This window comes from Siphateles boraxobius, unplaced genomic scaffold, assembly GCF_051911475.1.
Source record: "Siphateles boraxobius isolate OS27281-9 unplaced genomic scaffold, OSU_SipBor_1 11, whole genome shotgun sequence".
NCBI lineage: Eukaryota > Metazoa > Chordata > Actinopteri > Cypriniformes > Leuciscidae > Siphateles > Siphateles boraxobius.
In genome coordinates this window covers 12,817,679-12,961,857 of record NW_027508711.1, presented here as the reverse complement: position 1 = coordinate 12,961,857, position 144,179 = coordinate 12,817,679, and the positions used below count along the sequence as shown (strand labels likewise).

Here is a 144,179-nt window from a genome sequence, read left to right as displayed (position 1 = left end):
CTAAAGGCACCGGAGTGGCGGTGCCACCGGCTTTGGCCCTTCATCGCTGCTCGCAGCTATATTTATATATATATAAACAAGCCGGTGGCACCGCCACCCTGGTGCCTTTAGGGTTACTGTGCATGACGGGCAATAACTTAACCCCGCTTTGACTGTTGAGAAGATGTGTACTGTAGAGCTTGCATTGGTGTGGGCTCTGCAAAAGTGTGCAATGAGGGCACATATCATATGCGTGAGCAACCTTCTGAAACCTAAAATGAAAAATGAGACACCCTACGGTCTCATGGACTTAATGGACACATGAAATAAGTAAGTTATGAAAGTTAAATCAATTGTGCCAAGACAGAATATTACTTGCCTGATCTGATTAGAAAAAAAGTGTGTGTGTGTGTGTGTGTGTGTGTGTGTGTGTGTGTGTGTGTGTGTGTGTGTGTGTGTGTGTGTGTGTGTGTGTGTGTGTGTGTGTGAAACGTGATTGAACAATGTAGACATAAAAACATACTCCGTCCTTTTGTTCATATAGGACATTATTCAAACTGCAAAGTGTTTACTTATATTTGTGAACAATCGCAATAAAACACAACATTGTGCTTTTGTCAAACTGTAAACTACAACTGTCACCCAACCAAAAATCTCTTTTTTATTTTATACAGAAATAAATAATCTATCATTCAGATGAGAATAAAGTTAGTGTTAGGTCAAATTTTAAGGAAAACTCTGAAATATAGCACATTCATTTAAAATTCATTCAGGTTCAATTACCAAACATACAAATCTTAATGTAATTTAAAGCAAACAATACATTTAAAATATATGGGTTGTATGCCTATTTTTTTTATATAAAAAGATATATATCCAAAAAGACAAGGCCTAAACTTTAACAAGGGTTAAACAATCACTGTAACAGACAAAATCATACACACACACACACACACACACACACACACACACACACACACACACACACACACACACACACACACACACACACACACAGACACAGACACACACACAAGTCAAATCACTGACATTTTATATGCAATATTGACTTTTTTCTGTTTCAGCAGTGAAAATAGTTAAACAAAGATCACAGCAGAACCATCGAGCATCTCACAGCAACGTGTTTTCTCATTACTAACTGATTCAGCATTTTGAACGAATCGGTTGACTCAAAGACTCAATGACCAATCCATAATCTGTCTCATTCATGAATGACTCAGCCGTTCGAACGAATCGTTCGAACAAATGAATCAATGACTCGCTCATTAAGACGGTCGCCTGGCGACACCTAATGACGGTTTAGTGATATGTTTAAAAGTATCATTCTTTCAAACGATTGTTAATTAACTCATATTTGAAACATAAGCTATATATATACACACATATATATACACAAAAATAAAATAAAAACACATTTGAAGCGTGTTTGCTTACTAAATTGTGAGCAGAACGAAAGTTGCAGCAAATATCAGCAACAGGAGTCAAATTTCATTAATCACGAGAGTGAAGAGCTGACTGAAAAGATGATGACGGAATAGGCTATTTTATGTAAAAGCGCCTATTTAAGCGAATCTGTCATTGTACTCTTTTGTTGTTGTGTTTTCCGTGTAAAATAATAGACTATTGAACTCACAATTCAAGCAATTGGCCCCCGATATTGCACTAATTTTAAAGTGACACTAAAAAGTATGCGCCTGCACTGCAGTGGCATTCATTACGGTGCGCGTCCATGGCGACGAGCGAGCAAAACAGAGCGAACGTTTTTTCATTTCTACTTCCATAGAAATTCATTCGAGCGCACTGCGAGCGCCACCACTATAAATGTCCTTACTTTACTTTCACTTTTAACTTAGCGATATAAAAGCCCCCAGCGGTGTTACACGTCAAATAACCGGTGAGAAAAAATTCTCGGAGTCACATAGCAGCTACCTATATTTAAATACAACAGGCCTACCTGATTTTGAACACAAGAGGGCAGTATAGCCCTATGTATTATTTGATATATTTATTTTTTAACTGAATAGTGCATCCTGGCTGTTTTTAAACTTGTACATTATTCTTAAATTGAAAACAAGAATAAAATGGGTTTAGTTCTGATATTTGTATAAATTTATCTAGAAATAAATGGTGTATAATTAAATTTTTAGAAGGTATGAGGCTTTTAGTGTTTATTTTTTTTACATGACTTTAATCCCTCGCCATAGCAAAACAATTAGAGATATTCAATAGATATTCACAATTATGCTTCTTTAATGTATTTTCATCATGTTGAAAAAGTTTGGTGGGAATTGAATAAACCACTTAAGAGGAGTGGGTAAAAATGTAGAGCCTGGTTTTGCAAAACATCCACATTAAGACCAAAATAGCCCACTTCCTGTTGGGCTGGCTTAAAGTTGTTTGGCCCGATGAGATCTATATGAGTACAGAGTTTCATAATATTACATGCAAGTGTGTTTGATTTATGGACCACATTTTCTGACCAAATTTAAGGACCAAGTTAATTTAATTAATAAACTAATTATATAAAACTATTTTCAATGCACTACAATTCAACTGGTTATATGCCTTTACTTATTAATACAACTTATTTAAAAAATACAAGGCGTAAGACATTTATTTTCTTTTTTAATGCAGGCCAGACCAAACAGCAGTGAAATGGTTAATCTAGCCCCCCTCCCCCTCCCCACAATCATAGACTTGGGTTCAGAGAGAGAGATACATAAAATGACAATACATACAATTTTCAAACCAAAATATCTGACTTCCTGTTGGTTGGAGCTATTGAGTGTAAATTAGAAAGTTGTCTGGCTCGAGGAGAACAATACACATACCGATTTTTATTACTGTAGATAAAATTAATCCCCCCACTTTTGACAAAAGGTGGCGCTACTGAGCCCCTCACCACGCCCGTTTCTGAAACTTTGCACATATCTACTGGCTAATAAATGTGATGTGTCTGTCGAGTTTCATGCAATTTCAAGTATGCTAAGAGTCTCAAAAGCATAAAAAAAGAATATTAAAGTTTGATGCGTTGCCACGACAACAGTATCTAAGACATCAAGAATCCATTCACAGGTCTACATCTGCCGTGTGTTTACATTATAGTAGTGAAGTTTGAAGCAAATCGGGTTAAAATAAGAGGGTGATTTCAAAGCATTTTGAAAGTGACACACTTCCTTCTGCCAGTTGGTGGCGCTATAACTTTAACTCACAAGAGTCACATCCATGTGATCGGCCTCTTACGACAAACACACTGCTGAAGTTTCATCAAGTTCAGTTAATGTATGAAGAAGTTAAAACACACTTCCTGTTTCCATTATTCGCCATAATTTCGTTTCCTCGCCACGGCCAAACCGTTCGAGATATCAAAAATCCCCTGGCAATTTTTCATCCTCAATGTCTTGACATCTTGCTGACCGAGTTTCGTTGCGATTGGTTGAATTCTCTAGGAGGAGTATATCGAATTCCAGGGGCATACGCTTCCAAACAAACCATAATAGCCGACTTCCTGTTGGGCTGGGGTAAAAAGTAAAAGTACAAAGGATATATAAACCGATGAGATCTATATGTGTACCGAGTTTCATATTATTACATGCAAGCGTGTTTGATTTATGGACCAAGTTTTTGGACCCCGTTCCAGGGGGCGCTGTCGAGCCCCCCTGCCACGCCCGCGTACCATCTTCAGCCCGGCCCTGATGGCCGTGGGTTCTGACCTGTGTGCAAAGTTTCAAGAGTTTTCGTGCACGTTAAGAGCCCCAAAAGTGCCCGAATAGTCGTTAGAATAATAATAATAAATATAGCTGCGAGCAGCGATTACGGGCCCGCGTACCATCTTCAGCCCGGCCCTGATGGCCGCGGGTTCTGACCTGTGTGCAAAGTTTCAAGAGTTTTCGTGCAAGTTAAGAGCCCCAAAAGTGCCCGAATAGTCGTTAGAATAATAATAATAAATATAGCTGCGAGCAGCGATTACGGGCCCAAGCCGGTGGCACTGCAACCCCGGTGCCTTTAGTTACCTAAAGGCACCGGGGTGGCGGTACCGCCGGCTTTGGCCCTTCATCGCTGCTCGCAGCTATATTTATATATATATATATATATATATATATATATATATATATATATATATATATAAAAAGCCGGTGGCACCGCCACCCTGGTGCCTTTAGGGTTATTGTGCACGACGTGACACAAAATATCTGCTGGCTATCTGCCGAACGGCTCTGGTAGTTCCGCTTCAGCACTGATGATGTTGTAGAAATCGTGCGCTCTGGTTGGTCTGGATTATTCGGGATTTTTTATTTTATACAGAAATAAGTAATTTATAATTCAGATGAGAATAAAGTTAGTGTTGATTAAAATGAAGGAAAACAAATATATTGATCTGAAATATAGCACATTAATTTTAAATTTATTTAGGTTGTAATGGAAATTTTACATTTAGATGTGTTTTCTACTTTTAGATGTGTTCTTTTATCTTTTAGATGTGTGCAACTTTTATTAACATTGAGGATTTATGTACTCATAAGCATTTAAAGGAAGATGTTCATATACGCTAAAGGACATTATTAATGATATAACCAAGCTGTTAGAAATGCATAAGTTAAGATAAGCTTTCTGGGAGAACATGTATGTGTGACAAAAACCCAAGTAGCAAAGGAACTATGTGTACTCCAAGTGACCTATTGTTCGCTTCAAGTGTGAAATGTATGTGTGTGCAGTTTTTGATCAAACCAGAGATATGCAAAAGGTGTGAAAACCAGAGATATGCAAGAGGTGTGAATTTGAAGCTAACAACAGGAAATCTTGACGAAGATGTCATTGTTCTGTCTAGACAAATTTATGTCCAACAAGATATCTTGAACAAACACGTTTCCTTTTAAGGTAACCAAGGCAATCTTCTGAAACAGATGCAGCCTACTCAGGATGTGTTAGGGTATATAACCTGGTGAAAGGGATCAGCCCTTCGCCCTTCTCATGTCAGACTCTGTCTGTGTGTGAACTGCCTTTCTTGCAAGAAATAAAACGTTTGATACTTTGACTTTTCAAAGGTTTCGACTCGTCTCCTTCCTCCTAACTTTTCGAATAGAATTATTTCCACGACAAATGGCGACGAGGATGGGATCGCAAAACTGATGACCTCCGTGGAAGAAGCAATTGACTGATCATCCCAAAGACAAGAAGTCTGTGGCTCCAACCCCCGACTTTGAGGGACGGGAGAATTGTGGACACCACGGGAGGCCTAGGTGGACGCGATCCCGAACAAAAAGAAATCACCAAGAGACGGTGAGAGAAAATTATTTACGTAGTAAATAAGAAAATTATTTGCGTATTAAATATTTTTCCTAGAAGGGTCAGAGCTTTGGAATAAGCCTGAAAGTAACTTCCAAGCAGAGTTTGAGAATAAGCCTGATAGTAATTTCTCGAATGATATGTATTAATTGTTTTCCCAAAAGGGCCAGAGTTTGAGATAAGCCTGATAGTAATTTCTCAACACCAGATAGGTGCCTGTTTGAAATAAGCCTGATAGTAATTTTCAAACAGTACAGAGGCACTTGTTTGGGAAAGACCTGCATCGACGGATGTAGGCAGTTTGAAAGTCCTATATTGACGAATATAGGCAGGTGCGTGGTGGCCACGCGGGGGAAAGAATTAATACAGTGAATATAGTACGGGTGACCACGCGGGGGAAAGATTTAAATACGCAAATATAAACACTGATGAGTAAAAGAAATATAAACACTAATGGGTAATGAAAATTCGAAAAGAGAGGAGGAACAGGTTGATTTTTCTAAGGGCTCGTATAAAGTTATGGATAAAATAATGGGAACTTGGTATCATGCTTATGTGCCATTTTTAAGAAAACAATATGGGTTTAATGGGGGTTTAAGTGTGTCACATTTGACTCAAACCAAAGTGAATTGGGTGACACATATTGTCAAGAAAAAAGACAAAGACCAGTACAATAAATGTGGTGAAATCATAGTAAAATGGTTAGAAGAGGCAACACGCAGACAACAAAGACAAGTCTGTCGTGCCATTGCACCATTATACTCTGATAAAGAAAGACAGGACGCATCAAAGAAAGCATTACAGAATCTTAAAAATGACTGTTCTGACATTTCTGACTTTTCTTCTCCCTTTTTCGGTCAATTCATGAGAATGATGGTGGAAGACGGGGGTTATCCGGCTCATCGCCCACCTGCTCTCAATCCTGGTCAAAGCGGAGCTGCTGCAGGAAGACCACAAGCCAGTGTACCCTCTGGAGAGCAAGCCAGCGCATCAGCTGGTCAACCGCCCAGATATACTCCGTCAGAGAAAGAGACAGAGACAATATCGACGACGCGCTCTGGGACAGCATATAATGAAGAAGGGGGGAAGAGATGCAGCAAAGAGCTAGAAGAACTGCTAAGCACAAACCTGAAAGACTTAACTTAGCACTCACGAGAAAATGTGACAAGAAAACTTAGCCAAAGTTCGACCAGGTCAACGGGAAAACGACGTCGAGGGCAGCAACCGTACCCGCGACGTCAACGCAACCGACACCAGACTGATGATTCAGAAACTGAGGTAAAGAGTGAAAGCGACGGTGACGACGAAAGTCTAAATCTTCAGGCACCGATGCTTGAAGTAGCAGGACCAGAAGGAGCAGTTCTGGTAATGCGACCATGGACCCAAGAGGACCTGAAACAAGCTTCTGCACACCTGCCAAACATCGAAACAGGTGGGGCAAAACTGGGTGCTGATTTAGCTGTTTTCTGCAGAGAATTCAGACCCACTCTTAATGAACTGTGGAGATTGATGGTTTTGAAATATGGACCAGTGCAGATGGCTAAACTGTCAGACAAGTGGCCAGAAGATTCACGTCTGAAACACATCAACTACGACGATCCGAGCAACAACGACTACACAAAGAAAGTCGAAGACATAGTTAAAGCTTTGAAGACAGTTTTTCCACGCACGCTGGACATTCACAAAGTTCGTCAATGTACTCAAGGAAAAGATGAAACTACAGAAGCGTATTTCCTACGACTGAAAGAGTGCTTTGATCGACATGGTGGTATGGACAAGAGACAACCGCCGACGGACCCGGATGCGGGACCTATGGGGTCTGATCCATATGATGACTATTTAAGGACTTTGTTCATGGATGGACTGGATAAAGAAATTTCAAAAGCAATTCAGAAAACCTGTGTTGGATGGCAACTGACTTCCACAGCGGAAATCAGACGGCATGCGAGACATCATGAGGAAATGATAAAGACGAAACAGACAACCAAGACCGCCCAGCAAGACAAAGATCTTTCTCTAGCTCTGATAGCACTGCACATTAGCGAAAACAACAACCCCAAACCAAACCACTACCACTATAACCAAAGAGGTGATGGAGGAAGAGGCAGAGGACGTGGTCGTGGCAGAGGTAGACATTTTTCACAAGATCAACAACGTCCAGATCGAGACACTTGTTTCATTTGTGGAAAGAAAGGACATTTGCGTGACAATTGTCCGCAAGCAGCCTACAAAGCAGATCAGGCGGATTGAGAGAGGGAGGGTGCGAGCAACGGGTTTCCTGTCTCTCCATCAGATAAGTATCATTCTCCTTTAATTTCTGACTTTGCTCTGTGCAATAAAGATGGGCTTGCTAATGTTTTCTATAAGGCTCATAAATCTTTACCTTTGATAGAAGTAAACGTTCTTGACAAGACACTGTTATTTTTAATTGACACTGGTGCAACATTCTCCTTAATAAAAGAAACAGAATTGACACAGCCAGTTTCACGTTCTGGGAAAACAACTTTTTCCAGAAGTGCCACGGGTCATGTGGTCAAAGAATCATTCTCAATGCCGCTTGGGTGTTCAATCGATGGGAAAAAATTTGAGCATTGTTTTTTGATTACTCAAACATGTCCAGTAAATTTACTGGGTCGAGATTTACTTTGTAAACTGGGTATTTCTGTTCACTGTACTGCTGAAGGGATTTCTGCTGACATGAGAATGCTGTACGAAGCTACAGGGGAAAACCCTTTGTTTGTGTATGAGTGGCAAATTTCTAACACATGTCTGACCACAAAGGCTCACGACAGAGTATTGCCATCTTCTGAATTTATGAATGATGCAGATTTGCACTGTACTTCACATGTCAGCACTGACCCTGATGATGAATATGCGCAGCGTTGGTTTTATGTTGATGTGGAAGATGTAAAGACAGATTATCTTTATTGGACAAACCACTGGTGTGTTTTGAATGTGAAACTGACTGACAAACAGGCAATGTTTTATGACGTGAAAAATGCACAGCCTCATATTTCACTGGCCAAACCAGTGAAGGCTGAATGGCGTGACGCGGGTCCATTCATGGCCAAGTGCCATGAGTTGACCGACTGGGTCATAATAGATCAAAAGAGACTGATCTGCCAAAGCGAAAGTACCGGATGGTTCAAACAGCCATGTCATAAAACATTGAGAGGTTTGCGAGCAGTCACAGTGTTGGAAGAGGAAATGAGTTTTGGCAGTCTGACCTTATCGCACCTCCCTGTCATCCCGGAGGGGTTGGAGGGAGTTCCGAGTTGTCTATGGGCTAAAGATAAATATGATGTAGGTCTGATTGCTGATTGTGAGCCAATTCGAATTAAGCCTAAATCTGACTACAGGCCAAAGAAAATGCAGTATCCGTTGAAAAAGGAAGCAATTGAGGGCATTACTCCGGTGTTTAATTCTTTGTTGGAAAAAGGAGTCATTGTTGAGTGTCCGGACTCGCCTGTTCGAACACCAATTTTTCCAGTAAAGAAAATAAGAGACCACAACGAAGCAGCTGAATATCGATTCGTGCAGGACTTAAAAGCTGTTAATGAGGCAGTTGTCGCGAGAACGCCGTTCGTCCCGAATCCGTATACGATCTTATCTCAAATTCCAGCTGGAACTAAATGTTATACATTGGTTGACATTTCAAATGCGTTCTTCAGCGTTCCAGTACATCCTGACTCACAATTTTGGTTTGCATTTAATTTCAATGGTAAGGCGTACACCTTTACACGTTTGTGTCAGGGATATTGCGAAAGTCCAACAATTTACAATGAAGCTTTGAAACGCAGCTTAGAAGGTTTGGTTCTCAACACCAGATAGGTGCTCGTAGGACCGGATAGCTCGCTGAACTGTTGTAGCAAAGTGCAAGCAGATTCACGTAACTGTCACAGCTCAGTGGTAATTTATTTTTTAGCGTCGTTGACTCCACGCTCATAGGGTGTAACGTCTGTCAGAGTTTGATGTCTGCCCAGATGAAAAATAGGAAAGACAGTGCAAACGAACTGGTAGTTCCACGAGTCTTTTATAGTTGCTTTCTTTCAGTTAAGCACACTCTTCACATAAATGCCGAAAGAGCGGATGTTAACGGGGAAAAGAAAACACTCCGTAAAACGCTACTAATCAAAGTGGAATAAACAGATTATAATAAAACAGCAGTCAGAGATAGAGCGGTCATCTTCCTCTTAGCACGAGCATTCACCTTCTCACTCTGCGTGCGCGCTCACATTAGAACAGCACGCATACAATAACGTACGCCATAGAAGTCATCTTAAAGGCATATAAACATTAATATCATGAACACTATTTAACACTAGGTGGCCGTTACAAGGGCAGTTTGCTAAATACATCAACTGCGTTGCCGAACAGAATTAAACAAGTTTAAGAGCAAATTAAATATTAAATGGGATCTATATATTGTCAGCTCGCGCTCCTCATCTGCTCACTCAACATTGTGAGAGCGCCTTAGTTCCATCTTAAAGGAGCAGTAGCCTATACCTATCAACTTGTTTACGCCATTCTTAAATTCGTCATCGCTTCGGCATTTATGGAGACGTTTTTGCAAATCACTTTCCAATCACAAAGATCTCTACTCTCACCTAGATGATTGCAGACTTCCTAAAAATAAATAAATAAATCGTAAAATGTGAAAAACATGTAAATGACCATATCTTAAAAGAAAGAAGCTGAGCTTAAGAGCAAGTTGGTCATTGGACGTTAATCATGCTTAGAAGGTGGTAGCATACGTAGGGCTTAATGGGCATGTAGCAGGAGTATATAATTCAAAGGAAAGAAATTCTATATCAAGTGCTGATAATTCTCTATAACAATTTTACATTATATATATATATATATATATATATATAGTATCATATCATCAATATATTTTAAATACTTAAGTTTTAAGTTCTTCAATAACAAAAACACGGTATAATCGGCATTTTTCTGGTGACGAATCCAATGACTTTTGTTATAGAAATATCTACGTTATATGTATTTGGTATTAAATGTACAGAGAAGGCAGACTAAGGATGCTCAGGTCAAAGGTCATTTACTTAGCCAAAACAAGCTTAACACAGTAGAATTATACTGTATATAAATGCAGTCCATTTAGAATTAACAGGAGTTATAAGTTAGATTATAACATCTAAACCAATCACCAGAACAAATCACAGTCAAGGAGACTCAAGTGACATATTGACTCATCTGTACAATTTAAATGTTAATTTATTTCTATTCAAGGGACTCCTCGGTTGCCATGGCCAGAGATTCTCAGCCGAAAAAAAAAAAAAAAAACCCTTTCTTCCTACAAGAGCAACTCGAGAGCATGCCAGGTATATGCTGCGCAGCTGAGAAATGGATACTACACTCAAAAGTCAACATTAGAATATCAGTGTGATTGAGGTAGTATCTTATCGCTATGCCCTCACCTTACTTCAGGTAAGTATCGTACTAAGATTAATAAGATTAAGATTTAGCGGTTAGAAGATTTACCAAGCCTGCTCAGGCTTCGTTCATCCGCGCTTCACAAAAATTTACCCTATAGCGGCTGTTAACATCCTTTCGGGTTCGAAGAGATTGCAAAACATATACGTTGTATGTCCAAACAAGCTTGGTCTAACAAAGTCTCTAATTGGATGATTAAGGTCGTTCACATTCTGGCCCTCCAATTCATCAGCTACGGGCATTCGTGCTTTAGTCTTCAGGCTTCAGACAACCTTTGCCCTTTAGCAACCCATATTCATCACCCTGCCCTCTAACAGAGTTCAAATTACTCTCTCTGCTCAATCCAGCTAGACCGTATATCACCGAAGACTTGGCTCCCTACTCCTAAGAAACGTATTCTGCCTTTATTTGCTTATAATGTTCGCTTTTCTTTTCAGATTCTTCTATTTCCATTCTGATCACGGCCGGTTGTTCCTTCGTCATCAACAAATACGAAACCAATGCGTGATTGGTCTCCGGTGCCCCTAGGGCGTGTGAAAGGTTGGCTCGGAATCCCCCACGTATGTTTTCGTATAACATGCTGGAATTGTCATTCGAGGGTAAGTAAAGCGCATAGTTTTTGTCTGTCCCTTTGGATGCAGTTTGGCTGCTGCTCCCGACACGGGGCGGAATTCAACAGCTTGTTCAAAGTTTCGATTACCTATCACAGAAAAATTTCAAAACTATTAGCTTCATGTTCAAACCGAAGTCAGATGGAGAGACTCAAGAGGCGTCAACATGTAGCAACATTCCGAATGGTTAGCAACATTCCGAATGGTTAGCAACATTCCGCATGGTTAGCAACATTCCGAATGGTTAGCAACATTCCGAATGGTTAGTTGACAAATGCAGCTTATGCGTAGCTATTTTCTAGTCACTAGCTATTTTTAGCTATTCCGTCTCGATATTCTATAAATCATGCTCCATGGGCAGGGTTCATGTAAAATTAGGGTTGTGATGCACTAACCTAGGAGGAATGTTGCGTGGTTCCTCTCAGCGCTGTTGTAGTACTTAAAAGGAATTTCTAAATGAAATTCTCCCATTGCTCGAACTTTGAGTGTTGTAACTTTGCATATGTTGGTTATGCTTAAATGGCAACATTACACACTTAAGAAAGTTAGGAAAGCAAATCCATCCAACCAACCTTTTATTACCTCCCGTCCGCAACAGTCTCTTTTCCTATTGTTATATTCAGATTGTAACGGGGTCGGTTACAGTGTTCATGACTCATGCATCCAGGGGATTCACTCAGACATTACCCATGGCCTTTTCTGATTCGGTTTCTCGCCTAATTTCTTTACTCTTCTTAAGAACTCTAAGAATGACTCTCAAGGCTCAGGTATGACATTAACATTTTCTAAAATGGTGATTCTCATCTACGAAAAAAAAAAAAAAAAAATCTATTTATCCTAACTACTGGAGCACCTCTCTCTAAAGCCTGGTTAGGACTCATTTAGTTCTGCCCACAAAGCTGCTGTTTACCCCCCTCCCTTTATACCGGTCATTCCTTCCGGATCGGGGCAGCCACCACAGCAGCCGAACGAGGTGTGTCTACATCAGCCATCAAAATAATGGGAAGATGGTCTTCCTCAGCTTTCGAATCCTACATTCAATTCAATTCAATTCAATTCAAATTTATTTGTATAGCGCTTTTCACAATACACATTGTCTCAAAGCAGCTTTACAGAAATTGCATTTCGGAAATGTACATAGAAAAATACAGTAAGTTAATCAAGTATTAATTTATGGCATAACATATCGCCGGCTTTGAGTCGTCTCTTCACAGGCGTCGAGTCGTCTCTTCACAGGCGTTGGGGCATCTGAAGTCTCCGTGAGAGGCTGGATACAAACTGGAGCTGACGAACGCTATTTACCTCGGGACTAGCGTCCCGAGATAACAGCAGAAAGGCAGATGGGAAATAATTAGCATAGCTGATGTTCATAATGTTAATGCATTCGAACTGATTCAGCAGTAGTATCAAAGGTTAAGCATTAAGTGAATGCTTGGTTAAAGAGATGCGTCTTTAATCTAGTTTTAAACTGGGACAGCGAGTCTGAGTCTCGTACAATATCAGGAAGGCTATTCCAGAGTTTAGGAGCTAAATGCGAGAACGCCCTCCCTCCTTTAGTGGACTTAGATATCCTAGGAATGACCAGAAGCCTCGAATTTAGTGATCTTAAAGAGCGCGATGGATTGTATGGCGATAGAAGGTCTGTTAAATACACAGGAGCTAAACCATTTAGGGCTTTATAGGTCAGTAGGAATACTTTGTAATTGATACGTAACTTAATAGGTAACCAGTGTAGAGATGATAAAATAGGTGTTATATGATCATATTTCATTGATCTAGTAAGAACTCTAGCAGCTGCATTTTGCACTAACTGTAGCTTGTTGATTGAGGATGCAGGACAGCCAGCTAATAAAGCATTACAGTAATCTAGTCTCGAGGTCATGAATGCATGAACTAACTTTTCTGCATCAGAAACAGATAGCATGTTGCGTAGCTTAGCAATGTTTCTAAGGTGGAAAAAGGCTGTTCTTGTAATATATGAAATGTGATTTTCGAAAGTCAAGTTGCGGTCTAGTATAACACCCAGGTCTTTTACTGTAGTGGATAAAGTAACAGGACATCCTTCTAAATTAAAGTTGTATTGTAAGGGATTTTGAGGGTAGTTTTTTGGACCAATAAGTAGTACCTCCGTTTTATCTGAATTTAATAGCAGGAAATTACACGTCATCCAGCATTTTATATCATTTAGACACTCTGTCAATTTAGATAAGTTAGTGTTTTCATCTGGTCGTGATGAGATATATAATTGAGTGTCATCAGCATAACAGTGGAAATTAATTCCATGTTTTCTTATAATATTACCAAGTGGCAGCATATATATTGAGAATAGCAGAGGGCCTAACACCGATCCTTGCGGCACTCCATAGTCTACTGACGTTATCTTTGATTTTTCCCCATTTAAACAGACAAAATGGTAACGGTCTGATAAGTACGATCTAAACCAGCTTAATGCCTGTCCCTGAACACCAGTGTAGTTTTGTAGTCGATCCAAGAGTATTTTATGATCTATAGTGTCGAACGCAGCACTAAGATCGAGTAGAACTAGTATTGAGATACAGCCTTGGTCAGAAGCTAAAAGTAAATCATTTGTAATTTTAACTAGCGCAGTTTCTGTGCTATGATGCGGTCTGAATCCCGACTGGAATTTTTCATAGATATCATTTTCTTGTAAGAAAGAGCACAATTGAGCGGACACAATTTTTTCTAGTATTTTAGACATAAATGGAAGATTTGAGATGGGTCTGTAATTTGCTAAGTTATTTGGATCTAATTGCGGTTTCTTAATGAGAGGTTTTATTACTGCCAGCTTGAATATTTTTGGAACATGACCTAAAAATAAAGACGAGTTAATAATATTAAGAAGAGGCTCTTCGACTACAGGTAACACTTCTTTCAGTAGTTTAGTGGGTATTGGATCTAATAAACATGTTGTTGGTTTAGATGCAATGATAAGTTTATTTAGCTCTTCCTGTCCTATAGTTGTAAAGCGGTGTAGTTGTTCTAGAGGGGCCATAATTGAGGCTGAATCATAAGACATCATAGAGGATTGTATATTTACAATTGTGTTTCGGATGCTTTCTATTTTCTCATTGAAGTAATTCATAAAATCATTACTACTATATTGTAATGGAATATTTTGCTCTGGTGATGTTTGTTTATTTGTTAGTCTAGCCACGGTGTTGAATAAAAACCTTGGATTATTTTGGTTATTTTCTATTAGTTTGCGGAGATGCTCAGCCCTGGCTGCTTTTAGAGCCTTTTTATAACGTGACATACTGTCTTTCCACGCGATTCTAAAGACCTCTAAATTAGTTTGTTTCCATTTACGCTCTAAGTTACGAGTTTCTCTCTTGATTGCATGCGTAGCACTGTTGTACCATGGTGCTTTAGTTTTCTCTCTAACCTTTTTTAATCTAATTGGTGCAACAATATCTAGTGTACTAGAGAACATGGTGCTCAAACTGCTAGTCATTTCCTCTAGTTCATCTGTTTGTTTGGGACAAATATAACAGAATACATAAGAACTGATTCAAAAATTATCATCGAAGCCCAGCAAGCTCTCCATTAATAATCCAGGTAAATCCTCTCGCAACTACTGGTGGTGGTGGTACTATGTTATCCACTCGAGCGCAGTTCAATTTGCATTATCTGATAACGCCCCTCTGTACTCGTCTGCGTTTGTGTTTTGTCCCGCGGTGTCTCCGCCCGTCTTCTGTCTTTATGTGATCCTCCTCGGCCACTAGTTTAGCTGTGGTCCGTGCAGGCTATCATAGCTTTGTCCTTACGGTCCATCGCTGTGTGGTCTGTCTGGTCTAGTGGCCTTGTTTCGTGAATATTGTCTTTCATGTGGCATTAGCGGCCGGTGTGGCTCCTAAGCGGTCTCGTCTCTGTGGTCTCCCATGGCCGTGTGGCCTATCGTGGCCTTGTCCTCTAAGGTCCATCGTGGCCTAGTGACCTCTAGGGGTCCTGGTTTTATGTGGCTCTATGGCCGTGTCTACGATTAGCTCGTTATGTGTGGCATATTGAAGCCTGTCCTATATGTGGCCATCCGTGGTCTGTGGTCCATCGCGACCTTCTTTGTGGCTTAGCAGCTCTGTCTTATAGGTTTGTCTTCATGTGGCATTAGCGGCCGGTGTGGCTCCTAAGCGGTCTCGTCTCTGTGGTCTCCCATGGCCGTGTGGCCTACCGTGGCCTTGTCCTCTAAGGTCCATCGTGGCCTAGTGACCTCTAGGGGTCCTGGTTTTATGTGGCTCTATGGCCGTGTCTACGATTAGCTCGTTATGTGTGGCATATTAAAGCCTGTCCTATATGTGGCCATCCGTGGTCCGTGGTCCATCGCGACCTTCTGTGTGGCTTAGCAGCTCTGTCTTTTAGGTTTGTCTTCATGTGGCATTAGCGGCCGGTGTGGCTCCTAAGCGGTCTCGTCTCTGTGGTCTCCCATGGCCGTGTGGCCTACCGTGGCCTTGTCCCCCAAGGTCCATCGCGGCCCAGTGATCTCTAGAGGTCTTGGTTTTGTGTAGCCTTATGGCTGTGTCTATGATTAACTCATTATGTGTGGGCTATTGAAGCCCGTCGTACATGTGGCTACCAGGGCCCGCGGTCAAGCTGACCTCGTGTTTATGTGGTCTATCATGGCCTGTGGTCAAGCTGACCTTGTGTTTATGTGGTCTATCATGGCCTGTGGTCAAGCTGACCTTGTGTTTATGTGGTCTATCATGGCCTGTGGTCAAGCTGACCTTGTGTTTATGTGGTCTATCATGGCCTGTGGTCAAGCTGACCTCGTGTTTATGTGGTCTATCATGGCCTGTGGTCAAGCTGACCTTGTGTTTATGTGGTCTATCACGGCCTGTGCTCAAGCTGACCTTGTGTTTATGTGGTCTATCACGGCCTGCGGTCAAGCTGATCTTGTGTTTATGTGGTCTATCATGGCCTGTGGTCAAGCTGACCTCGTGTTTATGTGGTCTATCATTGCCTGTGGTCAAGCTGACCTCGCGTTTATGTGGTCTATCATGGCCTGCAGTCAAGCTGACCTCGCGTTTATGTGGTCTATCATGGCCTGTGGTCAAGCTGACCTCGTGTTTATGTGGTCTATCATGGCCTGTGGTCAAGCTGACCCCGTGTTTATGTGGTCTTGCGTGATGGTCCATTGGGCCCGGTTCTATATAAATATATAAATAAATAATTTCGTAAATAAATATTCATCATCTTATCTGTATTCTTCTTTCTCGTTTCAGGAACCGCAGGATCCACGACTGGTGGGTATATTTATTTACAGTTCTTTGGGGGTGGGCTCCGTCCTCGTGGAATTATTCTTCCACTTCTCTTTGGGGGTCGGCTGCGCCCCCGCCTTCATCTCAGGCGGGACATGCAGATTCGGCTAACCTCGCTTTGCTCGCTAAGGACGGGGCCTACGCCAAAGAACTTATAAATTTATGCTTGCTGAGCTGTCAATAAATGTATACAGCTTTTCAATTAATCTCCCGAGTCTTTCTGGTAGAAATGAAAGCTTTAGCTTAAGTTCTGTCAGGAAGACTCAATCAGCACGTCATACATTACCTCATTCCTATCCAATCAGGTGTTAACAGTCACAGTATAAAAGATTGGTACTTACACTTGTCTGAGTTCGCAGATGCTGACGCTGCCATTCACCTCCATCCTCCCCAACCACCACCAAGATGGTACCTTCCCCTCCATCCTCCCCATCACCACCACCAGGATGGTCCCTTCCTTACCTCCAGGGGGTCGGCTGCGCCCCCGCCTTCATCTCAGGCGGGACATGCAGTTTCGGCTAACCTCGCTTTGCTCGCTAAGGACGGGGCCTACGCCAAAGAACTTATAAATTTATGCTTGCTGAGCTGTCAATAAATGTATACAGCTTTTCAATTAATCTCCCGAGTCTTTCTGGTAGAACGTCCATTTTAGATGCAATATTGAATAAGCAGAAAATTCGGATTTTCTGCTCTGAAAATATAAATAAGCATAAAAATTGAATAAGCACTTTTAATATTCTAAACAGAATAAGCACTAGTCGCTAATGAATAAGTACTAGCACTTAATGGAATAGATACTAGTATCTAAAAAATAAGTACTAGTAGCATGAAAATAGAGACTAGTAGGTTAAAATGATAAAATGTTAAAAATAAGAGGGTGATTTCAAAGCATTTTGAAAGTGACACACTTCCTGCTGCCAGTTGGTGGCGCTATAACTTTGACTCACAATAGCCACATCCATGTGATCGGCCTCTTACAACGAACACACTGCTGAAGTTTCATTAAGATCAGCTAATGTATGCTGAAGTTATAACACACTTCCTGTTTCACGTTTCTCGCCATAAATTCGTTTCCTCGCCACGGCCAAACCGTTCGAGATATCAAAAATCCCCTGGCAATTTTTCATCCTCAATGTCTTGAATTCATGCTGACCGAGTTTCGTGGCATTTCTTTGAATTCTCTATGAGAAGTACTTTAAATTCCATTGCATGCGTTTTACAAACAACCCTAAATAGCCGACTTCCTGTTGGGCTGGGGTAAAAAGTAAGAGCATGAAGTATATATGAACCGATGAGATCTATATGTGTACCGAGTTTCATATTATTACATGCAAGCGTGTTTGATTTATGGACCAAGTTTTCGGACCCCGTTCCAGGGGGCGCTGTCGAGCCCCCCTGCCACGCCCGGGTACCATCTTCAGCCCGACCCTGATGGCCGCGGGTTCTGACCTGTGTGCAAAGTTTCAAGAGTTTTCCTGCACGTTAAGAGCCCCAAAAGTGCCCGAATAGTCGTTAGAATAATAATAATAATAAATATAGCTGCGAGCAGCGATTACAGGCCCAAGCCGGTGGCTCCGCAACCCCGGCCTAAAGGCACCGGGGTGGCGGTACCACCGGCTTTGGCCCTTCATCGCTGCTCGCAGCTATATTTATTTATATATATATATATATATAAAAAGCCGGTGGCACCGCCACCCTGGTGCCTTTAGGGTTATTGTGCACGACGTGACACAAAATATCTGCTGGCTATCTGCCGAACGGCTCTGGTAGTTTCAGCACTGATTATGTTGTAGAAATAGTGCGCTCTGGTTGGTCTGGATTATTCGGGATTTTTTATTTTATACAGAAATAAGTTATTTATAATTCAGATGAGAATAAAGTTAGTGTTGATTAAAATGAAGGAAAACAAATATATTGAACTGAAATATAGCACATTAATTTTAAATTTATTTAGGTTCAATTACCAAACATACAATCTTAATTTAATTTAAAGCAAACAATACATTTAAAAGATATGGGATGTATGCACTTTTTTTTTAATAAAAAAAGATATATATCCAAAAAACAAGGACTTAAAGGGTTAAACTCTTGTCACTGTAACAGACACAATCTCTCTCTCACACACACACACACACACACACACACACACACACACACACACACACACACACACACACACACACACGTCAAGTCACTTCCATTTTAGGTGCAATATTGAATAAGCAGAAAATTCGGATTTTATGCTCTGAAAATACAAATAAGCATAAAAATTGAATAAGCACTTTTAATATTCTAAACAGAATAAGCACTAGTCGCTAATGAATAAGTACTTGTACTTAATGGAATAGATACTAGTATCTAAAAAATAAGTACTAGTAGCATGAAAATAGAGACTAGTAGGTTAAAATGATAAAATGTTAAAACGGCTTGCCATATTGGCTCAGAGAGAGAGAGAGAGAAAATTACCTTTTAGATACTAGTACCTATTAATAGATACTAGTATTTATTCAATAAATACTAGTACTAAGTCATTAGATACTAGTACCTATTAAATAGATACCAGTACTTATTCATTAGCTACTAATACGTATTCAAAAGAATATCTAAAGAATAAGCACTAGTATCTAAAGAATAGGCACTAGTACTAAAGAATAAGCACTAGTCGCTAATGAATAAGTACTAGTACTTAATGGAATAGATACTAGTATCTAAAAAAGAAGTACTAGAAGCATGAAAATAGAGACTTGTAGGTTAAAATGATTAAATGTTAAAACGGCTTGCCATATTGTCTCAGAGAGAGAGAGAGAGAAAATGACCATATTCAAACCAAAATATCTGACTTCCTCTTGGTCTGAGCTAATGACAGTTAATTAGAAAGTTGCCCGGCTTGATCTGAACAATATGCGTACCGAGTTTTATGATTGTAGATAAAACTATAAAACTAACCCTCCCACTTTTGTCAAAAGGTGGCGCTACTGAGTCCCTGCACCACGCCCGTTTCTGAAACTTTGCACATGTCTACTGGCTAATAAATGTGATCTGTCTGTCGAGTTTCATGCAATTTTAAGCAATTTCAGGCATGCTAAGAGTCTCAAAAGCATCCAAAAAGAATATTAAAGTTTGATGCGTTGCCATGGCACCAGTATCTAAGATATCAATAATCCTTTCACAGGTCTACATCTGCCGTGTATTTACATTATACAGATGAAGTTTGAAGCAAATCGGGTTAAAATAAGAGGGTGATTTCAAAGCATTTTGAAAGTGACACACTTCCTGCTGCCAGTTGGTGGCGCTATAACTTTGACTCACAATAGTCACATCCATGTGATCGGCCTCTTACAACGAACACACTGCTGAAGTTTCATTAAGATCAGCTAATGTATGCTGAAGTTATAACACACTTCCTGTTTCACGTTTCTCGCCATAAATTCGTTTCCTCGCCACGGCCAAACCGTTCGAGATATCAAAAATCCCCTCGCAATTTTTCATCCTCAATGTCTTGACTTCATGCTGACCGAGTTTCGTGGCATTTCTTTGAATTCTCTAGGAGAAGTACTTTAAATTCCATTGCATGCGTTTTACAAACAACCCTAAATAGCCGACTTCCTGTTGGGCTGGGGTAAAAAGTAAGAGCATGAAGTATATATGAACCGATGAGATCTATATCTGTACCGAGTTTCATATTATTACATACAAGCGTGTTTGATTTATGGACCAAGTTTTCGGACCCCGTTCCAGGGGGCGCTGTCGAGCCCCCCTGCCACGCCCGGGTACCATCTTCACCCCGACCCTGATGGCCGCGGGTTCTGACCCGCGTGCAAAGTTTCAAGAGTTTTCGTGCACGTTAAGAGCCCCAAAAGTGCCCGAATAGTCGTAAGAAAAATAAAAGAGGAGAAAAAATAAATAAATAATAATCCTTAGGAAAACAATAGGGCCTTCGCCTTTTCAAGGCTTGGGCCCTAATAATCCTTAGGAAAACAATAGGGCCTTCGCCTTTTCAAGGCTTGGGCCCTAATAATCCTTAGGAAAACAATAGGGCCTTCGCCTTTTCAAGGCTTGGGCCCTAATAATAATAATAATAATCCTTAGGAAAACAATAGGGCCTTCGCCTTTTCAAGGCTTGGGCCCTAATAATCCTTAGGAAAACAATAGGGCCTTCGCCTTTTCAAGGCTTGGGCCCTAATAATAATAATAATAATCCTTAGGAAAACAATAGGGCCTTCGCCTTTTCAAGGCTTGGGCCCTAAATAAATAATCCTTAGGAAAACAATAGGGCCTTCGCCCTTTCAGGGCTTGGGCCCTAATAATCCTTAGGAAAACAATAGGGCCTTCGCCCTTTCAGGGCTTGGGCCCTAATAAATAATCCTTAGGAAAACAATAGGGCCTTCGCCCTTTCAGGGCTTGGGCCCTAATAATCCTTAGGAAAACAATAGGGCCTTCGCCCTTTCAGGGCTTGGGCCCTAATAAATATATATATATATATATATATATATATATATATATATATATATATATATATAAATATAGCTGCGAGCAGCGATTGCGGGCCCAAGCCGGTGGCACCGCCACCCCGGTGCCTTTACCTAAAGCCGCCAGCTTTGGCCCTTCATCGCTGCTCACAGCTATATATATATATATATAAAAACAAGCCGCCACCCCGGTGCCTTTAGGGTTATTGTGCACGACGTGCAAAAACGTAACCCAGCTTTGACTGTTGAAAAGAAGTGTGCTGTAGAGCTTGCATCAGTGTGGGCTCTGCAAAAGTGCGCATCGAGGGCACATATCAACCACAAAGTATGCGTGAGCCAGAGATGGGAGTAAGTCAAGTCTCAAGTCCCTACCATCAAGCAGAGGTGGAAAGTCCAGGGGTCAGAAAGTAAAAGTCCTGCCATATTTTTATTCCACCCATGAACTCACACAGCAAAAACTTCAGTGTTAAATTAACTTTCCTAAGAGTTCATTTGGCTCCAGACTCAAGAGTGTTAAAGTGTTAAAATGAGTGTTAAATTAACACTCAATAGTGTTAAAGTTAATGAGCTAATTAAGTGATTGATTGAGTGATGATTGACCACTATTGAAGACACCTGATGTTAACAAGCAGAATCACTGAAGGAGAAAATCACAAATTGTAAGCCACCGTTATGGCGATAAGTGTTTGCTTTAGTTGGGCTCTTAAACCTTATACATTCACTTTAAATTTGTTTTTCTGCTGTTATTTTTTTATAACAGTCAATTGAACAAAGAAAAGTGTGATATCATAGTTTTGGTTGTGTTATGGCATAATCGTGCTGTGATCTGAAAATGAAACTTATTGAGATAGATTGGTTTAACTTACTAGCAACAGTTTTGTGATTCTACAGCACATATGAATATCAGTATGTTTCTTATAATCCAAAATATTTAATAAATATTGCTCTGATCAAAACACTTTCAAATTAATTTATTTAGAAACACAGACATCAATAATCAGCCTGTGAATCTCAACAATGGTGACAATAATAAAGCATGTTGCAGTGGCTGCCACCAATCACAACTCATTAATGGCTCCCATCATGCATTGCGATATGAATAAATTATGATCTGAATTGTCTATGTAATTTAATTTTCCTAATTGAATATTCTGCTCGTCACCATTGTTGAGATGCATAGACTGAATCTTGATGTGTGTGCCTAAAAGAAAGAATTTTTTTTTTTTTTTTAAGAAAACAACTTTTAAGATATCCTTTTATATTATATCTAAAATTCTGGATATTTATGCAGAAGCACAGTTATGCTGTAACCAACAAAATAAATAAAAAACATAAAGTTCAAATGATGATTGTCATAATATGACCAACACCATCAGATCACTTTTTTTCTTTGTTCATCTGGCAGTTATAACTCAAATACAGCAGCCAAACAAAATCTAAAGTTAATAATATAAGGGTCAAGAGCCCAACTAAAGCATACACTTATCGCCATAACGGTGGCTTACAATTTGTGATTCTCTCCTTCACTAGCTGCGTTTACATGGTTCAATCGGAATGAAATCAATCCGATTGATGAATCCAAACACGGTGTTTACATGAACTATAAATAAAGTAATCGGGTTGATGTGCGCGTTTATATGTCACAAGATTCAAATCGGAATTGATTTTTTGACATGCGCACACTGCACGAATATGCCGCTGTTCGCGCATAACTATTCTCCTTTATTGTTCTTTATTTTTTTTAAACAGCAGACTTAATATTTATCCGTCTCTGGTCATGATTTGGAGACGATGAGTATGAACCGTTTTGCCGTGCTGCTATTGATCACGCAGTAAAACCACGCGCCCAAAACCAGTCGTCCATGGATGATAATCTGAAACAAGCACTGGTGGGACGTTGTCCTGCTCCACTTCACAGACGCTGAGTGAAATGAGAATTTTTTAATGACGGAACACTCATTTATATTCACTTTATTCAACAGGAAGAACAGCTTGTTCCGCGCGTCATACGTCATTACGCCATTTCAACGTCATTGCACATGCGCAGTCCTTTTAGTTTCGGTTTTCAATCCGATCAAGTGTTTACATGTTCTCTCGATCGGCTTACAAAAGGAGTAAACCACCCCTTTCAATCCGATCGAAATTTCAATCGGATCGAGCTCAATCGGATCGATTAAGGTGTTTACATGAAGGTTTTTTAGTCCGATTGAGCCGTCAATCCGATTATAAGTGTCCATGTAAACGCAGCTAGTGATTCTGCTTGTTAACATCAGGTGTCTTCAATAATGGTCAATAATCACTCAATCAATCACTTAATTATCTCATTAACTTTAACACTATTGAGTGTTAATTTAACACTCATTTTAACACTTTAACACTCTTGAGTCTGGAGCCAAATAAACTCTTAGGAAAGTTAATTTAACACTGAAGTTTTTGCTGTGTGAGTTCATGGGTGGAATAAAAATATGGCAGGACTTTTACTTTCTGACACCTGGACTTTCCACCTCTGCTTGATGGTAGGGACTTGAGACTTGACTTACTCCCATCTCTGGCGTGAGCAACCTTCTGAAACCTAAAATGAAAAATGAGACAGCCTACGGTCTCATGGATTTAACGGACACATGAAATAAGTACACAAGACCGAAAATTCATATGAATTCATGCTGACCGAGTTTTGTGGTGTTTGGATTAATTCTCTAGGAGAAGTATATAAAAAATAAAAGCATGCATTTTCAATGGATGAAAAAAATCCATTGAAAATCTTCGCCTTTTCAAGGCTTGGGCCCTAATAATCCTAAGGAAAACAATAGGGCCTTTGCCTTTTCAAGGCTTGGGCCCTAATAAATATATATATATATAAAGAAGCCGGTGGCACCGCCACCCTGGTGCCTTTAGGGTTATTGTGCACGACGTGCAAAAACGTAACCCTGCTTTGATTGTCGAAAAGAAGTGTGCTGTAGAGCTTGCATCAGTTTGGGTGCATCAAGTGCGCATCGAGGGCACATATGAACCACAAAGTATGCGTGAGCAACCTTCTGAAATCTAAAATGAAAAATGAGACACCTCATCCATGGGTCTCATGGATTTAACGGACACATGAAATAAGTACACAAGACCGAGTATTCATATGAAGTGTGCCATTTGGGACAGGGCCTATGATCTTGAACCACAATAGCCACATTTATGAGATAATTTAAATATAGAATACTTCTTAATGTCATAGGATGTCATAGCTCAATATGTTTTTCAGCACTTAAATGTGTAAATATAGAAGCCCAGTATTTATCTGGAGGTCTTTGTAGAGGTTGTTTAATGTAATTATATGTACAGGTTTATTAATGTAATTATATTTTACGCTTATGTGTCCTATGATATGCAATGGAAGTACATTTTAATGTTTAACATGGGTGTATTCACAACACATAGCATACGATATAATATCTTAAGATTATTCATCATTATGTTGTCTCTGCTTTTTCTGTTTTAATGATATTCAGAACATAAAAACTAAATGTTCCTTATAATTTTAATTAACACTAACTTTATTCTCATCTGAATTATAAATAATTGTTTTCCGTATAAAATGATTTCAGCGCCTCTCTCTCTCTCTCTCTCTCTCTCTCTCTCTCTCTCTCTCTCTCTCTCTCTCTATCTATCTCTCTCTCTCTCTCACACACACCACACACACACACACACAGTTCGATCGCGCCCGCTCCTCTCTCTCTCTCTCTCTCTCTCTCTCTCTCTCTCTCTCTCTCTCTCTCTCTCTCTCTCTCACACAAAGTTCTATCGCGCCAGCGCGCCTCTCTCGCGCGCACACACACACTCCAGCTTGAGAGAGAGGCGCGCGCCAACAAACTGTGTGTGTGTGTGTGTGTGTGTGTGTGTGTGTGTGTGAGAGAGAGAGAGAGAGAGAGAGAGAGAGAGAGAGAGAGAGAGAGAGAGAGAGCGCGGGCGCGATCGAACTGTGTGTGTGTGTGTGTGTGTGTGTGCGCGCGTGTGAGAGAGAGAGGCGCGGGCGCGGGCGCGATCGAACTGTGTGTGTGTGTGAACAGTGGAAACATACTCCTTCATTTTTTTTCATACAGGACATCATTCAGACTGCAAACTGTTTACTTATATTTGTGTGCACTCGCTATAAAACACAACATCCTCAGTCACATACGTAATATATTTATATATAAATATAATTTTGGACACAAGAGGGCAGTATAGCCTTATTTATGATTTTGTGTTTAAACTTTCACTGGAAGAGACCCCCCCCCCCCCCCCCCCTTTCCTTCTCACCCTCCCTACACACACACACACAGAGAATGGCAGGGAACACTCTCTCTGTCTGAGAGAGGGAGAGAAAATTATCAGAATCCACATTCAAACCACAATATCCGACTTTCTGTTGGTCGGAACTAATAACTGTAAATTAGAAAGTTGTTCGGCTTGAAGAGAACAATATACACGCCAAGTTTTGTAACTGTAGGTAAAACTAACTAAGTTATAACACACTTTATGTGTCCTTTTTTAGTCATAAATTAATTTCCTCGCCACGGCCAAACCGTTCGAGATATCAAAAATCCGCTGGCAATTTATCATCCTCAATGTCTTGACTTCATGCTGACCGAGTTTCGTGGTGTTTGGATTAATTCTCTAGGAGAAGTATATAAAAAATAAAAGCATTCTCACTCAGCAGACAAATCCCCCTCCCCCCAAACACACGGAGAGACGTAGGGTCAGAGAGAGGAAGAGAAAATTCTCCAAAACATCCACATTCAAACCAAAATATCTGACTTCCTGTTGGTCTGAACTAATAACTGTAAATTAGAAAGTTGTCCAGCTCGATATGAACAATATACATACTGAGTTTTAAGATTGTAGATAAAAGTATAGACCTAACTCCCCCACTTTTGTCAAAAGGTGGCGCTACTGAGCCCCTGCACCACGCCCGTTTCTGAAATTTTGCACATGTCTACTGGCTAATAAATGTGATGTGTCTGTCGAGTTTCATGCAATTTCAAGTATGCTAAGAGTCTCAAAAGCATCAAAAAATAATCTTAAAGTTTGATGCGTTACCACGGCAACAGTATCTAAGATATCAATAATCCTTTCACAGGTCTACATCTGCCGTGTGTTTACATTATACACATAAAGTTTTAAGCAAATCGGGTAAAAATAAGAGGGTGATTTAAAAGCATTTTGAAAGTGACACACTTCCTGCTGCCAGTTGGTGGCGCTATAACTTTGACTCACAATAGTCACATCCATGTGATCGGCCTCTTACAGCGAACACACTGCTAAAGTTTCATCAAGATCAGTCAATTGTATGCAGAAGTTATAACGCACTTCCTGTTTCCATTATTCGCAATAAATTTGTTTCATCGCCACGGCCAAACCGTTCGAGATATCAAAAATCCCCTGGCAATTTTTCATCCTCAATGTCTTGACTTCATGCTCACCGAGTTTGGTGACGATCGTGTTTCAAATTCCTGAGCATGAGTTTCCAAACAACCCATAATAGCCGACTTCCTGTTGGGCTGGCGTACAAAGTAAAAGTACGAAGGACATATGAACCAATGAGATCTATATGTGAACCGAGTTTCATATTATTACATGCAAGCGTGTTTGATTTATGGACCAAGATTTTTTACCACTTCCAGAGGGCGCTGTCGAGCCCCCCTGCCACGCCCGGGTACCAGCTTCAGCCCGGCCCTGATGGCGCTGAAGCCATCCAGCGCCATCAGCGCCATCCAGCGCCATCAACCCTGACGGGTTCTGACCCGTGTGCAAAGTTTCAAGAGTTTTTGAGCACGTTAAGGGCCCCAAAAGTGCCCAAAAGATAGTAAAATAATAATAATTATTATTATAATAATAATAATAAATAATCCTAAGGAAAACAATAGGGCTCTGCCCCCATAAGACTACTAACTTTATTGTGCAGAAACCGTTTCAATCTGCCAACTTAACTGTTGCTGAGGTTTTTGCATGTAAAAAATCTGATTAAGTACATTGACAGGGTATGTAATATTGCCAAGTATGATTCTGATGTACTTTACTTCAGTATTTCCATATTATACTGTATGTGTGTATGTATGTTATGTATGCAATATCTATATAATACTTGTTGAAGAACACCATCAAATGGAATTCAAAGCATAGATGTTTTTTCTGTTATGCTTTCCATATTGTATCGTCGAATTGTACATCAATATAGACATAAATAAAATCCACTTTTACTGACATCCTGTATAACTGTATGGAGAAATATATTCCTTTGTCTTGATGCATACATACTGTATGTGCACTACTGTAATAAACACAATTGTAATGGCATTGCCTGTTGTGTGAATTTAACAGAATACATATTTAAGAAAGAAAATTAAAGAAAGTAGGCTTATACTTTTATTCAGGCAGGATACATTAAATTGATCAAAAGTGACAGTAAAGACATTTACAATGATCTTCCTATGAAAGTTCTATTTGGACACCTAATTGGCTGACTCTTTAGACTAATGCAGATGCCCACAAGTTCATGACTCGTGCAAAAATGCTTAAATAGTGCATATTTTACTTGGGTGTGATACGTACATATGTGTACTACTGTAATAAACACAATTGTGATGGCATTGCCTGTGAGGTAGGAGGCTGGAGGTTTGGCCTCCAAAGGCCTCACTGAAACCAAGCCTGGGACAGGGCTGTGTCCATGAAATGTTGAAATTAAAGCCTTGACATAGGACTAAACCAAATACATTGTTGGAAAGGTCTCGGCCTGGAGAGTAATATATGCCAGTATGAAGGATGGCAATGGCTCCTGCTTTGAAATATTGACCTCTGAACCTTGACCTCAGTGCATGTTGAAAGCCTTGTCATTCAGGAACAGAATGGGCTACAGACATGGGACCAATTGTTATAGAGAGCTCTTGACTTTAACTATGTGACTATACTCTTATTGATAGAGTCACTAAAAGGGGGTGCAGTCAATTATGGTCAAAATTGATTTTCACCTATTTAGCAGTTAGATATTTAAAATATTATCACACAAATGCTATTAACATCCACTTAAATCCCTAAGTGTACTCTTAATTCAGTATTTATAACTTCAGATTTTAAGTAATAAGTTATATTTATTTAAAACTACAATTCCCTATAGCAGCGTCATGCAGCGTGATACAAATTAGCATCATATTTGTAGTTCTTCCTGTTAGCAAAGTATTGCTGTGAATAGGGTTGTAAAAAGATACATCTACGGAATATATCAAACATATAGTACAGCCGAAATCGTACTTACACTGTATTTAGATGATCTATGTTAAGAAAAAGTAAAGATGTTAGTTTAAATTTTGGTGCAGCTTAATAAAAACATCACCAGCACCACAGCTCGTCCTGTTGGCAAAATAGAGCTTAAAATAGGGTTATAAAACCATCTGTGATCAGAGTATATAAATGTTTTACTGCAGCCGGAGTTTTAAAACGTTTGTTTGGCCATATGGCTTTACTAAACTGCCCCCTTGTGCTTAGAAATTATCAGTTAGCATAGCTACACAATAATGCATTTTGTGTTAGCAGTGTAAGGATTATTGTGCTTTATATGAATAATGCTATTTGGGTGAATATGGCGCTGTTTGTATTTATTTTGCGTTTACTTTCGGACGTGAAACAATAGTATTTACTATAGTAAATTGTAGTATACTGTATTATAGTATTTACAACACTTTAATGGACAGCATACTGTACTATAGTGAACTGATAAACTGTAATAAATACCGTAGAATACTTTAGTTTTTACTACAGTAAACTGTAGTGTAGTAGTATAGTCTATAGTTGTAGAAAACTTAGTACAGTATTGGGTAAAGTAATTTGTTTATATTACTATTGTTTATATTACCACAACTATAGAACAACAACAAATATTATGTTACTTTACTATTTCTTTTCATGCTGACAATATATGCTAAAAAAAAAAAAAAATACTACCCTGTATCAAGTTACCCTGATGACCATAACATTTTTTGATTATGATATACATTAAGTTTAAGTTAAAAACTGATGTTTTTCTCCTTCATAGTATCTGCAACGACTTACCCAAATTTGGAGTTAAATTAAAACATATTATAATTGTGTAGAGGCAATATAGTTGAAAGTGGTACAAGAATGAAAATAAAATGGGGTCATTCTCTACCTCTCTTTCAGTGTGTATGCTTGTGTGATGTCATCCATGAGATGTCTTTTTCCTTCCTCACCATCCTAAATGATGTTGCCATCCATATGGTATATGCCATGATCCTAAGTTGTTTGCATCCATGTTTTATAGTCGATTTTTACTTATTAAGCCCATAATCAAAAGGTTCAATGACATCACTGAGCATGCAGTATCAGGGTTGCAAGTTCAGATGCTAGTCTATGTATTGCATTCTATGTATTGGATCTTACATGTGTTGTAAAAAGTGAATTCTATTGTTGATCAATTTGTCAACGTAGTAAATATGTATTATGTAGAAATACACATGTGTTGAAGATAAAAATTACAAACTGTAACCAACCTGTGACACAATGACAATTTTTTTTAATTAAGAAATTAAGAATCAGTCAGGCAGTGATAGAAAGTTGAGGTTCAAGGTTTTATTCTTTACAATGGGGAGAGAGCATGGCATTCTCTCAACGGCCAACTAAACACATATTTCCCACTGCGTACATGGATACTTCTCACTAAAACAAAGGAGATTACCACAACAGTTGCCCTATTTACATTCAGATGAGATACATCTGGTTGATTCAAACAAGTAATTAAAAAAAACTTATAACATGCATTATGATTTGTGCAGTGGAGAGGACAAAATCTATAATTCTTCATCTGTAGAGGCATCTGTGGAGACATGCTCATATGAGTCTTCTTCAACAGTTCCATCATTCCCACCTACTACTATTAGTGAGTATGTTTCTTTCACAGCTACCAGGTCTGTCTTGAGCTCCTCAAGTTTTTGGAGGACAGCACTGTACAGGCCATGGTAAGCTTGACCAGAAAGTCCTGAAGGGTAGCCTAAAAATAAAATTGGGATATACAACAAAAACATATTTGAAGTGTGCACCAATACATCAATATGGCAGTTTCTATGAATAATCATCTCTAAAGCAGTGTAATATAACTAAATGAAGTAAAACGCATTAAGAAATGTGTACTCTGTGTGGCCAGGTCATCTGATAGTACACTAGCCTGGTCCTTCAGGACCCTGCAGGTTCTTGTAAGATGAAACGTCTCGGTTACGTATGTAACCCTAGTTCCCTGATAGGGAACGAGACGCTGCGTCAAACGCTGCGGGAACGCCCCTGCGTTGTGCGTCATGAAGCACGTATGGAATCAGCCCAATGGAGAGATGAAACGTCATAGGCGGGTGACGTCATCGACCAGGAAACTATAAAGCACCCCAAAAACACAAGCGCATTAGCTTCTGATAGGCTTGAAGGAAGCGCTAACGGGAGTGCCGGGAGTATGGCGGAGCGACGCAGCGTCTCGTTCCCTATCAGGGAACTAGGGTTACATACGTAACCGAGACGTTCCCTTTCAAGGGAACTTCGAGCTGCGTCAAACGCTGCGGGAACGCGAATACCCACGTCGCCATAGGACCAAATGACCGTCATGTGAGACTAGCGCACAGAGGACGAGAGCACCTGTGCCCCAGGGGTAGAGCTTAAGTCTAGGTCATAGAACTTAATAAAAGTATGCGGTGAAGACCATCCAGCCGCATCACAAACATCACTCAGGGAAACCCCCGACAAAAGAGCTTTAGAAGCAGCCATACTCCTGGTAGAGTGAGCTCGGACAACCAAAGGTGAAGGCTGGCCAGCCGACTCATAAGCAAGTGAGATAGCCTCAACCACCCACTTGCTCATTCTCTGTTTAGACGCCGGACACCCTTTCCTGGGTGGCCCGAAACATACAAAAAGTTGTTCTGATTTCCTCCACAGGGCAGCTCTGTGGACATAAGCGTCTAATGCCCTAACAGGGCAGAGTGAATTAAGTTTCTCCTGGTCCGATGACATAAATGGAGGAGGACAGAAAGCCTGCAGAACCGTAGGTCTAACAATATTAGTAGGAACCTTAGGAACGTAACCTGGTCTAGGATGCAGAAAAGCTTTAACCATGCCAGGTGCAAATTCCAGGCACGAGGGTGAAACCGACAGAGCCTGCAAATCTCCGATTCTTTTTAGTGAAGAGATAGCAAGCAAAAAGATAGTCTTAAAAGTGAGAAACTTCTCGGGAACTTCTTCGATAGGTTCAAAAGGAGCTAGGGAAAGACCTTCTAATACAATGGCCAGATCCCAAGTCGGCACCCTCGGACGAACTGCTGGCCTCAGCCTCAAAGTGCCACGGAGGAAACGAGTTATAAGCGGGTGTCTCCCAAGAGAAACTCCACTGAAAGGGACGTGGTAAGCAGCTAGTGCCGCCACATACACCTTTAGTGTGGAGGGGGATAACCCTGTGGAGAAGCGCTCCTGCAGGAATTCCAGCACTGCACCCACTGGGCAGTTAACTGGGTCCTGCAGGTGTTCTCCACACCAAGAAGTGAAAAGTTTCCACTTCAAGGCATAAAGCTTCCTCGTGGATGGAGCTCTGGAGTTAAGAATGGTCTCAACAACCTCGGTTGAGAGACCGGAGTCTATGAGCTGGGCCCCCTCAGAGGCCAAGCCCACAGTTTCCACAATTCTGGGCGGGGGTGAAGTATCGTGCCCCCCGCCTGGGAGAGTAGATCCCTCCTGACCGGGAGCTCCAAAGGAGAACCGTCCAGGAGAGAAATCAGGTCCGCAAACCATACTCGGGCCGGCCAGAACGGGGCTACTAGTAGTAGACTGACCCCGTCCCGGCGGACCCTCTCCAGAACTCCTGGTAACAGAGCAATCGGGGGAAAGGCGTACAGACGTGACCTCGGCCACGGCTGCACCATAGCATCCAACCCCAGGGGGGCTGGAAGAGTGATGGAGAACCACCGATGACAATGAGTGGTCTCCTTGGAAGCGAATAGGTCCACCTCGGCGCGACCGAAACTCAACCAAAGGAGCTCCACCACCTCGGGGTGGAGTCTCCATTCCCCTGGCCTCGGCCCCTGCCTCGACAGGGAGTCTGCTACCACATTCAAATACCCAGGGAGATACATTGCTCTCAGAGATAGTAGCTTCCCTTGGGACCACAGGAGGATCTGACGGGCCAACTTGTAAAGCCGGCGAGACCGCAGGCCCCCCTGATGATTTATATAAGAGACCACCGACGTGTTGTCTGATTGAACTAACACATGATGGCCTCTCAGGTCTGTTAGGAAGTGTTTCAGAGCCTGAAACACAGCCAACATCTCTAGACAATTTATGTGCCACGAAAGATGATGATCCTGCCACAGACCTTGGGCTGGGCGACCACTATAAGGTATAACGTTGGACGCTGCTGCCATCAGACCCAACAGTCTCTGAAACTGCTTGACAGTGAGTAGCTGGCCTAGCTTCACTTGTTTCACAGCTGAGAGAATCGAAGCGATGCGGGTCGGAGAGAGTCGCGCCCGCATCGATACCGAATCCCAAACGACACCCAGAAAAGTGGTCTTCTGGGAAGGAGATAATACACTTTTCTTTGCGTTCAGCCTCAACCCCAACTTTCTGATATGAGCGAGGACGACATCTCGATGCCGAACCGCCATCTGCTCGGTCTGAGCTAAAATCAACCAATCGTCGATGTAATTGAGAATACGAATGCCCTGAAGCCTCAGAGGCACTAGTGCTGCATCCATGCATTTCGTGAAAGTGCGGGGAGATAAAGCTAGGCCAAACGGAAGAACCCTGTACTGGTACGCCTCGCCCCCGAAGGCGAACCTCAGGAACTTCCTGTGTTGTGGAAGGATGGACACATGGAAGTATGCGTCCTTCAGATCTATCGTGACAAACCAGTCCTCGGACCTGATTTGAGACACGATCTGCTTGATAGTGAGCATCTTGAATTTTAGCTTCCCTACCGAGCGATTCAATATGCGCAGGTCTAAAATTGGACGCAACCCCCCATCCTTCTTTGGAACGATGAAATATCGGCTGTAATAACCTGACTCCAAACTGGGAGGAGGAACCCGTTCTATAGCCTCTTTTTGAAGGAGCGTTTTCACCTCTTATTCCAATACCAGAGCCTGCTCGGGGCCCACCACTGTGTGCAGAATACCCTCTGAATTTTGGTGGACGACAACTGAACTGGATAGCATAACCCTTTTCTACTGTCTGCAGGACCCAATGAGATATTTTTGGAAGGCTTTTCCACTCTGCCAGAAATTCTACTAAGGGTACCAGCCTCTCGAGACTGGCCTCTGGTGTAACTTGAGCAGCAGACGCAGCGCCCTGTAACGGCGCACCGGCAGGGAACAACTGGTCTGACCGCTCTGAGACCCTCCTCAGAGGGAGCGAGCGTCCCTCGGGAAAGCGCTCGCTGGGATCGTCTGTGCCCCGGCATAAAGGCGGGGTTGGCAGAACGAGCCCCTGAGGGCACCGAGGAGGAATGGGCACCGTAAAAAGAGGTGAACACCTTTCCGCCTCGGTGGGGACCACCCTCAGCATCCTGAACGGCTTGGCGTCAGGACTTCTTCTTAGCCGAAGCCTTCTTAGCCAATATAACTGTCCTCAGATCAGTTCTACTGGGAGAAGGCTTCGGCTGAGAGTGTCGTGGCTGAGCCCACTGTCCAGCAGGGGGAGCACGAGACGCGACACTCTGCCTCTGCTGCGCTCTATGTGATGAGCTCGAAGATGGCCGGGGCTGCTCCCGCCCAGCAGCCCCAGGGACATGAACTTTAAGGGGAAGAAACTTTTTAAAAGCTTTTTCTCTCTCTTTATATTAGTCTGATTTAACCACAAATGTCTTTCTGCGGCCACCAGAGCTGCCATAGAACGACCCATTAATTTGGCCGATTCTCTGGTGGCACGCAGGGATAAATCAGCAGCCTGACGCAGTTCGCGAACTACGTCAGTACTGACCTCCTCACTCTCACTCATGTCCCTTAGCAGATCAGCCTGGTATGCCTGCAAGATTGACATAGTATGCAGACATGACGCAGCCTGACCTGCTGCCGAATATGCTTTACCCACCAAAGCCGAAGTGTTTCTTAAAGGCTTGGTGGGTAATGCCGGTGCCTTAAAAGATGATGCTGCTTCGGGGGAGAGATGGCTCGCAAGCGTCTCTTCCACACGAGGCAAAGCACCATAACCATGAGCCTTGGCTCCCATAATATTAGCGTATGTTGAAGTCTGGGGACTAAACACTCTATATGACACCGGTTTTCTCCATGATTTCGACACCTCGGTGTGGAGATCATGGAAAAACGGCAGGCACCGGCGTGGAGGCTGCACACGTGACGGCAAAAATCTCTCATCCAACTTTGATTTAGAAACAGACTCCTGTCTAGTCACTGGCCATTCAATATTAAGTTTTTCAACAGCTCTTGTTAACACCTCCATAAGCTCATCACTCTCAGGAGTGTGGGGTGGCGAATCCTCCACATCTCCCTCAACACTAACAACATCAAATTCCTCAGAACTGGATAGCTGCAGCATTGGTGCCTCAGCCCGAGCGGAAGAAACCGCAGCGCGTGCTTCCGAACCCGGGACTGAGGCACTGGATCTCACAGGTGAAGGGAGAGATAAGGCAGAGCCCGTCTCAAACCCCGCTGTGAGATCCATCTGCGATCCCCACGATAAGCGCCGCCGCTCTGCCTCGGCAGAAGCGGGACCCGAACCGCGGGGAGCGCGCACCGAACCGCTCTCCTCAAAGAGCGATCGGCGGGAGCGGAGCGTCCTTAACGGCAAACGCTCGCAATGCTCACAGTCTGCCCCCTCGAGAGCAAACTGGGCATGCTGAACTCCCAAACAAACAACACAAAGATCATGTGTATCCCCGCTCGTTAAATAACGTGAGCAGGGAGGAACACACTTTCTAAACTGCTGTTCGTCCGCCATAATCTCTCAATATATATATATATAGGGATAAATTGTTTGTGTGGTGCAGGGTATGTAAGACAGACAATATCACACAGGGACAGATTCACATGTAGCGCGACTGAAAGCACAGAAGCTAATGCGCTTGTGTTTTTGGGGTGCTTTATAGTTTCCTGGTCGATGACGTCACCCGCCTATGACGTTTCATCTCTCCATTGGGCTGATTCCATACGTGCTTCATGACGCACAACGCAGGGGCGTTCCCGCAGCGTTTGACGCAGCTCGAAGTTCCCTTGAATGGGAACAATGTTGTTTCATTTCTTCTACAAGTATAGCCTCTTCCTCAATCAGTCTCTCCAGCTGCATCACCTTGTCAAACACCTTCTTCTTCATGCCTAAGGAAGTGTCAGGTTCTATGAAGACAAATGACCAATTGAATTAACCACCATATTACAATACTACCTCTTAATGCCTTTTGGGAGTAAAATCCAATAATGTTACAATTCTCTGTCTCAACAATATAGGCATCAAGTGATAGGTGTTGAGTCTACAGTGTGGGAAAAGAAAAGGGGTGAACCGCCTTGACACGTTAAAGGGATAGTTCACCCAAAAATGAAAATCCTGTCAGTAATTACTCACCCTCATGTTGTTCCAACCCCGTAAGACCTTCGTTCATCTTCGGAAAATTAATTAAGATATTTTTGATGAAATCTGAGAGCTGGATCACTCCTCCATAGACTTCTAAGGTAATGAGAAGGAAATGAAGAGTTGAAATAAAGTCATTATTTTTGTTTTTTGCACACAAAAAGTATTCTCGTCGTTTGATGAATTTAAGATTGAGCCACTTGGACTATTTTAACGATGTCTTTAATAACTTTTCGGGGAACAAGTTTCAATCCCTTAGAAGCCTATGGAGGAGTGATCCAGCTCTCAGATTTAATCAATAACCTTAATTTGTGTTCCGAAGATGAATGAAGGTCTTAAGGGGTTGAACAAAATGAGGGAGAGTAATTACTGACAGGATTTTAATTTTTGGGTGAACTATTCCTTTTATTTGAGGAATCAGACCTTTACGCACTTCCTCTAGAGTGTAGTTTGAGTGAGCAAAAACAAAAAGGTTTAAAAAATAAAACAATTATTATTGTCGGTCTCCGATGTTCTGAAACAAATGAAAGGCACATGGGTCTCTTTCCTTTGAAAGTTGGAGTTTAATGAAGTGTTTAATGAAGTGTTTAAATGAGGATTCACTAAAATCATTAATGTCAAAACTTTACATACCAGAATCCCAAGTTCAGATGGGGCTTTCTGTTGCCAGAAGGTCTTCAATGGAATCTACAGATTCTGTGGTGGTTGGAAGATCATTGTATTGGGATATGGCATTATACAGCTTTTTCTTGTCCTCTCTAATCCGTCTTCGGATCTTGTGTCTCTGTTTGTTACGGTCTGCAGCATAAAAACACAACAAAAAACACAGCAAAATGAGATTTAAGGAGGATACTCATAAAGTTGGTCATTGTGCTGATGGACATCCAAAAGGTGCCTTACAAATTATGGTATAAAGCTCACATAATATCAGCGTTTTGTAGAATATTTTGGCAACACCTCTGGTCATTTAACCATAATAAATAACCTGGAATGTGGCCAATGTTCAAGTAATGCATGGAGTTGGGTGATGGTAACATTGGACATATAGGAAGGCAGGACTGTTCACTCAATATAGGAAGGTTATGTAGTGGTGATGATGCACAGTGTAGATGATAGACTTTTTTCAGTGTTAAGTTAAATTTATATTACTTAGTTATAGCGATAGATATCACATTTTAAAATGAACTACACAAGAACATGAAGGCATGGAGGATACTTACCGGTTACACGATGCAGATCCCGCTTTTTCTGCTGGATGCCCAAGAATAGGCCTTCAATCAGATGTTGCAACGCCACTGGATCATCTGTTCTGAGGTCATCTGGAGCTGTAAATAATTTGTGAAGGTCTTTAATCAGTATCATGCATTTTCTGTGCCATCAACAATAGAAGAATTATACTATTTCTATAAAACACCTTATACATACATATTTCAGGCTAAGGATGTTGACAATTTGATAAAAGGAGGATTCAATAAGAAGGTAGTAATAATACATGTAAGAACAATAAAGGACATCCACAAATGTCCAGCCAAAGAAGCTTAAAACATTTGTTCAGTTTGCTAACTTTTCAAGGGAGAATAAGTATTTTAAGGAGGGAGAAAGCTGCATCACTTAAGTTTAAGTATTAAAACACATTCTCAAATTCAATCATACTAATCTTTTTAATATTGTTTGGTGTGGCAAATCAATGTCACTTAAGGAACACTCCACTTTTTTTTGGGAATAGGCTCATTGTACAACTCCCCCAGAGTTAAACAGTTGAGTTTTACCATTTTCGAATCCGTTCAGCCGATCTCCAGGTCTTGCGGTACCACTTTTAGCATAGCTTAGCATAGATCATTGAATCTAATTAGACCGTTAGCATCTCTCTCTCAAAAAAAACTTAGTTTAGAATTTTTTCCTATTTAAAACTTGACTTTTCTGTAGTTACATTGTGTACTAAGTGAAAATTTAAGTGTGATTGTCTAGGCCGATATGGCTAGGAACAATGAACTTTGCTGCCGTACCATGTATGCAGCAGGCGCAATGATATTACAACTTACCAAGCTGGGGAATATTTTCAGGTGCTGCGTAATATCATTGCGGCTGCTGCATACATGGTACGGCAGCAAAGTTCCTTGTTCCTAGCCATATCGGCCTAGAAAATCACAAATTTTAATTTTCACTTAGTACACGATGTAACTACATAAGAGTCAAGTTTTAAATAAGAAAAATATCTAAACTCTTTGGTCATTTTTTTAAGAGAGATGCTAACGGTCTAATCAGATTCAATGATCTATGCTAAGCTATGCTAAAAGTGGTACCGCAAGACCTAGAGTTCGGATGAACGTATACGAAAATGGTAAAACTTAACTGTTTAACTCTGGGGGAGTTGTACAATGAGCCTATTCCCCAAAAAAGTGGAGTGTTCCTTTAAGGGGTCAGGTGTTAAAACACAGACCAGCAAGGAAAAATAAAGTTTTTTAATAATTTTTAAATGTATGATAATTTTCTATCAATAGGAGACAGCAACAAGTAAATACTATCAACTGCCCACTGTCTCACATCAGTGATCCACTGTTGCAGTCCCTCATCAGACCTTTGAGTGCACTTCTTTATTGCCTCAATGTCCTCTTTGACGTCCTTTGTCTTTTGGATGGTCTCAAAAATATAATTAATGGAAGGTTACACAAACCTTCGGCAATACTGAAAGTATTTGATACTAAGTATTTACAACTTATCAGTGGACTTAAGTCAGTTGAAATCTTTATTTTTACTTCCCTTCAAGTACCGTGTAGACAAGTACTTGTGCAGGTTTCTTTTTTTTCGCTCATTCCATCCTCTGGCATGCAATGTGATCATATCTACTCGTGCTGTAATAATGAAATGATTAAATGTGCTTTTCAACTAGTGGTTAGTGACCAAGTAAGATGAATGAAAGAAAACAATCAAAAAGCAAGCTGTTTTAACAATTATAACGCTACCAAAGCACAACACATGAGAACTGTAAAAAAAGGACCACTTACTAGCCTTACTCATGTATTTTGTAGTTAGAGCCACACGGGACAAAAAGCTGTTGACTTGTTCAACTTCTTCACCAATCGTTGTGCCTGCCCCTGTTTGGTTTTTGCCAGCCCACTGCACCTACAGCATACACACCAGATGTCCAAAATAAAAATATCAAGTTCAAGGACATCAAAATGGTAAAGGGCTTACCATATTGTTTGAGAATATACATTTACCTCACATTTTGTAGAGTGCAATATTGACTTTTTTCTGTTTCAGCAGTGAAAATAGTTAAACAAAGATCACAGCAGAACCATCGAGCATCTCACAGCAACGTGTTTTCTCATTACTAACTGATTCAGCATTTTGAACGAATCGGTTGACTCAAAGACTCAATGACCAATCCATAATCTGTCTCATTCATGAATGACTCAGCCGTTCGAACGAATCGTTCGAACAAATGAATCAATGACTCGCTCATTAAGACGGTCGCCTGGCGACACCTAATGACGGTTTAGTGATATGTTTAAAAGTATCATTCTTTCAAACGATTGTTAATTAACTCATATTTGAAACATAAGCTATATATATACACACATATATATACACAAAAATAAAATAAAAACACATTTGAAGCGTGTTTGCTTACTAAATTGTGAGCAGAACGAAAGTTGCAGCAAATATCAGCAACAGGAGTCAAATTTCATTAATCACGAGAGTGAAGAGCTGACTGAAAAGATGATGACGGAATAGGCTATTTTATGTAAAAGCGCCTATTTAAGCGAATCTGTCATTGTACTCTTTTGTTGTTGTGTTTTCCGTGTAAAATAATAGACTATTGAACTCACAATTCAAGCAATTGGCCCCCGATATTGCACTAATTTTAAAGTGACACTAAAAAGTATGCGCCTGCACTGCAGTGGCATTCATTACGGTGCGCGTCCATGGCGACGAGCGAGCAAAACAGAGCGAACGTTTTTTCATTTCTACTTCCATAGAAATTCATTCGAGCGCACTGCGAGCGCCACCACTATAAATGTCCTTACTTTACTTTCACTTTTAACTTAGCGATATAAAAGCCCCCAGCGGTGTTACACGTCAAATAACCGGTGAGAAAAAATTCTCGGAGTCACATAGCAGCTACCTATATTTAAATACAACAGGCCTACCTGATTTTGAACACAAGAGGGCAGTATAGCCCTATGTATTATTTGATATATTTATTTTTTAACTGAATAGTGCATCCTGGCTGTTTTTAAACTTGTACATTATTCTTAAATTGAAAACAAGAATAAAATGGGTTTAGTTCTGATATTTGTATAAATTTATCTAGAAATAAATGGTGTATAATTAAATTTTTAGAAGGTATGAGGCTTTTAGTGTTTATTTTTTTTACATGACTTTAATCCCTCGCCATAGCAAAACAATTAGAGATATTCAATAGATATTCACAATTATGCTTCTTTAATGTATTTTCATCATGTTGAAAAAGTTTGGTGGGAATTGAATAAACCACTTAAGAGGAGTGGGTAAAAATGTAGAGCCTGGTTTTGCAAAACATCCACATTAAGACCAAAATAGCCCACTTCCTGTTGGGCTGGCTTAAAGTTGTTTGGCCCGATGAGATCTATATGAGTACAGAGTTTCATAATATTACATGCAAGTGTGTTTGATTTATGGACCACATTTTCTGACCAAATTTAAGGACCAAGTTAATTTAATTAATAAACTAATTATATAAAACTATTTTCAATGCACTACAATTCAACTGGTTATATGCCTTTACTTATTAATACAACTTATTTAAAAAATACAAGGCGTAAGACATTTATTTTCTTTTTTAATGCAGGCCAGACCAAACAGCAGTGAAATGGTTAATCTAGCCCCCCTCCCCCTCCCCACAATCATAGACTTGGGTTCAGAGAGAGAGATACATAAAATGACAATACATACAATTTTCAAACCAAAATATCTGACTTCCTGTTGGTTGGAGCTATTGAGTGTAAATTAGAAAGTTGTCTGGCTCGAGGAGAACAATACACATACCGATTTTTATTACTGTAGATAAAATTAATCCCCCCACTTTTGACAAAAGGTGGCGCTACTGAGCCCCTCACCACGCCCGTTTCTGAAACTTTGCACATATCTACTGGCTAATAAATGTGATGTGTCTGTCGAGTTTCATGCAATTTCAAGTATGCTAAGAGTCTCAAAAGCATAAAAAAAGAATATTAAAGTTTGATGCGTTGCCACGACAACAGTATCTAAGACATCAAGAATCCATTCACAGGTCTACATCTGCCGTGTGTTTACATTATAGTAGTGAAGTTTGAAGCAAATCGGGTTAAAATAAGAGGGTGATTTCAAAGCATTTTGAAAGTGACACACTTCCTTCTGCCAGTTGGTGGCGCTATAACTTTAACTCACAAGAGTCACATCCATGTGATCGGCCTCTTACGACAAACACACTGCTGAAGTTTCATCAAGTTCAGTTAATGTATGAAGAAGTTAAAACACACTTCCTGTTTCCATTATTCGCCATAATTTCGTTTCCTCGCCACGGCCAAACCGTTCGAGATATCAAAAATCCCCTGGCAATTTTTCATCCTCAATGTCTTGACATCTTGCTGACCGAGTTTCGTTGCGATTGGTTGAATTCTCTAGGAGGAGTATATCGAATTCCAGGGGCATACGCTTCCAAACAAACCATAATAGCCGACTTCCTGTTGGGCTGGGGTAAAAAGTAAAAGTACAAAGGATATATAAACCGATGAGATCTATATGTGTACCGAGTTTCATATTATTACATGCAAGCGTGTTTGATTTATGGACCAAGTTTTTGGACCCCGTTCCAGGGGGCGCTGTCGAGCCCCCCTGCCACGCCCGCGTACCATCTTCAGCCCGGCCCTGATGGCCGTGGGTTCTGACCTGTGTGCAAAGTTTCAAGAGTTTTCGTGCACGTTAAGAGCCCCAAAAGTGCCCGAATAGTCGTTAGAATAATAATAATAAATATAGCTGCGAGCAGCGATTACGGGCCCGCGTACCATCTTCAGCCCGGCCCTGATGGCCGCGGGTTCTGACCTGTGTGCAAAGTTTCAAGAGTTTTCGTGCAAGTTAAGAGCCCCAAAAGTGCCCGAATAGTCGTTAGAATAATAATAATAAATATAGCTGCGAGCAGCGATTACGGGCCCAAGCCGGTGGCACTGCAACCCCGGTGCCTTTAGTTACCTAAAGGCACCGGGGTGGCGGTACCGCCGGCTTTGGCCCTTCATCGCTGCTCGCAGCTATATTTATATATATATATATATATATATATATATAAAAAGCCGGTGGCACCGCCACCCTGGTGCCTTTAGGGTTATTGTGCACGACGTGACACAAAATATCTGCTGGCTATCTGCCGAACGGCTCTGGTAGTTCCGCTTCAGCACTGATGATGTTGTAGAAATCGTGCGCTCTGGTTGGTCTGGATTATTCGGGATTTTTTATTTTATACAGAAATAAGTAATTTATAATTCAGATGAGAATAAAGTTAGTGTTGATTAAAATGAAGGAAAACAAATATATTGATCTGAAATATAGCACATTAATTTTAAATTTATTTAGGTTGTAATGGAAATTTTACATTTAGATGTGTTTTCTACTTTTAGATGTGTTCTTTTATCTTTTAGATGTGTGCAACTTTTATTAACATTGAGGATTTATGTACTCATAAGCATTTAAAGGAAGATGTTCATATACGCTAAAGGACATTATTAATGATATAACCAAGCTGTTAGAAATGCATAAGTTAAGATAAGCTTTCTGGGAGAACATGTATGTGTGACAAAAACCCAAGTAGCAAAGGAACTATGTGTACTCCAAGTGACCTATTGTTCGCTTCAAGTGTGAAATGTATGTGTGTGCAGTTTTTGATCAAACCAGAGATATGCAAAAGGTGTGAAAACCAGAGATATGCAAGAGGTGTGAATTTGAAGCTAACAACAGGAAATCTTGACGAAGATGTCATTGTTCTGTCTAGACAAATTTATGTCCAACAAGATATCTTGAACAAACACGTTTCCTTTTAAGGTAACCAAGGCAATCTTCTGAAACAGATGCAGCCTACTCAGGATGTGTTAGGGTATATAACCTGGTGAAAGGGATCAGCCCTTCGCCCTTCTCATGTCAGACTCTGTCTGTGTGTGAACTGCCTTTCTTGCAAGAAATAAAACGTTTGATACTTTGACTTTTCAAAGGTTTCGACTCGTCTCCTTCCTCCTAACTTTTCGAATAGAATTATTTCCACGACAAATGGCGACGAGGATGGGATCGCAAAACTGATGACCTCCGTGGAAGAAGCAATTGACTGATCATCCCAAAGACAAGAAGTCTGTGGCTCCAACCCCCGACTTTGAGGGACGGGAGAATTGTGGACACCACGGGAGGCCTAGGTGGACGCGATCCCGAACAAAAAGAAATCACCAAGAGACGGTGAGAGAAAATTATTTACGTAGTAAATAAGAAAATTATTTGCGTATTAAATATTTTTCCTAGAAGGGTCAGAGCTTTGGAATAAGCCTGAAAGTAACTTCCAAGCAGAGTTTGAGAATAAGCCTGATAGTAATTTCTCGAATGATATGTATTAATTGTTTTCCCAAAAGGGCCAGAGTTTGAGATAAGCCTGATAGTAATTTCTCAACACCAGATAGGTGCCTGTTTGAAATAAGCCTGATAGTAATTTTCAAACAGTACAGAGGCACTTGTTTGGGAAAGACCTGCATCGACGGATGTAGGCAGTTTGAAAGTCCTATATTGACGAATATAGGCAGGTGCGTGGTGGCCACGCGGGGGAAAGAATTAATACAGTGAATATAGTACGGGTGACCACGCGGGGGAAAGATTTAAATACGCAAATATAAACACTGATGAGTAAAAGAAATATAAACACTAATGGGTAATGAAAATTCGAAAAGAGAGGAGGAACAGGTTGATTTTTCTAAGGGCTCGTATAAAGTTATGGATAAAATAATGGGAACTTGGTATCATGCTTATGTGCCATTTTTAAGAAAACAATATGGGTTTAATGGGGGTTTAAGTGTGTCACATTTGACTCAAACCAAAGTGAATTGGGTGACACATATTGTCAAGAAAAAAGACAAAGACCAGTACAATAAATGTGGTGAAATCATAGTAAAATGGTTAGAAGAGGCAACACGCAGACAACAAAGACAAGTCTGTCGTGCCATTGCACCATTATACTCTGATAAAGAAAGACAGGACGCATCAAAGAAAGCATTACAGAATCTTAAAAATGACTGTTCTGACATTTCTGACTTTTCTTCTCCCTTTTTCGGTCAATTCATGAGAATGATGGTGGAAGACGGGGGTTATCCGGCTCATCGCCCACCTGCTCTCAATCCTGGTCAAAGCGGAGCTGCTGCAGGAAGACCACAAGCCAGTGTACCCTCTGGAGAGCAAGCCAGCGCATCAGCTGGTCAACCGCCCAGATATACTCCGTCAGAGAAAGAGACAGAGACAATATCGACGACGCGCTCTGGGACAGCATATAATGAAGAAGGGGGGAAGAGATGCAGCAAAGAGCTAGAAGAACTGCTAAGCACAAACCTGAAAGACTTAACTTAGCACTCACGAGAAAATGTGACAAGAAAACTTAGCCAAAGTTCGACCAGGTCAACGGGAAAACGACGTCGAGGGCAGCAACCGTACCCGCGACGTCAACGCAACCGACACCAGACTGATGATTCAGAAACTGAGGTAAAGAGTGAAAGCGACGGTGACGACGAAAGTCTAAATCTTCAGGCACCGATGCTTGAAGTAGCAGGACCAGAAGGAGCAGTTCTGGTAATGCGACCATGGACCCAAGAGGACCTGAAACAAGCTTCTGCACACCTGCCAAACATCGAAACAGGTGGGGCAAAACTGGGTGCTGATTTAGCTGTTTTCTGCAGAGAATTCAGACCCACTCTTAATGAACTGTGGAGATTGATGGTTTTGAAATATGGACCAGTGCAGATGGCTAAACTGTCAGACAAGTGGCCAGAAGATTCACGTCTGAAACACATCAACTACGACGATCCGAGCAACAACGACTACACAAAGAAAGTCGAAGACATAGTTAAAGCTTTGAAGACAGTTTTTCCACGCACGCTGGACATTCACAAAGTTCGTCAATGTACTCAAGGAAAAGATGAAACTACAGAAGCGTATTTCCTACGACTGAAAGAGTGCTTTGATCGACATGGTGGTATGGACAAGAGACAACCGCCGACGGACCCGGATGCGGGACCTATGGGGTCTGATCCATATGATGACTATTTAAGGACTTTGTTCATGGATGGACTGGATAAAGAAATTTCAAAAGCAATTCAGAAAACCTGTGTTGGATGGCAACTGACTTCCACAGCGGAAATCAGACGGCATGCGAGACATCATGAGGAAATGATAAAGACGAAACAGACAACCAAGACCGCCCAGCAAGACAAAGATCTTTCTCTAGCTCTGATAGCACTGCACATTAGCGAAAACAACAACCCCAAACCAAACCACTACCACTATAACCAAAGAGGTGATGGAGGAAGAGGCAGAGGACGTGGTCGTGGCAGAGGTAGACATTTTTCACAAGATCAACAACGTCCAGATCGAGACACTTGTTTCATTTGTGGAAAGAAAGGACATTTGCGTGACAATTGTCCGCAAGCAGCCTACAAAGCAGATCAGGCGGATTGAGAGAGGGAGGGTGCGAGCAACGGGTTTCCTGTCTCTCCATCAGATAAGTATCATTCTCCTTTAATTTCTGACTTTGCTCTGTGCAATAAAGATGGGCTTGCTAATGTTTTCTATAAGGCTCATAAATCTTTACCTTTGATAGAAGTAAACGTTCTTGACAAGACACTGTTATTTTTAATTGACACTGGTGCAACATTCTCCTTAATAAAAGAAACAGAATTGACACAGCCAGTTTCACGTTCTGGGAAAACAACTTTTTCCAGAAGTGCCACGGGTCATGTGGTCAAAGAATCATTCTCAATGCCGCTTGGGTGTTCAATCGATGGGAAAAAATTTGAGCATTGTTTTTTGATTACTCAAACATGTCCAGTAAATTTACTGGGTCGAGATTTACTTTGTAAACTGGGTATTTCTGTTCACTGTACTGCTGAAGGGATTTCTGCTGACATGAGAATGCTGTACGAAGCTACAGGGGAAAACCCTTTGTTTGTGTATGAGTGGCAAATTTCTAACACATGTCTGACCACAAAGGCTCACGACAGAGTATTGCCATCTTCTGAATTTATGAATGATGCAGATTTGCACTGTACTTCACATGTCAGCACTGACCCTGATGATGAATATGCGCAGCGTTGGTTTTATGTTGATGTGGAAGATGTAAAGACAGATTATCTTTATTGGACAAACCACTGGTGTGTTTTGAATGTGAAACTGACTGACAAACAGGCAATGTTTTATGACGTGAAAAATGCACAGCCTCATATTTCACTGGCCAAACCAGTGAAGGCTGAATGGCGTGACGCGGGTCCATTCATGGCCAAGTGCCATGAGTTGACCGACTGGGTCATAATAGATCAAAAGAGACTGATCTGCCAAAGCGAAAGTACCGGATGGTTCAAACAGCCATGTCATAAAACATTGAGAGGTTTGCGAGCAGTCACAGTGTTGGAAGAGGAAATGAGTTTTGGCAGTCTGACCTTATCGCACCTCCCTGTCATCCCGGAGGGGTTGGAGGGAGTTCCGAGTTGTCTATGGGCTAAAGATAAATATGATGTAGGTCTGATTGCTGATTGTGAGCCAATTCGAATTAAGCCTAAATCTGACTACAGGCCAAAGAAAATGCAGTATCCGTTGAAAAAGGAAGCAATTGAGGGCATTACTCCGGTGTTTAATTCTTTGTTGGAAAAAGGAGTCATTGTTGAGTGTCCGGACTCGCCTGTTCGAACACCAATTTTTCCAGTAAAGAAAATAAGAGACCACAACGAAGCAGCTGAATATCGATTCGTGCAGGACTTAAAAGCTGTTAATGAGGCAGTTGTCGCGAGAACGCCGTTCGTCCCGAATCCGTATACGATCTTATCTCAAATTCCAGCTGGAACTAAATGTTATACATTGGTTGACATTTCAAATGCGTTCTTCAGCGTTCCAGTACATCCTGACTCACAATTTTGGTTTGCATTTAATTTCAATGGTAAGGCGTACACCTTTACACGTTTGTGTCAGGGATATTGCGAAAGTCCAACAATTTACAATGAAGCTTTGAAACGCAGCTTAGAAGGTTTGGTTCTCAACACCAGATAGGTGCTCGTAGGACCGGATAGCTCGCTGAACTGTTGTAGCAAAGTGCAAGCAGATTCACGTAACTGTCACAGCTCAGTGGTAATTTATTTTTTAGCGTCGTTGACTCCACGCTCATAGGGTGTAACGTCTGTCAGAGTTTGATGTCTGCCCAGATGAAAAATAGGAAAGACAGTGCAAACGAACTGGTAGTTCCACGAGTCTTTTATAGTTGCTTTCTTTCAGTTAAGCACACTCTTCACATAAATGCCGAAAGAGCGGATGTTAACGGGGAAAAGAAAACACTCCGTAAAACGCTACTAATCAAAGTGGAATAAACAGATTATAATAAAACAGCAGTCAGAGATAGAGCGGTCATCTTCCTCTTAGCACGAGCATTCACCTTCTCACTCTGCGTGCGCGCTCACATTAGAACAGCACGCATACAATAACGTACGCCATAGAAGTCATCTTAAAGGCATATAAACATTAATATCATGAACACTATTTAACACTAGGTGGCCGTTACAAGGGCAGTTTGCTAAATACATCAACTGCGTTGCCGAACAGAATTAAACAAGTTTAAGAGCAAATTAAATATTAAATGGGATCTATATATTGTCAGCTCGCGCTCCTCATCTGCTCACTCAACATTGTGAGAGCGCCTTAGTTCCATCTTAAAGGAGCAGTAGCCTATACCTATCAACTTGTTTACGCCATTCTTAAATTCGTCATCGCTTCGGCATTTATGGAGACGTTTTTGCAAATCACTTTCCAATCACAAAGATCTCTACTCTCACCTAGATGATTGCAGACTTCCTAAAAATAAATAAATAAATCGTAAAATGTGAAAAACATGTAAATGACCATATCTTAAAAGAAAGAAGCTGAGCTTAAGAGCAAGTTGGTCATTGGACGTTAATCATGCTTAGAAGGTGGTAGCATACGTAGGGCTTAATGGGCATGTAGCAGGAGTATATAATTCAAAGGAAAGAAATTCTATATCAAGTGCTGATAATTCTCTATAACAATTTTACATTATATATATATATATATATATATATATAGTATCATATCATCAATATATTTTAAATACTTAAGTTTTAAGTTCTTCAATAACAAAAACACGGTATAATCGGCATTTTTCTGGTGACGAATCCAATGACTTTTGTTATAGAAATATCTACGTTATATGTATTTGGTATTAAATGTACAGAGAAGGCAGACTAAGGATGCTCAGGTCAAAGGTCATTTACTTAGCCAAAACAAGCTTAACACAGTAGAATTATACTGTATATAAATGCAGTCCATTTAGAATTAACAGGAGTTATAAGTTAGATTATAACATCTAAACCAATCACCAGAACAAATCACAGTCAAGGAGACTCAAGTGACATATTGACTCATCTGTACAATTTAAATGTTAATTTATTTCTATTCAAGGGACTCCTCGGTTGCCATGGCCAGAGATTCTCAGCCGAAAAAAAAAAAAAAAAACCCTTTCTTCCTACAAGAGCAACTCGAGAGCATGCCAGGTATATGCTGCGCAGCTGAGAAATGGATACTACACTCAAAAGTCAACATTAGAATATCAGTGTGATTGAGGTAGTATCTTATCGCTATGCCCTCACCTTACTTCAGGTAAGTATCGTACTAAGATTAATAAGATTAAGATTTAGCGGTTAGAAGATTTACCAAGCCTGCTCAGGCTTCGTTCATCCGCGCTTCACAAAAATTTACCCTATAGCGGCTGTTAACATCCTTTCGGGTTCGAAGAGATTGCAAAACATATACGTTGTATGTCCAAACAAGCTTGGTCTAACAAAGTCTCTAATTGGATGATTAAGGTCGTTCACATTCTGGCCCTCCAATTCATCAGCTACGGGCATTCGTGCTTTAGTCTTCAGGCTTCAGACAACCTTTGCCCTTTAGCAACCCATATTCATCACCCTGCCCTCTAACAGAGTTCAAATTACTCTCTCTGCTCAATCCAGCTAGACCGTATATCACCGAAGACTTGGCTCCCTACTCCTAAGAAACGTATTCTGCCTTTATTTGCTTATAATGTTCGCTTTTCTTTTCAGATTCTTCTATTTCCATTCTGATCACGGCCGGTTGTTCCTTCGTCATCAACAAATACGAAACCAATGCGTGATTGGTCTCCGGTGCCCCTAGGGCGTGTGAAAGGTTGGCTCGGAATCCCCCACGTATGTTTTCGTATAACATGCTGGAATTGTCATTCGAGGGTAAGTAAAGCGCATAGTTTTTGTCTGTCCCTTTGGATGCAGTTTGGCTGCTGCTCCCGACACGGGGCGGAATTCAACAGCTTGTTCAAAGTTTCGATTACCTATCACAGAAAAATTTCAAAACTATTAGCTTCATGTTCAAACCGAAGTCAGATGGAGAGACTCAAGAGGCGTCAACATGTAGCAACATTCCGAATGGTTAGCAACATTCCGAATGGTTAGCAACATTCCGCATGGTTAGCAACATTCCGAATGGTTAGCAACATTCCGAATGGTTAGTTGACAAATGCAGCTTATGCGTAGCTATTTTCTAGTCACTAGCTATTTTTAGCTATTCCGTCTCGATATTCTATAAATCATGCTCCATGGGCAGGGTTCATGTAAAATTAGGGTTGTGATGCACTAACCTAGGAGGAATGTTGCGTGGTTCCTCTCAGCGCTGTTGTAGTACTTAAAAGGAATTTCTAAATGAAATTCTCCCATTGCTCGAACTTTGAGTGTTGTAACTTTGCATATGTTGGTTATGCTTAAATGGCAACATTACACACTTAAGAAAGTTAGGAAAGCAAATCCATCCAACCAACCTTTTATTACCTCCCGTCCGCAACAGTCTCTTTTCCTATTGTTATATTCAGATTGTAACGGGGTCGGTTACAGTGTTCATGACTCATGCATCCAGGGGATTCACTCAGACATTACCCATGGCCTTTTCTGATTCGGTTTCTCGCCTAATTTCTTTACTCTTCTTAAGAACTCTAAGAATGACTCTCAAGGCTCAGGTATGACATTAACATTTTCTAAAATGGTGATTCTCATCTACGAAAAAAAAAAAAAAAAAATCTATTTATCCTAACTACTGGAGCACCTCTCTCTAAAGCCTGGTTAGGACTCATTTAGTTCTGCCCACAAAGCTGCTGTTTACCCCCCTCCCTTTATACCGGTCATTCCTTCCGGATCGGGGCAGCCACCACAGCAGCCGAACGAGGTGTGTCTACATCAGCCATCAAAATAATGGGAAGATGGTCTTCCTCAGCTTTCGAATCCTACATTCAATTCAATTCAATTCAATTCAAATTTATTTGTATAGCGCTTTTCACAATACACATTGTCTCAAAGCAGCTTTACAGAAATTGCATTTCGGAAATGTACATAGAAAAATACAGTAAGTTAATCAAGTATTAATTTATGGCATAACATATCGCCGGCTTTGAGTCGTCTCTTCACAGGCGTCGAGTCGTCTCTTCACAGGCGTTGGGGCATCTGAAGTCTCCGTGAGAGGCTGGATACAAACTGGAGCTGACGAACGCTATTTACCTCGGGACTAGCGTCCCGAGATAACAGCAGAAAGGCAGATGGGAAATAATTAGCATAGCTGATGTTCATAATGTTAATGCATTCGAACTGATTCAGCAGTAGTATCAAAGGTTAAGCATTAAGTGAATGCTTGGTTAAAGAGATGCGTCTTTAATCTAGTTTTAAACTGGGACAGCGAGTCTGAGTCTCGTACAATATCAGGAAGGCTATTCCAGAGTTTAGGAGCTAAATGCGAGAACGCCCTCCCTCCTTTAGTGGACTTAGATATCCTAGGAATGACCAGAAGCCTCGAATTTAGTGATCTTAAAGAGCGCGATGGATTGTATGGCGATAGAAGGTCTGTTAAATACACAGGAGCTAAACCATTTAGGGCTTTATAGGTCAGTAGGAATACTTTGTAATTGATACGTAACTTAATAGGTAACCAGTGTAGAGATGATAAAATAGGTGTTATATGATCATATTTCATTGATCTAGTAAGAACTCTAGCAGCTGCATTTTGCACTAACTGTAGCTTGTTGATTGAGGATGCAGGACAGCCAGCTAATAAAGCATTACAGTAATCTAGTCTCGAGGTCATGAATGCATGAACTAACTTTTCTGCATCAGAAACAGATAGCATGTTGCGTAGCTTAGCAATGTTTCTAAGGTGGAAAAAGGCTGTTCTTGTAATATATGAAATGTGATTTTCGAAAGTCAAGTTGCGGTCTAGTATAACACCCAGGTCTTTTACTGTAGTGGATAAAGTAACAGGACATCCTTCTAAATTAAAGTTGTATTGTAAGGGATTTTGAGGGTAGTTTTTTGGACCAATAAGTAGTACCTCCGTTTTATCTGAATTTAATAGCAGGAAATTACACGTCATCCAGCATTTTATATCATTTAGACACTCTGTCAATTTAGATAAGTTAGTGTTTTCATCTGGTCGTGATGAGATATATAATTGAGTGTCATCAGCATAACAGTGGAAATTAATTCCATGTTTTCTTATAATATTACCAAGTGGCAGCATATATATTGAGAATAGCAGAGGGCCTAACACCGATCCTTGCGGCACTCCATAGTCTACTGACGTTATCTTTGATTTTTCCCCATTTAAACAGACAAAATGGTAACGGTCTGATAAGTACGATCTAAACCAGCTTAATGCCTGTCCCTGAACACCAGTGTAGTTTTGTAGTCGATCCAAGAGTATTTTATGATCTATAGTGTCGAACGCAGCACTAAGATCGAGTAGAACTAGTATTGAGATACAGCCTTGGTCAGAAGCTAAAAGTAAATCATTTGTAATTTTAACTAGCGCAGTTTCTGTGCTATGATGCGGTCTGAATCCCGACTGGAATTTTTCATAGATATCATTTTCTTGTAAGAAAGAGCACAATTGAGCGGACACAATTTTTTCTAGTATTTTAGACATAAATGGAAGATTTGAGATGGGTCTGTAATTTGCTAAGTTATTTGGATCTAATTGCGGTTTCTTAATGAGAGGTTTTATTACTGCCAGCTTGAATATTTTTGGAACATGACCTAAAAATAAAGACGAGTTAATAATATTAAGAAGAGGCTCTTCGACTACAGGTAACACTTCTTTCAGTAGTTTAGTGGGTATTGGATCTAATAAACATGTTGTTGGTTTAGATGCAATGATAAGTTTATTTAGCTCTTCCTGTCCTATAGTTGTAAAGCGGTGTAGTTGTTCTAGAGGGGCCATAATTGAGGCTGAATCATAAGACATCATAGAGGATTGTATATTTACAATTGTGTTTCGGATGCTTTCTATTTTCTCATTGAAGTAATTCATAAAATCATTACTACTATATTGTAATGGAATATTTTGCTCTGGTGATGTTTGTTTATTTGTTAGTCTAGCCACGGTGTTGAATAAAAACCTTGGATTATTTTGGTTATTTTCTATTAGTTTGCGGAGATGCTCAGCCCTGGCTGCTTTTAGAGCCTTTTTATAACGTGACATACTGTCTTTCCACGCGATTCTAAAGACCTCTAAATTAGTTTGTTTCCATTTACGCTCTAAGTTACGAGTTTCTCTCTTGATTGCATGCGTAGCACTGTTGTACCATGGTGCTTTAGTTTTCTCTCTAACCTTTTTTAATCTAATTGGTGCAACAATATCTAGTGTACTAGAGAACATGGTGCTCAAACTGCTAGTCATTTCCTCTAGTTCATCTGTTTGTTTGGGACAAATATAACAGAATACATAAGAACTGATTCAAAAATTATCATCGAAGCCCAGCAAGCTCTCCATTAATAATCCAGGTAAATCCTCTCGCAACTACTGGTGGTGGTGGTACTATGTTATCCACTCGAGCGCAGTTCAATTTGCATTATCTGATAACGCCCCTCTGTACTCGTCTGCGTTTGTGTTTTGTCCCGCGGTGTCTCCGCCCGTCTTCTGTCTTTATGTGATCCTCCTCGGCCACTAGTTTAGCTGTGGTCCGTGCAGGCTATCATAGCTTTGTCCTTACGGTCCATCGCTGTGTGGTCTGTCTGGTCTAGTGGCCTTGTTTCGTGAATATTGTCTTTCATGTGGCATTAGCGGCCGGTGTGGCTCCTAAGCGGTCTCGTCTCTGTGGTCTCCCATGGCCGTGTGGCCTATCGTGGCCTTGTCCTCTAAGGTCCATCGTGGCCTAGTGACCTCTAGGGGTCCTGGTTTTATGTGGCTCTATGGCCGTGTCTACGATTAGCTCGTTATGTGTGGCATATTGAAGCCTGTCCTATATGTGGCCATCCGTGGTCTGTGGTCCATCGCGACCTTCTTTGTGGCTTAGCAGCTCTGTCTTATAGGTTTGTCTTCATGTGGCATTAGCGGCCGGTGTGGCTCCTAAGCGGTCTCGTCTCTGTGGTCTCCCATGGCCGTGTGGCCTACCGTGGCCTTGTCCTCTAAGGTCCATCGTGGCCTAGTGACCTCTAGGGGTCCTGGTTTTATGTGGCTCTATGGCCGTGTCTACGATTAGCTCGTTATGTGTGGCATATTAAAGCCTGTCCTATATGTGGCCATCCGTGGTCCGTGGTCCATCGCGACCTTCTGTGTGGCTTAGCAGCTCTGTCTTTTAGGTTTGTCTTCATGTGGCATTAGCGGCCGGTGTGGCTCCTAAGCGGTCTCGTCTCTGTGGTCTCCCATGGCCGTGTGGCCTACCGTGGCCTTGTCCCCCAAGGTCCATCGCGGCCCAGTGATCTCTAGAGGTCTTGGTTTTGTGTAGCCTTATGGCTGTGTCTATGATTAACTCATTATGTGTGGGCTATTGAAGCCCGTCGTACATGTGGCTACCAGGGCCCGCGGTCAAGCTGACCTCGTGTTTATGTGGTCTATCATGGCCTGTGGTCAAGCTGACCTTGTGTTTATGTGGTCTATCATGGCCTGTGGTCAAGCTGACCTTGTGTTTATGTGGTCTATCATGGCCTGTGGTCAAGCTGACCTTGTGTTTATGTGGTCTATCATGGCCTGTGGTCAAGCTGACCTCGTGTTTATGTGGTCTATCATGGCCTGTGGTCAAGCTGACCTTGTGTTTATGTGGTCTATCACGGCCTGTGCTCAAGCTGACCTTGTGTTTATGTGGTCTATCACGGCCTGCGGTCAAGCTGATCTTGTGTTTATGTGGTCTATCATGGCCTGTGGTCAAGCTGACCTCGTGTTTATGTGGTCTATCATTGCCTGTGGTCAAGCTGACCTCGCGTTTATGTGGTCTATCATGGCCTGCAGTCAAGCTGACCTCGCGTTTATGTGGTCTATCATGGCCTGTGGTCAAGCTGACCTCGTGTTTATGTGGTCTATCATGGCCTGTGGTCAAGCTGACCCCGTGTTTATGTGGTCTTGCGTGATGGTCCATTGGGCCCGGTTCTATATAAATATATAAATAAATAATTTCGTAAATAAATATTCATCATCTTATCTGTATTCTTCTTTCTCGTTTCAGGAACCGCAGGATCCACGACTGGTGGGTATATTTATTTACAGTTCTTTGGGGGTGGGCTCCGTCCTCGTGGAATTATTCTTCCACTTCTCTTTGGGGGTCGGCTGCGCCCCCGCCTTCATCTCAGGCGGGACATGCAGATTCGGCTAACCTCGCTTTGCTCGCTAAGGACGGGGCCTACGCCAAAGAACTTATAAATTTATGCTTGCTGAGCTGTCAATAAATGTATACAGCTTTTCAATTAATCTCCCGAGTCTTTCTGGTAGAAATGAAAGCTTTAGCTTAAGTTCTGTCAGGAAGACTCAATCAGCACGTCATACATTACCTCATTCCTATCCAATCAGGTGTTAACAGTCACAGTATAAAAGATTGGTACTTACACTTGTCTGAGTTCGCAGATGCTGACGCTGCCATTCACCTCCATCCTCCCCAACCACCACCAAGATGGTACCTTCCCCTCCATCCTCCCCATCACCACCACCAGGATGGTCCCTTCCTTACCTCCAGGGGGTCGGCTGCGCCCCCGCCTTCATCTCAGGCGGGACATGCAGTTTCGGCTAACCTCGCTTTGCTCGCTAAGGACGGGGCCTACGCCAAAGAACTTATAAATTTATGCTTGCTGAGCTGTCAATAAATGTATACAGCTTTTCAATTAATCTCCCGAGTCTTTCTGGTAGAACGTCCATTTTAGATGCAATATTGAATAAGCAGAAAATTCGGATTTTCTGCTCTGAAAATATAAATAAGCATAAAAATTGAATAAGCACTTTTAATATTCTAAACAGAATAAGCACTAGTCGCTAATGAATAAGTACTAGCACTTAATGGAATAGATACTAGTATCTAAAAAATAAGTACTAGTAGCATGAAAATAGAGACTAGTAGGTTAAAATGATAAAATGTTAAAAATAAGAGGGTGATTTCAAAGCATTTTGAAAGTGACACACTTCCTGCTGCCAGTTGGTGGCGCTATAACTTTGACTCACAATAGCCACATCCATGTGATCGGCCTCTTACAACGAACACACTGCTGAAGTTTCATTAAGATCAGCTAATGTATGCTGAAGTTATAACACACTTCCTGTTTCACGTTTCTCGCCATAAATTCGTTTCCTCGCCACGGCCAAACCGTTCGAGATATCAAAAATCCCCTGGCAATTTTTCATCCTCAATGTCTTGAATTCATGCTGACCGAGTTTCGTGGCATTTCTTTGAATTCTCTATGAGAAGTACTTTAAATTCCATTGCATGCGTTTTACAAACAACCCTAAATAGCCGACTTCCTGTTGGGCTGGGGTAAAAAGTAAGAGCATGAAGTATATATGAACCGATGAGATCTATATGTGTACCGAGTTTCATATTATTACATGCAAGCGTGTTTGATTTATGGACCAAGTTTTCGGACCCCGTTCCAGGGGGCGCTGTCGAGCCCCCCTGCCACGCCCGGGTACCATCTTCAGCCCGACCCTGATGGCCGCGGGTTCTGACCTGTGTGCAAAGTTTCAAGAGTTTTCCTGCACGTTAAGAGCCCCAAAAGTGCCCGAATAGTCGTTAGAATAATAATAATAATAAATATAGCTGCGAGCAGCGATTACAGGCCCAAGCCGGTGGCTCCGCAACCCCGGCCTAAAGGCACCGGGGTGGCGGTACCACCGGCTTTGGCCCTTCATCGCTGCTCGCAGCTATATTTATTTATATATATATATATATATAAAAAGCCGGTGGCACCGCCACCCTGGTGCCTTTAGGGTTATTGTGCACGACGTGACACAAAATATCTGCTGGCTATCTGCCGAACGGCTCTGGTAGTTTCAGCACTGATTATGTTGTAGAAATAGTGCGCTCTGGTTGGTCTGGATTATTCGGGATTTTTTATTTTATACAGAAATAAGTTATTTATAATTCAGATGAGAATAAAGTTAGTGTTGATTAAAATGAAGGAAAACAAATATATTGAACTGAAATATAGCACATTAATTTTAAATTTATTTAGGTTCAATTACCAAACATACAATCTTAATTTAATTTAAAGCAAACAATACATTTAAAAGATATGGGATGTATGCACTTTTTTTTTAATAAAAAAAGATATATATCCAAAAAACAAGGACTTAAAGGGTTAAACTCTTGTCACTGTAACAGACACAATCTCTCTCTCACACACACACACACACACACACACACACACACACACACACACACACACACACACACACACACACACACGTCAAGTCACTTCCATTTTAGGTGCAATATTGAATAAGCAGAAAATTCGGATTTTATGCTCTGAAAATATAAATAAGCATAAAAATTGAATAAGCACTTTTAATATTCTAAACAGAATAAGCACTAGTCGCTAATGAATAAGTACTTGTACTTAATGGAATAGATACTAGTATCTAAAAAATAAGTACTAGTAGCATGAAAATAGAGACTAGTAGGTTAAAATGATAAAATGTTAAAACGGCTTGCCATATTGGCTCAGAGAGAGAGAGAGAGAAAATTACCTTTTAGATACTAGTACCTATTAATAGATACTAGTATTTATTCAATAAATACTAGTACTAAGTCATTAGATACTAGTACCTATTAAATAGATACCAGTACTTATTCATTAGCTACTAATACGTATTCAAAAGAATATCTAAAGAATAAGCACTAGTATCTAAAGAATAGGCACTAGTACTAAAGAATAAGCACTAGTCGCTAATGAATAAGTACTAGTACTTAATGGAATAGATACTAGTATCTAAAAAAGAAGTACTAGAAGCATGAAAATAGAGACTTGTAGGTTAAAATGATTAAATGTTAAAACGGCTTGCCATATTGTCTCAGAGAGAGAGAGAGAGAAAATGACCATATTCAAACCAAAATATCTGACTTCCTCTTGGTCTGAGCTAATGACAGTTAATTAGAAAGTTGCCCGGCTTGATCTGAACAATATGCGTACCGAGTTTTATGATTGTAGATAAAACTATAAAACTAACCCTCCCACTTTTGTCAAAAGGTGGCGCTACTGAGTCCCTGCACCACGCCCGTTTCTGAAACTTTGCACATGTCTACTGGCTAATAAATGTGATCTGTCTGTCGAGTTTCATGCAATTTTAAGCAATTTCAGGCATGCTAAGAGTCTCAAAAGCATCCAAAAAGAATATTAAAGTTTGATGCGTTGCCATGGCACCAGTATCTAAGATATCAATAATCCTTTCACAGGTCTACATCTGCCGTGTATTTACATTATACAGATGAAGTTTGAAGCAAATCGGGTTAAAATAAGAGGGTGATTTCAAAGCATTTTGAAAGTGACACACTTCCTGCTGCCAGTTGGTGGCGCTATAACTTTGACTCACAATAGTCACATCCATGTGATCGGCCTCTTACAACGAACACACTGCTGAAGTTTCATTAAGATCAGCTAATGTATGCTGAAGTTATAACACACTTCCTGTTTCACGTTTCTCGCCATAAATTCGTTTCCTCGCCACGGCCAAACCGTTCGAGATATCAAAAATCCCCTCGCAATTTTTCATCCTCAATGTCTTGACTTCATGCTGACCGAGTTTCGTGGCATTTCTTTGAATTCTCTAGGAGAAGTACTTTAAATTCCATTGCATGCGTTTTACAAACAACCCTAAATAGCCGACTTCCTGTTGGGCTGGGGTAAAAAGTAAGAGCATGAAGTATATATGAACCGATGAGATCTATATCTGTACCGAGTTTCATATTATTACATACAAGCGTGTTTGATTTATGGACCAAGTTTTCGGACCCCGTTCCAGGGGGCGCTGTCGAGCCCCCCTGCCACGCCCGGGTACCATCTTCACCCCGACCCTGATGGCCGCGGGTTCTGACCCGCGTGCAAAGTTTCAAGAGTTTTCGTGCACGTTAAGAGCCCCAAAAGTGCCCGAATAGTCGTAAGAAAAATAAAAGAGGAGAAAAAATAAATAAATAATAATCCTTAGGAAAACAATAGGGCCTTCGCCTTTTCAAGGCTTGGGCCCTAATAATCCTTAGGAAAACAATAGGGCCTTCGCCTTTTCAAGGCTTGGGCCCTAATAATCCTTAGGAAAACAATAGGGCCTTCGCCTTTTCAAGGCTTGGGCCCTAATAATAATAATAATAATCCTTAGGAAAACAATAGGGCCTTCGCCTTTTCAAGGCTTGGGCCCTAATAATCCTTAGGAAAACAATAGGGCCTTCGCCTTTTCAAGGCTTGGGCCCTAATAATAATAATAATAATCCTTAGGAAAACAATAGGGCCTTCGCCTTTTCAAGGCTTGGGCCCTAAATAAATAATCCTTAGGAAAACAATAGGGCCTTCGCCCTTTCAGGGCTTGGGCCCTAATAATCCTTAGGAAAACAATAGGGCCTTCGCCCTTTCAGGGCTTGGGCCCTAATAAATAATCCTTAGGAAAACAATAGGGCCTTCGCCCTTTCAGGGCTTGGGCCCTAATAATCCTTAGGAAAACAATAGGGCCTTCGCCCTTTCAGGGCTTGGGCCCTAATAAATATATATATATATATATATATATATATATATATATATATATATATATATATAATATAGCTGCGAGCAGCGATTGCGGGCCCAAGCCGGTGGCACCGCCACCCCGGTGCCTTTACCTAAAGCCGCCAGCTTTGGCCCTTCATCGCTGCTCACAGCTATATATATATATATATAAAAACAAGCCGCCACCCCGGTGCCTTTAGGGTTATTGTGCACGACGTGCAAAAACGTAACCCAGCTTTGACTGTTGAAAAGAAGTGTGCTGTAGAGCTTGCATCAGTGTGGGCTCTGCAAAAGTGCGCATCGAGGGCACATATCAACCACAAAGTATGCGTGAGCCAGAGATGGGAGTAAGTCAAGTCTCAAGTCCCTACCATCAAGCAGAGGTGGAAAGTCCAGGGGTCAGAAAGTAAAAGTCCTGCCATATTTTTATTCCACCCATGAACTCACACAGCAAAAACTTCAGTGTTAAATTAACTTTCCTAAGAGTTCATTTGGCTCCAGACTCAAGAGTGTTAAAGTGTTAAAATGAGTGTTAAATTAACACTCAATAGTGTTAAAGTTAATGAGCTAATTAAGTGATTGATTGAGTGATGATTGACCACTATTGAAGACACCTGATGTTAACAAGCAGAATCACTGAAGGAGAAAATCACAAATTGTAAGCCACCGTTATGGCGATAAGTGTTTGCTTTAGTTGGGCTCTTAAACCTTATACATTCACTTTAAATTTGTTTTTCTGCTGTTATTTTTTTATAACAGTCAATTGAACAAAGAAAAGTGTGATATCATAGTTTTGGTTGTGTTATGGCATAATCGTGCTGTGATCTGAAAATGAAACTTATTGAGATAGATTGGTTTAACTTACTAGCAACAGTTTTGTGATTCTACAGCACATATGAATATCAGTATGTTTCTTATAATCCAAAATATTTAATAAATATTGCTCTGATCAAAACACTTTCAAATTAATTTATTTAGAAACACAGACATCAATAATCAGCCTGTGAATCTCAACAATGGTGACAATAATAAAGCATGTTGCAGTGGCTGCCACCAATCACAACTCATTAATGGCTCCCATCATGCATTGCGATATGAATAAATTATGATCTGAATTGTCTATGTAATTTAATTTTCCTAATTGAATATTCTGCTCGTCACCATTGTTGAGATGCATAGACTGAATCTTGATGTGTGTGCCTAAAAGAAAGAATTTTTTTTTTTTTTTTAAGAAAACAACTTTTAAGATATCCTTTTATATTATATCTAAAATTCTGGATATTTATGCAGAAGCACAGTTATGCTGTAACCAACAAAATAAATAAAAAACATAAAGTTCAAATGATGATTGTCATAATATGACCAACACCATCAGATCACTTTTTTTCTTTGTTCATCTGGCAGTTATAACTCAAATACAGCAGCCAAACAAAATCTAAAGTTAATAATATAAGGGTCAAGAGCCCAACTAAAGCATACACTTATCGCCATAACGGTGGCTTACAATTTGTGATTCTCTCCTTCACTAGCTGCGTTTACATGGTTCAATCGGAATGAAATCAATCCGATTGATGAATCCAAACACGGTGTTTACATGAACTATAAATAAAGTAATCGGGTTGATGTGCGCGTTTATATGTCACAAGATTCAAATCGGAATTGATTTTTTGACATGCGCACACTGCACGAATATGCCGCTGTTCGCGCATAACTATTCTCCTTTATTGTTCTTTATTTTTTTTAAACAGCAGACTTAATATTTATCCGTCTCTGGTCATGATTTGGAGACGATGAGTATGAACCGTTTTGCCGTGCTGCTATTGATCACGCAGTAAAACCACGCGCCCAAAACCAGTCGTCCATGGATGATAATCTGAAACAAGCACTGGTGGGACGTTGTCCTGCTCCACTTCACAGACGCTGAGTGAAATGAGAATTTTTTAATGACGGAACACTCATTTATATTCACTTTATTCAACAGGAAGAACAGCTTGTTCCGCGCGTCATACGTCATTACGCCATTTCAACGTCATTGCACATGCGCAGTCCTTTTAGTTTCGGTTTTCAATCCGATCAAGTGTTTACATGTTCTCTCGATCGGCTTACAAAAGGAGTAAACCACCCCTTTCAATCCGATCGAAATTTCAATCGGATCGAGCTCAATCGGATCGATTAAGGTGTTTACATGAAGGTTTTTTAGTCCGATTGAGCCGTCAATCCGATTATAAGTGTCCATGTAAACGCAGCTAGTGATTCTGCTTGTTAACATCAGGTGTCTTCAATAATGGTCAATAATCACTCAATCAATCACTTAATTATCTCATTAACTTTAACACTATTGAGTGTTAATTTAACACTCATTTTAACACTTTAACACTCTTGAGTCTGGAGCCAAATAAACTCTTAGGAAAGTTAATTTAACACTGAAGTTTTTGCTGTGTGAGTTCATGGGTGGAATAAAAATATGGCAGGACTTTTACTTTCTGACACCTGGACTTTCCACCTCTGCTTGATGGTAGGGACTTGAGACTTGACTTACTCCCATCTCTGGCGTGAGCAACCTTCTGAAACCTAAAATGAAAAATGAGACAGCCTACGGTCTCATGGATTTAACGGACACATGAAATAAGTACACAAGACCGAAAATTCATATGAATTCATGCTGACCGAGTTTTGTGGTGTTTGGATTAATTCTCTAGGAGAAGTATATAAAAAATAAAAGCATGCATTTTCAATGGATGAAAAAAATCCATTGAAAATCTTCGCCTTTTCAAGGCTTGGGCCCTAATAATCCTAAGGAAAACAATAGGGCCTTTGCCTTTTCAAGGCTTGGGCCCTAATAAATATATATATATATAAAGAAGCCGGTGGCACCGCCACCCTGGTGCCTTTAGGGTTATTGTGCACGACGTGCAAAAACGTAACCCTGCTTTGATTGTCGAAAAGAAGTGTGCTGTAGAGCTTGCATCAGTTTGGGTGCATCAAGTGCGCATCGAGGGCACATATGAACCACAAAGTATGCGTGAGCAACCTTCTGAAATCTAAAATGAAAAATGAGACACCTCATCCATGGGTCTCATGGATTTAACGGACACATGAAATAAGTACACAAGACCGAGTATTCATATGAAGTGTGCCATTTGGGACAGGGCCTATGATCTTGAACCACAATAGCCACATTTATGAGATAATTTAAATATAGAATACTTCTTAATGTCATAGGATGTCATAGCTCAATATGTTTTTCAGCACTTAAATGTGTAAATATAGAAGCCCAGTATTTATCTGGAGGTCTTTGTAGAGGTTGTTTAATGTAATTATATGTACAGGTTTATTAATGTAATTATATTTTACGCTTATGTGTCCTATGATATGCAATGGAAGTACATTTTAATGTTTAACATGGGTGTATTCACAACACATAGCATACGATATAATATCTTAAGATTATTCATCATTATGTTGTCTCTGCTTTTTCTGTTTTAATGATATTCAGAACATAAAAACTAAATGTTCCTTATAATTTTAATTAACACTAACTTTATTCTCATCTGAATTATAAATAATTGTTTTCCGTATAAAATGATTTCAGCGCCTCTCTCTCTCTCTCTCTCTCTCTCTCTCTCTCTCTCTCTCTCTCTCTCTCTCTATCTATCTCTCTCTCTCTCTCACACACACCACACACACACACACACAGTTCGATCGCGCCCGCTCCTCTCTCTCTCTCTCTCTCTCTCTCTCTCTCTCTCTCTCTCTCTCTCTCTCTCTCTCTCTCACACAAAGTTCTATCGCGCCAGCGCGCCTCTCTCGCGCGCACACACACACTCCAGCTTGAGAGAGAGGCGCGCGCCAACAAACTGTGTGTGTGTGTGTGTGTGTGTGTGTGTGTGTGTGTGAGAGAGAGAGAGAGAGAGAGAGAGAGAGAGAGAGAGAGAGAGAGAAGCGCGGGCGCGATCGAACTGTGTGTGTGTGTGTGTGTGTGTGTGCGCGCGTGTGAGAGAGAGAGGCGCGGGCGCGGGCGCGATCGAACTGTGTGTGTGTGTGAACAGTGGAAACATACTCCTTCATTTTTTTTCATACAGGACATCATTCAGACTGCAAACTGTTTACTTATATTTGTGTGCACTCGCTATAAAACACAACATCCTCAGTCACATACGTAATATATTTATATATAAATATAATTTTGGACACAAGAGGGCAGTATAGCCTTATTTATGATTTTGTGTTTAAACTTTCACTGGAAGAGACCCCCCCCCCCCCCCCCCCTTTCCTTCTCACCCTCCCTACACACACACACACAGAGAATGGCAGGGAACACTCTCTCTGTCTGAGAGAGGGAGAGAAAATTATCAGAATCCACATTCAAACCACAATATCCGACTTTCTGTTGGTCGGAACTAATAACTGTAAATTAGAAAGTTGTTCGGCTTGAAGAGAACAATATACACGCCAAGTTTTGTAACTGTAGGTAAAACTAACTAAGTTATAACACACTTTATGTGTCCTTTTTTAGTCATAAATTAATTTCCTCGCCACGGCCAAACCGTTCGAGATATCAAAAATCCGCTGGCAATTTATCATCCTCAATGTCTTGACTTCATGCTGACCGAGTTTCGTGGTGTTTGGATTAATTCTCTAGGAGAAGTATATAAAAAATAAAAGCATTCTCACTCAGCAGACAAATCCCCCTCCCCCCAAACACACGGAGAGACGTAGGGTCAGAGAGAGGAAGAGAAAATTCTCCAAAACATCCACATTCAAACCAAAATATCTGACTTCCTGTTGGTCTGAACTAATAACTGTAAATTAGAAAGTTGTCCAGCTCGATATGAACAATATACATACTGAGTTTTAAGATTGTAGATAAAAGTATAGACCTAACTCCCCCACTTTTGTCAAAAGGTGGCGCTACTGAGCCCCTGCACCACGCCCGTTTCTGAAATTTTGCACATGTCTACTGGCTAATAAATGTGATGTGTCTGTCGAGTTTCATGCAATTTCAAGTATGCTAAGAGTCTCAAAAGCATCAAAAAATAATCTTAAAGTTTGATGCGTTACCACGGCAACAGTATCTAAGATATCAATAATCCTTTCACAGGTCTACATCTGCCGTGTGTTTACATTATACACATAAAGTTTTAAGCAAATCGGGTAAAAATAAGAGGGTGATTTAAAAGCATTTTGAAAGTGACACACTTCCTGCTGCCAGTTGGTGGCGCTATAACTTTGACTCACAATAGTCACATCCATGTGATCGGCCTCTTACAGCGAACACACTGCTAAAGTTTCATCAAGATCAGTCAATTGTATGCAGAAGTTATAACGCACTTCCTGTTTCCATTATTCGCAATAAATTTGTTTCATCGCCACGGCCAAACCGTTCGAGATATCAAAAATCCCCTGGCAATTTTTCATCCTCAATGTCTTGACTTCATGCTCACCGAGTTTGGTGACGATCGTGTTTCAAATTCCTGAGCATGAGTTTCCAAACAACCCATAATAGCCGACTTCCTGTTGGGCTGGCGTACAAAGTAAAAGTACGAAGGACATATGAACCAATGAGATCTATATGTGAACCGAGTTTCATATTATTACATGCAAGCGTGTTTGATTTATGGACCAAGATTTTTTACCACTTCCAGAGGGCGCTGTCGAGCCCCCCTGCCACGCCCGGGTACCAGCTTCAGCCCGGCCCTGATGGCGCTGAAGCCATCCAGCGCCATCAGCGCCATCCAGCGCCATCAACCCTGACGGGTTCTGACCCGTGTGCAAAGTTTCAAGAGTTTTTGAGCACGTTAAGGGCCCCAAAAGTGCCCAAAAGATAGTAAAATAATAATAATTATTATTATAATAATAATAATAAATAATCCTAAGGAAAACAATAGGGCTCTGCCCCCATAAGACTACTAACTTTATTGTGCAAAAACCGTTTCAATCTGCCAACTTAACTGTTGCTGAGGTTTTTGCATGTAAAAAATCTGATTAAGTACATTGACAGGGTATGTAATATTGCCAAGTATGATTCTGATGTACTTTACTTCAGTATTTCCATATTATACTGTATGTGTGTATGTATGTTATGTATGCAATATCTATATAATACTTGTTGAAGAACACCATCAAATGGAATTCAAAGCATAGATGTTTTTTCTGTTATGCTTTCCATATTGTATCGTCGAATTGTACATCAATATAGACATAAATAAAATCCACTTTTACTGACATCCTGTATAACTGTATGGAGAAATATATTCCTTTGTCTTGATGCATACATACTGTATGTGCACTACTGTAATAAACACAATTGTAATGGCATTGCCTGTTGTGTGAATTTAACAGAATACATATTTAAGAAAGAAAATTAAAGAAAGTAGGCTTATACTTTTATTCAGGCAGGATACATTAAATTGATCAAAAGTGACAGTAAAGACATTTACAATGATCTTCCTATGAAAGTTCTATTTGGACACCTAATTGGCTGACTCTTTAGACTAATGCAGATGCCCACAAGTTCATGACTCGTGCAAAAATGCTTAAATAGTGCATATTTTACTTGGGTGTGATACGTACATATGTGTACTACTGTAATAAACACAATTGTGATGGCATTGCCTGTGAGGTAGGAGGCTGGAGGTTTGGCCTCCAAAGGCCTCACTGAAACCAAGCCTGGGACAGGGCTGTGTCCATGAAATGTTGAAATTAAAGCCTTGACATAGGACTAAACCAAATACATTGTTGGAAAGGTCTCGGCCTGGAGAGTAATATATGCCAGTATGAAGGATGGCAATGGCTCCTGCTTTGAAATATTGACCTCTGAACCTTGACCTCAGTGCATGTTGAAAGCCTTGTCATTCAGGAACAGAATGGGCTACAGACATGGGACCAATTGTTATAGAGAGCTCTTGACTTTAACTATGTGACTATACTCTTATTGATAGAGTCACTAAAAGGGGGTGCAGTCAATTATGGTCAAAATTGATTTTCACCTATTTAGCAGTTAGATATTTAAAATATTATCACACAAATGCTATTAACATCCACTTAAATCCCTAAGTGTACTCTTAATTCAGTATTTATAACTTCAGATTTTAAGTAATAAGTTATATTTATTTAAAACTACAATTCCCTATAGCAGCGTCATGCAGCGTGATACAAATTAGCATCATATTTGTAGTTCTTCCTGTTAGCAAAGTATTGCTGTGAATAGGGTTGTAAAAAGATACATCTACGGAATATATCAAACATATAGTACAGCCGAAATCGTACTTACACTGTATTTAGATGATCTATGTTAAGAAAAAGTAAAGATGTTAGTTTAAATTTTGGTGCAGCTTAATAAAAACATCACCAGCACCACAGCTCGTCCTGTTGGCAAAATAGAGCTTAAAATAGGGTTATAAAACCATCTGTGATCAGAGTATATAAATGTTTTACTGCAGCCGGAGTTTTAAAACGTTTGTTTGGCCATATGGCTTTACTAAACTGCCCCCTTGTGCTTAGAAATTATCAGTTAGCATAGCTACACAATAATGCATTTTGTGTTAGCAGTGTAAGGATTATTGTGCTTTATATGAATAATGCTATTTGGGTGAATATGGCGCTGTTTGTATTTATTTTGCGTTTACTTTCGGACGTGAAACAATAGTATTTACTATAGTAAATTGTAGTATACTGTATTATAGTATTTACAACACTTTAATGGACAGCATACTGTACTATAGTGAACTGATAAACTGTAATAAATACCGTAGAATACTTTAGTTTTTACTACAGTAAACTGTAGTGTAGTAGTATAGTCTATAGTTGTAGAAAACTTAGTACAGTATTGGGTAAAGTAATTTGTTTATATTACTATTGTTTATATTACCACAACTATAGAACAACAACAAATATTATGTTACTTTACTATTTCTTTTCATGCTGACAATATATGCTAAAAAAAAAAAAAAATACTACCCTGTATCAAGTTACCCTGATGACCATAACATTTTTTGATTATGATATACATTAAGTTTAAGTTAAAAACTGATGTTTTTCTCCTTCATAGTATCTGCAACGACTTACCCAAATTTGGAGTTAAATTAAAACATATTATAATTGTGTAGAGGCAATATAGTTGAAAGTGGTACAAGAATGAAAATAAAATGGGGTCATTCTCTACCTCTCTTTCAGTGTGTATGCTTGTGTGATGTCATCCATGAGATGTCTTTTTCCTTCCTCACCATCCTAAATGATGTTGCCATCCATATGGTATATGCCATGATCCTAAGTTGTTTGCATCCATGTTTTATAGTCGATTTTTACTTATTAAGCCCATAATCAAAAGGTTCAATGACATCACTGAGCATGCAGTATCAGGGTTGCAAGTTCAGATGCTAGTCTATGTATTGCATTCTATGTATTGGATCTTACATGTGTTGTAAAAAGTGAATTCTATTGTTGATCAATTTGTCAACGTAGTAAATATGTATTATGTAGAAATACACATGTGTTGAAGATAAAAATTACAAACTGTAACCAACCTGTGACACAATGACAATTTTTTTTAATTAAGAAATTAAGAATCAGTCAGGCAGTGATAGAAAGTTGAGGTTCAAGGTTTTATTCTTTACAATGGGGAGAGAGCATGGCATTCTCTCAACGGCCAACTAAACACATATTTCCCACTGCGTACATGGATACTTCTCACTAAAACAAAGGAGATTACCACAACAGTTGCCCTATTTACATTCAGATGAGATACATCTGGTTGATTCAAACAAGTAATTAAAAAAAACTTATAACATGCATTATGATTTGTGCAGTGGAGAGGACAAAATCTATAATTCTTCATCTGTAGAGGCATCTGTGGAGACATGCTCATATGAGTCTTCTTCAACAGTTCCATCATTCCCACCTACTACTATTAGTGAGTATGTTTCTTTCACAGCTACCAGGTCTGTCTTGAGCTCCTCAAGTTTTTGGAGGACAGCACTGTACAGGCCATGGTAAGCTTGACCAGAAAGTCCTGAAGGGTAGCCTAAAAATAAAATTGGGATATACAACAAAAACATATTTGAAGTGTGCACCAATACATCAATATGGCAGTTTCTATGAATAATCATCTCTAAAGCAGTGTAATATAACTAAATGAAGTAAAACGCATTAAGAAATGTGTACTCTGTGTGGCCAGGTCATCTGATAGTACACTAGCCTGGTCCTTCAGGACCCTGCAGGTTCTTGTAAGATGAAACGTCTCGGTTACGTATGTAACCCTAGTTCCCTGATAGGGAACGAGACGCTGCGTCAAACGCTGCGGGAACGCCCCTGCGTTGTGCGTCATGAAGCACGTATGGAATCAGCCCAATGGAGAGATGAAACGTCATAGGCGGGTGACGTCATCGACCAGGAAACTATAAAGCACCCCAAAAACACAAGCGCATTAGCTTCTGATAGGCTTGAAGGAAGCGCTAACGGGAGTGCCGGGAGTATGGCGGAGCGACGCAGCGTCTCGTTCCCTATCAGGGAACTAGGGTTACATACGTAACCGAGACGTTCCCTTTCAAGGGAACTTCGAGCTGCGTCAAACGCTGCGGGAACGCGAATACCCACGTCGCCATAGGACCAAATGACCGTCATGTGAGACTAGCGCACAGAGGACGAGAGCACCTGTGCCCCAGGGGTAGAGCTTAAGTCTAGGTCATAGAACTTAATAAAAGTATGCGGTGAAGACCATCCAGCCGCATCACAAACATCACTCAGGGAAACCCCCGACAAAAGAGCTTTAGAAGCAGCCATACTCCTGGTAGAGTGAGCTCGGACAACCAAAGGTGAAGGCTGGCCAGCCGACTCATAAGCAAGTGAGATAGCCTCAACCACCCACTTGCTCATTCTCTGTTTAGACGCCGGACACCCTTTCCTGGGTGGCCCGAAACATACAAAAAGTTGTTCTGATTTCCTCCACAGGGCAGCTCTGTGGACATAAGCGTCTAATGCCCTAACAGGGCAGAGTGAATTAAGTTTCTCCTGGTCCGATGACATAAATGGAGGAGGACAGAAAGCCTGCAGAACCGTAGGTCTAACAATATTAGTAGGAACCTTAGGAACGTAACCTGGTCTAGGATGCAGAAAAGCTTTAACCATGCCAGGTGCAAATTCCAGGCACGAGGGTGAAACCGACAGAGCCTGCAAATCTCCGATTCTTTTTAGTGAAGAGATAGCAAGCAAAAAGATAGTCTTAAAAGTGAGAAACTTCTCGGGAACTTCTTCGATAGGTTCAAAAGGAGCTAGGGAAAGACCTTCTAATACAATGGCCAGATCCCAAGTCGGCACCCTCGGACGAACTGCTGGCCTCAGCCTCAAAGTGCCACGGAGGAAACGAGTTATAAGCGGGTGTCTCCCAAGAGAAACTCCACTGAAAGGGACGTGGTAAGCAGCTAGTGCCGCCACATACACCTTTAGTGTGGAGGGGGATAACCCTGTGGAGAAGCGCTCCTGCAGGAATTCCAGCACTGCACCCACTGGGCAGTTAACTGGGTCCTGCAGGTGTTCTCCACACCAAGAAGTGAAAAGTTTCCACTTCAAGGCATAAAGCTTCCTCGTGGATGGAGCTCTGGAGTTAAGAATGGTCTCAACAACCTCGGTTGAGAGACCGGAGTCTATGAGCTGGGCCCCCTCAGAGGCCAAGCCCACAGTTTCCACAATTCTGGGCGGGGGTGAAGTATCGTGCCCCCCGCCTGGGAGAGTAGATCCCTCCTGACCGGGAGCTCCAAAGGAGAACCGTCCAGGAGAGAAATCAGGTCCGCAAACCATACTCGGGCCGGCCAGAACGGGGCTACTAGTAGTAGACTGACCCCGTCCCGGCGGACCCTCTCCAGAACTCCTGGTAACAGAGCAATCGGGGGAAAGGCGTACAGACGTGACCTCGGCCACGGCTGCACCATAGCATCCAACCCCAGGGGGGCTGGAAGAGTGATGGAGAACCACCGATGACAATGAGTGGTCTCCTTGGAAGCGAATAGGTCCACCTCGGCGCGACCGAAACTCAACCAAAGGAGCTCCACCACCTCGGGGTGGAGTCTCCATTCCCCTGGCCTCGGCCCCTGCCTCGACAGGGAGTCTGCTACCACATTCAAATACCCAGGGAGATACATTGCTCTCAGAGATAGTAGCTTCCCTTGGGACCACAGGAGGATCTGACGGGCCAACTTGTAAAGCCGGCGAGACCGCAGGCCCCCCTGATGATTTATATAAGAGACCACCGACGTGTTGTCTGATTGAACTAACACATGATGGCCTCTCAGGTCTGTTAGGAAGTGTTTCAGAGCCTGAAACACAGCCAACATCTCTAGACAATTTATGTGCCACGAAAGATGATGATCCTGCCACAGACCTTGGGCTGGGCGACCACTATAAGGTATAACGTTGGACGCTGCTGCCATCAGACCCAACAGTCTCTGAAACTGCTTGACAGTGAGTAGCTGGCCTAGCTTCACTTGTTTCACAGCTGAGAGAATCGAAGCGATGCGGGTCGGAGAGAGTCGCGCCCGCATCGATACCGAATCCCAAACGACACCCAGAAAAGTGGTCTTCTGGGAAGGAGATAATACACTTTTCTTTGCGTTCAGCCTCAACCCCAACTTTCTGATATGAGCGAGGACGACATCTCGATGCCGAACCGCCATCTGCTCGGTCTGAGCTAAAATCAACCAATCGTCGATGTAATTGAGAATACGAATGCCCTGAAGCCTCAGAGGCACTAGTGCTGCATCCATGCATTTCGTGAAAGTGCGGGGAGATAAAGCTAGGCCAAACGGAAGAACCCTGTACTGGTACGCCTCGCCCCCGAAGGCGAACCTCAGGAACTTCCTGTGTTGTGGAAGGATGGACACATGGAAGTATGCGTCCTTCAGATCTATCGTGACAAACCAGTCCTCGGACCTGATTTGAGACACGATCTGCTTGATAGTGAGCATCTTGAATTTTAGCTTCCCTACCGAGCGATTCAATATGCGCAGGTCTAAAATTGGACGCAACCCCCCATCCTTCTTTGGAACGATGAAATATCGGCTGTAATAACCTGACTCCAAACTGGGAGGAGGAACCCGTTCTATAGCCTCTTTTTGAAGGAGCGTTTTCACCTCTTATTCCAATACCAGAGCCTGCTCGGGGCCCACCACTGTGTGCAGAATACCCTCTGAATTTTGGTGGACGACAACTGAACTGGATAGCATAACCCTTTTCTACTGTCTGCAGGACCCAATGAGATATTTTTGGAAGGCTTTTCCACTCTGCCAGAAATTCTACTAAGGGTACCAGCCTCTCGAGACTGGCCTCTGGTGTAACTTGAGCAGCAGACGCAGCGCCCTGTAACGGCGCACCGGCAGGGAACAACTGGTCTGACCGCTCTGAGACCCTCCTCAGAGGGAGCGAGCGTCCCTCGGGAAAGCGCTCGCTGGGATCGTCTGTGCCCCGGCATAAAGGCGGGGTTGGCAGAACGAGCCCCTGAGGGCACCGAGGAGGAATGGGCACCGTAAAAAGAGGTGAACACCTTTCCGCCTCGGTGGGGACCACCCTCAGCATCCTGAACGGCTTGGCGTCAGGACTTCTTCTTAGCCGAAGCCTTCTTAGCCAATATAACTGTCCTCAGATCAGTTCTACTGGGAGAAGGCTTCGGCTGAGAGTGTCGTGGCTGAGCCCACTGTCCAGCAGGGGGAGCACGAGACGCGACACTCTGCCTCTGCTGCGCTCTATGTGATGAGCTCGAAGATGGCCGGGGCTGCTCCCGCCCAGCAGCCCCAGGGACATGAACTTTAAGGGGAAGAAACTTTTTAAAAGCTTTTTCTCTCTCTTTATATTAGTCTGATTTAACCACAAATGTCTTTCTGCGGCCACCAGAGCTGCCATAGAACGACCCATTAATTTGGCCGATTCTCTGGTGGCACGCAGGGATAAATCAGCAGCCTGACGCAGTTCGCGAACTACGTCAGTACTGACCTCCTCACTCTCACTCATGTCCCTTAGCAGATCAGCCTGGTATGCCTGCAAGATTGACATAGTATGCAGACATGACGCAGCCTGACCTGCTGCCGAATATGCTTTACCCACCAAAGCCGAAGTGTTTCTTAAAGGCTTGGTGGGTAATGCCGGTGCCTTAAAAGATGATGCTGCTTCGGGGGAGAGATGGCTCGCAAGCGTCTCTTCCACACGAGGCAAAGCACCATAACCATGAGCCTTGGCTCCCATAATATTAGCGTATGTTGAAGTCTGGGGACTAAACACTCTATATGACACCGGTTTTCTCCATGATTTCGACACCTCGGTGTGGAGATCATGGAAAAACGGCAGGCACCGGCGTGGAGGCTGCACACGTGACGGCAAAAATCTCTCATCCAACTTTGATTTAGAAACAGACTCCTGTCTAGTCACTGGCCATTCAATATTAAGTTTTTCAACAGCTCTTGTTAACACCTCCATAAGCTCATCACTCTCAGGAGTGTGGGGTGGCGAATCCTCCACATCTCCCTCAACACTAACAACATCAAATTCCTCAGAACTGGATAGCTGCAGCATTGGTGCCTCAGCCCGAGCGGAAGAAACCGCAGCGCGTGCTTCCGAACCCGGGACTGAGGCACTGGATCTCACAGGTGAAGGGAGAGATAAGGCAGAGCCCGTCTCAAACCCCGCTGTGAGATCCATCTGCGATCCCCACGATAAGCGCCGCCGCTCTGCCTCGGCAGAAGCGGGACCCGAACCGCGGGGAGCGCGCACCGAACCGCTCTCCTCAAAGAGCGATCGGCGGGAGCGGAGCGTCCTTAACGGCAAACGCTCGCAATGCTCACAGTCTGCCCCCTCGAGAGCAAACTGGGCATGCTGAACTCCCAAACAAACAACACAAAGATCATGTGTATCCCCGCTCGTTAAATAACGTGAGCAGGGAGGAACACACTTTCTAAACTGCTGTTCGTCCGCCATAATCTCTCAATATATATATATATAGGGATAAATTGTTTGTGTGGTGCAGGGTATGTAAGACAGACAATATCACACAGGGACAGATTCACATGTAGCGCGACTGAAAGCACAGAAGCTAATGCGCTTGTGTTTTTGGGGTGCTTTATAGTTTCCTGGTCGATGACGTCACCCGCCTATGACGTTTCATCTCTCCATTGGGCTGATTCCATACGTGCTTCATGACGCACAACGCAGGGGCGTTCCCGCAGCGTTTGACGCAGCTCGAAGTTCCCTTGAATGGGAACAATGTTGTTTCATTTCTTCTACAAGTATAGCCTCTTCCTCAATCAGTCTCTCCAGCTGCATCACCTTGTCAAACACCTTCTTCTTCATGCCTAAGGAAGTGTCAGGTTCTATGAAGACAAATGACCAATTGAATTAACCACCATATTACAATACTACCTCTTAATGCCTTTTGGGAGTAAAATCCAATAATGTTACAATTCTCTGTCTCAACAATATAGGCATCAAGTGATAGGTGTTGAGTCTACAGTGTGGGAAAAGAAAAGGGGTGAACCGCCTTGACACGTTAAAGGGATAGTTCACCCAAAAATGAAAATCCTGTCAGTAATTACTCACCCTCATGTTGTTCCAACCCCGTAAGACCTTCGTTCATCTTCGGAAAATTAATTAAGATATTTTTGATGAAATCTGAGAGCTGGATCACTCCTCCATAGACTTCTAAGGTAATGAGAAGGAAATGAAGAGTTGAAATAAAGTCATTATTTTTGTTTTTTGCACACAAAAAGTATTCTCGTCGTTTGATGAATTTAAGATTGAGCCACTTGGACTATTTTAACGATGTCTTTAATAACTTTTCGGGGAACAAGTTTCAATCCCTTAGAAGCCTATGGAGGAGTGATCCAGCTCTCAGATTTAATCAATAACCTTAATTTGTGTTCCGAAGATGAATGAAGGTCTTAAGGGGTTGAACAAAATGAGGGAGAGTAATTACTGACAGGATTTTAATTTTTGGGTGAACTATTCCTTTTATTTGAGGAATCAGACCTTTACGCACTTCCTCTAGAGTGTAGTTTGAGTGAGCAAAAACAAAAAGGTTTAAAAAATAAAACAATTATTATTGTCGGTCTCCGATGTTCTGAAACAAATGAAAGGCACATGGGTCTCTTTCCTTTGAAAGTTGGAGTTTAATGAAGTGTTTAATGAAGTGTTTAAATGAGGATTCACTAAAATCATTAATGTCAAAACTTTACATACCAGAATCCCAAGTTCAGATGGGGCTTTCTGTTGCCAGAAGGTCTTCAATGGAATCTACAGATTCTGTGGTGGTTGGAAGATCATTGTATTGGGATATGGCATTATACAGCTTTTTCTTGTCCTCTCTAATCCGTCTTCGGATCTTGTGTCTCTGTTTGTTACGGTCTGCAGCATAAAAACACAACAAAAAACACAGCAAAATGAGATTTAAGGAGGATACTCATAAAGTTGGTCATTGTGCTGATGGACATCCAAAAGGTGCCTTACAAATTATGGTATAAAGCTCACATAATATCAGCGTTTTGTAGAATATTTTGGCAACACCTCTGGTCATTTAACCATAATAAATAACCTGGAATGTGGCCAATGTTCAAGTAATGCATGGAGTTGGGTGATGGTAACATTGGACATATAGGAAGGCAGGACTGTTCACTCAATATAGGAAGGTTATGTAGTGGTGATGATGCACAGTGTAGATGATAGACTTTTTTCAGTGTTAAGTTAAATTTATATTACTTAGTTATAGCGATAGATATCACATTTTAAAATGAACTACACAAGAACATGAAGGCATGGAGGATACTTACCGGTTACACGATGCAGATCCCGCTTTTTCTGCTGGATGCCCAAGAATAGGCCTTCAATCAGATGTTGCAACGCCACTGGATCATCTGTTCTGAGGTCATCTGGAGCTGTAAATAATTTGTGAAGGTCTTTAATCAGTATCATGCATTTTCTGTGCCATCAACAATAGAAGAATTATACTATTTCTATAAAACACCTTATACATACATATTTCAGGCTAAGGATGTTGACAATTTGATAAAAGGAGGATTCAATAAGAAGGTAGTAATAATACATGTAAGAACAATAAAGGACATCCACAAATGTCCAGCCAAAGAAGCTTAAAACATTTGTTCAGTTTGCTAACTTTTCAAGGGAGAATAAGTATTTTAAGGAGGGAGAAAGCTGCATCACTTAAGTTTAAGTATTAAAACACATTCTCAAATTCAATCATACTAATCTTTTTAATATTGTTTGGTGTGGCAAATCAATGTCACTTAAGGAACACTCCACTTTTTTTTGGGAATAGGCTCATTGTACAACTCCCCCAGAGTTAAACAGTTGAGTTTTACCATTTTCGAATCCGTTCAGCCGATCTCCAGGTCTTGCGGTACCACTTTTAGCATAGCTTAGCATAGATCATTGAATCTAATTAGACCGTTAGCATCTCTCTCTCAAAAAAAACTTAGTTTAGAATTTTTTCCTATTTAAAACTTGACTTTTCTGTAGTTACATTGTGTACTAAGTGAAAATTTAAGTGTGATTGTCTAGGCCGATATGGCTAGGAACAATGAACTTTGCTGCCGTACCATGTATGCAGCAGGCGCAATGATATTACAACTTACCAAGCTGGGGAATATTTTCAGGTGCTGCGTAATATCATTGCGGCTGCTGCATACATGGTACGGCAGCAAAGTTCCTTGTTCCTAGCCATATCGGCCTAGAAAATCACAAATTTTAATTTTCACTTAGTACACGATGTAACTACATAAGAGTCAAGTTTTAAATAAGAAAAATATCTAAACTCTTTGGTCATTTTTTTAAGAGAGATGCTAACGGTCTAATCAGATTCAATGATCTATGCTAAGCTATGCTAAAAGTGGTACCGCAAGACCTAGAGTTCGGATGAACGTATACGAAAATGGTAAAACTTAACTGTTTAACTCTGGGGGAGTTGTACAATGAGCCTATTCCCCAAAAAAGTGGAGTGTTCCTTTAAGGGGTCAGGTGTTAAAACACAGACCAGCAAGGAAAAATAAAGTTTTTTAATAATTTTTAAATGTATGATAATTTTCTATCAATAGGAGACAGCAACAAGTAAATACTATCAACTGCCCACTGTCTCACATCAGTGATCCACTGTTGCAGTCCCTCATCAGACCTTTGAGTGCACTTCTTTATTGCCTCAATGTCCTCTTTGACGTCCTTTGTCTTTTGGATGGTCTCAAAAATATAATTAATGGAAGGTTACACAAACCTTCGGCAATACTGAAAGTATTTGATACTAAGTATTTACAACTTATCAGTGGACTTAAGTCAGTTGAAATCTTTATTTTTACTTCCCTTCAAGTACCGTGTAGACAAGTACTTGTGCAGGTTTCTTTTTTTTCGCTCATTCCATCCTCTGGCATGCAATGTGATCATATCTACTCGTGCTGTAATAATGAAATGATTAAATGTGCTTTTCAACTAGTGGTTAGTGACCAAGTAAGATGAATGAAAGAAAACAATCAAAAAGCAAGCTGTTTTAACAATTATAACGCTACCAAAGCACAACACATGAGAACTGTAAAAAAAGGACCACTTACTAGCCTTACTCATGTATTTTGTAGTTAGAGCCACACGGGACAAAAAGCTGTTGACTTGTTCAACTTCTTCACCAATCGTTGTGCCTGCCCCTGTTTGGTTTTTGCCAGCCCACTGCACCTACAGCATACACACCAGATGTCCAAAATAAAAATATCAAGTTCAAGGACATCAAAATGGTAAAGGGCTTACCATATTGTTTGAGAATATACATTTACCTCACATTTTGTAGAGTGCCTCTTTGCATGCATAACTGAGAGAAATGGCTTCATCGGAGTTAAGTTTTGCATTTCTGGGAATGCTAGAGCCACCTTTTGCAGATAGGACCAATATGGACACATTATGTCAGTGCAGAAGAACTTGCAGTTTGTTTTTGTGGCCAGTTCGTTTTGCAGAAACAGAGGGTATGCAAATATCTCCCCTCTAAACATGTTCAGACCTCTAAGCAATATGCAGTGTCTGCAAACTGCCACCTCTAGGCCCTCTTCATCACATTTGGTGTTTGTCTTTTTAGAGGTCTCCCTGGCTGTAGCCCATGTTGATGTTCCACAGATGCCTTTTCCATGTACCTGTAACACAGTGTCATATCAAATATATACAAACTAAATCCTGATTCAATTGGCGCTTTTCCACTACACAGTACCAGCTCGCCTCAGCTCGACTCTACTCGCCTTTGTTTCGTTTTCCACTGCGTAAAAGTTGTACTTGTACCTGCTTTCGGGTACTTTTTTTCGTATCACCTCCGGCGAGGTTCTAAGCAGGCTGAGGCGATACTAAAATGTGACGTGAAACACTGCAGAGTGCTGATTGGTCAGAGAGAATCGTCACTATTCCCCACGTCATCACTGCACGCACCACAGGGATCTATTTTTTTCAGCAGTGTTTTATTTTGCTGCCTTCAGCCTCTCCTGAAACAACGTTTGTCTTCTTAATGTGAAAAATAGCCACATCCCAACTCCCGAGGGATCAAAAACACCATACACTCGATTTCCTCCATTGTCCTGTGTGTGTGCGGGGGTAGCGGGTGTGTGTCGCTTTACGCGTAGTTCCTGTGGCGTCGCTATGACGACCAGGTACTATTGGGGAGGTACTATCTGTAATGGAAAACGGAGCGAAAAGCGAGCCGAGTCTAGATCGAGTTGAGCTGATACTGGTAATGGAAAAGCGCCAAATGTGTACAATCCCAGTCTTTTGACAAATATCTTACTGGAATGGTCTTCTCACGAACACAATCAACAAATGTTGCTACATCTTTGTCATTGGCCAGAAAAACTCTGCCCTACATAAAAAAATATGTTAATGACAAAAAATATTCACAAGAAATGTTGACAGAGTAATGTTATTAATAACATATTGATTAAAAAAAAATTAAAAAATTCTAGACATCTTTTACGTCAACACCAGACCAATTAATACTAGTACTTACCTTTTCTATTCTACATTATTATATTTGTTTTCCCTGATTAAAAAAATAAAATAATAATACCTGGCTATGTGTACTGTGCTAGACTAACTGAGACTTGTTACAGCACTTGTATAATATTGCCCTATTGTTGGTCTGATTGCTTCCATTGTTCCTCATTTGTAAGTCGCTTTGGATAAAAGCATCTGCTAAATGATTAATATAGATGTAATAATATACCTCTTTGTTTTGTTGAATCGATATACATTTCTGTTTCCATCTGTAGACACAGTAACTGTATCTGGGGTGCAAGCTGGGCAAGAGAAGTGATCAATGCCGCAGAGTTTTTCCCTTTCATGACGACAATATGTCAATTCAAGGAAAGCTTTTTGGAAGACGTTGCCACAAATGTTACCACTCTGGAATTATGAAAATTTGAATACAGTGACATGCCAGTAAGACTTCCGTAAATGCAAAAAACGAATGGCTTTCCAAGTCTTACCCTTCCAAATTGTTGTGAGCGCTGTTGTAACATTTTCACAAATGCTTGTCTTGAAAGCCCAGGTGCAGTGATCTTCAGGTCCTCAAAAGATGTGAAAAGGTCTACCTGGTATCTGGTTTGAAACCCAACAGTGCCTGGCCAGTAACCACTAAACCGGTCCACCACCTCAGGTGTCCATGATGCAAGACATGTTCTGCAATTAATAACTGGCAGGAAGATGTCATAGTGACCTGCAAAGATTTAAAAAGAATATAAATAAATAGTAAACATACATTGATACTCTTCAGACATCAGTCACCAGGTTAAGCCAATAGTCAAATACAATACAAAACATTGCAAGTCATACCATTTATACAGATAAGTACAACTGATCGTCCAGCTACAACAGACAGGTTTTGATGGTCACAATCACAAATTTTGTCAGGTTGTCCAATGGGCAGCAAACACACTAACTATAAAAAAGGAAATAAATAACATTTTGAAGCTTTCAAGTAATTTTTTGCTTGCTCATATATGACATTTTGGCCACTAAGGTCTTGCATAGCAGTTGATGGTGGGAGAGGTTTATAAAACTCATCTATAAGAGTCTCTCTGTTGTGAAAAACTAGATGTTGATGCGTAGAAACGTCACACTGCCCACAGTAACGGGGTTTTGGGAAACAGTCCTTGCACCTGATGACTGCTTCTTTCAAGCTGCAGTGATCACAAGGACCATAATGCACAGTCTGAAGCAAGCAAACTGTTAAGGAGTTTTGGCCTTGCTTCCTGCCAGCGTTCTTCAGACAAGGTTCGCCTCAATGCCCAATCATGAGATGCTGCTGATCTGGGTTCATCACAGTCCATTGCATTTGAGTAGCTGTAGTTGTAAATCTTGCAATACAATTTTTTTAATTACATTACAATTCTTACATGTTACAAGCTTGTTAACCAAGAGCACAAACTCTTGTTACACAAAAAGTTTATATTGTTTAAAAAGACATGAAAAAAGTAATCTCTCAGAAATGTGTACATTTAACAAAAAGTTTTTTTTTTTTTAAATGCACTTTTATTCATTCAGACGGACTTTATGAAGACAGTCAGTGATACGGTTCCGATCGGTAAAAACATTTGAGGTAAACTTACCAATAATCCGTTGGGCATCTACATCTCCAGACTGTTGTTCGGTAGTTGAGACTTCAGGTGTGCTTGCAGTTCCTAGAATTAGACAATTTTAATACAGTATTATGCATTCAAACAACAGAACAGATGCAAATCAACATGAAATGGGATTACTTGTAAGGAATGGAGGGGAACTCTTTTCAACTGTTCCGTGGCTCATATGAAAATGTTTTTTTACAAAATTACCTGTCTGTTAGTATAGTCAGAGACTAAAAAGTCAAAGATATGTAATAGAAATAAAGTATTTGGTTGAACACACTCGTACATGAAATCAACAAAAAACAATTGCTTACCGAGCTCAACTTCTTGAGAGTTACTTGAAGAGGCAATGGTTGAGGCCACTGTTCTTTCAGATCGGTCTAGAGTCAAGTAAACGGAAAATGAAGTATGTAGCAGAATGCGTGCTACATACTTATTTTTATATAAAATACCTTTATCTCCTCCAAATCAGCCATTATTTCTTCAAGATCACGGTGTAATTCCTCCTCCATTTTTTTCAATGCTGTACAGTAGGCCGATCAGATGACTTTCTCAGTCATTTAATTTTTTACACCTGAGGGCCATACAAAACAAAGTACACATAAAAACAAATAAAGCAAATGTGGGTAGTGGTTTGCATACAACTTCCTGAAAGGTTTAACGTCCATGGTTAAGGTGTGTAGTGATCTTTTTCTTTGTAGAAAAGTTAGAAGCTCAGACCAGGAGACGGTGGAAGTTTTCCAAGCAGAAGTTCTTTATTGCTTGTCGGTGGCTGCAGTCATTCCAACATCGTCTAACTAAGGGAACTTTACATTGCAGTTTATATACATTTCAAGGGGGTGGGATTAATTTCATAGAGGAGGGGACTCTTGATTCAGCTGGTTACCTGATGAATCAGGTAACAGTGTAACTCAGAGTCTTGAGATGCTAATCCAATCAGCCTGATTAGATCAACAAAAGGCCCAGCTGACCTTTGAGATGTGACAAGAGGTTAATGTCCAAAACCCTGATTGCCTCAAAATGGACAAAACAGTGTGCAACTTTCTCAGTTAAAATACTATAGTATTGGAAGCTCAATTAAACATTTAAATAAAATTTGTAATCCTACATTTCCCCCTTTGAGAGTTCTAAATAACTCACAAAATACAAATTTAAACACTTAAACATGCAATTTTAGGGTCCATGACGTCCCTACGGGTAATGGTCTTTTCTGGTAGGAACTGTGATTTTCTCGAGAGAGGCGTGATTCATATGTTGAATGAAACACTTGATACTGTGGACGCATAGATAGTACACCAGTAGAACAAACAACAACACAATTGCTATTTCCTTTATCCACAGCCAGGGTTTCCCAATCAAGTTTCCGAACCATGAAAAATTAACTTCAGTCATCTGGTGTAATTTTGCTGACAGATCAAGAATGTCTTGTTGGATTTTGTTCAAGTTCTCTGTTGGATCCATTAACCCAGTGCAGCACTCAGCTCCGATGATGGTGCAGGCTCCTCCTTGCGTTGCTAGAATGTAATCCAAGGCCACTCTGTTCTGTAAGATCATTATCTTGTGCGAAGCGAGAGTGTCCGTGATGTTACCAAGGGCCAAAGCCGTATCATTGGCCAATTTCTGTACAGAATTCGATAAGCTTCTGACTTGATCAAGGGCTTGCATGACACCATAAGATGGTGTTAATGCTCCAAGAGTTCTTGACCACCATGTTTGTGCACAAGTGAGTCCTGGAATGCAGCCATCTGCTTCATTAGTGGTAGGAGCTGAGTTTTATAGCTGTGGGGAGCTTGGGGTGGAGTGTGTATTTTCTCTGATAGCTGGTAGAATATAAACCAGGGTGCACCTTCCGTTAAATTGGCTGGGGAGGATGCTGTAGACAGAAGTTCCACATAACCAAAAAGTGTCAGTTGGTGGAGAGATCATATACAACTGATTTATTTCAAAAAAATTTGGTAGGGATGGGTTTCTGGAGAAACACTCTGTTTAAGTTATTTTCCTCTTTCTTATCTGTTGTAGTAACGTACACGTGGGATTCTGCTCCTCTTTCAATCACAAAGCTGCAACGTTCACGAGGAATATCACCCAGTGGAGTCGATGCTGGAGCATAATTTTCCATGCACCAATAGAACATCATTGGCAGGAGTAGATCTGTCATGATGGGAGTAGCTGAAGTTAGGTTGCAGGGTGGTAGTCCTGGAATGCAACACGGAGAAGCTGGAGGAATTGTTGTATTGTGACATGTATCCTTGTTGTATAATTCACTGGTATGATGATTGAATAAGGTACACGTGTCACATTTGGAGATAGGGTGTGCCACCCAGGGGATTCCTGCTCCTACTGAAGGTGCGTGTGGCATGCAAACGTCCTTTCCAGCAAACAAGGCATTTCTTGACATATTCATCAGCTCTAAGAATATGTTGTTTCTGGAGTCCACACTTTGTGCGATGTCCATGATGCTTAGTAGAACGACAATCTTGATCATGTTGATGGATGATTGAAGGTTTCGTATGCGAGTCTATGCGTTGTGTATTTTTTTCTTCTTTCGTGATAGTTGGTTCAGCAGTGGGTCTAGTTGTTTTCTGGAGGTTGTGGCTTCATACGCAGGTGAGGAGGTTGGTGCGTATGGGTCCCGGACTGTCATCAAGTGGTGTCTGCACAGAGTAAGAAAGAAAAACAAAAGACAGTAGAGCAGTATTTGTTCAAACACTAGGATTGTGAAATTTTTCTGAGTCTGCTAGACAGTGGAGCAGTATTTGTTCAAACACTAGGGTTGTAAACTTTTCTGAGTCTGCTATTGTTGCTCCCTCTTTCCCTATTTCTTAAACCTTTGACACCTAAGGAACAGTGAGGTAAGGATGGACTAGGATAGGGCCTATGAGGGAAGTCTTCACCCCAGGGTTAACCCCCCGAAGCCTGTTGCGTTCGGTTCTTCCGGGGCTCCTCACTGGTTCCGTGTCCTAACCTATCCCTGTAGGTGGGGGAACAACCTTACAGTGTGTACAATGAGTCCAGGTTTTCCTTCCCTGACACAATACTGCAGCTGCTGTAATCCAACATCACTTGATGTGGCCCATGCCACTTTGGTTCTAATGGCTTATTTCTGAATGACTTTATCATGACCCATTGACCTGGGATGATTGTGTGTCCACCTTCTGGTGGAGTCTACCAACATGACTCAACTCTCCCTCTGGCACTCTGTACCGCCTTTGTTAGGTTTTCACAGTAAGTAATCAGGGCATCTGAGGCAATGTGTACATCAGCATTTCTAAGATCAATCACACCTGGCATCTCCATAGGGCGTCCAGTAATAATCTCATGAGGGCTCAGTCCTACTGTTCTGTTAGGTGATGCTCTCATACTACACAGCACTGCTGGCAGTGCTTCGACCCATGGTACCCCTTCCTGATGCATTTTGCTTAGTCTGGTTTTGATTGTTCTGTTCGATCGTTCAACCTGTCCTGATGCTTGTGGCCTGTATGGGCAGTGAAGATTCCACTTAATCTTCAAAATTCTAGACACTTCCTTGACTACCTGTCCTGTGAAGTGTGTCCCTTGATCTGAGTCAATGCAATCTGGTAATCCCCATCTGGGAATTAAATCAGTGACAAGACATTTAGCAGTATGTGCAGCTGTAGCACGCCCTGTTGGATAAGCTTCTACCCATCTTGAGAACTTATCTATTACTACCAACAGTGTTGTGCAAGTTACTTCCAAACTGTAATACATTATATATTACTTGTTACTGGTATTTAAAAGTAATTCATTACCTTACAATATTACTGTCTCAGAATTGTAATGCGTTACATTACTCCTGTATTAATTTTGAGTTACTTTCACCAAAATAACTATACAGAAGTAGAACTTAACATTCTAAAATGATTAGGGCTGTAAATATGCGATATGAAACCGAAATCGCGAGACTCAGATCCACGAACCTGCAGAATGGCGACACACCCCTTCCAACTCCCAGCGTTATCCATACCGTCCAGATCCAATGCTACCACATCTTTAAATTACTATTAGCCTAGTATTATTTGAAGTTAACTTAACATTATAAAATATGTAGACCTACACCACAAAGCTAGTTGAGGATAAATTATTTAAAATTTGGGAATTCCAGCGTTATGGACATGACATTTGCAGACTTGCAGTCAAAACTTATATATAAATTCTCAGAAAATGCATTAATACCAAAATATTCAAACGTCTGTTTATCCATAGGCTCCTCCCAGAAAGGAGTCCAGACATTAGAAAAATATCAGTCTACACATGCGTTTTATATTTAATATTAGGGAAATCGACAGTCATGTGTGACAAAAAAAAATCTTTAACTTTTAGGAGGCAAGGATTTTTTTTTGTAATTCTGTGAATTACACTGCGCAAATCTAATGAAGAAGGGTTGGCTCTCCAGAACATAAAATATTCATTTTATTTTATTTTTCGTGTTCGCATTTATGAGGAAAAAACAATGTTACAGACGTGACAGTTCTCCGTTACGGACGCGACCGCTATGAAGCGGCACTAAAAGACTGCTTTAATACTTTCACAGACACCTTACACAGAAGACACGAAGCCTTTCTTTAAAGTGAATTTCGTTTTGTATTAATTGTACGGACCTGAAAAATATATCTATATCGAAATGTCTACTTGTAAACAGAACAATTCAAAACGAAAGAAAACAGACTGCTCCCTGCTTATGAAATGAAATGTGCATTTCTCTCTGGTGCATTCACTAGCCTACTGCGAAGATCGCGAGTCAGCATCGTCAACTTCATCTTGACTTTATTAATAAACAATCAACATGTCTCCTTGCTATATTTGACATATTCATAATCATTGCTTTTGCCGGTTCTTTGTGACAGCTTTTAGGTGCTTTATCGGCAGCGCCGCCGCCCTTACATGAACGCGTCACCACCGCATCAAAAACATGATTGCGTGATGAAAACATGAAAAATACCACATAAACATAGCCTAACTGTTTAGAAAGAAAACACAGAACGAATAGCCTAATGCGCATACGTCCATCTCGCGAATGTAGTCTTCTTCATGCCATCTTCACCATTAGCCGCTTTTCCTCTGGCCAGCGTGAGCACAGAGGCCGAAATCATGCCTCACGGCACTCCTGTCAAAAATAAATCGCTATACAAATATATCAGACGCTGCCATTTAGTCTTTAATTACAGACTTGGACACCACACGCGGCTATTGACTGACCACGAACAGGTAATTTAGCCTACTTGCATCTTTCATTCGTTAATGTCTGGCGGTCTTGCTGTTTTTTTGTTTTTTTTTACAATTAAAACTAAAAGTCTGTTGTAACGCAAGCCTTACCGAACAAGTACCGAGTAAAATATTACTGAAAATTGATTAGTAATGCCTTACACTACTGCGTTACAGCAAAACGTAATATGTTACTGTAATGCATTACTTTTGTAACGCGTTACTCCCAACACTGACTACCAAAACATCAGTTTTTCCCTTACAACGAGGCAATGATATGTAATCAACTTGCAGGTGACGAAATGGTCCTGGTGGGGCTGGGGTATGTGCTGCTGGTGTAGTGGCTGCTGGTACATCATTATTTTTCTGACATGTAACACACCTCTTGGGTGTTTCTATGGCTGCATTTCTGAATTTTGGATTCCACCACTGATTTGAGAACCTGTGATTCATCGTTGCTGGACCACTGTGACCCAAATTGTGTATTTGTTGAGCCAAATATGGCAACAGTGATTCGGGGGCAACATACTTTCCCCCTTTGGTCCAGCAACCGGATGAATCCACAGTGGCTCCTTTGTCTAACCATGTCCATGCTTCATACAGAGGAACGTCTTTGTACAGATCAATTATTGATTCAGGAGGCATAATTGTCTTCTGTGCTGCACTACATGAACACACTTGTACAGTTGCATAGAAACAAGCCTGTTTAGCTCCCATATCAGCAAGAGCATTACATTTAGCTTCCGTAGTATTAGTTGTGAGATGTGCTTTCACTTTGATCACTGCTAATTTCTTTGGAAGTTTCATGGAAAACATTAGATCTTTCACTAATTCAGCATGCTTAACCCTCTGGGGTCCTATGTGTTTTTGGGGTCCTGGAGGTGTTCTGACATGCTCTAACATTTGTGCTTTTTTCAGTTATTTATAAACATGTTAATGGCAAAGGTGTAAATTCACTCTATATAGCACAAACAGGGCTACCATAATATGTTAGCAAGATGTATGTACATGTTTGTATTTTTGAGAGAATATTGTTTATGCATGGTTATTGAAAAAACTAAAACTTAAAGTCTCTGAAATAAGGCCACAAAACACATACTAAATATGTGTCCACAAGACTTTTGACTAATGGATGTTCTCGCCTAGGATTTTTGCTTCAAAATGATCTGAAAATCATCCTTCCAAATCATTCACATAAAACAATACATTGATTTAAATTTAGTAAAACACTTTTTGTTTGGAAAGGCAATATGCGAAATGGGCGTGACTCATGTATAATGGTCTGATTCACACCTGTGAAGACAAAAGACCTGCTTAATGAGCCTGCATAATGAGCTTTTCACAGGTGTGTCACTGAGCCACAAGAAAGAATACAAGGACACAAGAAAAGAAATGTGTATATATACTACAAAATTGGTTCACAGTTGGAAACATCTATAAGAAATAGTGTTTTTCCACTTGTATTTTTGCTTGCAAATTGTATAATATCCAAGGTGAACATTTCTAGTAATTGTGTAGTTAATTCTCATACTGTATTTTCAGAAAGTTTTGGATATGTATCCTCTCCCCAAAGTTGTCACTAATAAAACACAATACAAATAATTTGAAGAGAAGGCTTATATTGACCTTTTAAGATTTTTTTTACATCTACCTTGTAAATATATTATTTGCTATTTTATTAAAAAGGTTACAATTACAGCAACAATTAAAATAACAATATTTCAAGTGTAATATTTCTTTGTAAAAACTAAAGTATACATTTTATCATACATATTTCAAAGTTAAGGATTCATTAGTTTGAATAAAGCCTACATTGGAACAAACACTATAATAGCATCCTAGTTGATGACTTTATTTTTGACAAAACAAACATAGCCTAATATATTTAACATTTGAGCAGAAATTAGTGAACAAAAGCTTATTCAATGTGGCAGTAGTCTATAGTTTAGGCTACAGTAAACAGTTAATAATCTATCCAAAAACTAGTCAACGAAATGTTGTCTTTCATATTTCTTCTGTAACATAGGCATATCGTTTGTTGTTTTTATGATAGCCTATATCAGGGCATATAAATATTAATTTGCAGTTTAATACGTTGCTAATACAAAGACATTTTAACGTTATTTCAACATATTTCAGTCGATTTTCACTCATCTCAGTATAGCAATAGGGTTTGGTAAAAACTGTTCAGTTCATTCATTCACACACAGACGCGATTCATATTTAAACAGTCTTTTGCGGTTTACATACACTATGATATCGCAATTAGAACACTAATAAAAAAACTTACTTCTCAGATGGATATTTCATATTTCTTTGTAAAAACTAAAGTATACATTTTATCATACATATTTCAAAGTTAAGGATTCATTAGTTTGAATAAAGCCTACATTGGAAAAAGACTATAATAGCATCCTAGTTGATGACTTTATTTTTGACAAAACAAACATAGCCTAATATATAGAACATTTGAGCAGAAATTGGTGAACAAAAGCTTATTCAATGTGGCAGTAGTCTAGTTTACAGTAAACAGTTAATAATCTATCCAAAACTAGTCGACGAAATGTTGTCTTTCATATTTCGTCTGTAACATAGGCATGTTGTTTTTTGTTTTTATGAGCCTATACTAGGGCATACATATTAATTTGCAGTTTAATACGTTGCTAATACAAAGACATTTTAACGTTATTTCAACATATTTCAGTCGATTTTCACTCATCTCAGTATAGCAATAGGGTTTGGTAAAAACTGTTCAGTTCATTCATTCACACACAGACGCGATTCATATTTAAACAGTCTTTTTGCGGTTTACATACACTATGATATCGCGATTAGAACAATAATAAAAAAAAACTTACTTATCAGATGGATCCGTTGCTCCTCGAAATGAAAAAAAAAAAACAGTACATGTTCTGAGGTAAATGTCCCAGGATTATTCCTCACACAGCCTCGCAAGAAGAAATAGGCTACATTAATCTGATGATTACATTTGTTGGGTTATCGCGTTTATGAGGGGCGTTGACACTTTGCATGTGTTGCTTCAGATCATTTGCGTTTGAATACCGCGCGCTCTCCGTGGGCGTGTCAGATTAGCAGAATAATGAGCTAAGAGAACGATAATGAGATCGGCTGACACCTCTCTCTTTTTTAATAGATTACATAAACAGAGAATATTTATTTTAGTTTTGAATTAGATAATTTAAAAGTACAAACTTAAATGATAATAAAGATATATTGCTCGTGCTTGTGTGAATAGTATTCGCTGAGCTTTGTTTAAGTTTAGAGACGTGCACCAGAAAAAAATTTAACGGAGACAGAGAGGCAGAAAGCACACCCTGTTTATTTTCTTCATTTTACAAAAGCACACGGTTTTGATGTTAATGTGAGTGTACACAAAAAAAAGAAGACCCTCTATAGTTTATAATCATGTGTTGATTTTATTTATATGACCAAAAATGACGGAGTATTTTAAGTCTATGTTGCTGCTATGTGGAAAAAAAACAGCAAAACGCGCCGCCGCGTTTCTCACCTCCAGAGAGTTAATGGGGGATCCAGCAGAAGTTAGAAACTGTCTGGTTTGCCAAATGACACCAAAATCATGAATTACCCCAAAAGCATATCTGGAATCTGTGTAGATATTAGCAACTGATCCTGAAGCTAGCGTGCATGCTCTTGTTAGGGCTACTAGTTCTGCAGCTTGAGCTGAAAAATGATCTGGAAGACGTCCCGAAGCCAACACTTCCGTGGTGGACGTTACTGCGTAACCTGCTCGTCTGTTACCTTCAATTACTTGAGCTGAACCGTCAACAAACAACTCAAATTCTGAATTCTCTATGGGAGTTTCTTTTACTTCACTCACAGGTGTATATGTAAGCGTAACACAATCGTGTGTCATTTCTCCTTCATCCTCTAACAAAACTTCAGTCATAGCAGACATCATACATGAGGACGGATTCGTGACAGGTGCACGCTGTAAGACAATATTCGGGGCTGTCAGAGTTGCTAACCAATTTCCCCAGCGAGAGGAAGTGACAGAAGTGACTTTTGCTTGATTCATTAATGCGGACACTTCGTGTGGACATCTTACGTTTACAGACTGTCCTAACACCATTCCTGATGAAGCCTGAAGCGCTAGATGCACTGCCTGTACTGCTCTGAGGCATGGGCCCATACCTTGAGCTACTATGTCAAGTTTACCAGAATAGTAATGAATTGGGCGTAAACTGCCCCCATGATCTTTCATTAGACATGCAGTCATGAAGCTTAAATGTTCATGGACATAAAGCACAAATGGTCTATCAGTTTGGGCAATTCCTAATGCTGGTGCTTGACATAGTGCTCTCTTTAAATCATTGAACACTTTGAGGTGACATTCTTCCATACAAACAGTATCAGAATCTTTACCATGGCCTTTCAACAAGTCATAGAGCGGCTGTGCAATTGAGGCATAGTCTTCAATCCAAGGTCTACAGTAACCTGCTGTTCCTAAAAATGATCGGAGTGTTTTAATGGTAGTAGGCGGGGGTATGGCTTTGACTGAAGCTGCTCGATCCTGTGTAATGGATCTATTTCCTGCACCAATTGTTTGACCCTGAAATGTTACTTGCTTTTTAGAAATTTGAGCTTTGTGAAAGCTGCATTTGTGTCCTTTCTTATGCAAATAGTCCAACAATGATGCAAGTTCAGTTTGATGTACCTCGTGATCTGTTGAGGCAATCAAAATATCATCGACATATTGGATCATAGTGGACTGTTTTACCGGACATTCTGGGTCACACAAATCACGTCTGACAGCCTGATGGTATATGGTTGGGGAGTTTTGAAATCCCTGTGGCAAACGTGTCCACTGGTATTGCTCATAGTCAACTGTGAAAGCTAACCATGGCTGGCTGTCAGAGTGCAACGGTACAGAAAAGAATCCATTAGACAGATCAATTACTGAAAAAAATCTTACTCTAATGGTATGCCATTACAAATTATGGAAGGATCTGCCACTAGAGGGGTGATTTTATCAATATTTTTATTGGCTACTCTGTAGTCTATTGTAAGTCTCCATGTCCCATTGGATTTCTTGATGGGCCATATGGGCGAGTTACAGGGACTATTGGTTTTAACTAGCACTCCCTGCATCAGCAACTTTTCTACAATAGTTTTGATCCCCTGTATAGCTTCCTTATTGATCGGAATTTGTTTGGTGACCGGGGGTGAAGTCCCCGTCAATTTAATTGGTTCTACACCTGTCAACAAACCACAATCATCCTTGTCTTTAGCCCAAATTGGATGATTCTGTAAGAAAGCATACTCAGGAGGGATCACATTATTGGTAGAAACTTGTGCTGAGGAAATTTTAATGCTAGCAGATTCTGAGGACACGTCTAAAGTTAGATGTATTTGTCTCAATGCCTAAAATTGCACCTGTATTTAATGGAGCAAATAACAATTTTGTAGTCAGAGTTTTCGGGCCAAATTGTACATCTATGGGCGGGGTTTCATACAAATCAGAATCTTCACCTATTACGCCAGTTAAAGAAAATTTGGTTTTCTTGTACGGAATGTCTAAACCTTTAGCCAATTTTGTAGGAATTATGGTAATTTCTGCACCTGTATCAAGCAAAAAATCAATTTCATTCTCTTGTATGCTACTTTTCACAAAAATTCTTGTGTCATTATGATGGATTACAGGGGTAAGGTAGCTACTCACAGCCCCAACAATTAGTTTTTTTCCTGGTGTTTTTTTGCTCTTAAAAGAGCCTGAACAAGCTGTCACTGCGTGAAAAGAGCTGTAATCGGGCATGTAAAACTCCTGAGTACTCCTGTGTACTCCACAAATAAACGTGTGTGTACGGGAGTTTGCTGTCCCGTCACACAATCCCGAATACTCCTGGATATGTACCAAGTTTGGGGCACAGCAGGGAGCCACTAAGTGCCATCAGTTACCATGGTGAATAATCCCCCGGTCGGGGTGAATGCAAGGGAATATTAGCATTTCACACCTTTGGGACACAAGGCAGTGGCCTCCTTCAATTGGTCAGAGGTCATACATAGGATTGGCTGCTCAATGCTTTGTCCCTCCTCTAAACCCCCACACTATTGGTCCAGTTTATGGCCTCATTTGGGTTTTTTATTACTCATTATTAATATTTATGTCAGCCTCCATCTTATCCAACCTCTTGTCCATCGTCTCCAGCTTTTCAAATATCCTCTTCAAACTTGCATTTACCATATACACCAGTCTATTTTCGTTCGGACTCGGAGTTTGAATAGCCACATTGTCCCAACGTAAAGGAGTAACATCTCTACTCTGCTCTCCGTAAAACTCCAGCGATCTTTTGCAAGCCATCTTGAAGAACAGAGGACACCTAGATACAAACTGCCATTCAGGGTCTACAGTCTTTGTTGTAGATTGACACAATGTAAAGCACTTATCAGCCCACCTTTCCCGAATACTAATGAGGGGGGAGGGGAATAGGGGCAATCTTGAGCTGCCAGTCCCAAAACAAATTAGCATTTACAAAGCAAGCCATCAACTAACAGCATGTGGTCAGACAAGTTCCTGTTTTCGGGCCTTTGCGGGGCATTTACAGGTACGCGTAACAAAGTTCCAAAGATCCCTGCCAAACAGCACATTTAGCGGGCGTATTCATTGTCTGAATATTCCCGTATACACCCCTTTTGACGCAGTGTGTCCTAAAGTTTCAGTGGACACTTTCGGAACTGCTTCGGGGATGTAAGCAGGCTGAGAAGGAGCAGAATTATGCATAGCATTTCTTTTTGTATCTTGCAATTTCTTCCTACTCTCTTTCTCCCAATGTCCTAATCTTCCACAATAGTGGCAGCTGCCTTCTTTTTTAGACCACCTGTTTTCTTGTTTTGCTGTGCTAAATGTAGCTGCTGCTGCTACTCTCACTTTGGCTTTAACATCAGCATCTCTTTCCCATGCAGCTAACCTGTCAACGTTACTTCTGAGAGTTCTGTTAGACCAAGTTAGATCTAGGAATGTCAAAGCTCTTCTGTATTCGGCTACAAGGCCATCTGACCAGATACGAATTAGTGGTCTTTTGTCATCGAGCACACTTTCAGAATCATCCACTATTCCACTGTAAGTTATGGCTGACTGACAAAACCGTTCAGTATATTCATTTACCGTTTCTTCTTTCTTTTGTACACAGCTAGTAACTCTAGACCAGTCTATTTTGGGTCCTTAGATAGTCTTTAGGATTTTCAAAACACCTTCTCTCATATCGCCTCTACTGGCATGTTGTAGTTCAGAAGTCACTGCAGATTCAAAACTGTTGAATTCAGAATCAGTTAAAATTTGTGATATTAACTGTGTGACTTCTGTTAACGACATGTCATATAGATGAATTTTGCAGATCAATGCCCTTCTAAATTCAGAAAACTGTTTACGAGGTGAGGGTAAACTCTCAGAGAGTCGTTCTATATCCTTAGGTCCAAGGGCTTTTGCGACAGTTTGTATTCGGACTACAGAAGGGTGGGTAGAAACACTTTCATTTTCCTCAATTCCCTGTGATCTTTTTCTAGCTCAACACACATAAACTGAATTTACAGGCTTATCAGTGACTGATTGGATGGCTACATCTGTTTCAAAGAACGCTCGTAAATCAGGGTAAATGTTATCAGGGTGACTTACTTCTTCCACATCAGTTTTTTCTGCATCTTTGTTGCAGTTCAATTTCTTGGTCAACGCGTAAACTCTAGCGCATAGCTCTTTGTTCTCTTTCTCTAGCTCTGAGTTATGCTGAGACTGTTCTGTAGCTTTTGCTAAAAGAAATTCTCTATGGCAACAAATTATGGCTTTCACATTGTTCTTGCGAATACTTGCTCCTAGTACTTTTTTACACTCTTCTACAGACCAAATCTTATCTGGATGAATCTCATATTTCTGTGTTAGTTCTTGTCTAACTTTTTCAGCTACTATTAGATCCATCTGTTCTCCTAACAGTGTTTTAAATTCGCTATCTGACCACAAAGGAGTAGCAAGACCACCTTTTTTAGTTGTGGAGATTAGTCTAGCACTTTTCTTAATCATTTTGGGGATTTCTTTGTTACCACACAAACAAACACTAAACTTCTCTGATCACAGAGGGTACGCTTGTTAACACAGTTAACCTTCCTTAACCAGAGCAAAGGGTAACACACAAAATATTAGCACGTTACGCTAATCTTCTCTAAAAGGTAAATGCAAAGGATCTTTCACCTTCCTAACTTTTAGAGGATAAACACATCCCTGTTTGAACAGAGGTTCACCAATATTAACACGTAATGTTAACCTTCCCTAACTTTAGAGGATACCTTCTCTAGCAACGTAGAGGCTATACTTTCATCTTTAAAATAAACTTTTAAAGGGTAACTTTGTTAGCCAGACACTGCAGCTGTCTGATAACTGTTCTCTGACGGCGCAGAGATTTGTACTGGTCTTCAGTGGTTCTTTGAATAGAGTGAAACTCACCAAATCGTTTATACGGAAAGGATTCCGTCTGGAACTCAGTCAAAAAAAAGTTTGTTCTTTGTTGAGCTTTGAAGTTTCAGGATTCAGTTCTGGAACTCAGTCTTTGTTGAGTGGAGATTTCAGTTCTGGAACTCAGTCTTTGTTGAGTGGAGATTTCAGTTCTGGATTCAGGTAAGATTCTCTCTGGAATGCAGTCAGATCTTTGAGCTTGAATTCCAATCTGGATTCAGGTGAAGTTAATTCTATCCAGGTCACGGCACCATCTGTAGTGATCTTTTTCTTTGTAGAAAAGTTAGAAGCTCAGACCAGGAGACGGTGGAAGTTTTCCAAGCAGAAGTTCTTAATTGCTTGTCGGTAGCTGCAGTCATTCCAACATCGTCTAACTAAGGGAACGTTACATTGCAGTTTATATAAATTTCAAGGGGGTGGGATTAATTTCATAGAGGAGGGGACTCTTGATTCAGCTGGTTACCTGATTTCATCAGGTAACAGTGTAACTCAGAGTCTTGAGATGCTAATCCAATCAGCCTGATTAGATCAACAAAAGGCCCAGCTGACCTTTGAGATGTGGCAAGAGGTTAACGTCCGAAACCCTGATTGCCTCAAAATGGACAAAACAGTGTGCAACTTTCTCAGGGAAAATACTATAGTGTTGGAAGCTCAATTAAACATTTAAATAAAATTGGTAATCCTACAGGTGGGAAACATCACTGATAAGGTTTCTTTTCCTACCCAGGAAGGCAACAGATCATACAGATCATACAACAACAGATCATACGCTGTTAAACTAGTAACCTGACTCGAGGCCCAGAGAGAAGGAAATGAATAGTTGAAATAAAGTCGTTATTTTTATTATTTTGTGCACAAAAAGTATGCGTCGTTTGATAAACTTAAGATTGAGCCACTGTAGTCACTTGGACTATTTTAACAATGTCTTTAATAACTTTTCGAGGCCGGCAAGTTCAATCCCTGAAGAAGCCTATGGACTAGTATGGAGGAGTGATACAGCTCTCAGATTTCATAAAAAATATCTTAATTCGTGTTCCGAAGATGGACGAAGGTCTTACGGGGTTGGAACAACATGAGGGAGTAAATACTGACATAATGTTCATTTTTGGGTGAACTATCCCTTTGAAGGTCCGAAGCGGAGCAACCAACTAGCATTAATTAACTCACTTGTCTGCATTATACTGCAAAAGGCAGAGAGATAGTGAAATTACAGATGATCTTCAAATCTGTTAAAAGAAAGTTTTAATTTATAAAAACAATACATTTATAAGAAAATGCAGTTTAAAATCTGAAACCAAATCAACACAGCATTTTTTAGCAAGGGAACTGTAACCATATTGCTATATAAACCATAGAAACTCCCGGCAAAGTAGGCTCACAAAGTAGGCTAGTTGCTTGGAAAGCGGAAACATCTAGCCTAACTAAAGCTGCTACATTAACTGCATGTACAATACATGAATAAATAAATGTAGTAATACACACTCATGAGTCATATGCAGTCATGGCTATGGCTCAAGTTGGTGCTACATGGAAAGACTAACCTGCTGTTCCTTGATAGGCTAAAAAAACGTCACTCTTCTTCCTCTAATTGATGTGGCTGGTACCTGCAAGCACATTGTTTGGTGTTATAAGGCAATTGGCTACACGGAACTATAGTTTCTTACTGTACAAAAATAACACCATGTTGTGCATAAAAAATACACATTCGTACACACGCCGTATTATGGCAAGACGAACTTAATTGGTCGACAGTTTCATGAGATCTGTAGTTCTTAAGATATAGACGCAGATTAAGCTTATATCTACATTGAAAGTAATGCAATATATCACATTTGTTTGCACATATTTGTTGAATGTGTGTATTTTCAAATATATATCGTTCAGACAGTACAGGGTAACTCATCTCACTAACGTTATCCACCTAACGTTAACTACAAAACATACTACAGGATACGTAATTGAAGAGCATTGGTTTCATTGAGAGTGCTCACACATGATTCTATCGTCACATTTACCATTACAGCAAATGTATCACCAAAGCCCTGGTATCACTAAAAAATAACTTAGCATGCGCTAGCTCACTAGCCACCTGGCTTCAAACACGTTATGCGAATGTAACTTTAAGAACTTCAGCTAAATCACACAGGCATTCGCTTATCCTTCCTAATGACGTCATGAGCACTCACATGGTTCTAACTTTCCAATTACCATTACAGCAAACATGATTCAGTAAAAGAACACGTATCACTTAACATTTATCACTAAAATAACCCAGTTTTAGGATAATGGGATATACAAGTAGTACATACAGTATGAGACATTGTGATCGACAGCTAGTGGTATCATACCTCTAACTGTCGATCACAATGGCCCTCATTTATCATTCTTGCGTAGAAACGGGCGTATATGTTGGCGTAAGATTATGCTTACAATCCTCTCACCGCCTGATTTATGAAGCTGTGCGTACCTTTGAAATCCAGGTGTACGCAATACCTGCCCTTGATAAATGCCGCGGCTGAAAACGATCGTCATTAGAATAACACGCCCCTATATATTCAAGTATCCGCTTCCCCCACACACTCATTTTACGCCATGAACACACGGAAGACGGCAAAGAGGAGACACTTCTCTGGAGATCGAGACCATCACCATCATGAAAAAATTATTATTAAATCAAACAACAATATTGTTGATGATAAATTCAAAGTAAATTGTATTTTTTTTTTCAAAACGCTATAAATCCATCCATTTTTTTTCAAAAAAAACAACAACAAAAACAGCAAGAAGAGAACATGCAACATATAATCAGGGACTCATACTATAAATTAATATAAATTAAATAAGTGCAACTGCATGAAATAAATAAAAGCCAGACAAAATAAATAGTAAAATAAATTAAATAGTAAAAATAAAATAAATATTTCCAATGTCACGTTCCAATATTGTCCACCACATAAAACAAATAATTTAAAAATAACACACAAATACAGTCCTTAAATACAACAATGTTAAAAATACATATAAATCATTTAGTAACACATTTAGGCTAATAGTAATTCGTGACGAACTTGAAAAAAGTAATGATAACAATATTCAGGCCTACTATTAGGCTACGTGTTGTAGCCATTAACTAAGTGCATTTAGTTTCATATTTGTTAAAAAATAATAATGTTATTTTTTCACCATCTATGTTGATTATGAAAAGTGAACATAGGCTAAGATAGGATGCGCAATATATCGGGAGACATGCTCAGACATGATTTTGGCCACTTAATTAAGTTTTGTTTTGTAGAAAGCCTTTCTTTAAAGTGAATTTCGTTTTGTATAAATTGTATCTTAATTTTAATATTTTTTTCATCAACCAATTGCCTGGATTTAATAAATAAGAAGCAAATAGCAGACAATATAATCATGAGTCATGACATGGAGGCACGGGCGCGGTCCCTTGCATTGCACGTGAACTGGAGCGCATCTCATCACAAATTAACCGAAACTCAGAATATGCCTCACAGACATGAGAAATATATCTATAAAGAAAGCTTGAAATGTCTTTAAACGAAACAATTATAAACGAAAAGAAATAGGCTACTCTCTCTATAGGCGCGTTCACTACGGAGATGGTGATCATCAATTTCATCTTTGCAGACACAACACTAGTTTATTAATAGAAATAAAATACAAATTTATTTTTAAAAATGGCGTTTATTGCGTTTTGGAAAAGAGCTCCTCATATCTTTTAGTTTGTCAGTGCGTTTTGTGGTGTTAGGAATTGTTTTTCTGCGCATTTCCGCACTAACTCAAAACGTGCGTACATGTACACCACCTCCTGACCTGGCGTAGGATTTGAGTGTGCCGTACGCCAACGTCCATATTGATAAATATCAAAGTCACCGTGGTTTTGGGTGTAAGCCAGGTGTACGCTGGAAATTTGGTGTACGCACTTTTGATAAATGAGGGCCAATGTCACATACAGTCTTTCTCTTTAGAAAGTCAGTCTTTCTCTTTCTCTTTAGAAAGACTCTTTCTCTTTCTCTCGCTTCCATCACTGTCTGGTTTGGTTCAGCTACCAAATCAGACATCTGGAGACTACAACGGACAGTCCGGACTGCGGAGAGGATTATTGGTGCCCCCCTGCCAAACCTCCAGGACCTGTACTCTTCCAGAGTGAGGAAGAGAGCAGGTAAAATCATCACAGACTCCACTCACCCTGGACACCACCTGTTTGAACTGTTACCGTCAAGACGGAGACTCAGATCACTGGCCACAAGAACATCTCGGCACAGGAACAGTTTCTTCCCACAGGCCATTTCCCTCCTGAACAGTTAACACTCCTACCAAGGCATATGCCTGTAAGTGCAATACTCCCACTGTTTAGTGCAATATCCTACAACTCAGGTGATGCTTATATGTAGATTTATTTATTTATAATATTCAAAACACTGTAAATAGGTTCATAATCTGTAAATCTGAAAATGTCTATTCTGACTAAACCAAACTGTGATAGTTTTATTCTCATATATTTATATTTTTATTTTTATTTTTTTTATTCTTATAATTTGTAGTATTATGTTTCATGTTTCATGTTGTATTTGTATTTGTATAGTCCACTGGAAGCCTCAGTACCAAAACAAATTCCTTGTGTGTGCAAGCACACTTGGCAATAAAGCTCTTTCTGATTCTGATTCTGATTCTGATTCTGATTTAGCGACCCCAGTGGACATTTGTGTTTCAAAACTGTAGCGATACGTACCGGGTGGTACATATTTCTGGCGCTGCAAAGTGTGCAGAGGTACGTATTTCCTATGAGACCAGGTTGAAAAAAACACAAAGTTACTGCCGTTAATTGGGTGTTGGGAAACATTCGAAGTATCTCACGCTCCTCTTTGACATCCATCAATCTGGCTTTGCTTTGTAAAGCAAATGATGCAAAGAAATATGGATATTCTCGTGTACTTTAACCATTGTTGACTGATCTCAAGAGCTTGGAGCAAGATGGTGTTTTTGTGCCCTCTTTTGGGAGATTTATCAAGGGCACAGTGTTCTGTGTGATTGCTGACAATCTTGGTGCTCATGCAGTTGGAGGTTTTCTTGAAAACTTTACAGGGTCACACATCTGCAGATTTTGTACGGGGACACGTTCCCAATTTCAAGAGTTCGAGGTCAGATCTGGTGCATTTTCTCCAAGAAATAAACAAGAACACATAACACATGTTCAAACAGCTTTAAGGACTGCAACCCATTGCTTTGAGGTGAAAGCCCAATGTCCAATTAGCAACATACTGAATCACTTTCATGTAGTATCAGGGTATCCTCCAGATATGCTTCATGACTTGCTTTAGGGAATTGTACCAGTTGAATTGGCGCTGTGTTTGGATGTATTGATCAAGAAAAAGTATTTCACTCTTGCTGAGCTCAACCATCGAATCAAAACATTCCCATACAAATGGAGTGACAGAACAAACTCACCTCAAGTTGTTGCACCAAACTTTGTGTCTAAAAGTAAAACCATCATCGGTGGCAACGCCCACGAAAATTGGTGTTTATTGAAGTTGCTGTCACTAATGATTGGTGATAAAATACCAGAGGATGAAAAGGCATGGCAGTTGATAATGACTCTAAAAGATGTTGTTGATCTTGCTCTGTCACCTGTCATTTCTAATGCAAGTCAATGACGTCATTAAAAAAAAACACAAGAGATGGGACATGCCACAATTTGCAATTAATTAACAGAAAATTATACAGATGCTGACAGCTCATAATTTACACCTGTTTTTTTCACGATCGGATAGCTATCAGATCACAGAAACAAATGAAGTGGCCAGGTGCCCGCTGTTTACACCATCATTCAGGATGAAAAGAAAAAAGTAAAGGAAAAAAAGCTATAAATTCACATCTGCACGTTAGTGATACGCAGATCCAAGTAATACAAAATAATGTTCCAATTAATTGCGGGTGAATTAGAGGTACATCATTAATATGTTTAAATAAATATAAGAAAAAAATAATGTTTTAATGATTTTAATAAAGAGACTGAACTCTCATTTCCCGGTAAAACAGTGAGCGTGCGTCATGCTTTTTCTTTCGTTTTCAACAATATCTAGTGTTAGGTTAGTAAAGTATTTACACACACTTGATGTACCAATGCTGCTTTCTTGCTGGTTTTCCTCTGGGCTCTTCATCTGTTGTCGTCTGCAACATGTTAGTATCAAAATTAGCGCAATCATAGTGTCACATGATCAACGCGACTAGTCGACGTCAAGCTTAAAGTGTCACGGCATTGCATTAAGGTCGACTAGTTGGTTCAACCCCTAGTGTGTGCAGGTGCATGACTGTGTGTGTAAAATATTTGCGAGAGAAAGTAAGAGAGACACTCTGCACAATATATCGAAAAATGATCGTCATCGCGATAATAGTATATGCGATAAAAAAAAAATCTTAATAAAAATAGCACTTCTCTAGGGAAATGCTATATCTCAAGAAATATCGTTATCGCAATACTCAACAACAATATCGCATATCGTATATTTTCCCAATATCGTGCAGCCCTACACTGTGGTAGTATTTATGATTTTAAAATTAAGCAAAACAAATTTATTTTCTTTGTTTTCCCTTTTAGATTGAGATTGTGAAAAACCTAGCCCAGCTGTACTACGAGTAATTCTACAGGACCATGATGTACTGAAATTGTTCCTTCCAACTGGGATTCCAAACACAGTCGATGATTTTCTGACAATTGTAAAAGAGACTTTTCAATTGGAGGAACATTTCAGTCTCATGTACATGGACACTGATTTTGGTCAGTTTTTTACTCTGACCGCTACTGATGACATTATGAACAAGGGCTCAATCAAAATCGTTAGAAAAGTAGAAGATTCATCAGTCATTTTGACACTGACACCTGTTTGTGACTCTGACATCTTAACACCAAGAGATTTGGCCCAGTATTCTACAGATGACCAAGCCTCAACCAGTTCTATTTGCACCATCTGAGGGTCGCACGGAAAAGTGGCCAGAAAAATTTGAAGTTCCAGAATTTTCCTTTGATATTGAAAGAGTTCTCCAAACTGGAAATCAAGCATATTTTGAAGATGGTACTCTCCTTCAAAGTCATAGTGTGAAATCTGACATTCTGCAAAAGCTTTCTGAATCCATATTTAAATATACAGCATATCCCACAAATCTCCAGATACAGTCAGTCATAGAGGCTTTGATAGAAAAGAATCCATGCCTGATGGAACCTGGATGTTTTTCAGGGATGCACGGCTGGCAACAAAGTCTGAAATTCAAAATGGGCAATTATCGTTCAAAGTTAAGAAACCGAGAGCTAGCCTACCCAGAGCTTGTGGTTAACACCTTGAAAAGGAAGCATCCAAATGAAACAGTTCCTAGCAAGAATGTCAAAAAAACAAAAAAAGCTGAAATGAACTATCTTCCTCCACACACTAACGGGGAATCCCTTGAGAGTTTAGAAAATGAACGTCAAGCTTTGCTGGAGGAAATTAAAAAAAAGACAATCAGAGAGTCATTGCAGAGAAAATGTCTAAAACATTCTCATACAAACGACATTAAGTTGTCAATCTCAGCCCATCAATTAAAGATTGCCAGGAGAGATGGCATGCTTTATTCACAGAAGCACAGGTAAGTTACATTATTGTAGGTGTTATATTTTGATTGTTTGAGGTCCATATAAGGATTTTTTTGTGTATGAATTATATAACTCTTTACAGATTAAGGAGGAATTCCGAAGAATTACTGCTGTGCCCCTGGAGAAAACCTTTATGTACAAACTAGATGGCTACACACCAAGAATCTTGGAGCTTTTGAAAGCTAAGGGAGGTGTTGCAGGAGTCAAAATACAGTCACGGCTCAGTGCATTGCTTCAGGTATGCAAAAAAGTAGGTGTATGAACAGAGGTGTATAAAGTCCAGGTCCAGAAAGTAAAAGTCCTCCTCAGTATTTTGTTCCAATCACCTGGATTTGCTAATTAGCACAGTTTTCAAGCCGATAGAACTAATTAATGAAATCAGCTGGCTGAGTTCATGGGTGGAATAAACATATGACAGGACTTTTACTTTCTGACCTCTTGACTATACACCTCTGTTAATAATCTGTTATGTTGATTTGTGTATTGGCTGCTAAAATTAGGTGGATCATCATTTACAAATGCCACTCAATAACACCCATTCCACCACACTCTTCTATCTGTCCCTCCATCTGTCTTTCTGACTATTTTACTTACTGAAACCCTTCAAAAAAAATTAAAATGTTAACTTTTATAAGTCATAAAAATTGAAAAAAGTTTGTCGAATGACAATTATTTAGTATTGATTATTAGAAATAAATCTCTTCCCAGGGTCACACCATTGAGAAAAGACGAGATGCCGTGATCCGCAGTCTCATTGAATATCTTGGTGAGGTGGAGGATAATCTTTTCAAAGACGGCAGTGTAAGTCCCAGACATGTTATGGTAATAATTTCTATCCAATCTCCCACATAAGATATTCAAAGTGTTAGAAATGAAAGATTCATATTTATAGCGATAGTACACCCAAAAATGAAAAGAGTAAATATTTACAGCTAAAATGTTAGTTCAGATTGTTAGCTCGGATTTCATCAAAAATATGAGGTTGAGTAAATGACAGAATTTTTTTTCATTTTTGGTTGAACTAACCCTTTTAAGCCATTCTCATCGAGTGTGTGTTACATGGGGTCAGTGTCACCACTGGCAACAGTCATCCCAAGAGCACAGTGCTCCTTGCTCCTTGTGAGGGGTAGATTCTGACTCCACACAACACACACAGGATATTGGATGTTTATTTGATTGGATGTTGAAACAATACAAGGAAGGGTGAATAAGTTCCAAATTTCTATTTTTGGATGAAATTGGTGATGGCTTCTTAAGTAAAAATTACTAATTTCCCAATCACCGAAGCCCAGTCATTCTCATATTGGTGACAAAAGACCACAAAGTCTGGTAGGCTGCTCCAACTTGTCATGTGGAAAGATATAAAATTGTCCTAAACCTTTTTTTTTATGTTTATGTTTATACAACATTAAAGCTTATGAGGGTATTAACCTTTTAAATTTATTTTTTCCCTCATCCTCCTGGATTGCATAAGGATGACGATCAAGAAAACTTTACAGTAGATGTCCTGATGATCCTTGTCCATGGAAACTGAGACGGAGAGCCAGTGGTGTCCATTGTGCTTGAAGGAAGCAAGGTCCTAACTAAATGTGGAAATACTGCGAAAGCTTGTGCTCTCCTGATGGGACTGGTATATATGCCTTAAATCTTCTGTCACAAGTGACGAAGGAAGCGGAACAAATGTCCGCCGGAAATGCGTTCCCCCCGGAACAATATTAGTGAAACACAGAGCCGGTTCCGTTTGTTGTTGGTTTCTATGACAGCGGCTGCTGATGAGGCAAACGGTATCAGGTGCGGGCGATTAGTGTGAGGATTAGCGATAGGGCTATGGGGGCGAATGAAGCAGTTAAAAGGAAAAGGAAGAGGAAATTGAGCGTTGGTACTCCCCCGGGAGAAATCGTTCTTTGGCATTAGCTTGAAGTCGCTGGGTTCTTTGGAGAGGGCTGTGAGGATTTGGCTGGATGACGGGTGCAACGGTGATTTGCGTGAATACAAGCTGGAAGCGTGAACTGGATGGGAAGTAGGGAAATTGTGGAGACACAGTCGAGACTGGAGAGCGCCATCATTCCTGAGAGGAAGCTAAGTAAAGAAATATCGGATCTGTGTGAATGTATGTCTTGCAATAAGCTGAATAAGGAATTGTGAACTATATTGATTACGAGTGTAACTGTCACTTAAGAGGGTGAACTGAGTCATCATTAAAATCCTGATATCTTCTTCTGAGTGTGAGCGAGTATTGAAGACGTTATTTTCCATGCTGTGAGAAGTCATCTACATCTCTTCATCTTCTGAGTGCTGATTCAGCGTAACAATGGAGGGATTGATTATTGGGTGAGTGCTGGCCCTATTGCACTGAGAGTGGATATGCAGTGCCCGAATTGAAGTGTCACACAGTATTGGATTTGACGTGAAGTTGCAGTCTGTGGATGTATATGTATATTCAACTGCCAGTATTCTTCAGTTCATATTCTCGCCCAGTGTTGGCTGAACAAGGCCTTAGTGTTGAATGCGCATGTCCCGCTCGGGGTACAAGCCCCCGCTTCGATACTGAAGAGGAGTGTGCCTGCACCTGTGTAAATTGCTCTGTCTAATTAAATAGATAATTCTTCTGCTACTGTCTTGCATGATGCTCGTTTGAAGGAGGGATCCACCCCAGCCTCAGCACTGTCCGCTTCGAGCTACATCATCCAGCCGTAAGCTCGATTCTCCATTTTATAGAGTTTGCCTGCACCTGTGTAAATTGCTCTGTCTATTCGAAAAGGGAAATGAGTTTGTATAAAAACTGTCTGTCTTTGGAATAGAGGATACTTCTGCTAACGACTGAACCCCGCCGAAGGAGAAAGAGACACGAGGGACCCCGCACCTGCTGCCCAGCGACGACACTGGAGAGTGCCTTGCCCTGAGGAGATATACGTACCCAACTACCTACCTGTCCTCTAGTGAAGCTCCTCCACCTTGCATGTCCTTTGGAGAGGTATATGTACCTGCCACTTACCTGTCCGGGAGAAGAGTCCCTCCTAATCTTCAGTTCGGGCCCAGGCCTGTTCGGACGTCTGTCTGCCTGTATGACGCCTTAAAAGGTGTGCTTGCCAAGATACTCACCTGCTGGCTGGAACGGCGGTCGAATCCTTCCTCCTCGGTGGTTGCCGGTGGCACGGATCGGTGGTGCGAACCCCTCGCTTCCCAGGGTCCAAAGCGGGCTCCCTTTCCTGGGAAGAGACATAAAATTCACGTCAAAGACTTTTTAATTCCTTTTTAGACAAAGATTGTTCATTTCAACTTCACTTGTCTGTCTGGTCTCTGGTACACTCCTCGAGGTGGTCCTGGGTTTGAGGGGTGGGTGCAGTCTGGCTTGGCCCCCCCCCGACCTGTGACACTTCAGTATCCCTCCAAGCTGAAGTACTATTTTTAAGGTTTTCCAGAAACTGTTTCTGGATCTTGTTGGTCTGAAGCTCTCTCCTAAAGTACGATCTTTGAAAAATAAGCTGCTTGCTTTAAATATTTCCATGTGTGTTCATAGGCTGATCTGCCTTGTTAACTCTTGCTCCAAAATGTTCATTGTCTGCAACCTTTACATTTATATTTTTATTTGTTGTTAACATAACAGATGTGCATTTAACTGAGTTGATAATGGTTGCCATCATTTGATAAAAACTGTTTTTGTACAAATGTTTTTATATTTACAAATTGCAGGATTTTTATTCCAGTTTTTATCAGCTTAAAAAGGCGTTCTAAATGCACTTGGGCAAGGAATTTATGAGTTTCCTTTTTAAGGGTGGGGGGGTGGGTGCTTGGTTAGCAAGTTTTATTTGTGACAGCAGTTTGTTAAAGGATTAGTGCACCTCAAAATGAAAACTTCCTAATTTACTCACCCCAATGCCATCCAAGATATCCATGTCTTTCAGAATCAGAAAGAGCTTTATTGCCAAGTGTGCTTGCACACACAAGGAATTTGTTTTGGTGCTGAGGCTTCCAGTGGACATATACAAATACAACAAGAAACATGAAACATAATACTACAAATTATAAGAATAAAGAATAAAAATATAAATATATGAGAATATTCATATATTCATATATATTCATATATTTGGAAGAGTGGAATATTCCTCAGTGGAAGAGAAATTAAGTTTTTTGAGGAAAACATTTCTGGATTTTTCTTCGAATAATGGACTTCAATGGCAACCACGGTTTTGAAGTCCAAATCAATGTAGTTTCAAAGGTCTTTGAAGTGCGTCAGCAGGGTCTGTGCATGATCACAGCTGAGGAGGAGGGTGTTATCTAGCGAAACGATAGGTCATTTAAAAAAAAATATATATATATACACTTTTTAACTACAATTGTTCGGATTGAGCTGATCTGCAACGCACTGGGAACTACGTCATCACGTTGAGAGGTCATGTCCATGGCGCCGACGAAAGTACCGCCCCTCGCTTTGTAAACAGTGGGGCGGTACTTCTGCCGGCGACATCGATCCTGACCTTTCAACGTGATGACATAGTTCTCGGCGCGTTGCAGATCAGTTTAATCTGCACAATTGTAGTTAAAAAGTATATATATATATATATATATTTATATATATTTATATATATATATTTTTTTTTTAAATGACCTATCGATTCGCTAGATAAGATCCTTCTCCTCAGCTGCGACAGCCTGTTGAAGCACTTCAAAGACCTTTGAAACTGCATTGATTTGGACTTCAAAACCGTGGCTGCCATTGAAGTCCATTATTTGAAGAAAAATCCCGAAATGTTTTCCTCAAACTGTACCCTTGAGGAAAATCCTGTTTGATGCAACTACTAATTTTCTTATTTTACATAAGAGAGTTCTTATGCATTTAATGTATCATTGAAAGTAAAGGTTTAAGTTGGACAAAAACTATGATAAAACCTGTTGGAAAGTTTTGTAGAAATTTTAATAGTCATTGATCCCTAACAGGTATCATAAGAGAGAGAACCTATTCAATGTATAAAAATATATGTGTGCACGTGCTTGTGCGTGACGTTTCAGGAACTTATGGGACAGGACCTCTGGCCTTAGGGACGGTCAGTTTTGGCCAGTTTATTTCAGTACCAGTTTGTGTCTTTAAGTAGAAACTGAACAGCAGTAGAGACCTTATCTGGGTGGGTGAGAGGTACAGCGGGTGAGGAGCAGTGTTGTGCCAGTTACTAAGATATAGTAACTAGTTACAGTTACTAGTTACTTCATTCATTCATGATTACTTACACCAAAAAGTAATGCATTACTGTTAAAAGTAACTTTTTAGTTACTTTAAAAAAAAAACATTCTTTAATGTTCCCATTAATGTTCTTTTATGCGTTATGGTCTACACAAACACAAAACTGACTTAAACATAAAGTAAATTTTAAACACTATTTTATTTAAGTCAGACCAGCACAAACTGAATATATCACAAGGATTTCTGTGGTGACTCGCTATGCTGACTCGCGATCTTAGCAGTAGATGCGCCAGAGAGAAATGCACATTTCATACGGATTACATAAGCAGATAGCTGTCTGTAGTCTGTTTTCTTTCGTTTTGAATTGTTCTGTTTAAAAGTAGACATTTCTGTGAGGCAAGTAGGTTACCTTATACGCCGAGTTTCGGTTCATTTATGAGACGAGCTCCAGTTCACAAGCTGGCGCCTCCGTTTCGTGATTATCTATCGTCTGCTATATTTACTTCTTATTTATTAAATCCAGGCAATTGGTTGATGAAACATAGATTAAAATTAAGATACAATTAATACAAAACGAAATTCACTTTAAAGAAAGGTTTTGTGCTTTCTGTTTCATGTCTCTGTGAAAGTTTTAAAGCATATTTTAGTGCCGCTTTCAGAGCGCTCGCGTACGGAGAACAGTCACGTCTGTAAAAAATAAAATAAAATAAAATAAATATTTTGTTCTGTGGAGACTGAGAGCCAACCCTTCTTCATCCGGTGGGTAGTATTACTTTGGTTTGCGCAGTATAATTCACAGAATTACTAAACAATATTTTAGGCCTATAAAATTCAGCCCGTATAAATGTGCATTTTCTAAGCTTAGAAAATGGACAAAATTCAGTTGATTCTAATCATAATGTAACATTATTGTGAAATTGATTTCTTTATAGGCTATTTGCTATTAGTATAGTAAATCCTTATGTTGTTATCCAACTAGGCTATGTGTGGGCCTTATGTAAAATACGGGACAAATCGCTTCCCTTATTGATTTGATACGTGACGCAACATTTTACTTGTAAATACGGGACAATTCCGTATTTTAAGGGACGGGTGGCAAGCAATCCTACCACCAATCCTACAATGCGTCGCTGCTGCAAACAGGTTAGGCTGTAGGCTACACTTCAGCCAAAATTAATTAATTTTAAAAAGTAACAGACAACGCACCATATGGTAACAGTAACGGAGTTAATTTATTTAAAAAGTAATGCGTTACAGTATGAGTTACTGTCAAAAGTAACTGCGTTACATTAATGCGTTACTAGTAAGGAGTAATGCGTTACTGGTGAGGAGGAACCTTAGTAGAGTATAAGAGTATAAAGCCTGTCTCATATCTTCCTGTGGGGGTCACTCTCTTGCACAGCGTAACTTCTGTGTACTAGACTGAACCTATTCTTGCAAGAATAAATACTTCTCTTTTTATTAATTTGACTCTGAGTGTCTCTTACGCAGTGATGATGTTTAACAGAATTTTTGCCACAACAAAAGCATCTTTTGCAGCGATTTTTGTCTGAGCTTATCAGTGAAATCCCCAGACCACTTGGTGAGTTTCACGTCTTTGTAAACTAAAGTTTAGTGCGTTTTAGGAAGGATTGTTCCAGTGAACCTATGCAACCATTGTGTGATGGGTGCTAACACAGAAACCGAAAATTCTCGGGCCAGCAGCATTTGTCCAAATTTCAATCTTAACTGTTCTATTTCATCAGAAACGATCTTAAAACAGGGCTTTAAGTGTAAAATACCGAACTTGTCCTTTAAACCTTCTTTCATAACTACTAAATGGCAGCTGTAACAGGCTCTGCTGAATTGCCACATAAACAGAATTTCATATTCTCTGTGATGTTTTTTTCATAGTCCATTTTGTGAGAGGCATCGCCTCTTTAAATATGCATAGAAAAACATCTGGACATTTTCAAAACAATGAGTTTACTACTATTGGTTCATTAGCAATGCTGCGTAATTAAATCGATTAATCATACCTAAATAAATCACAAGTCTTGTTAATTTTCATTTCACACACTTTCCCAATGTGCAAAGAGTGATTTCAATCAAATAAAGTCTTCAATATGTTCTCAATGGATCACCTCTAAACTGCTAGACTCAAGTTGTTAGTAAAAAATGAATTACATTTGATAGACTAATTGCCATTGTTACACAAATGCCTCATATGTACAGTGAAAATAATTTAACTAATAATTAAACAAAACACATCCCTCCATAAATCAGTTTTATGGCAACAAGCTAGTTTTCTAAGCTATTATTTAGACCTCCTCCAAAGGTTCCCCTTGTCAAACAATGAAACTGCATTAATTATAGATTAAATTACTCTATTAAAGGTAATTCCATAATCTGAAATCAGATTTTCTTAATCTGAATATCAAATTATTTTCAAGTTAGGGACAATTCGGTATTTATAGAATGGACCACCGGAGGAAAAAAGGTTTATGTCTTTTTATTCTTTGTTGAGGGGTGGGGTTCATCCAACTTCTTTTTAGTCTAGGGGGAGGGTCACCCAACTTTTGTATTCATGAAAACAGCAACATTTCAAAGTGGCTTGTTTTTTGCATATTTTTCCATGTAGCTCCATATAGCTCTCTCAGTCTCGGCCCCCCATCGCTAGCAGATGGTCTGACCCTACAAAAATCAGAAGCGAAAGATAAAGTCCATTTTGGCGCTGTTTGACAGTGCGCGTGCGCTTTGGGCATACGCGCTCAGAACAAGTGCATCATGTCAGAAAAGAAGAACGCCAATGAAATGTTTACCCGGCAAAGCTTTAAAGTACAAGCAAATAATGAACTTTTGTAATTGCGAATAAGTGCAGTATCCTGTGAGCGGAACTATACCGCTGCATTAACATGTGATGTGAATGTACGTCGAGTTTTACAGTATTAGGACTTAAGCCTTGTTTATACTTTCGCCTGGCTCTGCACTGCAAGCTAGAGACCTGCACTCCCGCGGGACTACCGCGGGACCCGCGGGACCCAGCGCAACCGAGTGCGGCGCGGGACAATATTTGATGGGTGATTGCGGGTGCGGGCGGCAAGATATTATTGTGTGTGGGTTGCGGAAAAAATAAAATTATGTGCGGGAAATATAGAACAAAATAAAATAACTAGAAACAAATAAACCGTTATTTATCTAATGCAAAAGCAACAAATATAACTAAAATAAAAACGATTTACAGGCACAAGGTCGGAAGCTAACTCTCGCGTGGTTCATATGCGCAGAACAGCCAAGCCTACCACACAGAGGCAAAATGTCTGCACCGCATGACTCAGGTGGATCGTTTAGTGCTACAGATATTAGTTCGTTATTAAAGAAAGGAACATGCAAAACTACAAAACCAAACAAAGGAAAATCCCAGATTTGGAAATGTTTTTCAGTAGTATGCGACAGCGATGGAAAGCACCTTCCTTTTGCGAGCTGTGACAAATGCAGCAAAATACTCACATACAGCGGGCACAAGTCTGGAACTTCAGGTCTGAAGCATCATGTGTGCACCGTTTTGAAAGGCCAAACTTCCCTGACGTTTACGGCAAGTCAGTCGAAAGTGTCAAGAAATCCAGGTTTATTATTATTATATAATTTATTAGGCTATACTATAATTATTATGGTATATTTTTATTTATTTACATTTCTTACTTTTTTACTGTATTTCTATGTTCTATTTTCATGTTCATCCATTGAATTAATCGCAAATAAAACGAAACATTTGTTTATTTTGTTTATTTTCCGTTTCTTTTTTTAAAATTTATATTCAACAAGGGAGCAAGTGAAAAAATAACAGAGTAGCAGACAGAATATGCAATGTATTACTACTTAAACTACTTATACGTTTACCCGCTGGATTTTGCGGGCGGGAGCGGGACGAAACTTGATTGTTGCGGGTGGGAGCCGGAGAAAATAACATATATTCTTGCGGGAGCGGACGGGAAAATCCCGTCCCGCGCAGGTCTCTAGTGCGAGCCTCCACTGCCTGCGCCCGCACCTCCCCAAACGGACGAGGGAATTTATACTTGACGCGCTTGCCGTTGTAGGCTACTATTCTTTGAAACGACAGGAGGCGACTCTGTGTAATTGCCCTCTAAACCACCAGGAATCAGCGGTGAGAAGAAGTAAGGTACACAGGTGAATGTTTATTTTAGTAGGCTACACTTCACCAAAACCACCACACTACAAAAGAATTGTGTAAAGCAGTAAACCTTGAGATTATTACTTGTGAAGAAAATAAATGAATGTGAGAACATAACCTTTACAACTAGATTAACGATAACTTACATATTTTCTAATTTCACTAAACATTTTCATTTAGTTTTGCGAAATTTTTTTATAAAACATGGACCACAATTAAAAGGGCTTATGTCTGCTATTGTAGGCTCATTTTGTAAATTTAAGCAACTACTAGACGCACAAACTGGACACACATTTACAAAATCTGCTGTGCACACCGCCAAGCGAAATGGGCCCTTGCGCACCTTCACGCTTGTGCGGACGCGGTGAGTTTAAACCAAGCTTGAGACGCCAGAACTGTAGCTGATAGTGTGCGCTGTAGCAAAATACCATATTTCTTCAAAAGCAAAAAATCGTGATATCGCAGAAGCACAAGTATAAAACGACTGATATCATGTCTGAAAAAAAATCACACAAGTAACGGAGTTAACAAAACTGTACACATTAGGCCTATCGCACGTGTGCAGCCTACATTTATTCATCGCATGGACCAATCTTTTCGTAGATATAGGCCGCACTGTACAGCCCTGTACAGGACCCTTTTTAATGAACGTTTGGTGTAGGTCTACTAGACATAGAGATATCTAAACATCTTTGCCAAGCGCAAAAAGTACAGAAGTAGTCAATAAATTATCGGGGAGGGTCATGCCTTTTTTCATAATCATTTTGGAGGGTCATAGTAAAATTTATTGCTGGTGAAGGGAGGGTCAAGTCTATTTTGACTATAGATCTCAAAACTCCTCCAGTAGCCCGTTAAATAAAAAACGAACAGTCCCTTATGGGTCTGAACAAGAACTTGGCTCATTAGACACCTTCGGGCAACACTTTTTCTCATGAGTCCGTAGACTAGATGATTGGATGAAACTCTTCCCACATGAAGAGCACTGGTGCGGCTTCTCTCCAGTATGAATTCTCTCATGAGCTTTCAAGTGTTCTGACCGAGTGAAACTCTTTCCACAGTGTGAGCACTTGTAAGGTTTCTCTCCAGTATGAACTCTCCCATGATCTTTCAGGTTTCCTGACTGAGCGAAACCCTTTCCACAGTGTGAGCACATGTAAGGTTTCTCTCCAGTATGAACTCACTCATGATCTTTCAGGTTTCCTGACTGAGCGAAACCCTTTCCACAGTGTGAGCACTTGTACGGTTTCTCTCCAGTATGAACTCTCTCATGATATTTCAGGTTTCCTGACTGAGCGAAACCCTTTCCACAGTGTGAGCACTTGTACGGTTTCTCTCCAGTATGAACTCTCTCATGATATTTCAGTTCCCTTTCGTTGTCACTCCGAGTTACGTCGGATGACGACGAATGGGGTTTCGCTTAGAACACCTATCGACTTCGAGTATTACAAAACGAGCCAATGGCAAAGAAATGCCATGGGTCTGCGGAATTTGCATGACGTAACTCCGCCCCACCTCGTGGGTATAAAAGGAGGATGCCGGCAACAGGCAGATATGTTTTCGCTTCGGAGCCAAGAGCATTTCTTCACTCCACAGTCATCTCTGACTTCGCTCTACGAGACGAGCTTCTCTCTCCGGTGTTGGTGTGACGGCGATCTGCAGCGAGCTCACAGTGCCTGCTGATCTGTGCAGTAATCTGCCAGTGTGTGTGTGTCTCCCTGTGCGTTTCAACATCGCAGAGTTTTTTTCTCTCCTCTCATAAAAGAGCTCGCACGCGGCACGTCTTTTTAAAGACGGCTCGCCCGTGCATTTCTGGTTGCAGCGGACTGGTATCAGACTCTGATGGGCACGAGCGCTGTCTAGTGTGTTTGATCATGCTTGAACACCGCTCGTGGGTGACTCATGTTCTCGCAAGGGAACGTGATCATCGCGTCATAAATAGGTCGAGACTCGGTGAACTCGCAAGAGTGAGAGTCCCCTCATCCACCCCCCGATCTTCGGCGGGTGGCCAGGGTGACCTGAGGGTTACGGTCTGGAACAAGGCGCCGACTATGTGTCCGTGACCCCAGCCCCCCTCTTCAATGACGGTGCCCGCTAGTGAACTGCTGATTCCCGCGAGTCTACCCTCTGGTGGCCCGCGTGTTTCAGTTGAAGCTACAGAGGAAGATGCCATGTCTGTTGCAGCATCACTAGGTGGGCTTGAGTCTTCTGGAAGTGAGGGCTCGTCACAGCTGCCACCTTCCGGTGTGCATACGGCTGTGCCTGAGTCTGATCCGGAGATGACGGCCATGCTTTCCTGGGACGATTGGTTTTGGGTAAGGCTGCCGACCCTCGTCCGTGGCAAACCCCAATACCTCTCTTCCCGGACGTGCATGATGAGATCTCGAAGTCCTAGAAGACCCCCTTGTCTTCTCAGGACCGCTCGCTGATCTCATCCGCCTTTCCTCCCCTTGATGGGGCCGCTGCCCTTGGGTACACTGGGGTTCCCCCGGCTGAACGCTCTGTTGCGATGCTATGTGTCCTCAGAGTGCTTCTTCTCGGCGCAATCCTAAGCACCCGCCCGTGGCCTGTAGTTTTTCGTCTACGCTTGTGGCGAGATCCTATAGTGCCACGGGACTGGCAGCCGCCTCTCTGCATGCCATGGTCATTCTGCTGGTCCACCTGACCCAGATGCTCATGGACCTGCACGAGGGCGGGACTGACCCAGGGCTCTTCACTGAGCTGCGCGCCGTCACTGACCTTGCTCTCCGAGCGACGAAAGTGGCCGTACGCTCCCTGGGTCAGGTGATGCTCACCATTCTGTGGCTGAACCTGTCTGATGTGCTGGATGTCGCGCGGACCCGTCTGTCCGACATTCCCATATCCCAGGTCGGCCTCTCCGGCGGTGCGGTTGAGGGCTTGACCAACAGCTCTCAGCCGCTCATGAGCAGACTGACGTTGATTCCGTCCCGACGGCCCCGCCGTCCGCCCAGGTCCCTCGGTCTGCCCACCGCCGAAGGCGCCCTCCCGCGGCTCCCACCCCGCCCGTTCACCCGGGCCGGCTCTGGGGGCCGCGGGCGGACGCCACAGCCCCTCTCCAGCCCCGCCCCCCGCTACACGCCGGGTTAAGCGGCGCTCCTGAGACGGGCTCCTCGGGGATGGAGCAGACTGAGGTTGACTCTGTCCCGACGGCCCCGCCGTCCGCTCAGGTCCCTCGGTCTGCCCACCGCCGTGGGCGCCCCCCGCGGTCGGACGCCAAAACAGTCCTCTCCAGCCCCGCCCCCCGCTACACGCCGGGTTAAGCGGCGCTCTTGGGATGGGCTCCTCAGAGATGGGACTCAGTTCTTTCCAGGAGCTGGTAGCAGGACCACTCCTTTCCCCGGGTGAGGGCCGGGAAAGAATCCTTATTCTCCAAAGAACTGACTCTCCCGTCTCTGAGCACAGAGAGTTCGGACGTCACAGAGCGCCGCCCACATGCCGTGCTCTCCTCGTCCCCCTCTGTCCCGGAGGTGGTTGACAAGGCGTGCCGTCCACGACCGCTTCGCCCCTGTCCCCCTCTGTCGCCAGACCCTTGACAGAGCAGGCCCCCGTGGAACGCTGGTCCTTCCCTGGCCTCCTCTGTCAGGGTGCGGTTTTGACCTTGCCCCCACTCCGGGCCGCTATGCCGTCCACGTCTGGGCCGGTCATTCCGCTTCGCTGCACCACCGGGGGGACGTCTGTGGTTCTCGACGCCGCTGGCACAGTTGGGAGCCTGCCTAGAGCTTCCCTATCTGTTCCGCTGGGTCACGCGAACCATCGGCTCGGCTATGCGATTCAGTTCGCACGGTCTCCTCCCCACTGCAGGGGAGTCCGCTCCACTTTGGTCGATGGCTATGCACTATCATGAGAGCGGAGGTTGCTACCCTACTGGCGAAGGGTGCGATTGAGACTGTCCCTCCAGCCGAATGGTGGTCCGGGTCTACAGCCCCTACCTCATTGTCCCGGAGAAGTCTGGTGGGTTACAGCCAATTCTGGTCCGAACCGCTCCCTTCACAGGCTGCCGTTCAAGATGCTCCTGGCCAAACGCATTTCTGGATGTGTGCGGCCACAGGATTGGTTTGCAGCGATCGACCTGAAGGACGCCTACTTTTATGTCTCCGTTCTCCCTCGACTCAGAACATACCTACGGTTTGCTGTCAGGGCGCGCGCATATCAGTACGCTGTTTTCCCATTCGGGCTAGCCCTGTCTCTTCGCGCCTTCACAAGGTTGTTGAGGCTGCCTTTGTTCCTCCATGGGAACACGGGGTTCGCATTCTGAACTATCTCGGTGACTGGCTGTCTTAAGCTCACTCCTGAGACCAGGTTTGCGAATACAGGGACCCAGTGCTCCGGCACCTAGCTCGTCTGGGCCTTCGGGTCAACCGGGGAAGGAGTAGATTTTGCCCCGTGCAGAGGAGCTCTTTTCTCGGTATGGACTTGGTCGCCTTCTCCACTCAGCCATTGCTGACTTGCCTGAGACTATCAAGCGCAAGAGTGCGGTTCCACTGAAGTTTCTTCAGAGGCTCCTGGGGCATATGGCATCTGCAGCCGCGGTTCGCCGCTCAGATTGCTTCATATGAGACCGCTTCAGCTTTGGCTCCGCGACCGAGTCCCGAGGTGGGCATGGCAACACGGCACCCTCCTAGTACCAGTTACTCCGACCTGCCGTCAGACCTTCACCCCGTGGTCGAACCTCAGTTTTCTACGGGCCGGAGTGCCCCTGGAACGAGCTTCGCGGCATGTTGTTGTAACGACAGATGCCTCCTCCACGGGCTGGGGTGCCATGTGCAATGGACGTGCTGCCGCGGGCTCCTGGACAGGACACCGACGCCTCTGGCACGTCAATTGCCTCGAGTTGCTGGCCGTACGTCTTGCTTTGCGCCGCTTCCGGGCCGTGCTCAAGAACCAACACGTACTAGTCCGTTCAGACTATACCGCCACTGTAGCGTACATCAACCATCAAGGTGGTCTACGCTCCCGCCGTATGTCGCAACTCGCCCACCCACCTCCTCATATGGAGTCAGAAGCATCTTAGGTCGCTTCATGCCATTATATCCCCGGAGCCCTGAACTGTGCAGCCGATGAGCTCTCACGGCTTCAGCCCCTCCCGGGAGATTGGTGACTCCATCCCCAGTCGGTTCAGCTGATTTGGGACCAGTTCGGAGACGCACAGTTAGATCTGTTTGCCTCTCACTCCACCCTGAAAGTCTATGTTGCCGCTATTGCCGCACACCATGACCCGGTCGAAGGTAAGTCTGTTGGAAGGCACGACCTGATCATCAGGTTCCTGAGAGGAGCGAGGAGACTGAATCCTCCTCGCCCTCCTCTCGTTCCCTCTTGGGACCTCTCAGTGGTTCTAACTGCCCTGCGGAGTGCTCCCTTTGAGCCGTTGCAATCAGTGGAGCTTAAGTTCCTGTCTACGAAGACAGCGCTCCTGGTTGCATTGGCCTCCATCAAGAGGGTGGGGGACCTGCACGCATTCTCCGTTGACGAAGCGTACCTGGAATTTGGGCCGGCTTACTCTCACGTGATCCTGAGACCCCGGCCTGGATATGTGCCCGAGGTTCCTACCACTCCCTTCCGGGACCAGGTGGTGAACCTGCAAGCGCTGCCCCCGGAGGAGGCAGACCCAGCCTTGGCACTGGCCTGTCCAGTACGCGCCCTCCGCGCCTATGTAGACAGGACGCAGTGTTTCAGGACCTCAGACCAGCTCTTTGTCTGTTATGGTGGGAAGCTGAAGGGAAAGGCTCTCTCCAAGCAAAGGTTGTCTCACTGGATAGTGGACGCCATTGCTTTGGCATACCAGCAGCAAGGTCTACCGTGCCCCCTTGGTGTGACTGCCCACTCCACCCGGAGTGTGGCATCCTCTTGGGCTCTAGCGCATGGCGCCTCGCTAACAGACATCTGCAGAGCTGCAGGCTGGGCGACACCTAACACATTCGCCAGATTCTACAATCTCAGAGTGGAGCCAGTGTCCTCTCATGTACTCGCTTCAACCGGCTAGTACTGGACCCGCTCAGGTGTCTTCGCTTGCTCGCCATTCCACTCCACAGACTGGATACGTGCGATATTCTCCTCAGGTGAGCTTCCCCGAAAGGCCTGAATTCCTCCAGCACTCCTGACGTTGGCGCCAGTGTCTATTGCCTGTGCGTCGGCTAGGTGCCTCCCGTGTGCATGGTCCCTCCCCTGAGCGACCCCCACATGTGTATTTCCACTGTAAGCCTCTTGAGCATGTGTCTTTCCCTTGGCAAGCCACCTTGCCACCCCTGGGGTTGAAATATTCCACCTGCGGCTGGACACCCCAGTGTTCTCCATGTCTCCTTTGGGTCACATGTGTATTCTCTAAGTCCCCCCCTCTGGGTTGGCAGTAATTGCATATTTCCCCTGAATTTGGGATATGCTCCCCAGTGTACCTTGGTATTCCTGTGCTAAATAGGAGTCCTTCGTCCGTGCCAGTCTCACGACAGGGATCTCAGATTTACGCAGGGCACTGGAAGACAGCTGAGAAGGTGGCGTCATTAGACTGGTAACCCCATTCGTCGTCATCCGACGTAACTCGGAGTGACAACGAAAGGGAACGTCTCGGTTACGTATGTAACCCTCGTTCCCTGAGTAGGGAACGGAGACGTTACATCTGCCTGCCACTTTCCGCTGTACCGCGGGGATCGCCTGAGCTCAGTCTTGGCTCCTCAGCGAAGAAACATATCTGCCTGTTGCCGGCGTCCTCCTTTTATACCCACGAGGTGGGGCGGAGTTACGTCATGCAAATTCCGCAGACCCATGGCATTTCTTTGCCATTGGCTCGTTTTGTAATACTCGAAGTCGATAGGTGTTCTAAGCGAAACCCCATTCGTCGTCATCCGACGTAACGTCTCCGTTCCCTACTCAGGGAACGAGGGTTACATACGTAACCGAGACGGTTTCCTGACAGAGAGAAACTCTTTCCACAGTGTGGGCACTTGTATCGTTTCTCTCCAGTATGAATTCTCTGATGTGTTATTAATTTGTCCAATTTAATAAAGGTCTTCCCACAGTCAATGCACATATAAGGTCTCACATCAGTGTGAATACGCTGGTGAACTTGTAAAGATTTCGGTAGTGGAAACTCTTTCCACAAAAAGAACAAAAATAAGGCTTCATTTCTGCATGAACTTTAAGATGTGCTCTTAAGCCTGATGCAAAAACAAATGTTTTATCACACTGATCACAACTGAATGATCTCAATCCAGAGTGAGAGTAGAGATGATCTTCGAGAACTTTTTTGGATGTGAAACTCTTTCCACACTGAGTGCATGTAAATGGTTTTTCTCCAGTGTGAATTCTCATGTGCACATTTAAGTCTCTTTTCTCAATAAAGCTTTTTCCACACTGAGTGCATGTGAACAGATTTTCTCCAGTGTGATTTATCATGTGTTTGTTAAGGTCTGATTTAAGCATGTAACTCTTTTCACACTGAGTGCCTGTATAAGGCCTTTCTCTAGTGTGAATACTCATGTGTATTTTAATCTGTGTTTTATATCTGTAACTCTTTCCACACTCAGAGCAAGTAAAATATCCTTTGACTCCAGTTTTTCCAGCACTTTTCTGTGTGAAAATATTTTCAGTCAGTGAAATGGCAGCATTTCCATCTTCTTTTGTGAAATTATGAGGTTTCTGAAACCAATACTGCTTCTCTTCATTCACTTCCATCGGATCTGAAATTAACATATTTAATTCCCAATCAGTCAATTAAAGAAAAACAAATAAAAATGAAAGCTGCCAGCAGAATTAGGCAATTTACTAAGGAAACATATGGTTTTCAAAGCTTTTGGACCACCACCTAGCGCCAGGTGGTACCATAGCGCCACCTATGGTCCAATCTCCATAAAATTGTGCGTGCTTGTTTAGAATGTTATGTCATATATGCTCACCAATTTCGGTGACGTTTTGAGTTTTCGTTTAGGATTTATAGGCTTTTGAGAGTTTTTTGCCATACCCATTTTCTAAATGATCCTGTTATAGCTACCTAAAAGGTAAAGTTCAACCTTTTTTTGTGTTAATTATTGATCTAGAGAGAGTCCAGAGAATTGTACTGCACTGGTTTTATTCAGATGGAGCTGAAAACATAGGACTAGTTCGCAAAATAAGTTTTTTTTTTACATTATCACACATATTTAATGAATGGTTTGATGGACAGCAGTGGTTCTTGAGGCAAAGTTGTTTAGTATGAGGAGATCTAACAAATTATATGAACATTATATGATCATAGATGGAAAAGACCATCGACAGCCAATAGAGGCAATTTACCATAGGAAATATATAGTTTTTAAAGCTTTTTAACAGTTATAGCGCCACCTATGGTCCGATCTCCATAAAACGTTGCATGCTTGTTTACAATCATATGTCGCATGTGCTGACCTATTTTCGTAAAGTTTTGAGTTTTCGTTTAGGAGTTATAGGCTTTTGAGTATGTTTTGCCACATCCGTTTTATAAATTACCCTGTTATAGCTATCCAAAGGGTAAATTTCAACTTTTTTCAATAATTATTGATCTAGAGTCCAGAGATTTGTACTGCAATGGTTTGGTTCCGATAAGGTGAAAAACCTAGGACTAATTCGCAAAGGTAGGTTTTGGACAGAATCCAAAATGGTTGAAAAATTTGCATACCGAAAATAAAATCCTTGAGGCAATTTTTGTTCAGCTTGAGCCAAGGATTCCAATGATAAAAGACAATTGAATCTGGGACAGAGGGTTAATCAGATTTAAGAGATCCATAAGAGATTTAAATTTTAATGTATTAATTTAGGTTAGGTTTTTTTTTTTTTTTTTTTTGCGTTATACCACCACCTATTGGCCAATCGGGGTCATTCCTTTTGAGGTTCTCCCCAAATTGAGGTCTACAATTTGGCCAAGTTTCAAGTCTCTAGCACTTAGGGGTTGGTCTGGACGATCAGTAGAAGAATATCATCGGAGCATATATCCTTTCCATATTTTTATTTTTTAAAGAGTTCATATTGTTTTTGGGGAGACTTTTATTTAATTGTTATTTTCATACGTTAGAAGGAGTTTGGCGTTATATTTAGGGCCCAAGCCTTGAAAAGGCGAAGGCCCTATTGTTTTCCTAAGGATTATTATTATTATTATTAGGGCCCAAGCCTTGAAAAGGCAAAGGCCCTATTGTTTTCCTAAGGATTATTATTATTATTATTAGGGCCCAAGCCTTGAAAAGGCGAAGGCCCTATTGTTTTCCTAAGGATTATTATTATTATTAGGGTCCAAGCCTTGAAAAGGCGAAGGCCCTATTGTTTTCCTAAGGATTATTATTATTATTAGGGCCCAAGCCTTGAAAAGGCGAAGGCCCTATTGTTTTCCTAAGGATTATTATTATTATTATTATTATTATTATTATTATTATTATTAGGGCCCAAGCCTTGAAAAGGCGAAGGCCCGATTGTTTTCCTAAGGATTATTATTATTATTATTATTATTAGGGCCCAAGCCTTGAAAAGGCGAAGGCCCTATTGTTTTCCTAAGGATTATTATTATTATTATTATTATTCTAACCCACTATTCGGGCACTTTTGGGGCCCTTAACGTGCTCGAAAACTCTTGAAACTTTGCACACGGGTCAGAACCCGCGGCCATCAGGGCCGGGCTGAAGATGGTACCCGGGCGTGGCAGGGGGGCTCGACAGCGCCCCCTGGAACGGGGTCCGAAAACTTGGTCCATAAATCAAACACGCTTGCATGTAATAATATGAAACTCGGTACACATATAGATCTCATCGGTTCATATATACTTCATGCTCTTACTTTTTACCCCAGCCCAACAGGAAGTCGGCTATTTAGGTTTGTTTGTAAAACGCATGCAATGGAATTTAAAGTACTTCTCCTAGAGAATTCAAAGAAATGCCACGAAACTCGGTCAGCATGAAGTCAAGACATTGAGGATGAAAAATTGCCAGGGGATTTTTGATATCTCGAACGGTTTGGCCGTGGCGAGGAAACGAATTTATGGCGAGAAACGTGAAACAGGAAGTGTGTTATAACTTCAGAATACATTAGCTGATCTTAATGAAACTTCAGCAGTGTGTTCGTTGTAAGAGGCCGATCACATGGATGTGACTATTGTGAGTCAAAGTTATAGCGCCACCAACTGGCAGCAGGAAGTGTGTCACTTTCAAAATGCTTTGAATCACCCTCTTATTTTAACCCGATTTGCTTCAAACTTCATCTGTATAATGTAAATACACGGCAGATGTAGACCTGTGAAAGGATTATTGATATCTTTGATACTGTTGCCGTGGCAACGCATCAAACTTTAAAATTCTTTTTGGATGCTTTTGAGACTCTTAGCATGCCTGAAATTGCATGAAACTCGACAGACAGATCACATTTATTAGCCAGTAGACATGTGCAAAGTTTCAGAAACGGGCGTGGTGCAGGGACTCAGTAGCGCCACCTTTTGACAAAAGTGGGGGGGTTAGTTTTATAGTTTTACCTACAATCATAAAACTCGGTACGCATATTGTTCAGATCAAGCCGGACAACTTTCTAATTAACTGTCATTAGCTCAGACCAAGAGGAAGTCAGATATTTTGGTTTGAATATGGTCATTTTCTCTCTCTCTCTCTCTCTGAGCCAATATGGCAAGCCGTTTTAACATTTAATCATTTTAACCTACTAGTCTCTATTTTCATGCTTCTAGTACTTATTTTTTAGATACTAGTATCTATTCCATTAAGTACTAGTACTTATTCATTAGCGACTAGTGCTTATTCTTTAGTACTAGTGCCTATTCTTTAGATACTAGTGCTTATTCTTTAGATATTCTTTTGAATACGTATTAGTAGCTAATGAATAAGTACTGGTATCTATTTAATAGGTACTAGTATCTAATGACTTAGTACTAGTATTTATTGAATAAATACTAGTATCTATTAATAGGTACTAGTATCTAAAAGGTCATTTTCTCTCTCTCTCTCTCTCTGAGCCAATATGGCAAGCCGTTTTAACATTTTATCATTTTAACCTACTAGTCTCTATTTTCATGCTACTAGTACTTATTTTTTAGATACTAGTATCTATTCCATTAAAGACTAGTACTTATTCATTAGCGACTAGTGCTTATTCTGTTTAGAATATTAAAAGTGCTTATTCAATTTTTATGCTTATTTATATTTTCAGAGCAGAAAATCCGAATTTTCTGCTTGTTCAATATTGCATCTAAAATGGAAGTGACTTGACGTGTGTGTGTGTGTGTGTGTGTGTGTGTGTGTGTGTGTGTGTGTGTGTGAGTGTGTGTGTGTGTGTGTGTGTGTGTGTGTGTGTGTGTGTGTGTGTGTGTGTGTGTGTGTGTGTGTGTGAGTGTGTGTGTGTGTGTGTGTGTGTGTGTGTGTGTGTGTGTGTGTGTGTGTGTGTGTGTGTGTGTGTGTGTGTGTGTGTGTGTGAGAGAGAGAGATTGTGTCTGTTACAGTGACAAGAGTTTAACCCTTTAAGGCCTTGTTTTTTGGATATATATCTTTTTTTATTAAAAAAAAGTGCATACAACCCATATCTTTTAAATGTATTGTTTGTTTTAAATTAAATTAAGATTGTATGTTTGGTAATTGAACCTAAATAAATGTAAAATTAATTTGCTATATTTCAGATCAATATATTTGTTTTCCTTCATTTAAATCAACACTAACTTTATTCTCATCTGAATTATAAATAACTTATTTCTGTATAAAATAAAAAATCCCGAATAATCCAGACCAACCAGAGCGCACTATTTCTACAACATCATCAGTGCTGAAGCGGAACTACCAGAGCCGTTCGGCAGATAGCCAGCAGATATTTTGTGTCACGTCGTGCTCAATAACCCTAAAGGCACCAGGGTGGCGGTGCCACCGGCTTTTTATATATATATATATATATATATATATATATATATAAATATAGCTGCGAGCAGCGATGAAGGGGCAAAGCCGGCGATACCGCCACCCCGGTGCCTTTAGGTAACTAAAGGCACCGGGGTTGCGGTGCCACCGGCTTGGGCCCGTAATCGCTGCTCGCAGCTATATTTATTATTATTATTCTAACGACTATACGGGCACTTTTGGGGCTCTTAACATGCACGAAAACTCTTGAAACTTTGCACACAGGTCAGAACCCGCGGCCATCAGGACCGGGCTGAAGGTGGTACCCGGGCGTGGCAGGGGGGCTCTACAGCGCCCACTGGAACGGGGTCCGAAAACTTGGTCCATAAATCAAACACGCTTGCATGTAATAATATGAAACTCGGTACACATATAGATCTCATCGGTTCATATATACTTCATGCTCTTACTTTTTACCCCAGCCCAACAGGAAGTCGGCTATTTAGGGTTGTTTGTAAAACGCATGCAATGGAATTTAAAGTACTTCTCCTAGAGAATTCAAAGAAATGCCACGAAACTCGGTCAGCATGAAGTCAAGACATTGAGGATGAAAAATTGCCAGGGGATTTTTGATATCTCGAACGGTTTGGCCGTGGCGAGGAAACGAATTTATGGCGAGAAACGTGAAACAGGAAGTGTGTTATAACTTCAGCATACATTAGCTGATCTTAATGAAACTTCAGCAGTGTGTTCGTTGTAAGAGGCCGATCACATGGATGTGACTATTGTGAGTCAAAGTTATAGCGCCACCAACTGGCAGCAGGAAGTGTGTCACTTTCAAAATGCTTTGAAATCATCCTCTTATTTTAACCCGATTTGCTTCAAACTTCATCTGTATAATGTAAATACACGGCAGATGTAGACCTGTGAAAGGATTATTGATATCTTAGATACTGGTGCCATGGCAACGCATCAAACTTTAATATTCTTTTTGGATGCTTTTGAGACTCTTAGCATGCCTGAAATTGCTTAAAATTGCATGAAACTCGACAGACAGATCACATTTATTAGCCTGTAGACATGTGCAAAGTTTCAGAAACGGGCGTGGTGCAGGGACTCAGTAGCGCCACCTTTTGACAAAAGTGGGGGGGTTAGTTTTATAGTTTTATCTACAATCATAAAACTCGGTACGCATATTGTTCAGATCAAGCCGGACAACTTTCTAATTAACTGTCATTAGCTCAGACCAAGAGGAAGTCAGATATTTTGGTTTGAATATGGTCATTTTCTCTCTCTCTCTCTCTCTCTCTGAGCCAATATGGCAAGCCGTTTTAACATTTAATCATTTTAACCTACTAGTCTCTATTTTCATGCTTCTAGTACTTATTTTTTAGATACTAGTATCTATTCCATTAAGTACTAATACTTATTCATTAGCGACTAGTGCTTATTCTTTAGTACTAGTGCCTATTCTTTAGATACTAGTGCTTATTCTTTAGATATTCTTTTGAATACGTATTAGTAGCTAATGAATAAGTACTGGTATCTATTTAATAGGTACTAGTATCTAATGACTTAGTACTAGTATTTATTGAATAAATACTAGTATCTATAAATAGGTACTAGTATCTAAAAGGTCATTTTCTCTCTCTCTCTCTCTGAGCCAATATGGCAAGCCGTTTTAACATTTTATCATTTTAACCTACTAGTCTCTATTTTCATGCTACTAGTACTTATTTTTTAGATACTAGTATCTATTCCATTAAGTACTAGTACTTATTCATTAGCGACTAGTGCTTATTCTGTTTAGAATATTAAAAGTGCTTATTCAATTTTTATGCTTATTTATATTTTCAGAGCAGAAAATCCGAATTTTCTGCTTATTCAATATTGCATCTAAAATGGAAGTGACTTGACGTGTGTGTGTGTGTGTGTGTGTGTGTGTGTGTGTGTGTGTGTGTGTGTGTGTGTGTGTGTGTGTGTGTGTGTGTGTGTGAGAGAGAGAGATTGTGTCTGTTACAGTGACAAGAGTTTAACCCTTTAAGGCCTTGTTTTTTGGATATATATCTTTTTTTATTAAAAAAAAAAGTGCATACAACCCATATCTTTTAAATGTATTGTTTGCTTTAAATTAAATTAACATTGTATGTTTGGTAATTGAACCTAAATAAATTTAAAATTAATGTGCTATATTTCAGATCAATATGTGACCCGTCACGGAAAGCAGTGACACAAGTCGGCAGCACAACTTGCGAGCAAAATGAGAAACAAGCGTTTTTTTCCAAAATTGGTGATTTCCGCTTTTTTGCAGAATCTTTTAGTTGAGATCATGAAGAAGCCTCTCCATGTTTGAGATAACAGTATTGGTATATTCAAAAGCGTACATTTTGAGGTTGAAATCGGCTTGTTTTTCGGAGATTCTAGCATGCAGTAGGGGCGTGTCATTGTCTGTGTGTATTTCCATACTGAATAGCCGCCGGCGCTTTTGCCCCCGCCCCCCAACAGCGTGGCTACTTAATTATGCAGCGCTCTAGCCGGCTCTATCTGATATCAAAATTCAATGAAGATGGACGCCGCAAAGAATGTCGCAGACGAGCTGAACCGTGGCCGTTACAATGAAAATGTTTTGAAGTACTTCTTCGACAAGCCGGATGCTTATGAACAAGCGTTCACTGATTCTGAAGACGATCTGAGCGACGATGAAAGTGGCATGATAAGACTGAATAATGTCCCTAATCTACAACTGAGCGAAGATGAAGACGAGGAAGAATGTATCGGACTGGCGTCAGACGAGTTGGACCGTAAGATATCAGAGGCTATATCGATAGTAACATTTGATGGGGATATAGATAGAGAAATGGGGAAAATCCGTAACTTTGACTGTAAATTTTACACGAGGAGAAAAGAGAACTCTCTGCATGGGAGACAGTCTTGTAGCCAGAAGCTTTCTCCAGACATTATGTACAACATACGGCTGGATTCTTTAGCTGCGGAAAAAGAGTGGCAGGACATGCGAATTATTGGACATTTAGAGGCAAACAGACGCACAGTGCAAACTTCGGAGATGGTTACATCCACAAAGAAGACCCCGACAAAGAGAAAGTGTGCCCGAACGACTTATTTCATTGGAGGCAACGAGATCTGCAAGAATACTTTTCTGTTTCTTATGGGGTGAGTTTCCATAAACATCAAAGTTTGTCATTTTAAGTTCATTCTAAGTTCAGCTCATGTTTAGTCCATGTTTAGACCTTCCAATACCTACCTATTGTTTTTAGCTAGCTCAGGACTGTCGTTTTAGTTGTAACGTTAGCTGCTAATCGTTAGCACCATATCACTTGCCAAAACCCCCATTACTATAATGAGCTTTAAGATGGTAATGTGAGCTTCTGCTATTAATTTGAATAATGCTTCAATTGCTTGAATTGACTGGTGTTAATGACTTAACTTATCCCAGGTAAACCTGCCTGTTAGCATTCTTGAATTGATTGTGATGCTAATAATTTTAGCCAGTGGTGGAGGAAGTACTACTTAATATTCTTACCAAGGATTTACTAACGTAATCGTAAATGTATCAGATTAAATTCCTACTTAAGTAAAAGTATAAAGTATACGTAGCCGTAAAATGTGCATTATAAGTCAAAAGTAAAAGTATTTATGAAGAGTTTAATGTACAGGATTTTTTTAATCCTTTGACTCGAACCAGGTCTAACCACTAACTGTGAGGTCTAAACCAGGACTAAAACAAGACTAAACCAGGAAGTACAGATACAAGCTCTAAAGTAAGTAAAAGTAAAAAGTATTCATCATAAAATTTACTTCAGTAAAGTAAAAGTACCTATAATTTGTACAATACATTTTGATATAGGTGACAAGATGCCTGTTAGCAAGACCATGATGTTAAACGTTTTTTCTTTTTTCCCCCCTTTTTTCAGCATTGGCAGAGACACCCTGGCTGATATAGTCAAACACTATGAGGAGAATGGGGCAAGACCACGTTTGAGGAAGAAGCACTCACTGCCACGTCCACCAGCCAGGTTCATCAGCCCTGAGGATATCAACAGAGTTGTGGACTTCATAAAAAACTATGCAGAAGACAATGCCATCATGCTGCCTGGCCGACAGCCTGGGCATAAGGATTGGCATGTGAAGTTGCTGCCAACTCATGTGTCCAAGGCCTCAGTGTGGCGTCTCTACGTGAAGTCTGCTAAGGAGCTTGGTATGTGTAAACATTGATTTAAAATTGAGTGCTTATAAAGTGAAATAATGCGGAGCACTATTAGCAATTACAATACAATTAACCATAAGCAATATCTGTTTTTCAGGTGAGCGTGCAGTTTGTAAAACCAGCTTCAAAGCACTGTGGAACCGACTTCTCCCACACATCAAAAGTTGCCGGCCACGCACAGATCTCTGCTGGCAGTGCCAAAGCAATAACGAGCAGCTGATACGAAGTGCAAACCTCCCAGATGATAGAAAGTCTGAAGCAGTAAAGAAGCAACAAGATCATCTTTCCCTTGTGCAGAAAGAGAGGGCTGTGTACAACGACATGACTGCTGCCTGCAGAAAGATTTGCTCTGGCTCTAACCTGTCTTTTGGACCATCCCTACCAGCAAGCAAGAAGATTAGGATGCATTACAGTTTTGATTTTGCTTAGCAGGTAATATTTCACACACATTTACTTCACTTTACTTCATTAATGTCCCTTAAAGGGCGATTTGGTGCATGAGAATAAATAGTGCAAATGCAGAATAGCATCAATATAGTAAGGTTTATCTTTATTAGACAATTATGAATAGATGCAAATTTAATTTAATCTAATCCAAGTTCCCTCTCTCCCTCTGTCTCCTACAGTTACACTTTCCCTCAAACCCTCTCCAGCCAGGACCAATGTACTTCCTGACCCCACGGAAATGTGGCCTATTTGGTGTTTCATGTGAAGGGCTGCAGAAACAGGTGAATTACCTGATTGATGAAGGCATGTCATCTACTAAGGGAAGCAATGAAGTCATCAGCTACATGCATCATTTCTTCTGCAACTTTGGAGTTGGAGAAACAGAGGTGGATCTTCATTGTGACAACTGCAGTGGGCAGAACAAGAACAACTTCATGCTCTGGTACCTTGCCTGGCGGGTTGGACACAAGCTTCACGATAAAATTGAAATCCACTTCCTTATTGCTGGCCACACCAAGTTTTCCCCTGACTGTGGCTTTGGACTCATCAAGCAAGCCTACATGAAGACAAGAGTCAACACTTTGGCAGACATCGCTGAGGTACTTTAACTTTACTTTGCTTTAATGACTTCAGTGCTGTTTTCTGTTCTGCTTCAATGAAACATTTAACTGAAGATTTTTTTTTTCTTCCTCTCTTCTCTTTTTTGTCATCAGGTTGTGGAAAACAGCTCTCCTGTGAGTCGCCTCAATATCCCACAGCTTGTTGGAACGGCAGAGGGCAAAGTTTTAGTCCAGACCTTCGACTGGCAGCAGCATCTGACTCGCCACTTCCGTAGACTCCCACAGATCAAGAGTTATCAGCACTTCAGGTAATTGAAACTTTCACATTGTGTACATACAATATAACATAGCAACAACATACACATGACAGTTTTTTTATAAGAAAATACTTTGCCATGTTTAAAATGTCTTATGTGCTTTTTCTGTCACAGCTTTGAAGCCAAGAGACCAGGTGTGGTGCTTGCAAAAAGTCACCGTGATGCACAACCTGTCGAATATCAGCTACTGCGCGACGGAGCAGATCTGCCCCCTGTCGACGGTCTTCCTGTCCTGGCCCCACCTGGACTGAAAATTGACAGGCAGAACTATCTATATGAAAAAATCAGGCCATTCTGTGCTGACGAGGCAAGAGACATCACATGCCCAGCGCCAAGGGTCACAACACAGAAGAGTCCACAGAAGAGGATGCGAATGTAATTTCTTTGGACTGTGTCACAAAGACCTTTTTTCTTGTTTACAACACCTGCAATGTCACTTTATCAACCAACCACCTGAATTTAGTTTTACATTCTTGTATGAAAAGCACTCTAAACAATGTTTGATTGATTTGCTTATGGAAAATAAAAAAAGAATATATCAATCAACCAGTTTATTGCTTATTTTTTATCATTAGCAAAAGTTTGTGTTTCATGTTGCATGAGTACACCGAAGAAAATTCCTAGTCTGTAAAACCTTTCATTGACAATGGCAATAAAATCTATTCTGATGCATACTCCTATACTGTATGTAGGGACGGACGGGGACTAAAAAACAGCCCTGGACTTTGACTAGGCCCGGCCCAAAGCAATCGGCGCGCAGAAACTCGACAACAACAACAATAACGCCTGCCATGAGTGTCACAAGACTTTAATTGTGGCTCATGGTACTATACCATCCAAATTATAGCTAACAGCATATTCTACAATCTATTCCATGCTGTCTTAAAATGAATTTATTACTTAATAATCTTAATTAATTTATGCAGTAATTAATCTTAGCTACTGCACAAATAATAATACCACATCTAAATGAAAATACACCATTACAAATGTAACTTCTGTATTCAAAATCTTCAATGTTTGTAAGCATTAACTGTAACGTTACCAACATTTTTAAAAGTAAAAGCACAACATATTTCTTAATATTAGCTACTGCCCAGCATATATATATATATATATATATATATATATATATATATATATATATAAAATCACATAGCACATCCTGTTTCTGATTTTAACATTCTCTAGAGTTTATCTTATTTTTTATTCAGTGTACATAAGAGTTGCCTATACAGTTTTATCGGTAGATGCTAAGAGACATTTATTTATTACCTGTTTGCAAACTTTTTTTTTTCTTTGATGGCACATTTTCCTGACCTTTTTGCTCCCCCCTGTGCTTTACAGCTTTACAGGGGGGAGCTTTACAGGGGGTATGGCTTATCTAAATGAGATGTAAATGAGCCCTATTGTCACTCCCAGCAGCAGAGAGAGGTGAGAACTGCACAATCTTTTGAGGCTGTTTTCTCCCCTTTTAGCTTTTTTGTGTGCCTACCTTCAAATGGCCACAACATCTCCAAATATTATCAGATTTCCATGTGTTAAACATCGTTGGAAAGCTTTGAGACTACACTTTCAGAATCTGTGAATAACTCAAAATGCCCCAAAACCGACTTGTGTCCCTACTTTCCGTGATCGGTCACATATATTTGTTTTCCTTCATTTTAATCAACACTAACTTTATTCTCATCTGAATTATAAATAACTTATTTCTGTATAAAATAAAAAATCCCGAATAATCAAGACCAACCAGAGCGCACTATTTCTACAACATCATCACCGTTCGGCAGATAGCCAGCAGATATTTTGTGTCACGTCGTGCACAATAACCCTAAAGGCACCAGGGTGGCGGTGCCACCGGCTTTTTATATATATATATATATATATATATATATATATATAGCTGCGAGCAGCGATGAAGGGCCAAAGCCGGCGGTACCGCCACCGCGGTGCCTTTAGGTAACTAAAGGCACCGGGGTTGCGGTGCCACCGGCTTGGGCCCGTAATCGCTGCTCGCAGCTATATTTATATATATATATTTATTATTATTATTATTATTCTAACGACTATTCGGGCACTTTTGGGGCTCTTAACGTGCACGAAAACTCTTGAAACTTTGCACACAGGTCAGAACCCGCGGCCATCAGGGCCGGGCTGAAGATGGTACCCGGGCGTGGCAGGGGGGCTCGACAGCTCCCCCTGGAACGGGGTCCGAAAACTTGGTCCATAAATCAAACACGCTTGCATGTAATAATATGAAAGTCGGTACACATATAGATCTCATCGGTTTATATATCCTTTGTACTTTTACTTTTTACCCCAGCCCAACAGGAAGTCGGCTATTATGGTTTGTTTGGAAACGCATGCAATAGAATTCGAAACACTTCTCCTAGGAAATTCGTCCAATCACCACCAAACTCGGTGTGCATGAAGTCAAGCAATTGAGGATGAAAAATTGCCAGCGGATTTTTGATATCTTGAACGGTTTGGCCGTGGCGAGGAAACGAAATTATGGCGAATAATGGAAACAGGAAGTGTGTTATAACTTCTTCATACATTAACTGATCTTGATGAAACTTCAGTAGTGTGTTCGTTGTAAGAGGCCGATCACATGGATGTGACTCTTGTGAGTCAAAGTTATAGCGCCACCAACTGGCAGAAGGAAGTGTGTCACTTTCAAAATGCTTTGAAATCACCCTCTTATTTTAACCCGATTTGCTTCAAACTTCACTACTATAATGTAAACACACGGCAGATGTAGACCTGTGAATGGATTCTTGATATCTTAGATACTGTTGTCGTGGCAACGCATCAAACTTTAATATTCTTTTTTTATGCTTTTGAGACTCTTAGCATACTTGAAATTGCATGAAACTCGACAGACACATCACATTTATTAGCCAGTAGACATGTGCAAAGTTTCAGAAACGGGCGTGGTGAGGGGCTCAGTAGTGCCACCTTTTGTCAAAAGTGGGGGGATTAATTTTATCTACAGTAATAAAAATCGGTACGTGTATTGTTCTCCTCCAGCCAGACAACTTTCTAATTTACACTCAATAGCTCCAACCAACAGGAAGTCAGATATTTTGGTTTGAAAATTGTCATTTTATGTCTCTCTCTCTCTGAGCCTACGTCTCTGTGTGTGTGTGTGTGTCTGTGAGTGTGGGGAGGGGGAGGGGGGCTAGATTAACCATTTCACTGCTGTTTGGTCTGGCCTGCATTAAAAAAGAAAATAAATGTCTTAAGCCTTGTATTTTTTAAATAAGTTGTATTAATAAGTAAAGGCATATAACCAGTTGAATTGTAGTGCATTGAAAATAGTTTTATATAATTAGTTTATTAATTAAATTAACTTGGTCCATAAACTTGGTCAGAAAATGTGGTCCATAAATTAAACACACTCTCATGTAATATTATGAAACTCGGTACACATATAGATCTCATCGGGCCAAACAACTTTAAGCCAGCCCAACAGGAAGTGGGCTATTTTGGTCTTAATGTGGATTTTTGGCAAAATCAGCCTCTGATTTTTTACCCACTCCTCTTAAGTGGTTTATTCAATTCCCACCAAACTTTTTCAACATGATGAAAATACATTAAAGAAGCTAAATTGTGAATGGCTATTGAATATCTCAAATTGTTTTGCTATGGCGAGGGATTAAAGTCATGTCAAAAAAGTAAACGCTAAAAGCCTCATATCTTCTAAAAAATTAATTATACACCATTTATTTCTAGATAAAATTACACAAATATCAGAACTAAACCCATTTTATTCTTGTTTTCAATTTAAGAATAATGTACAAGTTTAAAAACAGCCAGAATGTGCTATTCAGTTAAAAAATAAACACATCAAGTAATACAAAGGGCTATACTGCCCTCTTGTGTCCAAAATGATATCAACTCAGTACATAAAACTTTTTTATCAGGTATGGCTATTGTAATTAAATATAAATATATTCGGTATGTGGCTGTGAGGATCTTTTCCCACCGGTTAATCGACGTTAGACACCAGCGAGGCCTTTTAAATCGCTAATATAAAAGTGAAAGTAAAGTATAAGGACGTCCGCACGGACATTTATAGTGGTGGCGCTCGCAGTGCGCTCAAATGAATTTCTATGGAAGTAGAAATGAAAAAACGTTCGCTCTGTTCTGCTCGCTCGTCGCCATGGACGCGCACCGTTATGAATGCCAGTGCAGCCGCATACTTTTTAGTGTCACTTTAAAATTAGCACCATATCGGGGGCCGATTGTTTCCGGTTTTCAGGTAAAACACAACAACAAATGAGTAAATGACAGATTCGCTTAAATAGGCGCTTTTACACAAAATATTCCGTCATCATTTTTTTCAGTCAGCTCTTCACTCTCGTGATTAATGAATTTTGACTCCTGTTGCTGATCTTTGCTGCAACTTTCGTTCAGCTCACTATTTAGTAAGCAAACACGCTTCAAATGTGTTTTTATTTTATTTTTCTGTATAGCTACATGTGTGTATATATATATATATATATATATATATATATATATATATATATATATATATATATATATATATATATATATATATAGCTTATGTTTCAAATATGAGTTAATTAACAATCGTTGGAAAGAATGATACTTTTAAACATATCACTAAAACGTCATTAGGTGTCGCCAGGCGACCGTCTTAATGAGCGAGTCATTGATTCATTCGTTCAAACGATTCGTTCGAACGGCTGAGTCATTCATGAATGAGACAGATTATGGATTGGTCGTTGAATCTTTGAGTCAACCAATTCGTTCAAAATGCTGAATCATTCAGTAATGAGAACGCGTTGCTGTGAGATCCTCGATGGTTCTGCTGTGATCTTTGTTTAACTATTTTCGCTGCTGAAACAGAAAAAAAGTCAATATTGCATCTAAAATGTATGTGATTTGACGTGTGTGTGTGTGTGTGTGTGTGTGTGTGTGTGTGTGTGTGTGTGTGTGTGTGTGTGTGTGTGTGTGTGTGTGTGTGTGTGTGTATGATTTTGTCTGTTACAGTGATTGTTTAACCCTTGTTAAAGTTTAGGCCTTGTCTTTTTGGATATATATCTTTTTATATAAAAAAAATAGCATACAACCCATATATTTTAAATGTATTGTTTGCTTTAAATTACATTGAGATTTGTATGTTTGGTAATTGAACCTGAATGAATTTTAAATGAATGTGCTATATTTCAGATCATATATTTGTTTTCCTTAAAATTTGAACTAACACTAACTTTATTCTCATCTGAATGATAGATTATTTATTTATGTATAAAATAAAAACACATTTGATTTTTCTTTTTTAATCAATGTAGAATGTGAAACTGAAAAAATAAACAGATTAGGGCTCTGTTCGAGGACAAGAAATGAAAACCAATGCAATATGATGAATGTCCAAAAGATTTTTTTGCTTTTAAACTATGTGTGTGTGTGTGTGTGTGTGTGTGTGTGTGTGTGTGTGTGTGTGTGTGTGTGTGTGTGTGTGTGTGTGTGTGTGTGTGTGTGTGTGAGTGTGTGTGTGTGTGAGGTGACAGTTGAAGAGATTTTGGTTGGGTGACAGTTGTAGTTTAGCAGTACAGTTTGACAAAAGCACAATGTTGTGTTTTATTGCGATTGTACACAAATATAAGTAAACACTTTGCAGTTTGAATAATGTCCTGTATGAACAAAAGGACGGAGTATGTTTTTATGTCTACATTGTTCAATCACGCCTCACACACACACACAAACTATTTTTCTAATCAGATCAGGCAAATATTCTGTCTTGGCACACTTCATATAACTTTCAAACTTGTGTACTTATTTCATGTGTCCATTAAGTCCAAGTAGGGTGTCTCATTTTTCATTTTAGGTTTCAGAAGGTTGATATGTGCCCTCAATGCACACTTTTGCAGAGCCCACACCAATGCAAGCTCTACAGCACACATTTGCTCAAAGGTCAAAGCGGGGTTACGTTATTGCCCGTCATGCACAGTAACCCCAAAGGCACCGGGGTGGCGGTGCCACCGGCTTGTTTATATATATATATATATATATATATATATATATATAGCTGCGAGCAGCGATGAAGGGCCAAAGCCGGCGGCACCGCCACTCCGGTGCCTTTAGGTAACTAAAGGCACCGGGGTTGCGGTGCCACCGGCTTGGGCCCGTAATCGCTGCTCGCAGCTATATTTATTATTATTATTATTATTCTAACGACTATACGGGCACTTTTGGGGCTCTTAACGTGCACGAAAACTCTTGAAACTTTGCACACAGGTCAGAACCCGCGGCCATCAGGGCCGGGCTGAAGGTGGTACCCGGGCGTGGCAGGGGGGCTCGACAGCGCCCCCTGGAACGGGGTCCGAAAACTTGGTCCATAAATCAAACACGCTTGCATGTAATAATATGAAACTCGGTACACATATAGATCTCATCGGTTCATATATACTTCATGCTCTTACTTTTTACCCCAGCCCAACAGGAAGTCGGCTATTTAGGGTTGTTTGTAAAACGCATGCAATGGAATTTAAAGTACTTCTCCTAGAGAATTCAAAGAAATGCCACGAAACTCGGTCAGCATGAAGTCAAGACATTGAGGATGAAAAATTGCCAGGGGATTTTTGATATCTCGAACGGTTTGGCCGTGGCGAGGAAACGAATTTATGGCGAGAAACGTGAAACAGGAAGTGTGTTATAACTTCAGCATACATTAGCTGATCCTAATGAAACTTCAGCAGTGTGTTCGTTGTAAGAGGCCGATCACATGGATGTGACTATTGTGAGTCAAAGTTATAGCACCACCAACTGGCAGCAGGAAGTGTGTCACTTTCAAAATGCTTTGAAATCACCCTCTTATTTTAACCCGATTTGCTTCAAACTTCATCTGTATAATGTAAATACACGGCAGATGTAGACCTGTGAAAGGATTATTGATATCTTAGATACTGGTGCCATGGCAACGCATCAAACTTTAATATTCTTTTTGGATGCTTTTGAGACCCTTAGCATGCCTGAAATTGCTTAAAATTGCATGAAACTCGACAGACAGATCACATTTATTAGCCTGTAGACATGTGCAAAGTTTCAGAAACGGGCGTGGTGCAGGGACTCAGTAGCGCCACCTTTTGACAAAAGTGGGGGGGTTAGTTTTATAGTTTTATCTACAATCATAAAACTCGGTACGCATATTGTTCAGATCAAGCCGGACAACATTCTAATTAACTGTCATTAGCTCAGACCAAGAGGAAGTCAGATATTTTGGTTTGAATATGGTCATTTTCTCTCTCTCTCTCTCTGAGCCAATATGGCAAGCCGTTTTAACATTTAATCATTTTAACCTACTAGTCTCTATTTTCATGCTTCTAGTACTTATTTTTTAGATACTAGTATCTATTCCATTAAGTACTAGTACTTATTCATTAGCGACTAGTGCTTATTCTTTAGTACTAGTGCCTATTCTTTAGATACTAGTGCTTATTCTTTAGATATTCTTTTGAATAAGTATTAGTAGCTAATGAATAAGTACTGGTATCTATTTAATAGGTACTAGTATCTAATGACTTAGTACTAGTATTTATTGAATAAATACTAGTATCTATTAATAGGTACTAGTATCTAAAAGGTCATTTTCTCTCTCTCTCTCTCTGAGCCAATATGGCAAGCCGTTTTAACATTTTATCATTTTAACCTACTAGTCTCTATTTTCATGCTACTAGTACTTATTTTTTAGATACTAGTATCTATTCCATTAAGTATTAAGTATTAAGTATCCATTAAGTATTAAGTATCTATTAAGTAATTCATTAGCAACTAGTGCTTATTCTGTTTAGAATATTAAAAGTGCTTATTCAATTTTTATGCTTATTTATATTTTCAGAGCAGAAAATCCGAATTTTCTGCTTATTCAATATTGCATCTAAAATGGAAGTGACTTGACGTGTGTGTGTGTGTGTGTGTGTGTGTGTGTGTGTGTGTGTGTGTGTGTGTGTGTGTGTGTGTGTGTGTGTGTGTGTGTGTGTGTGTGTGTGTGAGAGAGAGAGAGAGAGAGAGAGAGAGAGAGATTGTGTCTGTTACAGTGACAAGAGTTTAACCCTTTAAGGCCTTGTTTTTTGGATATATATCTTTTTTTATTAAAAAAAAGTGCATACAACCCATATCTTTTAAATGTATTGTTTGCTTTAAATTAAATTAAGATTGTATGTTTGGTAATTGAACCTAAATAAATTTAAAATTAATGTGCTATATTTCAGATCAATATATTTGTTTTCCTTCATTTTAATCAACACTAACTTTATTCTCATCTGAATTATAAATAACTTATTTCAGTATTAAATAAAAAATCCCGAATAATTCAGACCAACCAGAGCGCACTATTTCTACAACATCATCAGTGCTGAAGCGGAACTACCAGAGCCGTTCGGCAGATAGCCAGCAGATATTTTGTGTCACGTCGTGCACAATAGCCCTAAAGGCACCAGGGTGGCGGTGCCACCGGCTTTTTATATATATATATATATATATATATAAATATAGCTGCGAGCAGCGATGAAGGGCCAAAGCCGGCGGTACCGCCACCCCGGTGCCTTTAGGTAACTAAAGGCACCGGGGTTGCGGTGCCACCGGCTTTGGCCCGTAATCGCTGCTCGCAGCTATATTTAATTTTTAGTTTATTGTTTTATTTAATTTTTAGTATTTCTGAAGAGAGTTGTATTTTGTTCCTTTTTTTGTATTGTTTTTATCGCAGGATGTCAATGGCTCACATGGGGGGAAGAGGAGGTGAGTGCTTTAGTTTTTTATTTGGAAATGGTATGTTATGGTATAATATTGTTGTACAATGATTGAGTGAATTAATGTGAAGTAACTTGTTTCAAGGTAAATTTGATCCCCCAATTTTCCTAGCTAAGTGATCACATGTATTTGATTCCTTGCATATCAAATCAACTTTTCAATTTGAGTAACTAAAGTTATGTATAGTGACAATTTGTGATTGACCACTGACATTGAGTATTGGTTATTGTTAAACCATTAATACTAACTATGTGAAATATTCCAGCATCAGGCCGCTCCAGATGCAGGAGAGCTGCTGTCTCTCAGACGGCTGGTCGGGAGGTTTGGAGACCCGGTTCTGATGGCCGTGATCAGGATCCGCTGCCAGCCCCGACCCAGACACAGATCCAGGAGCTTCATGGTTATTTAACACAGTCTTTGTCTTCTGAGTCGTCTTTTTCTATGTCCACAGGTCCAGCTCACAGGAAGAAGGAGTGGCAGAGCGGCAGCCAGAAGAGCCCAGATGATGGACGTCCGTCCACTTCATCTAAACACTCTCGCAGAGGTCAGAATAGGCTTTGACCAATTCTTATGTTGATTCTAAATATTATTACAACTAAAGAAAAAACATTTTTTTGATGTCTGAAATTTTCCAGACCCTTCATCATCTTTTTCCCTCTCTGAGGACAATGTGGAGAGGCGGTTATGCAGAGAGTTGTTGAGGCTGAGCAGCAGAGGCTCGTACAGCGTGGAATGGAGGTGGAGTGGGGATATTTCGGAGAGCCGAAGCGAACAGGACAGTGGCAGCAGCTGGGGTTTGTCCAGGTCCGACAGCTTGGAAGGGTGGCAGTGCCCTCCGCTGCCTGGTCAAGTTCCTGTCGAGCCGACAGAGACTTCGAGTGGCCGAACTGCTCAGGGTGCCACGGAGGCTTCTCCTCCTCAGGATCATCAGGTGAGACTGAAATAAGGCTGGGCATTGTAAAGTGTACAGATAGAGATTTTGCCATTTCATGCAGAACTGCTTCAAGTTTTTAGCATGTTAATGTCCCCTCACATCTACTGTTGCTCAGCTGAATTTTGCTGAAATTTTTTCAGAAATATTTTAATTTTGACATTTTCAGATCATTAAGAGAACATTCAAAAGTAATGTTCCCAGAATGCAAATTTATAAAATATAATGTTCCTTTAACCAAGAAATTTCTTTTTTGAAACATTGAAAAAACTGGACGTTGTGAACGTTCAGGGAACATTTAGAAATAACGATTGCTTAACTTTATGGGAACATTAGCAAAACGTTCTCAATTAGCCGTGAACTCAATGGTACTTGCGCTGTCTGACACACACCAGAAACACTCGCACAGAATGCCGATTCTCAGACAGCATTTCAGCCCCAATAGAATTATATTTTTGACTTATTGCACTCGAATTGTCAAATGTCAAATGTCAAATGTCAAATGCTCAGTCGCTATGTGATTGTGATGAGGGGGGCGTGGTTTTGCGGAGTCTGCAGCGAGAGATTGAGGGAGGAACCGAGCGGTAAGTAAGTGGGTCAAGTGCAAAATGACGAACAGCTGTCTCTGATTGCAGTAATTGGCGTGGGGAGACCGCATAAAAGGTGGCTGGTGCAAGAGAGAGAGGGAGAGAAGGACTGGGGACTCGTACGAACACTCAAGACCTGCTGGCTGACAAAACGGACTGAGTTTATACATCGGAAAGAGATTTATGAATGGACTGAGTTTACACATCGGGAAGAGTTTGATAAAAGTGAACTGAGAGCTGAGTCCAGTGGGAAAGAGTGTCTTTATACTGTGAGTAGTTTTACTACGGTGAACGCGCATGTGGAGCACCTTTTCTTTGTTTTGTTTATTTGTTAATAAATTGTACGAGTCCCCGTTACGCCGACCCGTGTCTTCTTTCATCCCTCACAAGAACCATCATTACACTGGTGCCGAAACCCGGGATGGAAGAAGAAGCCGCCGCCAGACAGCTTCCGTCCCCGTTTGCGGATTTCATCCACGCGCTCGCGGGTCTACATCAAGAGCAACATCGTGCCCTGCTGGCCGTGAAGGAGGAACAGGAGCGCCGGTTCGAGGCGCTCCTCCGAGCCCAGCAGGAAGACCGCGAGCTGTTCCGGAGCTGGATGGACCGGGAGGAACGGGCCAGACCATCAACGCCAGGTTCAGCCTCGGCCCAGACCATCCCCCTGCACAAGGCCGAGGCCTTGGGCTGGCCGCCTTGGGACTGGCCAGTGCGGTTGATCCCGTTGTTGTCCGGAGAGGCACAGATCGCCGCACAACAACTGCCAGTCCCGAACCTCCTCGTCTATCACGACCTCAAGCGCGCCATCTTACAGCAGGTCGGCCGGACCCCTGAGCAAAGCAGACAGCGCTTCCGGACCCTGGAGCTCGGGGAGATGGTCGGCCCTTCATCTTCACGCAACAGCTCCGGGACGCGTGCCTTAAATGGCTGATGGCCGAGGAACGTGACGTCGAGGCAATCGTCTACCAGGTGGTACTGGAGCAGTTTGTGGCGCGGCTCCCCCGGAGGACCGTGCAGTGGGTCCAGTGCCACCGCCCGACGTCGCTGAACCAGGCCATCCAGTTGGCGGAGGACCAGATGGTGGCGTGCCCAGGGGTCGGCGAACCCCTTCCAGCAGCTTCCCTCTCGCTCTCTCTCTCCCCCCTCCCTCTGTTTCTTCTCGCCCTGTCCCTCTCCCTAGGTCCCGGGGAAACTTCCCTCCTAGACCGGCGCCCCGTTGGAGGACCGGCACCGGGGCCGAGCCTGTCCCCGCACCCAGAGCGCCGCCTAGGGGAACAACCTCTTCGTCCGGTCTCCCTCCGCTACCTGCACCCGCGCCAACCACTTGACCCGCTTGACCCCACTTGACCCCACTGGAGTGGCGGGAAGGTCTGGACCGGCCTGTTGGCGTTGCCGGGACCCTGGTCTTTTTGTCGATCAGTGTCCCGTGATGGAGGTGGGGACTCTGATCAGGATCCCTGACACACCACAGGCCGCCCCCCATCGAGCTGGGTTTTACCAAATACCGGTGAGTATAAAGGGGGGTACTTTTCAGGCTTTGGTGGATTCAGGCTGTAACCAAACCTCCATCCATCAAAATCTGTTTCAACCTGGGGCATTGGATAATAGCCGCATGGTTAAGGTGAGGTTTGTGCACGGGGAAGTGGTGGATTATCCCTTAATGCCGGTTACGATCCAATTCAGGGGCCAAAAGCATAGGGTGGAGGCAACTGTAAGTCAGCACCTCCGACACCCGCTAATTTTGGGGACCGATTGGCCGGGGTTTAAAGTTTTATGGGGACATTTATGTGCGGGTGTTTCTGGGCTTAAAAGGAAGCGGGGGAGGAGAGCGGTCGCTCAGGTGGGAGAGGCTGTACCGGGACCATCGGAACCTGCACCAGAGGATCGGAACGCTATTGAAAAACAAGATCTTTCAATCTTTCGCTATTGAAAGACGAGATGAAACGCTTAAAAATGCCTTTGATCAGGTCCGCACGATCGACGGGCAGCCTCTCCACCCCGACCGGCCTATTTCATATCCTTATTTCGCAATAATAAAAGATAAGTTGTATCGGGTGACCCAGGACGCCCAGACAAAACAAGATACAACGCAGTTATTAGTTCCGAAGAGCCGTCGGGAAATGCTTTTCCAGGCGGCTCATTGTAATCCAATGGCTGGGCATTTAGGGCAGACAGCAACACTAAATCGTCTAATGACCCGTTTTTTTTTGGCCGGGCATTCACGAGAACGTGCGCAATGGTGCGCGTCTTGTCGCGAATGTCAGTTGGTAAACCCACCGGCCAACCCAAAAGCACCATTGTGCCCCCTTCCCTTAGTAGAGGTCCCCTTCGAGAGAATTGGCATGGACCTCATCGGCCCCTTAGAACGATCCGCACGAGGGCATCGCTTTGCATTAGTCCTAGTGGATTATGCAACGCGATACCCAGAAGCAGTGCCGCTTCGCAATATTTCCGCCAAGAGCGTAGCGAGCGCACTGTTTCAGTTAATCTCCCGGGTGGGAATCCCGAAGGAAATTCTCACCGACCAAGGCACGGCGTTTATGTCACGTACTATTCGCAAACTGTACGAATTATTGGGCATTAAATCGGTTCGCACCAGCGTCTATCACCCACAAACAGACGGACTGGTCGAACGCTTTAATCGCACGTTGAAGTCAATGATTCGGAAGTTCGTACAGGAAGACGCCAAAAATTGGGATAAGTGGCTAGAACCCCTCTTGTTCGCTGTACGCGAGGTCCCCCAAGCCTCCACGGGGTTTTCCCCCTTTGAGCTTCTTTATGGGCGTCAGCCCCGCGGGGTGCTGGACGTGCTTAGAGAGACTTGGGAGGACGGACCTTCGAATAGCAAAAATGAAATTCAATATGTCATGGACCTGAGAGCAAAACTCCACACTTTGGGGCGGCTATGGAGAATTTGTTACAGGCCCAGGACAAACAAAGTCGGCTGTACAACAGGGGGGCTAGACTACGCGAATTTGCACCGGGAGATAAAGTACTTGTATTACTCCCCAGGTCCAGTTCAAAATTGCTCGCAAAGTGGAAGGGACCCTTTGAGGTCACACGGCGAGTTGGGGATCTCAACTAGGAGGTCGTTCGTACAGATTGGGGAGGGACACATCAGGTTTACCACCTCAACCTCCTTAAAAAATGGAGCGAGGCAGAATCAGTGATGTTGGCAACGGTAGTGAGTGGGGAGGAGGATCTTGGTCCAGAAGCGAATTCAAAATCTCAATCACTCGCTCTGGCCGTTGGTGGAGACCACCTCTCGCCGTTCCAAATCACTGATATACGTAATTTACAAACGGAGTTTGCTGATGTGTTCTCGCCCCTGCCCGGCCGAACCGATCTCATTCAGCACCACGTTGAAACAGAGTAGTAGTGCGCAGCCGGCCATATCGCTTACCTGAACATAAAAAGAAAGTAGTTCAGGAAGAATTGAAGGCTATGCTGGACATGGGAGTAATAGAAGAATCCAACAGTGATTGGGCAAGCCCGATAGTGTTGGTACCAAAACCTGACGGCTCGGTCCGGTTCTGTGTGGATTATCGCAAGGTGAATGCTGTGTCGTAATTCGACGCATATCCAATGCCTCGGGTTGACGAGTTGCTTGATCGGCTCGGCACCGCTCGATTTTATTCGACACTGGATTTAACAAAGGGATATTGGCAGGTCCCCTTAACTCCAATGTCTAAAGAAAAAACTGCCTTCACAACGCCGTTTGGATTACACCAATTTGTCACTCTTCCTTTCGGCTTGTTCGGGGCTCCGGCAACCTTTCAGCACCTTATGGACAGAATTCTCTGGCCGCATGCTGCATATGCCGCTGCCTACTTGGATGATATTATCATCTATAGTAATGATTGGCAGCGTCATATGCAGCATTTGCGGGCTGTCCTCGGAGCGCTGCGAGGAGCTGGGCTCACGGCCAACCCAAAGAAATGTGCGATTGGGCGTGTGGAGGTTAGGTATCTGGGCTTCCACTTGGGTCATGGACAGGTGCGTCCCCAAATTGATAAGACTGCAGCAGTTGCGACCTGTCCGAGACCTAAGACCAAAAAGGAGGTTAGACAGTTCCTGGGGCTAGCGGGATATTACAGAAGGTTTGTGCCTAATTATTCGGACCTCGCTAGCCCGCTGACTGATCTAACTAAAAAGGATGCACCAGATACCGTCCAGTGGACGGAGCGGTGTCAGCAGGCCTTTACCCAGATAAAGGCTGCTCTGTGTGGCGGACCGCTCTTACAGGCTCCTAACTTTTCTCTCCCTTTTATTCTGCAGACAGACGCGTCGGACAGGGGGATGGGTGCAGTCCTGTCCCCGGAGATAGAGGGTGAGGAGCGGCCAGTGCTGTACATTAGTCGTAAGCTCTCTAAGAGAGAGACTAAGTACAGCACCATTGAGAAAGAGTGTCTTGCCATCAGATGGGCCGTTCTCACTCTCCGCTATTATCTCTTGGGACGGGAATTCACCCTCTGTTCGGACCATGCTCCCCTCCAATGGCTCCACCGCATGAAAGATACCAACGCGCGGATCACCAGTTGGTATCTGGCGTTACAACCTTTTAAGTTTCAAGTGGTCCAGAGGCCGGGGGCGCAGATGGCTGTGGCGGACTTCCTCTCCAGGAGAAGGAGGAGGGGGGAGGCTGCAGGCCGGAATCTTCCCGAATTGTACAAACGTTTGGCTTTTGTGTGCATCAAAACATATTCAAAACAATTTACAAATGGTTTAATAATTAGTGCAAGGTCAAGTGCTTGAATACTGTTACTGTTCTTGACTTGAAACTGTTTTTGTGGTTTTTTTTGCAGGTTGCCATCAAGCGGATGCGCAAGTTTGACAATTTTCTTTATCTTGATATTGTAAGTCGGCCATAACCTGAATATGTATTTAGTTGTTAAAGTGCAGATTGCTGTAGTTAATACACCCATAGGATGCATTAGGTGTAAATGTGATTGACAAATAAGCCTAGAGACAAAAAAGAAAAAAACTTTGAGCTCTTTTGAGGCTCTTTTGAACTTATCTAAAAAGATCAGAGAAAAGTACGCTTAAAAATGTTTCCGTCAGATTTTTACCCAGCTAAGCTTCTGTCTACTGCTTTTCTCTAGCCTGGACATCCCGAACCTCTCATTACAGAAGTGGCGCTGCTGCTAATGATGAGGCGAGAACCCATGAGCCCATACGTCATACAACTATACGAGTGGTTTGAACACCCTCGAAAATTCACTCTCATTATGGAGTTCCCCGAACCCTGCGAGAGCTTGCTGGACTTCATCACTCATCGTAATCCTGAAGTGTGTGAAACAGTAGCACGGGTCTTCATGCAGCAGGCTGTGCTGAGAGGTACAACACTGCATCGAGCATGGCGTTTTTCACAATGACATTCATGGGCAGAATTTCCTGTTGAAGATAAACTCGTTAGACCTCAAGCTGATAGACTTTGGCTGCAGTCAGCTATTCAGTATACCTTGGTGCACATTTTGGGAGTGTGGAAACCTGAATGTAGTGACGCTTTAAGAAAAAAAGCTCAACAATGTGCAAATGTCTTGCTTACAGGAAGACAGGATCACTGCCCACCTGAAGTCTTCACAGAACCCAGATTACACGCCGTCCCAGCAAATGTCTGGGCTCTAGTAGTGATATTGTATGAGATGTTGAACGCATCTCGTCCTTTTCGCAGTAGAACGGAAGTCATAGAAGCCAAAGTTATATTTCAGAATTCCAACTTATCCAGAGGTGAGTGAATAATATTGATAACACTTATAAACCTACACACACACACACACACACACACACACATAAAGTAAAGGCTCTGTACTGAAACAGTTAAAGGTGAAGCATGTAAGATTTTTTATATATGGCTCAACGTGGAGCGAGAGTTTGGGCTGTGGTTACTGTACCAGGCGGAGCCATGGGAAAATAAATCCAGCTTTAGTTACAGAAGTGAAAGCCGAAATTCGCCGCATTTATATCTCCAAAGATTAAACGGGTCAAGAACGCGTTAAAGTGAACAGAGCGTTGTGATGCTACTCGCTACAAAGCATGCTTCGAACCATACAGCATCATCATGCACCCGTTCAGAAAGACACATTTTCATCAAGACAAATGCAACACAGCTAAATGTATTTCTAATATGTTGTTCCTGAAACATGCCTTCACAAGAACCAGTAAGAGCTGGGTTTGTGATGTTTAAGTTGGGGAAGACGCGATGCACGAAAGGGGCCTTTGCGGGGTTT

General features: G+C 41.3%; 4 protein-coding genes, 6 long non-coding RNA genes and 1 pseudogene across 13 annotated transcripts; 1 reads left to right on the top strand and 10 right to left on the bottom strand.

Annotated features, from left to right (window-relative positions):
• Positions 1-24,502: 24,502 nt before the first annotated feature.
• LOC143703542 (uncharacterized) lies at positions 24,503-62,722 on the bottom strand. The gene is made up of 3 exons (XR_013191151.1): positions 62,625-62,722; positions 24,770-24,819; positions 24,503-24,736 (listed from the first exon to the last, which is right to left on the bottom strand). It is a non-coding gene; the product is annotated as an uncharacterized LOC143703542 (long non-coding RNA).
• LOC143703411 (uncharacterized) lies at positions 29,681-30,328 on the bottom strand. The gene is made up of 2 exons (XR_013191017.1): positions 30,259-30,328; positions 29,681-30,118 (listed from the first exon to the last, which is right to left on the bottom strand). It is a non-coding gene; the product is annotated as an uncharacterized LOC143703411 (long non-coding RNA).
• On the bottom strand, positions 35,329-38,361 carry LOC143703263 (uncharacterized). 2 transcript variants are annotated; one of them, XR_013190877.1, is made up of 4 exons: positions 38,199-38,361; positions 36,897-37,001; positions 36,310-36,474; positions 35,329-35,444 (listed from the first exon to the last, which is right to left on the bottom strand). XR_013190877.1 is itself a non-coding variant. In XM_077197269.1 (4 exons), exons 1-3 carry the CDS (start codon positions 37,507-37,509, stop codon positions 36,323-36,325), a joined length of 321 nt encoding a protein of 106 aa, XP_077053384.1. In that variant the 5' UTR covers positions 37,510-37,631; the 3' UTR covers positions 35,329-35,444; positions 36,310-36,322. The 2 variants fall into 2 exon arrangements, 1 of the variants encoding a protein (XP_077053384.1); XM_077197269.1 differs by lacking the exon at positions 38,199-38,361 and adding an exon at positions 37,446-37,631.
• On the bottom strand, positions 38,415-38,916 carry LOC143703433 (uncharacterized). Its single transcript, XR_013191040.1, has 3 exons — positions 38,898-38,916; positions 38,682-38,799; positions 38,415-38,528 (listed from the first exon to the last, which is right to left on the bottom strand). It is a non-coding gene; the product is annotated as an uncharacterized LOC143703433 (long non-coding RNA).
• Positions 62,723-67,530: 4,808 nt separating the features above from the next.
• LOC143703400 (uncharacterized) lies at positions 67,531-68,178 on the bottom strand. Its single transcript, XR_013191006.1, has 2 exons — positions 68,109-68,178; positions 67,531-67,968 (listed from the first exon to the last, which is right to left on the bottom strand). It is a non-coding gene; the product is annotated as an uncharacterized LOC143703400 (long non-coding RNA).
• Positions 68,179-73,178: 5,000 nt separating this feature from the next.
• On the bottom strand, positions 73,179-76,211 carry LOC143703242 (uncharacterized). 2 transcript variants are annotated; one of them, XR_013190856.1, is made up of 4 exons: positions 76,049-76,211; positions 74,747-74,851; positions 74,160-74,324; positions 73,179-73,294 (listed from the first exon to the last, which is right to left on the bottom strand). XR_013190856.1 is itself a non-coding variant. In XM_077197268.1 (4 exons), the coding sequence occupies exons 1-3, from the start codon at positions 75,357-75,359 to the stop codon at positions 74,173-74,175; spliced, it is 321 nt and encodes a 106-aa protein (XP_077053383.1). In that variant the 5' UTR covers positions 75,360-75,481; the 3' UTR covers positions 73,179-73,294; positions 74,160-74,172. The 2 variants fall into 2 exon arrangements, 1 of the variants encoding a protein (XP_077053383.1); XM_077197268.1 differs by lacking the exon at positions 76,049-76,211 and adding an exon at positions 75,296-75,481.
• Positions 76,212-76,264: 53 nt separating this feature from the next.
• LOC143703284 (uncharacterized) lies at positions 76,265-78,878 on the bottom strand. The gene is made up of 6 exons (XM_077197270.1): positions 78,780-78,878; positions 78,434-78,663; positions 78,172-78,350; positions 76,748-77,098; positions 76,532-76,649; positions 76,265-76,378 (listed from the first exon to the last, which is right to left on the bottom strand). Exons 2-4 carry the CDS (start codon positions 78,464-78,466, stop codon positions 77,005-77,007), a joined length of 306 nt encoding a protein of 101 aa, XP_077053385.1. The 5' UTR covers positions 78,467-78,663; positions 78,780-78,878; the 3' UTR covers positions 76,265-76,378; positions 76,532-76,649; positions 76,748-77,004.
• Positions 78,879-78,941: 63 nt separating this feature from the next.
• On the bottom strand, positions 78,942-79,953 carry LOC143703455 (uncharacterized). Its single transcript, XR_013191062.1, has 3 exons — positions 79,885-79,953; positions 79,556-79,627; positions 78,942-79,303 (listed from the first exon to the last, which is right to left on the bottom strand). It is a non-coding gene; the product is annotated as an uncharacterized LOC143703455 (long non-coding RNA).
• A 74-nt stretch (positions 79,954-80,027) lies between these two features.
• Positions 80,028-95,641, bottom strand: LOC143703493 (uncharacterized). Of its 2 annotated transcripts, none has more exons than XR_013191101.1 (4): positions 95,621-95,641; positions 94,814-94,876; positions 94,440-94,498; positions 80,028-80,144 (listed from the first exon to the last, which is right to left on the bottom strand). It is a non-coding gene; the product is annotated as an uncharacterized LOC143703493 (long non-coding RNA). The 2 variants fall into 2 exon arrangements; XR_013191107.1 differs by lacking the exon at positions 95,621-95,641 and adding an exon at positions 95,288-95,356.
• Positions 95,642-111,447: 15,806 nt separating this feature from the next.
• LOC143757053 (uncharacterized) lies at positions 111,448-117,953 on the bottom strand (annotated as a pseudogene).
• Positions 117,954-124,814: 6,861 nt separating this feature from the next.
• Positions 124,815-126,758, top strand: LOC143704373 (uncharacterized). The gene is made up of 3 exons (XM_077197435.1): positions 124,815-125,275; positions 126,037-126,320; positions 126,427-126,758. Exons 1-3 carry the CDS (start codon positions 124,815-124,817, stop codon positions 126,756-126,758), a joined length of 1,077 nt encoding a protein of 358 aa, XP_077053550.1.
• Positions 126,759-144,179: the final 17,421 nt, after the last annotated feature.

Excerpts from the sequence above, each read along its gene's own strand:
- LOC143703263 (XM_077197269.1), bottom strand. The coding sequence starts at position 37,509 with ATGCTAAGCTATGCTAAAAGTGGTACCGCAAGACCTGGAGATCGGCTG. Across the intron at positions 37,002-37,445 it reads GCTGAACGGATTCGAAAATG|CTCCAGATGACCTCAGAACA; the intron begins GTAAAACTCAAC and ends AATTATTTACAG. Across the intron at positions 36,475-36,896 it reads GGATCTGCATCGTGTAACCG|ACCGTAACAAACAGAGACAC; the intron begins GTAAGTATCCTC and ends TTTATGCTGCAG.
- LOC143703242 (XM_077197268.1), bottom strand. The coding sequence starts at position 75,359 with ATGCTAAGCTATGCTAAAAGTGGTACCGCAAGACCTGGAGATCGGCTG. Across the intron at positions 74,852-75,295 it reads GCTGAACGGATTCGAAAATG|CTCCAGATGACCTCAGAACA; the intron begins GTAAAACTCAAC and ends AATTATTTACAG. Across the intron at positions 74,325-74,746 it reads GGATCTGCATCGTGTAACCG|ACCGTAACAAACAGAGACAC; the intron begins GTAAGTATCCTC and ends TTTATGCTGCAG.
- LOC143703284 (XM_077197270.1), bottom strand. The coding sequence starts at position 78,466 with ATGTTACAACAGCGCTCACAACAATTTGGAAGG. Across the intron at positions 78,351-78,433 it reads GCTCACAACAATTTGGAAGG|AGTGGTAACATTTGTGGCAA; the intron begins GTAAGACTTGGA and ends TCATAATTCCAG. Across the intron at positions 77,099-78,171 it reads CGATTCAACAAAACAAAGAG|GTACATGGAAAAGGCATCTG; the intron begins GTATATTATTAC and ends ACTGTGTTACAG.
- LOC143704373 (XM_077197435.1), top strand. The coding sequence starts at position 124,815 with ATGATAAGACTGAATAATGTCCCTAATCTACAACTGAGCGAAGATGAA. Across the intron at positions 125,276-126,036 it reads ACTTTTCTGTTTCTTATGGG|CATTGGCAGAGACACCCTGG; the intron begins GTGAGTTTCCAT and ends CCCTTTTTTCAG. Across the intron at positions 126,321-126,426 it reads GAAGTCTGCTAAGGAGCTTG|GTGAGCGTGCAGTTTGTAAA; the intron begins GTATGTGTAAAC and ends TCTGTTTTTCAG.